At 38.7% G+C, this 144,179-nt stretch overlaps 2 protein-coding genes across 4 annotated transcripts; one reads left to right on the forward strand and one right to left on the reverse strand.

Annotated features, from left to right (window-relative positions):
* Window positions 1-27,361: 27,361 nt before the first annotated feature.
* On the reverse strand, window positions 27,362-92,814 carry LOC306878680 ((E3-independent) E2 ubiquitin-conjugating enzyme UBE2O-like). The gene is made up of 20 exons (XM_079431161.1): window positions 92,326-92,814; window positions 55,418-55,477; window positions 55,040-55,150; window positions 49,609-49,706; window positions 49,357-49,420; window positions 48,370-48,513; window positions 48,076-48,185; window positions 41,205-41,355; window positions 40,688-40,790; window positions 40,177-40,522; window positions 36,814-36,968; window positions 36,514-36,626; window positions 36,311-36,433; window positions 35,377-35,466; window positions 34,997-35,267; window positions 33,969-34,442; window positions 33,567-33,703; window positions 33,222-33,425; window positions 32,858-32,915; window positions 27,362-30,737 (listed from the first exon to the last, which is right to left on the reverse strand). The coding sequence occupies exons 1-20, from the start codon at window positions 92,731-92,733 to the stop codon at window positions 29,989-29,991; spliced, it is 3,969 nt and encodes a 1,322-aa protein (XP_079287287.1). The 5' UTR covers window positions 92,734-92,814; the 3' UTR covers window positions 27,362-29,988.
* An 8,465-nt stretch (window positions 92,815-101,279) lies between these two features.
* Window positions 101,280-105,088, forward strand: LOC306878691 (serotonin N-acetyltransferase-like). Of its 3 annotated transcripts, none has more exons than XM_079431177.1 (4): window positions 101,280-101,581; window positions 102,604-102,762; window positions 103,000-103,154; window positions 103,298-105,088. In XM_079431177.1, the coding sequence occupies exons 2-4, from the start codon at window positions 102,609-102,611 to the stop codon at window positions 103,601-103,603; spliced, it is 615 nt and encodes a 204-aa protein (XP_079287303.1). In that variant the 5' UTR covers window positions 101,280-101,581; window positions 102,604-102,608; the 3' UTR covers window positions 103,604-105,088. The 3 variants fall into 3 exon arrangements, with proteins under 3 accessions (XP_079287303.1, XP_079287304.1, XP_079287302.1); XM_079431178.1 differs by having other exon boundaries at window positions 102,607-102,762; XM_079431176.1 differs by lacking the exon at window positions 101,280-101,581 and having other exon boundaries at window positions 102,504-102,762.
* The last annotated feature ends 39,091 nt before the right edge of the window (window positions 105,089-144,179 follow it).

Raw genomic sequence — 144,179 nt, forward strand, 5'->3', positions numbered from 1 at the left:
TCTTTTCTGAGCCGGGAACGAAGAAATTCAACTGAAAGCAGAAAAGTTGAAGTAGAGACTCCTTGAACCGAAGAAAAGACTGAACTCGACCGAAAGCAAAAGACAGTAAGACAAAATCTCCTGAATTGGCTGAATTGGTTGTATTTATCTTTTAAGAGTAAAAATAGAGTTCCATGCGTGTGTGATTTCCCTTAGGTTGAAAACGAGCATTAGAACCTAAGACTCTCTTCAGATCAGAACAATCCATTGCAACGAATGTGTGTGTTTACGTCTTTTGTTTTGTGTTGTTTAGCTTAGTATTGTGTTAGAGCAGGGGTTTTCAACCTTTTAGGACATGCGCCCCCCCCCCCCCCAGTTTGTCTAATTTCACTCTTCACTCGCACTGTTTCTGAGATAACAACATGCCAATCCGTGGTTGGATTTCTGACATGACTAACCGTAAATCATTTTACATCATTCTCACTGTCGCCTAACGGCGGGAGTCAAATTGCCCCCTAGCGGATGGCTGAAGATTTGAAAGCTCGTATTCATAAATCTTCAAGGCAATGTCTCTGAATTAATTTATGCTCGCGCCCCCCTTGACAGGTGCTGGCGCCCCCCTGGGGGGGGGCGCGCCCCACAGGTTGAAAACCCCTGTGTTAGAGTAGAGTAGGTTGCGTTACCTACGCTCATGAGCTTGACAACTAACTATTTGGTTTGTTTTATCGTTGGCCGCAAATAAGATAAACAAAATTGTTAAGAGATAACGTGCTGATTTTAATGCTTGCTGGACAAGTCGTTAATAAGGTATCGTTAACGAGGTATAAGTTGGACATTCTGATTAATCTCAATTAATCATATAAATATTGACTCTTAAGAGTGATTCCCTAAAAGCTAAAGTTACAACAATGATTCTAATAATTACTACATTTAATGGTGGAGGATTTTAAGCTGGCATTAGTTTGATTTGAAAATTCATAGCACATTCATAAATAATAAAGTTGTGTGTTTTTCTATTTTTAACTGGAAAGAAATAGTTGATACACAGAGGCCCCGTCCACACGAAGACGGGTTTCTCTGTATACGCATACATTTTTTACCGTATAGGCGTTTCGTCCACACGAAACCGGCGTTTTCGAAGAGTGAAACCGATCATTTTTGAAACAATGATTTTTGAAAAAATACATTTGAAAACGCCGTTTTCATGATTTCGTGTGGACGGCGAATCCATATATTTTCTGAAACGATGACGTCATCAGACCACGTCTCGCCCCTAATCAGACATCGCTGCGTCACATAACAGCGACAACAACAATGTCAGACTACGTGCCTGTGTTCGTGCTGCAGAACCTACTGAGCTCATTAGTTTTATTAAACTAACTTTGTGTGTTAGTTTATATTCAGCGCGCAAGGTTTACGCACATGGTCCAAGTCTTCTTCTCTGTTTTTTTGTGTATCTCTGTGGCAGAATTACAGCGCCACATATTGGTCTGGCATGTGTACTACATCGTTTTCAGTCGGTTTCAGTGATTCCGTGTGGACGCAGATATTTCCTGAGACGACTCCGTGTTTACGGAATTTGAGGCAAAAAAAAAGATTGGATAGAGAGAAATCCGTCTTCGTGTGGACGTAGCCAGAGAGTCAAAGTTTTTTTCTATACTGTACATGTACTTGTGGCAATGTGTTTTGAATGAAAGTGCAATGTGTGTTGTTGTTGTTTAAGAATAGAGTAAAACTGCAGTAAAATTAAAGTGTCCGTTGAGACATAATAAGTCGCTCCAAGCGCAGGAAAAAAAAAGGAGAGAATTTAAGCATGTTCCTTTGTTCTCTTTCATAAGGCCTTCATAGTGTTGTTATAGGTAGTACGTGTTCCGCTTCTATTCACCTATGGTTAATAAATCTCCCTGGCGAAAACATTAACTTAGCTACTTAATGAATTTTTCTGCCATTTTTGATTCACTAAAGAGTGAATTGAGCGTGCAGCACTCAGAAAGAGTGGCCAGAACGCGTCTGTAAGGGAGTACTGATCTTGTTGAAAATAAATAGTGTGATAGGAAATCCACTGTTTTGTCTGTGAAGAGAACTACGGCCTGCCGCGGCCAAAGTGTTAGAAAATTAATCTGTGGGTTAATTTAATTTGGTCTAAATGAGTTGAGATTGTTAGCGCTATAAGAAAGAAACAAATCTAAATAGTGCTTTTGTGGCTGTTGAAACTTGAGATACCCTGAGACCAGGTGTGTCACCATGGTAACGGCCTGACCGGAGGTCGTCAGAGACTCTCTCGGAAATTTTCTTGTGCACACGCGCAGCCTGCGAGCACCATTTTGAAGCTGTTTGTAAACAAATAGCATAGCACGAAGCTTAACACTGTCAACACTGCATTGGCTCCCCACCAAACATCGTATAGATTTTAAAATCTTGTTAATTACTTATAAAGCCCTGAATGGCTTAGCTCCTCAGTACTTGAGCGAGCTCTTATCACATTATAGTCCTCCACGTCTGCTGCGTTCTCAAAACTCTGGCCATTTGATAATACCTAGAATATCAAAATCGACTGCGGGCGGCAGATCCTTTTCCTATTTAGCACCCAAATTCTGGAACAATCTACCTATTACTGTTTGGGAGGCAGGCACACTCTGTCAGTTTAAATATAGATTAAAGACACATTTCTTTAACCTGGCTTACACATAACACACTAATACACTTCTATTATTCAAATCCGTTAAAGGATTGTTAGGCTGCATTAATTAGATCAACCGGAACCGGGAACACTCCCCATAACACATGATGTACTCGTTATATCATAAGAAGAATGGCATCTATGCTAATATTTGTCTGTTTCTATTCTGTTTCTCAGTCTGTGTACGGATCAGATGGTGGATCGGCGCCGGGAGATGATGTATGTGGCCCTGATAGTCGGCGGAGACCGGACACCTGGATGAGCCCTGGGGACATATCCCCAGTCAACGTAGCCACCCAATCCGGTCCGTATCCAGCCCAGATGGTCACTGCAGTCACCAGATCCAGTCCGTATCCAGATCAGATGGTGGATCAGCACCCAGAGACGACCTCTACAGCCCTGAACGTCAGCAGAGACCAGGACACCGAGATGAGCACCAGAGACAGATCCCCAGTGAGGACCCCGCCACTTAGACAGCCATCGGGAAAGACCACTGGAACCAGTTGAGCCCTTACAATCTGACTTTGCTGCAGTTGAAATTGAACTGCTGGTTCGTTTGGCCAGAGGAGAACTGGCCCCCCGACTGAGCCTGGTTTCTCCCAAGGTTTTTTTCTCCATTCTGTCACCGATGGAGTTTTGGTTCCTTGCCGCTGTCGCCTCTGGCTTGCTTAGTTGGGGACACTTCATTTCCAGCGATATCATCGGCCTGATTGCAAAGACACTATTTAAACTGAACTGAGCTGGATGATGACATCACTTAATTCAATAATGAAATGCCTTTAACTGAAAATCTTTTTTTTTATCTTTTCATTTTACATTATTGACACATTATTTTCCTTTTTTGATATTGTGCAGTTGCTTTGACACAATTTACATTGTAAAAAGCGCTATATAAAAAGCTTGACTTGACTTGACATCTAGACAGCCCTCAGCCCTGATGAGCTCATCGAAACAAAAGCCATCAGCACAGATGCCCATTGAAGAGCACAGGATCCATACAAGTCCTTTGCATAGCCCACTGTGAACAGCTTTGGCTCCTTCTCCATGTCATGTAAGGAACTGTATGAATATTCTGAATGATACCAATGCACAATTTGACTTGCAGGTCGTTCATCTGGTTAAAGGAAAACTGTCCCTCTGACTGGGCCTGGTCTCTCCCAAGGTTTTCGTCTCCATTTCTGTCATCTTCCGAGTTTGGGTTCTTTGCCACTATCATTGCTGGCTTCGTTAGTTAGAGACACTTAATACTCAGCATAATTATTGAATTGTGTGTACTGACACTATTGGATGAAAACTGATCTGAGCTGGATGATGTTTTCTACAGGGCTACTTTACAGCTGATGAGGTACTTTCATAATTCCTGATCTTTACACAGTTATTGAACAGAACTGAAACAACATTGAACTAACCTCAGCAGAACAATGACAGAATTGCTGCTTTACATTTGAATTACTCTCTGTTTGCAGGGCCTCATCTGCATGTTCCAGTAGATACACTTCCTACAGTGCTGACATTCACTCTACAGGGACATAATTGGGATAACTGGGCAATGAAAACAATACTATTTACAAGTGGTTCAAATGCATTAATTTATAATAAATACTGGTTATTTTTTCTTTATTTTCTGAAATCCTGTTAAATCGTTCAGTTTTCCTGTCACTTGTCAGTTGCCATAATTATTCATTTGATCTGCTCAGGTGTTATTCATTATTTCCCTAATTTGCCCAGTGTTTAAGAACCATAAAGCAAAAGAGTGTTTGTTTTTGTTTGTTGATGTTTCTATGCTGCATTAAGAAGACAGATATTAACTGACAGTAAGATGGCCAAAAGTGAAGTGAAAGTGACATACAGCCAAGTATGGTGACCCATACTCAGAATTCATGCTCTGCATTTAACCCATCCAAAGTGCACACACACACAGCGAACACACACCCGGAGCAGTGGGCAGCCATTTATGCTGTGGTTGGGGATTCGGCACCTCAGTCATGGTATTGAGGGTGAAGAGAGCACTATACATTCACTCCCCCCACCAACAATTCCTGCCAGCCTAAGACTCGAACTCACACCCTTTGGATTACAAGTCCAACTCTCTAACCATTAGGCCACGACTTCCCCAAGTCATGTTGAGTTGTGATTAGTGAATCACCAAAATGATTAGTGTCAAACATATCTGGAGAATCTGTTATCCATGAAGGGAGAGCACAGGAGAGCTAAGCATTATAATACTCAAATTCAAACACTCACAAATAAAACTGAATAAATGATTAAACAAAATTAATGTCATTTTTGTTTTAAAAAATATGAAGTGCATGATTAATTTAAATATAAAATCTATATTTTCCAGTTGTTGTGATCAATAATTCAAAAATGTATTTTTGTCTCAGAGAGCTACAAGTAGCAGAAGGCAAATGATTCAGAATTCTCTAAATCTATTCAATATTGCCATCTACTGGATCAGTGCAGAACTATTTTTTACATTGCTATAACTTTTATAGTTTTTCCTGGGCTGATTTTATACTGTTCTCTAAACTACAGTACAAAAATGTTCACACTGTTTTTGTTTGTTTAACATGGTCAAAATAAAAGTCACCTTGTCGAATACTTGATGTTTTCTCTAATGTGTTTTCCTTGCAAAATGCGGTCTCAACTGCTGTGTTCAACTCCCTTGCTTTTCAACAATTCAACAATTCCACTATTTAATTAGTACATATTATTCCCCATATCCTGTAAAGAAGTCTAGATGTTTACAGATATTCAATAACTATATCATAATTTACTGCATCTTAATTTTTTTCCTAGTATCTACAGTAGGGCAAATAAGTATTTGATACACTGCCGATTTTTCAAGTTTTCCCACTTACAAAGAATGAAGGGATCTGTAATTTTCATTGTAGGTACACCTCAACTGTGAGAGACAGAAAAAAAAAATCCAGAAAATCACAGTGCATGATTTTTGAATAATTTCCATTTTATTGCATGAAATAAGTATTTGATACAATAGAAAAATAGAACTTAATATTTGGTACAGAAACCTTTGTTCAAAATTACAGAGGTCAGACGTTTCCTGTAGTTCTTGACCAGGTTTGCACACACTGCAGCAGGGATTTTGGCCCACTCCTCGATACAAGATCTTTCAGGTTTTGGGGCTGTCGCTGGGCAACATGGAGTTTCAGCTCTGTCTATAGATGTTCTATTGGGTTCAGGTCTGGAGACTGGCTAGGCCACTCCAGGACCTTGAAATGCTTCTTACGGATTCACTCTTTAGTTGCCCTTGCTGTGTGTTTGGGGTCATTGTCATGCTGGAAGACCCAGCCACGACCAATCTTCAGTGCTCTTACTGAGGGAAGAATTGCCCAAAATCTCACGATACATGGCCCCATCCATCCTCCCCTCAATACGGTGCAGTCATCCTGTCCCCTTTGCAGAAAAGCACCCCCAAAGCATGATGTTTCCACCCCCATGCTTCACGGTTGGGATGGTGTTCTTGGGATTGTACTCATCATTCTTCTTCCTCCAAACACGGCGAGTGGAGTTTATACCTAAGTTATACTTTGGTCTCATCTGACCACATGACCTTCTCCCATGCCTCCTCTGGATCATCCAGATGGTCTTTGGCAAACTTCATGTGCTGGCTTGATCAGGGGGACCTTGCGCGCGCTGCAGGATTTTAATCCATGACGATGTAGTGTGTTACTAATGGTAACCGTTGAGACTGTGGTCCCAGCTTTCTTCAGGTCATTGACCAGGTCCTCCCATGTAGTTCTAGGCTGATCCCTCTCCTTTCTCAGGATCATTGATACTCCACGAGACAAGATCTTGCATGGAGCCCCAGTCTGAGGGAGATTGACAGTCATCTTGAATTTCTTCCATTTTCTAATAATTGCACCAACAATTGTTGCCTTCTCAACAAGCTGTTTGCCTATTGTCCTGTAGCCCATCCCAGCCTTGTGCAGGTCTACAATTTTGTCCCTTGTCAAGTCAAGTCAAGTCAAGTCACCTTTATTTATATAGCGCTTTTTACAATGCAAATTGTGTCAAAGCACTGCACAATATCAAAAAGGAAAATAATGTGTCAATAAGTTTAAATAGTGTCTTTGCAATCAGGTCGACGATATCGCTGGAAATGAAGCGTCCCCAACTAAGCAAGCCAGAGGCGACAGCGGCAAGGAACCAAAACTCCATCGGTGACAGAATGGAGAAAAAACCTTGGGAGAACCAGGCTCAGTCAGAGGGCCAATTCTCCTCTGGCCAAACAAACCAGCAGTTCAGTTCCAAACTGCAGCAAGTAAGATTGAATGGGCTCAGCTGGTTCCAGTGGTCTTTTCCGATGGCTGTCTAAGTGGCGGGGTCCTCAATGGGGATCTGTCTCTGGCGTTCATCCAGGTGTCTGGCCTCTGCCTATGATCAGGGACACATACGTCATCTCCCGGCGCTGATCCTCCATCTCAGGTGTTCGGTCATCTCAGATCATGTAATGGTTGGATCCAGACTGAAGTTCTGTAATTCCTAGCAGAAACGGAGAAGACAAGCAGAGACATGATTAGCATAGCTGCTGTTCCATCTAAGCAAAAATAAATTGTTCAACCCAAGCTAAAGAATAATAATAATGTATGTCTGATCAGATATAACTGCAGTACAAGATTATAAGATGCATTATTTGAATGCTTGGCTAAAGAGATGTGTCTTTAATTTAGATTTAAACAGAGAGAGTGTATCTGAACCCCGAATGTTATCAGGAAGGCTATTCCAGAGTTTGGGAGCCAAATGTGAAAAGGCTCTACCTCCTTTAGTGGACTTTGCTATCCTAGGTACTACCAAAAGTCCAGAGTTTTGCGACTTTAGAGAGCGGGTTGGATTATAGCGTGGTAGAAGACAAGTTAGGTACGCAGGTGCTAAACCATTTAGGGCCTTATAGGCAAGTAATAATAATTTGTAAATGATACGGAACTTAATAGGTAGCCAGTGCAGAGACTGTAAAATTGGAGTAATATGATCATATTTTCTTGATCTGGTAAGAACTCTAGCCGCTGCATTTTGGACTATCTGTAGCTTGTTTATTGAAGATGCAGGACACGCACCTAGCAGTGCATTACAATAGTCCAGTCTAGAGGTCATGAATGCATGAACTAGCTTTTCTGCATCAGAAACAGGTAGCATGTTTCGAAGCTTGGCAATGTTTCTAAGATGGAAGAATGCTGTTTTTGTAACATGGGAAATATGATTTTCAAAGGACAAGTTGCTGTCTAAAATAACACCCAGATTTTTGACTTTAGAGGACGTAACAGTACATCCGTCTAGTTGCAAATTATAATCCACGAGATTCTGTGTACTGTTTTTTGGTCCAATAAGTAATATCTCTGTCTTATCTGAATTTAGTAGGAGGAAATTATTGGTCATCCAATCTTTTACACTTTTTACACAATCTATTAGCTTAGATAGTTGAGAAGTTTCATCTGGTCTTGTTGAGATATATAATTGAGTATCATCAGCATAGCAATGAAAACTTATCCCGTGTTTTCTAATAATATTTCCAAGGGGCAACATGTAAATTGAAAATAGCAGAGGACCTAGGACAGATCCTTGTGGTACTCCATACTTTACTGGTGATAATTGAGATGACTCCCCATTTAAATGAACAAAGTGGTAGCGATCGGACAGGTAGGATCTAAACCATCTTAAAGCCTGTCCTTGAATACCAATATAGTTTTGTAATCGATCTATGAGTATATTATGGTCTATAGTGTCAAACGCAGCACTAAGATCAAGAAATACTAGCAATGAGGTGCAGCCTTGATCTGAAGCAAGTAGTAAGTCATTCGTAATTTTAACAAGTGCAGTTTCTGTACTATGATTGGGCCTGAAACCTGATTGAAATTCTTCACAGAGATAATTTTTTTGCAAAAAGGAGCATAATTGAGTAGACAACTTTTTCTAAAATTTTTGACATAAACGGAAGATTTGAAATGGGTCTGTAATTTGCCAGTTCATTTGAATCTAGTTGTGGTTTCTTAATAAGAGGCTTAATAACCGTCACCTTGAATGGTTTTGGGACGTGACCTAAATATAACGATGAGTTAATAATATTGAGAAGCGGTTTTTCTGCTACGGGTAACAACTCTTTCAGTAATTTAGTAGGTACAGGATCTAACAAACACGTTGTTGGTTTAGATGCACTGATAAGTTTATTTAGCTCTTCCTGTCCTATAGTTATAAAGCACTGCAGTTTTTCTTTGGGTGCGATGAGTGAAGCTGAAATACTAGACGCAGTAGAATCTACATTTGATATTGTATTTCTGATGTTATCTATTTTATCAGTAAAGAAATTCATAAAATCATTACTATTGAACTGTGGGGGAATATTTAGATCGGGTGGTGTCTGTTTATTAGTTAGTCTAGACACTGTGCTAAATAAGAACCTTGGATTGTTTTGGTTATTATCTATGAGTTTGCGGATATGCTCTGCCCGGGCAGCTTTTAGAGCCTGTCTATAGCTGGACATACTGTTTTTCCACGCAATTCTAAAAACTTCTAATTTAGTTTTTCTCCATTTGCGCTCAAGAATACGAGTTTCTTTCTTGAGAGAATGGGTATAACTGTTGTACCATGGCGCAGTACATTTTTCTCTAACCTTTTTCAATTTGAGGGGGGCAACAGCTTCTAATGTATTAGAGAAGATAGTGCCCATGTTGCTAGTCATTTCGTCTAGTTCATGTGTATTTATGGGTACACAGAGCAGTTGAGATAAATTAGGCAGGTTATTTGTGAATCTGTCTTTGGTGGCTGGAACAATAATTCTGCCCAGACGATAACGCGGAGCCATATAACTAATATCAGTAATAGGCAGCATGCACGATACAAGGAAATGATCAGTAACATCGTCACTTTGAGGTACGATATCTATATCGTAAGATCAAGTCCATGCGATATAATTAAATCTAGCGTATGATTAAAACGATGAGTGGGCCCGGTGACGTTTTGCTTGACTCCAAAAGAGTTTATTAGGTCAGTAAACGCAAGTCCTAACGCATTTGTATTATCAACGTGAATGTTAAAATCTCCGACAATTAGCAGTTTATCGACATTAACTAGTAGATCTGAGAGGAAATCTGCAAATTCTTTTAGGAAATCTGTATATGGCCCTGGCGGTCTATACACAGTAGCCAGAGCAAGAGATAGGAGAGATTTCTTTTGCATATCTAACAGTGTAACATTAAGCAGAAGTATTTCGAATGAATTAAACCTCCTGTATCCTGTTTTCTGAGTAACAATATCACTATATATTGTTGCCACACCGCCGCCACGACCAGTCTGACGGGGCTCATGTTTATAACAGTAGCTTGGTGGAGTAGACTCATTTAGACCAAAATATTCATTTGGTTTAAGCCAGGTTTCAGTCAGGCAGAGTACATCAAAATGATTATCTGTGATCATTTCATTTACAATAACTGCTTTGGGTGCGAGTGATCTAATATTTAGGAGCCCAAGTTTTAAAAATTGTTTTTGTTCATTTATTTTGCGTTTTTCTGGTTTAATCACGGTCAGATTTTTTCTAGATCCTGCATTAAATTTATATTTTGACCTCGCTATTCGGGGAACAGACACAGTCTGTATAGATTGGACAACGCAAGTACTTCTATCTTTTAAGTGGGTAGAACAAAAGTCATCATAGCAGTTATTTGAGAATTGGCTTACTAGTCAGATGGAGCGTAGCGTCCTGGAGATGTTGTCCGACAGGAGTTCCGCTCCGACTCTGCTGGGGTGCAGGCCATCAGCACGGAAAAGCCTAGGACGCTCCCAGAAAAGATTCCAATTATTAACAAAGAGCAGTTTCTGTTCTTTACACCATGACGATAACCATTCGTTTAAAGCAAACAGTCTACTGAACCTTTCGTTTCCTTGTCTATACGTGGGAAGCGGTCCTGACACGATGATCGTCGCCGCGGGCGATGTGCTGCATACAGTCTCGATCAGGCTCCTGTAGTCCCTTTTCAGTGTCTCCGTCTGCCGCAGCTTGATGTCGTTGGCCCCCGCGTGTTTCATGTGCAAAGGTATGTTTAGGTTTAAGTTATTGTAGCCTAATTAAAACTTGTAGTTAAAATTACAAAAAATTACTGATTGTCTATTGTTTTTAGATGGGTCGCCATAAAGAAAATCCCTTTCATCAATTTTTTTCATATGACAAATCGTCTGATAAATCGATCTGTAATATTGAAGGATGCGGGGCAGAAATAGCTGGGAATCATGGCGGTAACCTGCAGAGACACATTCAACGTAAACATCCAACGAAATATGTTGATTCGACCAGCAATAAAAGGTCAGCAGCTGATGGACAAACGACTCTAGACGCGGTCGTAGTGAAAAAGCCAAAGACAACAGGCCTACATGTTCAAATGTCTCCAGAATGTCTAAAAGACGCGTGCATAGAGCTTGTGACGGTCAACGGGAGATCATTTACATTAATGGAAGACACTGGCTTTAGAAAAATTATCGAGCCACTACAAAACGCTATGGGAAATAATTTCGTCATCAACTCCTCAAATATCCGTGACATGGTGTCAAGTGTTGCTCAGGAGGGCAGAGAAGAACTGAAAAATGACTTAAAAGGCAGGCTACTAATGCTTAAAATTGATTCTGCCACATGCAGAGACCGATCAGTTCTGGGCGTAAATGTACAATACACTGACGGAGAAAAAAATTGTTCTGCGCACTTTGGCCGTGACAGACACACGGCCGAATACATTTCATCCGTCGTGCAAGATGTCTTACACGAATATGATGTTGAATTACGGAAAGTTTATTCAATAACTTCGGATAATGGCGCTAATATGATAAAGGCAGTATCTTTACTATCTGACATACAAGAGGACACCATGTGTAATGAGGTAAATGAGGCTGATACCATGGATAAAGAAGAGGATGGGGATGAGACTGATATCCAAGACGAAAGTCAGGAATTGGTACCGGATTTGGCCATCGAACTTGATTCTGTGATGCAAGAACATGTGTTGCGCAGTGTGCGGTGTTCAGCTCATACTTTGCAGTTGGCAGTTGATGATGCTTTAAAAGAGCAACGGTCAACAAATTTGCTTTCTAAAGCGAGACGTGTTGCGAAAAAGTTACGCACACAGAACGTAGTTGTTCTTCTAAAAAGGATGGGGCTAAAGAGAGCCATTGTGGACTGCCCAACGCGCTGGCATTCAACACACGATATGCTAGAGCGGCTTTTGGAGCTCAAGAATTTTTGCCAGGACATGTCACCAAATATTAAAGAAATAAATTTAAGTGGAAACGAATGGGAAGCAATAGCCAACTTGATAAGCGCTTTAAAACCAGCGAAAGTTGCTACGAAAAGCCTTCAGTCGGAACAGCTCACCGCCGGGAACTTCTACTGTGTTTGGCTTCATTGCGCCTTGTGCACCGACAGAATTGACAATCTTTTTACAAAACGACTGGTTCAATGTCTTAAGTCACGACAAACAACGCTTTTTGACAACGATGCCTTTGTGGCTGCTTTATTTCTCGATCCGAGATACAGGTTTTTCCTCAGCGATCTTCAATCCGAAAGGGCAAAAATTCACTTAAGTCGTGCCTGGGATGCCATTCAAAATTTGTCGGCAAACAACAACACTGTACAACGTAGTCCATCGCAGGTCTCCGTTGATGACGACGAGATCGAACAGCTGCTGATGGCAAAAGAAAAAGAAATCACAACTGTAAAACATACTCGAGTGTCAATCTCATCTGCTTTGGATATGTATTCGAGAGAACCACCGTCTTAAGAGAAGTGAGTGTCTTTTTAAATACTGGGCAAGCGTTGCTACCACTAAGCCAGATTTGCACAAACTTGCTATGAATGTAATTGCGCTACCTGTAACGCAAGTAAGTGTTGAGCGTGCATTTTCATGCCTCAAGTACATTCTTTCCCCTCTGAGGTCGTCAATGAATGCACAGGTCCTAGAGGACATTCTCTTTGTACGATTAAACAAAAAGTATGGACTTTAAGTAGGCCATAGAATGACTGCATTTTTTTATATATAAAATATAAATTTTGCTGAAGCCTATCCAATCCTAGAGGACATTCTCTTTGTACGTTTAAACCCAAAGTATATGGACTTTAAGTAGGCTATAGATTGACTCTTTTTTTTTTAATATAAAATATTTTGCTGAAGCCCATTGTCACAGTTGGTGGTTGTAGTAATCGGCGCCCACAACGATGAATAACAAAATATATATTTATTTAGCATCAACACACATGAACCATTGTAAACTTAAGAACCGACAAGGATAGGGACAAAACTGAATGCTTATAAAGAAACAGGAAACAAAGGAGCAAACTAGATAATTAATCAAACACAGGTGACAAGACTAAATGATGATTACTAATTAACTAAATAAGAACAGGAACTACCAAATAAGGTCAAAACAGAACTGAAAGGAAAACCGACATGTGACAGATATCGCCCGCACCGTAACAGTAACATCGGGGAGGGGGGGCGGGCGTCCTGGAGGCTGGCATAGGATCCGGACAGGGAGGAGAACAGGGAAGCCTCCAGGGCGGATCAGGGGCCTTGGGAGGCCATGGCAGGACTGGAGATTCGGGAGGCCATGGCGGGACTGGAGATTCAAGAGACCATGGTGGATCTGGATCCTCGGGCGGCCATGGCGGATCAGGGTCCTCGGGCGACCATGGCGGATCAGGGTCCTCGGGCGGCCATGGCGGGTCGGGGTCCTCGGGCGGCCTCGGCGGATCGGGGTCCTCGGGCGGCCTCGGGCGGCCTCGGCGGATCGGGGTCCTCGGGCGGCCATGGCGGATCGGGGTCCTCGGGCGACCATGGTGGATCTGGATCCTCGGGCGGCCTCGGCGGATCGGGATCCTCGGACGGCCATGGCGGATCGGGGTCCTCGGGAGGCCATGATGGATCTGGGTCCTTTGTGGCCTTGGCCTTTGGCCTGGCCACACAAACTGAGGCTATATGGCCCCCCCCCAAAATTTCTTTGGGAAAGTTCCCCTCAGGCGGCCATATTGGAGGAGAGGGCTCTTGGGGGCGCTCTGGAGGAGCGGACACTTGAGGGCGCTCTGGAGGAGCGGGCACTTGAGGGCGCTCTGGAGGAGCGGGCACTTGAGGGCGCACGGGAGGCGCGGAGCTGGACGGAACCAGCGGAGACGAAGGAGAGCTGGACGGGACCAGCGTAGATGCAGGAGGGCGCTCTTGCAGCGCAGACACTTGAGGGCGCTCTTGCAGCGCAGACACTTGAGGGCGCTCTTGCAGCGCAGACACTTGAGGGCGCGCGGGAGGCGCGGAGCTGGATAGAACCAGCGGAGACGAAGGAGAGCTGGACGGGACCAGCGGAGACGCAGGAGGGCGCTCTTGCGGCGCAGACACTTGAGGGCGCTCTTGCAGCGCGGACACTTGAGGGCGCACGGGAGGCGCGAAGCTGGATAAGACCAGCGGAGACGAAGGAGAGCTGGACGGGACCAGCGGAGACGCAGGAGGGCGCTCTGGCAGTACGGGCACTTGGGGGCGCTCTTGCAGCGCGGACTTTAGAGGGCGCTCTTGCAGCACGGACATTAGAGGGCGCTCTTGCAGCGCGGACATTAGAGGGCGCTCTTGCAGCGCGGACATTAGAGGGCGCACGGGAGGCGCGGAGCTGGACGGGACCAGCGGGAACTCAGGTGGGCTGGACGGGACCAGCTGGAACTCAGGTGGGCTGGACGGGACCAGCGGGAACTCAGGTGGGCTGGACGGGACCAACGGGAACTCAGGTGGGCTGGACGGGACCAGCGGGAACTCAGGTGGGCTGGACGGGACCAGCGGGAACTCAGGTGGGCTGGACGGGACCAGCGGGAACTCAGGTGGGCTGGACGGGACCAGCGGGAACTCAGGTGGGCTGGACGGGACCAGCGGGAACTCAGGTGGGCTGGACGGGACCCTCTTGCGAGGTGCAGGGATAGGAGGGCACAGACGAGGAGCAGGCACTAGATGGCACTGGCGAGGAGCAGGCACTGGATGGCACTGACGAGGAGCAGGCACTGGAGGGCACTGGCGAGGAGCAGGCACTGGAGGGACTGACATGCCCTCAAACTCTATCAGAATCCCTACCGGCACCTGTTTTTCCCTCCTCGGTGGTTCGGGGTGAACCGTGATAGGCGGCGGGATCCTCTTCAGCGCGGACGGCGCAACGTTCATCGCCCCTTGCGGCGGAATCCTCCTCGCCGCAGGCGGAACATTCATCGCCGTGTATGGCGGGATCCTCTTCGTCGCGGACGGCGCAACGTTCATCGCCCTTTGCGGCGGAATCCTCCTCGCCGCGGGCGGAACATTCATCGCCGTCTCAGGCGGGACGAATTTCATTGGGGCGGTGGGTAAGGGTGTGCGGCGAATGGCGACCCGTTGTCCCCAAAACGGGTGGCCAGGGTACTCCGCTACAGGCAGCCCGACATCCCACGCAGCACGGGCAGGGGCGAGCCGCGAACGGCGGCGTGAACCCCCGCAAACAACGGGCACAAGCTCCAGCTTCCTGAGCAGTTCTCGTCTTCTGTAAGAGGTCGGTTCTTCTGTCACGGTTGGTGGTTGTAGTAATCGGCGCCCACAACGATGAATAACAAAATATATATTTATTTAGCATCAACACACATGAACCATTGTAAACTTAAGAACCGACAAGGATAGGGACAAAACTGAATGCTTATAAAGAAACAGGAAACAAAGGAGCAAACTAGATAATTAATCAAACACAGGTGACAAGACTAAATGATGATTACTAATTAACTAAATAAGAACAGGAACTACCAAATAAGGTCAAAACAGAACTGAAAGGAAAACCGACATGTGACACCCATCCAGTTTTTCCAGTAGCCTATTTGGTATATTATAATTTAAGTTGTTGATCTGTTGTGTTAAATGTTAAAAAAAAATCTGTTGTTGTTTTATAATGTTACAATGCATTACGTTTCCTTTTACTTTTATGCATTAAATGTAAAATCATAACTATCTGGAGTTCTGTTTTGTTTGAGTGAAAATAGCCTATAATAGGCTATTATGCATATTAGGTAAGGAATAAGTCAACAGGTTTTTATCGCAGATTAAGCCGTGTGGTCAGGATGTTAAGCGGATGGTCTTGAAGGGGCTTATTTCGCTATAGTATTATCAAACAAGAAAATTGTTTTTAAAAAATTATTAGCGCATTTGTAACGAGTTTCCAGGTGACGAGTTCCTTCGGGTTTAAAGACGAGAAGTTCAAATGAGTCGAACACGGAATTTGGTTCAATCATTTGTAAACATAATGCCAAACATGTTATTAAAAGGCGCACACACTATCAATCAATCAATCTATCTATCTATCTATCTATCTATCTATCTATCTATCTATCTATCTATCTATCTATCTATCTATCTATCTATCTATCTATCTATCTATCTATCACACGTGTAATAAAATAACGTTTTATTAACCGGTATTTTTTCTAGAAAACCGTTTTCGGAACGTATTGTTTAATGAGGAACGCAAGAACAGACACGTTATAATATCGATCCTGCTCGGAGTGAACCGAATGGATTTTTTTTTTCGTTTTTAAGCCCTGATCAAAATAGTAAAATAGTGTGTCCATAATGTAAAATGATAAGGTTAAACACTCAATTTTCAGTTAAAGGCATTTCATTATTGAATTCAGTGATGTCATCGTCCAGCTCAGTTCAGTTTAAATGGTGTCTGTGCAATCAGGCCGATGATATCGCTGGAAATGAAGTGTCCCCAACTAAGCAAGCCAGAGGCGACAGCAGTAAGGAACCAAAACTCCATCGGTGACAGAATGGAGAAAAAAACCTTGGGAGAAACCAGGCTTAGTCGGGGGGCCAGTTCTCCAAACGTGCTGCAAAGTCAGATTGTAAGAGCTCAACTGGTTCCTGTGGTCTTTTCCCGATGGCTGTCTATGTGGCGGGGTCCTCACTGGGGATCTGTCTCTGGGGCTCATCTAGGTGTCCTGGTCTCTGCTGACGTTCAGGGCTGTAGAGGTCATCTCTGGATGCTGATCCACCATCTGATCTGGATACGAACTGGATCTGGTGACTGGTGCAGTGACCATCTGGGCTGGATACGGACCAGATCGGGTGGCTATGGTGACCTCGGAATAAGAGAGAAACAGACTAATATTAGCGTAGATGTCAATCTTCTTACGATGTAAAAAAGTACATTGTGTGTTATGGGAAGTGTTCCCAGTTCCGGTTGATCTAATTAATGCAGCCAAACAATCTTTTAACGTATTTGAATATTAGAAGAGTATTAGTGTGTTATGTGTAAGCCAAGTTAAAGAGATGGGTTTTAATCTATATTTAAACTGACAGAGTGTGTCTGCCTCCCGATCAGTATTAGGTAGATTGTTCCAGAGTTTGGGCGCTAAACAGAAAAAGGATCTGCCACCCTCAGTTAATTTTGATATTCTAGATTGTTCAGATGATTTTTTTTGTCAATATTGCACCCTTAGTACTGACACAAAATGATTTACAACGGTCGCTTTGTCACTTCCAGTGTAGACAGCCTCAAGCTGTTTGTTTATTTCAGTGGTTTTTTTTATTTTTTTATTCATTTTTTGGCTAGTAGAGGTTATGAATGGCCGGTAACTTAATTTAGTAGCAAAATTGGCTGGTGAGTGAAAAAGTTTATTTCAATCCCTGATAAATCAAATCAAATCAAATCAAATCAAATCAAATCACTTTTATTGTCACATCACCACAGCACATGTGCCTTCGTGAGTGAAATTCTTGAGAGCGTGCTCCAGACACTGCAGAAACAATTTACATATAGACATTACCATACATACGTACAGACTTATACAGATGACAATGTGTAATATACACATACATATACTCAGTACACACAGTGTACTATTAGACAGACATACAGTTACCGATACACATTATACACAGTATGTAGTACACATTCTACGTTATATACACACAGTAATATGCGAAGATGCAGCAGATTATATATAACCGGATGTGCAAATGTCATGGATGTGCATTGGATGGTATCCAGTGCTGGCAAAAAGATTGTTGTATTTGTGCAGTAGTGTACTGGTAGTCCAGTTTGAACTGTATGGAATTAAAGTGCAGTGCGTGGTATATTGTAAAGTGGGAGTGTGCTGTAGGGTGTATTAATTTCGACTGTTCATTAGCCTGATAGCCTGAGGAAAAAAGCTATCCCTCAGTCGGCTAGTGCGGGATCGGATGCTGCGGAGACGTCTTCCTGAGGGCAGCAGAGAGAGCAGTCTGTGGGACGGGTGGCTGGAGTCATTGATGATCCTCCGGGCTTTCTTTATACACCGCCTGGTGTAGATGTCCTGGAGGGAGGGAAGCTCACCTCCAACAATGTGACGGGCAGTTCGCACGACCCTTTGCAGAGCTTTGCGGTTGCCAGCAGTGCTGTTTCCAAACCACGCGGTGATGCAGCCGGTCAGGATGCTCTCCACAGTGCAGGTGTAGAATGATCTGAGGATGCTGGGGCTCATTCCAAACTTCCTCAGCCGTCTCAGGAAGAAGAGGCGTTGGTGTGTCTTCTTCAGCACTGCATCTGTGTGAGCGGACCATGTGAGATCCTCAGTGATGTGAACACCGAGGAATTTGAAGCCGTTTACTCGCTCCACAGGTGTCATGTCGATGGTGATGGGTGTGTGTTCTCTGCTCTGTCTCCTGAAATCCACCACCAGCTCCTTGGTCTTGTCGATGTTGAGTGAGAGGTGGTTCTCTTGACACCATTTAGTCAGGGTTCTCACCTCCTCTCTGTAGGCCGTCTCATCGTTGTCAGTGATCAGGCCTATCACCGTTGTGTCGTCAGCATATTTGACGATGACGTTGGAGCTGTGTGTTGCTGTACAGTCATGTGTGTACAGGGAGTACAGGAGTGGGCTGAGGACGCAGCCCTGAGGAGCACCAGTGTTGAGGGTCAGCGGGGATGAAGTGTTGTTGCCCATTCTGACCACCTGACATCTGCCTGTCAGGAAGTCCAGGATCCAGCTGCACAGAGATCCGTTTAGTCCCAGAGTCTGGAGCTTCTCAACCAGTGTGGCAGGCACTATAGTATTGAATGCTGAGCTGTAGTCCACAAACAGCATTCTCACATAGGTGTTCTTATTTTCCAGGTGGGAGAGAGCAGTGTGCAGGGTGAAGGCAATAGCATCGTCTGTGGAACGGTTTCTGCGATATGCAAATTGTAGGGGATCCAGTGAGTCAGGCAGCACAGAGCAGATGTAGTCTCTGATGAGTTTCTCAAAGCACTTGCTGAAGATGGGTGTCAGAGCAATGGGCCTCCAGTCATTCAAGCATGTGATTTTATTTTTCTTTGGAATGGGCACAATGGTGGATTTTTTGAAGCATGCGGGAACCACGGACAGAGAGAGGGAAAGGTTAAAAATGTCTGTGAAAACCCCGGCCAGTTGGAATGCGCATGCTCGGAGCACACGGCCTGGGATGCCATCGGGACCCACAGCCTTGCGGATGTTCACTCGTCGGAAGGATCGGGTTACATCTGCGACAGAAAAGGAAAGTGCGCTCGTTACAGTATCTGAGTACGCCTCTATGTCGTCATCAGACGCTGCCCGGAACATGTCCCAGTCCACGTGATCAAAACAGTCCTGTAGTATAGCGTCTGATTGGTCCGACCAGCATTGAATTGTCCTGAGGGTGGGTGCTTCTCGTTTCAGTTTCTGCCTATAAGCAGGCAGGAGCAGAACGGAAGAGTGATCCGATTTGCCGAAAGGTGGGCGGGGGAGCGATTTGTAGGCGTCCCGGAATGGAGAGTAGCAGTGATCAAGTACACGATCACCACGCGTGTTGATGGTGATGTGTTGAAAGTATTTTGGAGCTATTGTTCTGAAGTTGGCTTTGTTGAAGTCCCCCGTAACAATAAACGCCGCGTCTGGGTACGCGGTTTCCTGCTCGCTTATATTCCCATACAGTTCCTTGAGTGCCTGGTCTGTGTTGGCTTGAGGGGGAATGTAAACAGCTGTGATTATGATCGCTGTAAATTCCCTCGGTAGCCAGAATGGTCGACACAGAAGCATATGAAATTCCAGATCAGGGGAGCAGGAGGATTTAATAGAGTGTAGGTTCTAAAGGATAATAAAGGACACTTCACACCTCGGACATTCATTCTTTGAATTGCTGCCGTCAGGTAGACGATACAGAGTAATTAAAACGAGTAACAATTAGATTTAAGAACAGTTTTTATCCTACAGCAGTTACCACACTCAATGCTGCTAAAACATAATTTGATGTGCAATAAGAGATCGGGGCTTTTTATATGTTGTTGATCATGAGTGATGCACTGATTGGATGGCGTGGCACTTTAATTTCGTTGTACATGTTACAATTACAATAAAGATTTGAAACTTGATTTGCTACTTGTGACACACTGCTTCCGTATATATAAATAATTGTGTAGTGAGTTTTCTGAATTTTTAACTTCTGTTGCTCCATCAAAATATAGATCAAAATATTTTTCAGATCTGATTTCTGCACACTGACATAGACCTAAGATTTTATTCTCCACAATAAATTCAGTAATTAATCCGAATTCCCAGTATTCTAGGGAGACATTTTTGACATTTTTTGTTGATAAAGTGAGTGACATTCGCTTATCTTTTACTTCACAGCTCTCAGACCTGTCTTTAAATTTGCCTGCTAGTCCATTTTTATTTTGTCATTTTCAACATGTCTCTTTAATCAAACTCTCTGATCTCGTTAACAAAATTAAGACTACTAACTCCTCACTAGATGTTAAAAAGATAAAATAAGATAAAATAAGTTTGTAAGATGTGGTGTTGCACATTGTGATAATAAAAAAAAGAAAAGTTGCCATTGTTTTGGTTTTAATTGTGGAACATTTCAGTATTTTATTGTAACATTTACAAATAACAGGATACACAGTATATTGAATTACAATATTGTAATTCTCTCCTGTAAAATTACAGGAAATTCCTGCCAACTGAGTTGCAGTAAATATACAGTAAATTGTACTAAATTACAGCATTTTACTGTAATAATGCTACTATAATCCCAGTAGCACTGCTGTAAAAATACAATACTTTATTGTATTAAAATAACAGTACATTACCTGTATATTACTTGCTATAAATTCACGGCAATTAGTTGCCAGGAATTTCCTGTAAAATTACAATAAATTTTTAACAGTGTGCTTATCACGGTACAGAGTCTGCTTTGCTTAAAGTGTTCAATGATATTTTGGTTGCAGTAGATGCCGGTAAAAATGTGGTACTGATTCTACTTGATCTTACAGCTGCCTTTGATACCGTGGATCATAATGTTCTTATTGGGCAGTTAGAACATCTGATCGGTATCAGGGGCACAGCTTTACAATGGTTCAACTCTTATCTCTTATTAAAGACAGGTGTTTTTCTGTAGAGCTAGGCAAGTTTTCCTCATCATCTGCCACAATTATATATGCGCCCTCTGGGGGATATTATCAGGAAGCACAATGTTTCTTTTCATCTGTATGCCGATGATACACAGTTGTACCTCCCACTAAAAGTTTGTGAGTCCATTCAACCATTGCTGGAATGTATCTCAGATATTTATTTTATCTTTTATCTGTCCCTCGTTCCCGTTTGAAAACCAAGGGTGACAGAGCCTTTTCAGTCAATGCCCCTCCTCTATGGAACCAATTGCCTCTAAACTGCCGCCTTGCACTTTCCATTACCAGTTTTAAATCAAGATTGAAAACATCTTTTTTCCTTAGCATTTTAATTTCAATTTATTGATGTTTTATTGGATGTCTTTGATGAGTTTGCTTCTTTTCTGTTTTCTTTTCTCATTTAAGAGTTACATTGTTAAGCACTTTGGGTAGCTTTGCTATGTTTAAATGTGCTATACTGTATAAATAAAAATTACTTACTATTAATTTAGTGTATTACGTAAAACTTATGCACATGAAATGTTAAAATTCTCTACTTATGATCATTTACGAACTAAATAAAGGCGATTGGCCAATCAGAACTTGGTACTGTAAGAAGCTGCGCACAAGCAGAAACAATTTCGTCATTTTTCGCGCAGAAGGTTCAAGCGCAACTTTAAGTTTTTTAAAAAGGCGGCAACAGAAGGTATGATTTTTCCTTGATTAGAATTTAAAGACATTCTCCTGACATAATGTATGTGTGTGTGACTGTGAGGGACCAAGAGAGGATAGGAGAGCTGATATTATACAACTTTGAGAGAGAGAGAGAGAGAGAGAGAGAGAGAGAAACACGTCTTGAGAGTCCAAAAGCATTCACCACGCGATGAAGCCCATTAGAAAACAGTTCATTCCAGCAATGAAACAAAAAATACCAATGTATGAGTTTTTATATTCATTGCACAAGCAATGTACTTTTCTGTATATTAGCACATGTGCGTGAGGCCACAAGCACAAATGTGCTATTAGTTTTATATAACGGCAGCAACACGGTGTTTCATTCCGTGAATGAATCAGTTTTTGAATAAATCGAGTGAGCCAGTGATTCAACGGTCCATTCACTTGTTTAGTTTCTATTGAATCAGCCGTTTTGAACGAATTGTTTGATATGAATGATTCAGTAAGTCATTTATTGAAACAAGGACGTGCTGCCACCTACTGCTGGTTTTATTGTCATATTTATTTATCCATGACAGACCTAAATCAGCCAAGGTGCCAGCACAAAAACACACTCGGCAAAATATTGTTTAACTATCAAAATTGACCAAAACTCCTCTATTTCAGACCCCAGAAGGATTTTTTTTTTTTTTTTATAATTTTTCATTAAATAGAAACCTGTTTAAAATGAGCAATTTTGTAATCATGAAGTGAAGTGACATACTGCCAAGTATGGTGACCCATACTCGGAATTCGTGCTCTGCATTTAACCCATCCAACGTGCACACACACAGCAGTGAACACACACACACCGTGAACATACACCCGGAAGCAGTGGGCAGCCATTTATGCTGCGGCGCCCGGGGAGCAGTTGTGGGTTCGGTGCCTTGCTCAAGGGCACCTCAGTCGTGGTATTGAGGGTGGAGAGAGCGCTGGACATTCACTCCCCCCACCTACAATCCCTGCCGGCCCGAGACTCGAACCCACAACCTTTGGATTACGAGTCTGACTCTCTAACCATTAGGACACGACTTCCCCTAATATTCCCCTATCATTGTGTACAATTTTATGTAGGTTAGAAAACAGCTGCATGACCTACATTGTTTCTTTCCAGAACGCCAGAACCATGCACGTGAGCTGATGCGGGAGTCAGATTTGTCTCAGTGGGATGCTTTGGTCATCATGTCTGGTGATGGCCTGCTATTTGAGGTATGCTAATTATGACTGCCTAAGCAGACATTCTGTAGCATTTGTAGTAAGCTATATGATTTAGTCAAAAATCATATGGCAGTTATTTTAACAAATATTGCAATTGCTATTTGATTGTAACATTTTTACTCATCATATTTCTGTATATTAAATATTAAAGTCATAATAAAGGGGAAGTCGTGTCCTAATGGTTAGTAACTCGTAATCCAAAGGTTGCAGGTTTGAGTCTCGGGCCGGTAGGGATTGTAGGTGGGGGGAGTGAATGTCCAGCGCTCTCTCCACCCTCAATACCACGACTGAGGTGCCCTTGAGCAAGGCACCGAACCCCCAACTGCTCCCTGGGCGTCACCATACTTGGCTGTATGTCACATCACTTTCACTTTTCACTTTAACCCTATATGGGGTATCGTCATTTATAAATGACGCTAAGAAAATTGCATTTAAAATACAATATTAATGTTCAACCAACAAAATTTTATTTTAGTGATGTCAAATGACATCCCCTTCAACCAGTAAAATCTAAATTTATTAGCCACGTGCTTCACATTTTTGGTAACTAAGTAGTAAAGGAGACATTAGCACATGTTAGGTCACATGCTCTCAAGGCTTCATATTGAGCTCACTTTGGGCTACAAAATACATATAAATTCACGTTTATTCAAATAAAAAATATAATTGTACATCCAAATGTGTTAAAACAAATTTTGGAAAATGATTTTAATCCTAAATATATGTAAAATATAAAGTCAATTATTTTTAAGTTGTAAATTCACAATTACTCCTATAGAGTGTTAAGGCTAAAAGAAGAATAAACTTTAAATATTGAAACAGCAGCTAAGTCTAAAAAGCAATGACTTTTGTCTTCACATTAGTCATGTTTTCATCCTCTACCTGATAATTAATATACTAAATATTTTTATTTTTATTAATAAAAACGTTAATATATTTCTGCCATCATTTCTTTCATGCAAATCTTTCCAGGGCAATTGTTAAGCAATGCCAGTCAATGTTGATGCATCAACACTAATTGCATTGAATTAACATTACAAAGTTATGTTGGTTCAACAGACTTTTGCACCTGCTGAAACAATGTTTAATCAGTGTTGGTTGTTGAAATTTACCTTCGAGTAAAAACACCTTAATTAGTAGAATGAAATTTTTTTTTCTCATATTTGGGCATTGTTTGTTTACATTGAGTGTAAATAGCAAACCTTTGTGGAACAACTTTTGCCAAATATTTTAGTATTATTGCAGTGTCTTATTTTTGACATACAGCCTATTGCAAGTATAATTTGCATATAATATTCCTTTATTAACCATGAGATTGTCTGGTTAACTGCTTGTTGCCTTGCCTCTTGGCATGCTCCCAATGTTTTTTAGGTGGTAAATGGGCTCATGGAGCGTGAGCATTGGGAAGAAGCTATTCAGACTCCTCTGGGAGTGATTCCAGGGGGCTCAGGAAATGCACTGGCAGCCTCTATACACCATTATTCTGGGTAAGACTTTCCAAAATTCATATATTGCTCATCTAGAGCTATAGGGAAATAATTTTCTCAATTGCTTACTTACAGACCTTTTGGATCAATGTCAATAAGTCATTGTGTAAGTCGTTACTCAGTTAAGCAAACGCAAATTGCTCTAAAGATGCTGCAATAAGCTCTAATGATGCTTTCCTGTTGCTCAAATAGTAGAGCATGGCGCTAGCAATGCCAAGATCATGGGTTCGATTCCCAGGGAAAGCAAGAGCTGATAAAATGTAGAAACTGTAACTCGAATTGTAAGTTGCTTTGGATAAAAGCGTCTGCTAAATGCATAAATGTAATAAGGTTTCCATTTTAGGCACCTCTCATTTCTCACAAAGAGGCGCTAAGCAAATCTTTGCAGAAAAAAGATCATAATGTAGCCCTGATATTGCAAGCTCATTATAGCCTGCCAGTGAGACAGGCACAAGCATTTTACTCTGTAATTCAATCACAGTCTAACCCTCATCAATCTTTCCCTTACCTGTAACAAATGTGTCCCATGCAAGTCAAAATGACCCAAATTATAAAAATTTGTATTTATTCATTTATTTTTTGGTCCAAAAAGCTTATGATTATATATATTTTTTTAAATCTATTTATGTAGGGTTTTTATTATTTGTTTTGTGATTTTTATTTTATTTTCCTTAAATTCTGGATATTTTTATGTAAATTAGCATATTTGTTTACTTTTTTTGCACCCCAAAAAACAATCTCTCTCGCAAATCTCTCCTGCGCCTATTCCTAGCTATGGAAAAAGGAGGTCAACTTGACACAAACTGCCCCCATGTGGTTTATGTTAAAGTAAAGGCTCTGTGTCTTGAACCATACTCACCCAAAGGGATCATTAGCGTGGATGGAGAGCTGGTAGATTATGGACCGGTACAGCCACAAATTCATGGCAGCCTGGCAAGACTCATAGCTGGGTGACAAAACAGATATGGTGCTGGCAGTTGTTTTCTTTTTCTTTTTCATATAAATGAAAGTAGAAGGGGACTGGGGCTAACAAGCTATAAAATAACAAATAAAAGTAGCACATTTGCGCTCTGCATTGTATCAGAAGTCTTTTGAAACTATGTAATAGTTTTTTTAATGTGACGAACAAAATTGTAATTGAATGAAATTATACCCTGTGCCATAGTTCTGAAATCAGCTAAGGTACCACTTACATTAAAATATTTGATGTCTATATGACACTAGTCCATTTCTGAGTGTCAGTGGAAGGGCATTATCATTGACAAGTTACATTTTCTTCTGTGCCTTACACAGCGCTACTGTACCATATACCGTATATTTGCAATATAGTGCATTAGTCATATGAACTCCATTTATGCTGCTTTAGTGGTTATTTTTCTATTAACAAACATCTCTTATCCTTAGTCTAAATGGCAAATGAATACAAGGAGTGTTAAAAGATACTGAACATAATTAATAATATACAAGACTGCTTTAACTAACAATCTGTCTGGATAAAGAGGAATCACTGGTCAGTAGAAGCTTCCCTGCTGGTAGGCCTTGCTTCTGATTTTCCAGTGTCTCAGTTGTCAGTATCTTATATGCATAGGGAAGGAAGGTTACTTATATTTTAAAGCTGCACAAGTGACCTCGTCTGGGTCTTTGTTATATGTGACCCTGGACCACAAAACCAGTCTTAAGTCGCTGGGGTATATTTGTAGCAATAGCCAAAAATACATTGTATGGGTCAAAATTATAGATTTCTCTTTTATGCCACAAATCATTTGGATATTAAGTAAAGATCATGTTCCATGAAGATATTTAGTAAATTTCTTACCGTTAATATATCAAAACTTAATTTTTGATAAGTGATATGCATTGCTAAGAACTTCATTTGAACAACTTTAAAGGAGATTTTCTCAATATTTAGATTTTTTATCTCGGCCAAATATTGTCCTATCATAACAAACCATACATCCATGGAAAGATTATTTATTCAGCTTTCAGGTGATGTATAAATCTCAATTTCGAAAAATTGACAAGACTGGTTTTGTGGTCCAGGGTCACATATGACAAATTTTATCTTAAAATGCTGGACTGTTATTGATCAAAGAAGAAGCGTGACCTTATCTAAATACACCTTACCAAAATATACTGTATGCTTTGAAGCAATTCAACAATTATATTTTTTGACAACAAATTTGCAATGTATTATATAGCTCAGCATTGTTGAGTAATGATTGTGACTTATTTAAATTATAGATAACCAATTTACAGTGTAAAATTAACTATGCAAACAATGTATTAAGATGTCAATTTTTTAAATCTTTGATGTGCCTTAACAGTGAAAAAAGAAAGATCTTACAATAGTGAACATCACAAAATTATGCTAAGACACATCTGATTGTTGTATCAAGATATGAATACATTTATTGATATCACAATGGTAAACAGCACGTTAGGGATATATAGTAAGAAAACTACTACGAAGAATAATGTTTTTCACACTTGAAGCTTTTCTATTGGAAAGTCAAAGCAAAAAGATAGCATTTCTTTTTTTTTTCTTTAATAAAAGTTTGTTTAAATGTGTTATTCTTCTGATTTGTTGTTGTTGTTGTTTGTTTTTCTGATGGACAATCAATTCCTGGAAAAAAATTTTTTTAAATCAAGAACAAAACAGGATAGTTCACAATATTTTGCCATGGTTCTGCTTGAAAATGTAATGCTTCACTTTTTACATTGTTTAGTGCAACTAAAATAAATTTTAAAATAATAATAATAATAAATAAATAAAATTAAAATACACCCCAAGCATTCACATGACCACTTAGGACTCAACTTTTTGTTAAATATATAATCTATATGCATAGTCATGACATCTGTACAGAGAATTCAGGCTACAAATCATATGTTTATTAGTTTACCAATACAGGCCACTGTGGAAATGTTTACAATGTACAGTCAAGTCTTGTGTAGCCGTTAAGGCTTAAAGCAACATGTTACATGCTTTGGCTATTACCTCTCCTCATAATGGTGATTAAATTCAGAGTATTGTACACATACACAGAAAATAGTTCAGAGCGTAAGGTTGATGTTTGATTCTTGCTTGAGACTTAGCTTCACATTTCAGTACTAAAATGCATGAAATTTACTGAATATTAATCATGGAGGGCTGAACTGGTGAAAGTGTGTAGTGGAAGAGAGAGACTTCAGGTTTTAATCTCTGTCAACTGAGGCAATGAGCACATGGAACTGTTTGATAAAGCATTTGTACTCTCCAAATGCCAAACTGTAATAAGCTACAAATTCAAAAGAAAACAAGTTAAATAAATCTTACTGTCAGCAGCTTTTATGCATGAAACATGTATGAGAATATCTTATCTTATTCAAGATGAAACAAAGCCATCAGCCAGAGATTTCTTTTTCTTTTCTGTCTTTCAAAACACCTTTACTGCTGTATGCAAGTTAGCATTTATTACATCTACACATCTGCTATCAAGCCCAATTGCTAAACTACAGAAAAAAGAAAGCTGGATTAAGAAAAGAAGAGAGAGAGGGGGGAAAAAATAAAAAAAATTCAGCCAGCTGCTCACAACTCAAAAAGAATAATGTCTTCCAGGAGAAACAAGTGTAATTATGTCCAATCACTTCTGTGCAAAATTAAGAAAATTACTAGGATCTGTAAAATGTAAAACAGCCTGATGACAAAGCTGTGTACTTTTCTCAAGTATTGCATCACAATGAGCAACAGCACATACAAGACATGTGAGAGCTGTCTGAAAGCTGTGCTTTAATTACAGCTGGCCTTATGTTGATGTAAACAAAAGAGTGAGGTCTAAACTGCTCATTCTGAAACTAGCCTGCTGCCTCCTAGTGGTCTGGAGAACCACAGCACCAGGATTAACATGAAGCTTCTAATTCACAGCATCTAAATCATGTTACAGAGAAATATATGATATTGAAAAAAGTCGGTAGCTGATTAAATGGTGTCAATCCCTAAAAAAAAATCTTTCATATAGGCAAATATACAAACCATTTCACAGTTGTCAAAAGAATACGACTTCTTGAATTGTGCTTGTGAAAATAATTACTAATATTTACGCCTCTCCAGTCTGCATCATAACTAGTGCGATTGATGGGTCCCTTAACATAAAATGACAGGTAAAAAGGGTAACCTATGGTCAAGCTTGAAATCAGTTTTAAGGCAACAATGTTGGACAGAGGAAAGAGTTAGGGATGTGACCGGTCAAACTTATCAGTGTTCGAACAAATAACCTTTATGCAAACACAGCTCAAAACATCTGACTCCTAGCTGCTAAACCTCTTAAAGTATTTTTTTTTAATTAGTTGACTCTCAGGACAGGTAAAACAGACCTCTGGGTGCTTTTCACATTTAATAGAATAGATGACTGACCTGCCTCATACTAAAGGTCCCACTGTTTATTTACATGTATGTAAACTGGATTATGATATGTATGCATTTATGGCAAAAGTGTAAGAAATGTTTTAAATAATATACTGTACAGAGAATAATAGTTACTAATGTCGAAAAGTTTTCTTTGTTGTGCCATGGAGGGGGAGGGACAAAGAACAAAGAAAGGGGATGTTAGATTCCAGTTTCAAGAGAAATAGTTTAGTGTGTCTGGTTGCTTTGTTGTTTTTATATGTAAACTTGACACTCAACTTTCATATAATTTCTGTGCAAAACACCACCAGGAATGATCAGGGCCTGTACAGTATAGATGACTGGACAGTTGTACAAATTTGACTATATTTTGGATCAAAAAGCAAGCCACCAACATTTTTAAAAGAATGATACTGATTAAGACTGAAAGTCAATGCAATGTTAGCAGCACTAACATGGAAATATGAACCAGAGAGCAAGTCATGCTGGGAAATATAATTATTTGTTTAACCAAGGACAACAATCACACATCTGATCTGAAGCTTTATGGAAAAACTGGACAATAACATCCTTATTTTTTTCTGTAAATGAACTTTTTTCAACCTGTGCAAACCAATATGTGGTGAGAGTTCGATGGTGATCCCATCAAAAAACAGTCTCTGTCCTCCCCATAGTAGCAAATGACAACGCTTAAGACCATTTAGAGCATCCCATCGCACAATAAATCCAATCCCTCTGCTACAGTTTTACCCACAACTCTTGAAAAGTCACAACACAACAAAAGCTTCAGTCATGCCTCAGTATCTTTTAAAGTCTCACATCCATCTGTTTTGACCATTCTTCCCTGAGAGAGCAGTGTGGCGGAAGGGTGGTTGTCAGGGAAACAAGATAGAAGCATATGAAATTTCAACATTTTAATGGAAACAAATAATGTGTGCTGCCACTCCATGACCAATGAGAGGCAACAAAAAACGAAGCAACTAAAGATGTGCTATGAAGCAATTAAAGGCTGCTAGGAACATTAGTGACCTGATGAGACAAAGGATTAAGGGGGAAAAGCGCAGCTCGGGTTGAATAAAGTATGAGAAAAGAAAAAAGGGGAAAATTACACTGGAGGGCAATTATTTGTTTTCAGGAATGCCAGCAGCTGTGAGAGTAGCACGATACTGCTGCAAAACTACATGCATGCTCTTCACAAAGCCTTTGGAAAGAGGGAAGAGTGGGAATCCAATGTCTGGATAGCCACTGCGCTCTGGAAGGAAGCTGCGATAGCTCTTTCTCCGTTTCTTTGGTCTCACAGCCGGCTGAGACTCCTGATACGGTTTCATACTTTGTTGTGATGTCACAAAACCAATCACCCCTTCAGAACCTTCTGCTATTTCTGATCCTGCACCACCCACAACTGAACTATCACACTCCGAATTCTGGCTCAGGTCCTGCTGCCCACCTGAACAAGGAAGTCCACTGGGCCCCACTGTGGAGGGACTGAGACCCGAGTCCTCGAGCTCCTCTTCGCTTCGCACATCCTGCTTGCTTGGGCTGCTGTGGGCCAGAGCTGATGGGATCTCTTCTAGAGGTTCTCCATGGAGGCTTCCAACACCACAATGTAAAGCACGGTCAGTCACTGCCCCATCCAACTCCAGCCAGGACTCCAGCCGATGTACCAGTCGCCATCCGCTACAGGCAAAGTGCTCACAGATCTCCTGCTGAAAGACTTCCACAGGCTGCTGAAGAAGTTGAGTCATTGACTGCACCATCTTAATAAGTGCCATCTCATTGTAGCAGCGACTGTTCTCATAACCCTCCTGAAGGCCTCGGTCACTGTCAAAGCCAGCCTCATTATAGTATGGCTCGTTGACCAGGATCAGACCTGAAGGGGTGGAGACAAAATATTTACAAAACAGTGCAAGAAAGAAGTGAAGAGGGCTTCTAATGAAATCATAGATTCAAAATTACATTTAATTATGCCATTTCACATATTTTCACACATCTTAAAAGCCTGAATTTGGAGGCCCCTACAGTTAAATAAGTGGAATTCGCTGTCGTAATGGATAGCTATACACATGCATTTGTTACTGCCTTACAGTGTTATGCTGTATACAGGTACTAGAAAAAAAAACAAGTATATATTATTTTAAACTGTACAATATCATGATTCTGCTCAATTCGATACTTGATACGCAGCTGTTCCAAAGTTCAACGCTATGCGGCAGTGTTGACCAAATTGATGCGAAACTGGCAAATGTGATGAGGAACAAGTTGGATCAAACAGATAAAACTCACTCTACATAACAACTGTACTGACAACATAAAATAAGACAATATTTTGAATATTGATATAATGTTAATGTTCCTGTGGGTATTTGTGTAAGCACTCGGTCAAAGTTTTCTATTTACAACGTTTTTGCATAGTTTTTTTTTACCTTTATTATGACTCAGAAACATTGAGTCGTGAATGATTCGTTCATTTCGTGTTGGATGTATGCGTAACATCCTACTTGTTCTTTACAGGAAATAGACATGATTAGGTCACTTCTCGAGTCTTCAGGATTGGGTTCGAGTTTTTCATTCATCCTGTGACAGGCCTATAGATGGCTATGCAGTCTGTACCGGAAAGAGAAATGATTAGTTCCCCTGCCGAGTCTTGAGGTCTGAGTCGTTCGTTCTTTTGTCATGTGACGTGACAGTGGTATTGGATACAGAAATTAGTTAATTTCATTCCAATCATTACAAACACACACATATTACGTGATGCATTTCTGGTCACAAATTGTAGCTTATTATTTCTTACAACTTAAACTTTTGTGAATTTCTGTCATGATGTTTTTTTTCCATTGAATACGAGTAAGAAAGAGTTGATTAATGCTTTAAATGTCATCCGTATGATGAGGGAAAACCACTTTGATAAAACAAAGATGCCTACATATAACAACAACATAGACTTAATATGTAATGTTTGTGTTTGTTACTGAGACAGGAAGCAGGCTAGTGACAAAAGAACAGCTCAAACCTGAAGACTTGAGGTGAACTAATCATTTCTGTTTCTGGTATAGACTGCATAGTTTTTGCTGAACGAAAGACTCAAACCTGAAGACTCGAGAGATTAACTAATCAATTCTGTTTCCGATACATACTGTATAGCTTCAGTTTACGGGGATGTGATGTGACAATGACTCAGATCAGGAGGTGAGGGAAACTAACAGACTGCATAGCCTCAATTAATAAATTATTTCTGTTTCTCATAATTTGTCCTTGACTGCATTATAGTTTATTTTAATTACTCTAAATTTGATCAACGTAAGTAGATGTGTCATGTGTTGGTGAATTTAGCTAAAATGAATTAAATTAAATTACTTGGGGGGGGGGGGGGGGGGGGAGGGGGGAGAGAACAAGATTCAAAGATCCGAGTCCGTAAAATGATCCGAACTTCCCATCATTAGCTCACAGAGTACAGTGGAAGCATGTTTGTGAATCCCTTTATTATTAAAAAAAAAAAAAAACACGATGTAGATAAGAGATTGTGTAGTGTTTTCAGCTTAACTGATAATATCGCTTCTCAGAAGTTTGTGTTTATATGTTTATGCTCAAAAACAAGCAACAAATGTGTTACTGCAGAGTTTCATGCAGTGCTTTTTTGCAGTGTTTTTAATTTGGTTATTATTTGAGGCTGCTTATTTGACACCTATGGAATCAATTTAGCATCAATAATGAGGTATTCGATTTTGACATCATACCGAAGCCAAAATTTTGGTATCAAGTCCTGCTTATTGCCTTAAAGCAATCCGCCCTTTTTAGAGAATTTCACAGATGCTTATCAAACTTCAATTAAACTAATTAAGTTTCAAAAATATACTGCATTTAATTTTTTTGTCCATTATAACAACAATTATTACAGTACAATAATAACGGTTCTGATTGGGTTTAAAAAGTAGCCCCTAACAAGCAAACTAGCATAATAACTAGCATAATAGGAGTAGCTTTTAAATCAACCTTGTATAGAGATAAGCACTTGCAGTAGACTGGATTTGCTGGTCCATCTTTCAGTACCCTGCGAAAGGAAACAAAAAAAATACACATCAATCTTGAACAAATATTCAAACTATGCAATGGAGGGTACCAATTATTCTGTGCTAAATCTAAATTGTGCATTCCACAATTTCATTCCAATGATCAGAGAGAATTTAATAGCCAAGTAAAACTAAATAATTTAGGATATGACCCCCTTAAATAACAAAAAGTAATGTCAGCCAACATAATGACAAAGAAGAATGATCAAAGGGAGTGCAAATAGGTTGCTAGTGCAAAATCAGGAGTATTTTACCAAAAAATTTGATCAGAGACTAGATCAGCTTACCTTTCCAATCCAGGTGCCAAGAAGACTGACACAAACCTTCCCATTGTCATACAGGTTTGGGTTAAGTCGACCGCTGCACTGAGAGAGGTAACGGAAGAGAGGAGGAACAGCAGGATATATATTAGGAAGCTGGATATCAAAAAGGAAGAGTCCGTCATCATAGGGAGTGCGGTTAGGGCCCTTAATGAGAGCTGAGAAAAGGTCCTGAAGAGAAAAAAAAGAAAGGTTAATTGAAGAATCCTATCATCATCATTTTTTGAGGAAATATTGTTTTTCAAACATTGCAAAATGAACAAAATCCAAAAACCAAACCTGTTCATAAAAAGATAGAAAAGGCACACTCACCATTCTGTCCTCAAAAGTCTTCACCATGATGCCATCAGGCAGAGAGGTGGCCAGCAGGGCCATTTCTTTCCTTACAGTGCTAAAGAACTTCTTTGCCTCTGCTGGCTGGAACTCCATTTTTTTAAATGAGTGAGTGTCTATGGTGAGAAAGAGGAGTCATTTTAGAGAGCTTCTGGAATAAATCTTAGACAAGATTTCCTGTAGCGTAAACAGTGGTGCTGATAGCTCTGATTAAAATGTAAATGTCACTTCAATACTATGTAAGTCGCTTTCAGTAATTTAAACATTATTATCATTATAAATCATTACATATTGTTCAGATGAGAAGGTACTACAATATACAGACAATAATTATAAATGTTTTGTGTTCCTTAAAAAAAAATGGTTTATTGGTGTCGATACCTGGTGCCCATTCCAAAACAGAAAACACTTCCCCTTTAGCACTGGTGAAGGTGACACCCGGTTTGCCTCCACTCTGTTGACACAAAACCGGCGTGTCACTAGGCCACTCAGACCGCACAGGCGTCTGTGGTTCAGCTTGCACTGGCGCTGTCACTTTTTCCTCCTCAATGGCAGCCTCCATTTTATCTTCTTCTACAATGGCCACATTGTCCAGAGTTTTCTTCAAGTTCTCTTGAAGTTTCTTAATGTCATCCAAAAAGCGTTTTTCTTTTGTGGGTTTGGCATCGGCAGGGGTTGTGGCAGCACTTGTGGCTGATGGTTCGGCAGTGGGAGAGGTTGGTGATCCAGTCCAGAGCTGCTCAACAGTCATGTTCTTTAAACTTTCCAAAATCTTTAGAGCTTCTTTAAGCTCACGGAAGCCACGTGGTGGAGTCTCTTTACTGGGTCTCTCTTCAGGTGCAACTCCACCTCCACCTGAGCAAGCAAAAATAAAAATAATTGATACAAAGTGTTCACTGTTCCCTAACTAATGAGCAGAGGATATCTGCAGTTCACTTGACAAAATTCAATATTTAGTGTTGTCTATCTTTGATGTTGCAGAGAATCCCAATGTCCAGGTACCCAGAAAACCTAACAATGCCACTGATGATGTAATCACATCTCCATGAAAATATAAATTCTACTTTTATATATACACGTTGAATATATTTAGTTTTATGAAAAACTAAATAATAATATAAAAATATAATATAATTTATTATAAAAATGTGATTTAGTTTTAGTTGTTTAGTAAAAATATACCCGGGATGAATTAAGCTCAAGGTGGTGCACAGTAACTACTGGTAAATTTGACAAACATTTATACAGTTTGGAGGCTCACTTACAATGGATAAACACTCCGTAAGGTCTATATTGATAGGAATTTTGGACGCTTGGCCTCTATCCATTTTGCTTCTCTTGTAATGTGAATGTGATGTGTTTAATGTCAATGCACTAAAGAGAACATTTTATCTGGTACTTAATTCTACCTCCAGGAAGTTCAGGAGTGGGGACAGCTCCTGGTGAGTCTGTAGTCGTGGAGGCATGCACGCCATGGGTTTTGCCATCAGCATTGGCACCTGTGGTGGGGGAGGAGACTGGGATGGCTTCCACACCACCTGGATCCTCTTCCAATTGTCCATTATCTGTCTCCCAGCTATCACTCTCATCTTCCCATTCTTCAGATGAGGCACCACTACTGCTACCCTCTCCAGAGTCATAATATGTTTCTTCAATCTCAGACTCGACATTATACAAGTGCTAAGAGAGAGAAAATAAGTAAGTGTTAGTTCTAGGGTATATAGGTGGATGTGTGTATACAGTAGCAATGAACTGATCATTACATCAGTTTGAGTAAACTGGTGCATACCTGTGGCAGGACAATTGTCTTAGAATTATCAGCCCACACAACCTCCACTTTACTGCTCAGATCCACCCTGCACACTTGGCCAACAGATCTCTACAGGACAGGCGAGGCAAGGCATTAAAGCAATAGGAGAACAAAAACCAAAGAAAAACAAAAATTGTAAATAAGGTAGAACTAACTACCCTAGAGGCACTAGGGCTGTCAAAAAAAAAAAAAAAAAAAAAAAAAAAAAAAAAAATTGCATTCGAATTTTAGGTGCGAGTCAGGCAGCCTTATCAGTGGGGCACGAGATGCGATGAAGATGTGGGTAGGTGTCATTGCATTTTAATGCTTTTTTTTTAACCCACTGGATATGTTGTTCATTCAAAATACTGCTGAAAAAGAGAACATCAATGCGGAGATTATGTTGTTTACGTCAAAACTGAAATCAAGCCCTTCACACAGAACGCATATTTTGCGTATTTTCTAGAGGGACATCTATCACCGTCATATATTGTTAAACATTATTTTAAACATTTTTCAAAGATAGTCGTGTTATTTTATGGTTTGAAGAACCGCGGATTAGTAATATTTTGCTCGATGCGCCTTCTTGTGGCCTCAGGACAGAAGCCAAAAGGTTTTTCCCCTAAGTGAAATTATTTTAATTATGTCTTTTAAATTCGAATATAATTCGAATTTTGATAATATTTAAGTACAAAATTCGAAATTTCAGCCATTTTGACAGCCCTAAGAGGCACCAAGGCATATTGTCCAAGTTTTACATAAAAAAATGTGCACTTGAATAAAATTTACTATGGAGGTGCAGAGATCAAACTCCAAGGAAAACTCATAGAAGAGTCAGCAGTTACATTTTAAACTACAGACTCACTTGATATAAACACACTGACAATGTGGTAAGCCTGGAAATGTTCTCTTAAATGCAATACTATTTTTGTACCTCATTTTCACAGTCCTCTGTGTCAGAGTTGCCAATCCTAATGACGATATCCGTTGTGTGGAAATGGAAATCTGGATGATCAGCAATGTCATAAACACTAACGTCTTCCTCTTCCCCAATCACCTACATAAACAAGCTTAATTTGTTAAATATTATGAAAACGGACAATCCCAGACACCTCTTGATGCTAAAAATAAAAATACCTCAACATCGTCGTCTGCAGCATTAAGTTTGACCCACTTGACTGCACAGGTTCTGGCCTTATGGTCACCTGACTGAATCACCCCATAGATGCCTGGATCCTGAAGAGCCTGGGCTGCAGGAGCCACAATCAAACAATTTATTTGAATTTCAATTGAGTAAAAAGCAAGATTTAATCATTTGTTTTGTCTAAAAGATCTAACTGTCAAGTCAATTGTAAACAACCAAGTAAGGACTACTATATAAGGGCATAAAACATGCAAATCAAAAGCCATATTGAAAATGTTAAATATAGAACATACGTCGTTTGTCTACAACGTAGTCTCCAGGGCAGAACTCATGGTTGTCCAGGTGCTGGATAGGGATCAGGTCATTGGACCGTATTCCTGTCTCTAATCGACCATCCTTCCACATCACATCTGCAGAGGTTACAGTGGAGACAACCTCAACTGCCACCCTATGCACAAACAGACACATCATATAAGTCTATTTAATTAATGTCTTATTAAAAACAAATATACATACTGACCCTCTAACACTAGCGCTCTCTATTCTTTCGACTTGTTTTATAAAAAATAAATTCTATTCTATCTACTTGTATTCTTGTTTTTATTATTAAAAAAAAAAAAGAAAAAAAAAAGACTAACCGAGACTTGTCACAGGATTGGATTGCTTCTATTGCCCTCATTTGTCGCTTTGGATAAAAGTGTCTGCTAAATGACTAAATGTAATGTAAATGTGAATGCATTTCATTTGACATAAATATATGAAATGAAATGTTGTGAACCTTTAGATGGGTCTTATAATATCTGATCTTATTTTTTAAACTATTAACGTGGTCTTTAACAATTAACAGGTGTATTATGTCTTTAATATTACTATTAAAATATTGTAATTTGTGGTATTTTTTTAATATGACACACAATTGCATCGCTCCAAGTGAGCTTTCCAGAAAATGAAATAGATGCAATAAATGCGCCTCAAGAATATTTTCAAAAGGACAAGGAGTTAACATCCTGAGTCATACTCAAGTCTATACTATGAAAGGCAGGTGAATGCATACAGAGCTCAGCAAGATTGTCCCTAGTCTCACTGCATACAGATCAAAATGCTTTTTTCCCCCCATCACTGCATACACATCAAAATGCTAACTGCATCCACAGGACCACACCGCAACAACACGCTCAATACAGGCAGGGAATTGTAACCATTTTGGAGAGATCCTAATTTGGAAACCTGCAGTTCAGGGAGTGACTTTTAGACAGCTTGCCGGCGACTCATTTTGACTAATTCATTCAAAGACATGGTTTACAAAGTCATCCGTTTACAAACTGGACTACACTACACTGTTTAAAAAAAAAAAAACCACAGAAAATGTACTGGTAATTTTCTGACAGGACATTATGCAGTAATTTTCTGGACATTTCTGTTAACCCTAAAACACAAATGTAATGCGCAATTAAGTACAACATTTAAAATACAGGATCACCACCTGTAGAAATAAATGTTTTTTATAAACCAACAGTGTAGTGTGCCATAAAATACAGAATGGTTTTGGGATGGGTGGTTTTGATATTTAAAACACAATAGTACATAGCTTACCTACAGTATATCCCCAATCAGGTGCTGGCTGTTTGAATTGCCAGCATTCAGCATTCAAATGTTGTCCAATGTTTTCCCTTGTCTTTTCTAATCTCCTGATGCTTTAGTTTTTCGCTCAGAGCATAGTTCCGAATGGGCTATCTGTAAAGTTTTTGGTGCTACACCTATTTATCCTTTTACTGCTTTTTAGGAACCCTTTTAAAGATGCAACACCATGGGCACCGAAAAACACACTACTCATGCCTCACTCATGCAGTACAGTGTTGCAAATAAATATTTGATACACTGGCGATTTTTCAAGTTTTCCCACTTACAAAGAATGGAGAGATCTGTAATTTCCATCGTAGGTACACCTCAACTGTGAGAGACAGCATATTTTTAAAAAATCCAGAAAATCACATTGTATGATTTTTAAATAATTAACTTCCATTTTATTGCATGAAATAAGTATTTGATCACCTACCAACCAGCAAGACTTCTGGCTCTCACAGACCTGTTAGTTTGTCTTTAAGAAGCCCTCCTATCCTCCACTCATTACCTGTATTAATTGCACCCGTTTGAACCCGTTACCTGTATAAAAGACACCTGTTCACACACTCAATCAATCAGACTCCAACCTCTCCACTATGGGTAAGACCAAAGAGCTGTCTAAGGACACTAGGGACAAAATTGTAGACCTGCACAAGGCTGGGATGGGCTACGGGACAATATGCAAGCAGCTTGGTGAGAAGGCAACAACTGATGGCGCAATTATTAGAAAATGGAAGAAATTCAAGATGACTGTCAATCTCCCTCAGACTGGGGCTCCATGCAAGATCTTGTCTCGTGGAGTATCAATGATCCTGAGAAAGGTGAGGGATCAGCCTAGAAACTACACGGGAGGACCTGGTCAATGACCTGAAGAGAGTTGGGACCACAGTCTCAACGGTTACCATTAGTAACACACTACACCGTCATGGATTAAAATCCTGCAGCGCGCGCAAGGTCCCCCTGCTCAAGCCAGCACATGTCCAGGCCCGTCTGAAGTTTGCCAAAGACCATCTGGATGATCCAGAGGAGGCATGGGAGAAGGTCATGTGGTCAGATGAGACCAAAATAGAACTTTTTGGTATAAACTCCACTCGCCGTGTTTGGAGGAATAAGAGGGATGAGTACAATCTCAACCGTGAAGCATGGTGGTGGAAACATCATGCTTTGGGGGTGCTTTTCTGCAAAGGGGACAGGACGACTGCACCGTATTGAGGGGAGGATGGATGGGGCCATGTATCGCAAGATTTTGGGCAACAACCTCCTTCCCTCAGTAAGAGCATTGAAGATGGGTCGTGGCTGGGTCTTCCAGCATGACAATGACCCCAAACACACAGCAAGGGCAACTAAGGAGTGGCTCCGTAAGAAGCATTTCAAGGTCCTGCAGTGGCCTAGCCAGTTTCCAGACCTGAACCCAATAGAAAATCTATTGAGGGAGCTGAAACTGTGTTGCCCAGTGAAAGCCCCAAAACCTGAAAGATCTTGTATGGAGGAGTGGGCCAAAATCCCTGCTGCAGTGTGTGCAAACCTGGTCAAGAACTACAGGAAACGTCTGACCTCTGTAATTGTAAACACAGGTTTCTGTACCAAATATTAAGTTCTTTTTTTCTATTGTATGAAATACTTATTTCATGCAATAAAATGGAAATTAATTATTCAAAAATCATACAATGTGACTTTCTGGATTTTTTTTATATTCTCTCTCTCACAGTTGAGGTGTACCTACGATGAAAATGACAGATCTCTCCATTCTTTGTAAGTGGGGAAACTTGAAAAATCGCCAGTGTATCAAATACTTATTTGCCCCACTGCATGTGTAAGACAGGCCATATAACCCCAACCAGAATCAAAAGGTCAATAAAATCTGTTATTTAGAATTGTTTGTCAATGCGCAACCCTATTAATCAATTCTGCCAAATGTTTACATATCATGAGTAATTCTGCAGGTATTGCACTATAATACACAACACAAAACAGCTGGTCTAGATTTTAATTTTGAACTCTGCAATCAATAAAACATTTGTTGATTCTTTCACCTGTCTCCTGGTTTAAATTCGCGTGAAAACTTAGTTCTCTTCTTCTTGTGCTTTCTCTTTAGGTTGCGTATAGAGAGGGGGATGCTCTTTTTTCGAGTCGGACCACTCTGCAGTGAGGCTGTTGAGCTGGCAGAGGAAGTGACAGAACTGGTATCATCTGTATCATCCCCTGGCTCCTCATCTGACTCTTGTTCCCCCAAATGGGCCCATTGTCCCTGAAGAACATTCAGTGGTGGCTCTTTTCCCTCCTCCAGAGCGTGCTGGCATGGAAAAGCACCATTGTTGGGGTAGCACGGAACAGAATTATCATCAGGACAGTCCTGTTCCTGCACTGATCTCTTTTCACCTGGAGAATAAGACATGGTTAAAAAAAAAAATTGTCAATTTCTAAAAAGTCACATAATCAGATACCTATTCAAACAGCACACTGAAGCAACAATTACGTGGACCATGCTGACTATTGACAATTCAGTTCAGTTTGTGGTTTACAAGACAATGACAAGTGCAGTACCTTCCGTGCCCTCCATTTTCTCTGTTGATTCTGAATTGTTACTCTGTGTGTCTGCATTTTCTGTAATTTTCTTTCCCACTTCCTTTTTAAACATTCTTTTTAACTGAAAATGAACAAATAACAGTGATCAAAAAACAAGAAACATCATTTCTTTTCATTTAGAAAACTAGTTAGTTTTGACTTACACCAAGTTAGTCATATTTCAGCTAACTGATTAAAACGCGTTTCAATTAAATAAAAAATGCTTTGGGGTTTTTAAATAATAATTCAAGATAGTTATACAGTCCATAACAAGCTAAATTACAAGCAATAGCATAATAGAATACAAATGAAGTAAACAGTGTTTAAATCTTTCTAACAGCATCATGTACTGAAGAAAACTTTATCAGAAAAACTAAAAGAAACAAGTAAACATTAATACAGATTCAGTGTTGACAGTTTAATAGAACATTAATGTTACTGCTCTTCTGTACGTGTTTGATTGTAGATGTAACAGATATAACCACATCAACTATACCTTTCGAACAACAGGGTCCTCAGGGTGAGCAGGTGCCCCCTCTGGACCCTCACAGGTGATCCGTGTAGTTTCACTCTTGGCAGGAAACACATACAAGGCTCTCTCTCCAAGCTGCCTTTGAGTATGATCAAAGTAGCCTAGTCGCTTCACCCTGAACATAAGAGAAAATCAAGAAACAAATCATCTGATTATAACATGTGAATGAGTAAACCTAGAGAAATAAGCAAGCAAAAACTTGTCTGAGTGTCGTCTATTAGATAATGTAAATCATACTTTCGAATCATATGTTCTGTCAATTTGTGCTACCCTGTCAGATTTTCCTACCTCCCATTAAAATGGTAGGTAGTACAATACGACAACGAAAAATGCTACCTATTAGATTGTGTTTTATTAACATTTACACCAACCCCAACCCTAAACCTACCACTTACAGTAATGCAGATGCATTAAATATTGTTGTTCAGCGTGAGAAAAAGGACGAAATATTGATGTGCGCATGCGCAGTAAACCCCGGTAGGAAAATCTGACGGGTAGAATAAAATGTCAGGACACCGGTTCAAGGAACGAAAACTGGAAACAAACTAAATTTTGACTGGAACAGAACCGGAAACTAAATCAAATTTTACAGTTCCGAACAGAATCGAAAATTTGAAATGGCCATTAACCGGTTAATAACGTTGTTTTATCGTTCCATTTAATATTTGAAATTTGCTGTCAACCAATCAGGAATTCAAGTAGTACAGACTATGCAAATGTGATGCTGACGCATCCAGCGAGTGAAATGCCCGCCCGCCCGCGCTCAGCTGTTAACTCTAGTCGCAATGGCAATGAATTCTGCTATCATGTGTTTTAATGGGAGGTAGCAAAATCTGACAGGGTAGCACAAATCGTCAGAACACCGGCATTAGAGTTTATCCAACGACAGCGTTAAGATGGATTCAACAGATCTTATGCACCTCTGTGAACGGAGAAAACACAAAACTATAGGCTTACATAAAAAGGAATATATATGCCTATACAACTAAATATATTTCACGTAAATCATTGACAGATTAACAAAAAGAAAGAAAAAAATATATATGCTGTGTTATGAGCCTTAATCCTTGTTTCCATTATGCCCTCTTGTGTTCTCTCTGTGCATGTGTATGTGTATGTTTGTGTTTCAAATGGGCGGTTCCCGGAGATAATTTGCTGGAGGCTACGATTGGTTCTCCTCCTCACCTGACCCAGATATAAGGACTGCCCCAAATACTCAAATGAGGCCATTATTGTGCCATCGTGTTTGCCTTTGTGCGTTGCCGTCGTCATTCGTTTAAGTCTTTGGGTGTCTTACCAGAGAGATAGTGTGTGGGTGCTTGTAATTCTGTGATAGTTTAGTTTATTTGTTTTGTTTCCATTTTGTGATATTCTTTGTTAACTTGACCCATGCCTGATTGACTCCGAATTTGGATTCCGATTGTGAATTGTTTACTACTAACTTGTATATATCTCTTGTAAATATTTTGTAAATAAGTTTTTGGTATGTTAAGGGTGGTAGGGGGTTAGACGTCATTTTATTTTGAAACATCTTTTCTCATTGTTTTTGGCTAAGGGAGTCAGGTAAGTTGAAACTGTATTTTTGTTTTCTTTATTTTGGTTTAGGAAGTACACAGTGTTTACGAAAATATATTTTTGTTTGTTATTTTGGCCTTGTCTGCCCCTGAAGCTAAACCCTTATTTATAAATAAATTCTTGTTATTCAACATCTCTCTGGTATTGAGACTCTTCTTTTTTTCCCGTTACAGCTGACCCCTAGACAGTCGTAACAGCTGAGTTAGGCCTACGGTTCATTGTGACGCATTCCAAAGTTCTGGAAAGGAAAACGAGATGGCACATCGCAGCCTCAGAGGAGACGAGAGCAGTGGATTTATTTACTGTATATTGCTGCTGCCAAACAGATCTAAAATAAACATACAATTTATTTCCCAGCTGTTTACCTTCACAGACATAACCGACTGATTTTTGTGTTCTGTGCTCGTCTGTGCAGCCAAAGACAGAACAGTTAGCATGTTTTGCTCAAACTTTCACCATGGCATTAGAACTGGTACACCGCTGTCGCTTTTAATTAACATTTGTATTTATATTGTTATATTTGCATTTCCGTTTCATTTCATGTATTTAATTGCCCAGTAATTAACATTCTGTATGAACATATCAGTTTAAGACTTAAAGTACCATAATGTTTTGTAAATACCATACATTTCTGTAGACCTACATCAGTAGGTGGCAATGAATGAGCGTCTGTGTTACGTATTAGCAAGTTATTAAATATTTGATTCAATTGATTCATTAAAATCACTGAATCATTAACAAATGAAACAGTGGAGAAATTATTCATTCACTTAGGCCTATATTTGTTCACAAACAAGGATTCATTCCTCAATGAAACACTACTAATTATTACATATTTATAATTATACTTAATGACTTTAAATTTACTGTAGTAATACAGAGAAACTAATTTGGGCAAATAGCACTAATTACTTGTTTAGGACTTGAAGCTTTAAGTTGAGGACTTGCAACTCGACTTGGACTTGCCTGTCTTGACTTGGGACTTGTCAGTCTTGACTCGGGACTTGACTCGAGACTTGAATACAAAGACTCGAGACTTACATCAACACTGACTTGGTCCCACTTCTGAATCATAGCCATAGGTAACTTTCTAGAGTTACAATTGTAATTTGTAAATAAAATTTTAATTACAATTTATTTCTTTACTTTTATATTTTATTAAAGTTCTATGTTGTCCCCTTAAGTAGGAAATAAACTTAGAAATAATACAGAAGGATTTTTTTTTGGTTTTCTGTGAGGTGTAGGTTTAGGGGTAGGGGATACAATTTACAATTTGTACAGAATAAAAATCATTACGTCTATGGAATATCCCCATAAAACATGGAAGCACAATTTCTCTCTGTGAGTGTGTGCGTGCACACATTAAAGAAGATTAATATATTTTGCCAGAAAAAAACTATTTAGCCAATTTATGAGCTGATAGGGACAAAATTACATTCCTCATCATTCTCTGTGGCATAATAACAATGATACAAATAATAATAATACTGCACATTCTTTGAGTTTTCGGAGCTTGTAAAAACTGCCCAGGATGACATGAATGCATCATATTTCCGATAATGCATCTGAGCACATCTCCACCCTATAGCATGATCTTGCCTGAACAAAAGTGGCTTAACTGCATAATGTTGCCCTGAGGCAACGAACAAAAACAACAACAACAATTTTAGTATATAAATTAAAATATAAAGTCTTTCAACAATTCAACATGCTTCCTTACATATTAATGCACATGCATATATATATTTTTTTTAAATACAGTTATTTAAATTTAAACATGTTAAAAAGTCACATGTCCCATGTGGCTTTACTTCCTACACCCCCAAAAAAGTCCACATCCACTTTAGACCCTCATTTCATTGAACAGACATGTCAGGTAATATTATTATGTGTGTATATTTTTAATTTAAAAAAATTAAAGGGGCGGGGTGAGAGGTCCAAAAAAGGTAGTTTATTGCCTGAGGGCAACACTGCCATACACAGGGTTAAGTCAACGAATGTTATTCGTAAAAAAAAAATAAAAATGATTTGGCTTTATTAAAATGTGTGCCTAATCTACTCATTAAATAAATAAAATAAGTCTAAATAAGTGGTTCAGATGACCAAAGCACAAAATTTACTTGCATAATTAACATTTTAATTGATTGGCCAGACATTTACACATTCATAAATCTGGGATTATGTTAAACGTGTCATGGAGTTATGCATGTTGAATATGAATATATAAACAAGCGCATGTGCACAGTACCTATAACTGCGCTTTGCATCTGCTTTCTGCTGATTGCTAAACGACATTGACTCACAAGCTAAATGACTGTAACGATCCTCAGCGTCTGCATTTTGTGTGCCTTGCTTCGTGTATGTGTGTGTACAGGGGATTGGCTGATCTTCGAGGAACGTGATTGGTGGATCTGGAGTCGGCTGGCCTTAAAAGGGTGGCACTTCCAGAACATGGAGAGGTCATTTTGGCGTTTGCTGTCATGGCATGAGGAGCTCTGGATTCCACCTCCATCAACATATCACAAAAGAGATTTTGTGGCTATTGTCTGCAGCTTTATGAGCACGTTTTGTCTGAGGTTTAATTTATTCATACTGCATATATTATAAGAGAGTTATCGGAGCGTAGGGGTGACCTGCCATTTATACCTACCTACCTACCTACATACATAATCTCACCCCTCACCCCTCACATTTCAGCAACAATTTTAGTATATCTTATCAAGGGACAATACGGCACAAATGAAACTTGGATATATTTTAGAGTAGTCAATGTGCAGCTTGTATAGCAGCACAAATTTACTGTCCTCTAAAAATAACTCAACATACAGCCATTATTGTCCAAATAACTGGCAACAAAAATTAGTACACCCTAAGTGAACATGTCAAAACTGTGTCCAAATTGTCAATATTTTGTAGGTGCACCATTGTTATCTAGCACTGCTTTAATCCTCCTGGGCATGGAGTTCACCAGAGCTGCACAGGCTGTTGCTGGGATCCTCTTCCACTCCTCCACAATAACATCACGGAGCTGTTGGATGTTAGACACATGGTGCTTCTCCACCTTCCGCTTGAGGATGCCCCACATGTGCTCAGTAGGGTTCAGGTCTGGAGACATACTTAGCCACTCCATCACCTTCAGCTTCATCAATAAGGCAGTTGTTATCTTGCCGGTGTGTTTGGGGTCGTTATTATGTTGGAAAACTGCCGTTCGGCCCAGTTTCTGAAGGGAGGGCATCATGTTCTGCTTCAGAATGTCACAGTACATGTTGGAATCCATGTTTCCCTCAATGAACCGCAGCTCCCCAGAACCAGCAGCACTCAGGCAGCCCCAGACCATGATGTTACCACCACCATGCTTGCCTGTAGGCAAGACAAACTTTTCTTGGTACTCCTCACCAGAGCGTCGCCATACATGCTGGACACCATCTGAGCCAAACAAGTTAATCTGAGTCTCATTAGACCACAGGACATGGTTCCAGTAATGCATGCTCTTGGACATGTTGTCTTCAGCTAACTCTTTGCAGGCTTTCTTGTGAGCCAGCTTCAGAAGAGGCTTCCTTCTGGGACGATAGCCATGCAAACCGACTTGTTGCAGTGTGTGGCGTATGGTCTGAGCACTGACAAGCTGACCTTCCATTTCTGCAACCTCTAAAGCAATGCTGGCAGCACTCATACGTCTGTTTTTTGAAGACAGCTTCTGCACCTAACGCACAGCACGAGGACTCAACTTCTTTGATCGACCCTAGCGAGGCCTGTTCCGAGTGGAATCAGTCTTGGAAAACCTCTGTATGACAGTGGCCACTGTACTGTAACTCAGTTTCAGGTTGTTACTGATCTTCTTATAGCCTCGGCCATCTTTGTGGAGAGCAACAATTCTAATTCTCAAATCCTCAGAGAATTCTGTGCCATGAGGTGCTATGTTGAACATCCAGTGGTCCGTATGAGAGAATTGTACTCAAAGCACCAAATTGTAACTGCTCTAATATAAGATACACACATTTTTATAGTCCTGTCAAGCAGACAAAACTATGAACATGATGAATAGGACATGTGGCTTTGAACGGTTAAACGACGTATAGCTGTTATCACTTAGGGTGTACTCACTTTTGTTGCCAGCTTTTTTGACAATAATGGCTGTATGTTGAGTTATTTTCAGAGGACAGTAAATCTTTACTGCTATACAAGTTGTACATTGACTAATCTAAAACATATCCATGCTTCATTTCTATAGTATTGTCCCTTGAGAAGATATACGAAAATGGTTGCCGAAATGTGAGGGGTGTACTCACTTTTGTGAGATACTTTTTATTTTTTATTAGCTGATTATGACCTACACCAGGGGTCGGCAACCTTTTTGGCATGACGTGCCATTTTTAATTTTTCTGGTTAACCACTGTGCCAATACCCCAATGTCATTTAACATTTCTATCGTAAAACAGTTGACTAATATTAAATGATTTGCAGCTTCATCTTACCTTGCTCTCTTTCAACGTTAAACTGATGCTTTGCGCTCAGCATCTGTGAATGGTAAACCCCGCCTACTTTGATTTGATTGGCCATCTCAGTCATTTTGACATTGACGAGCACTGTTAGACCGCTGAGGATTTGATCTGAAGCGCCTAGTATGTGCAGTGGTCACGCGCGCATCCGTAGACTAGCGCAAGTTAATTCACACTGTAATAGTATTTGTAGCTCCTAACAGGCTGTGAGACTATGAGAAGTTTTTACATCAAAATGTACGTCAGTATGCAGTTTTCCCTATTGCTCGCGTGCCAGCGATTATCCCTCTGCGTGCCACTGTTGGCACGTGTGCCGTAGGTTGCCGACCCCTGAGCTACACTCTCATTCATTTCATCCATGAACGAGATGTACCAGTTTGTTCAATTCATTCACAAATGACATGTACCAGTTTGTCTCAGATCTCTCGCTCGTTCAGACTCAAAACAGCATGATGGGCGTATTTGTTCAGTAGATCCAAGTGTTGGTGAATGAAAATAACCAGTTGTTGAACGATAATGATGAACAGGAGCTCGGCTCGTGTAGCTTGGCATATTTGCAGCAAAGAAAGAAATTTACACTTTACCACTGTAATGAAAACTGACCCACTACTGTGTTTTAGACTTAGTTTTGTGGCATATTTTGCACTTTACAATTTACTTGACTACTGTACAGAGTACTGTACGAATCTGAATGAGAGATTATGCCTATAACTACAAACTATAAATAATCAAAATGCTAAACTGTAGAAAGCTGATTTTACCTGCATAGATTCTCCTCTGTAATGGTTGACGGTGGTGGAAAGACACTGTCTGACCCCTTTGGAGAGTAACTTTTCGTAATCCACGTCACTTTTAGCTCCACTACCTGAACCTGTAATTGAAAAGATTTCATGTACGAGACATATACAACTAGTTTATGATTAAATGTTTAATGATTAAACATTTTAAGACATATAGCAAAAGCTTCGTTTGGTTTAGTTATTTGCTTTAGACACAACATATTCCCAATCACAGAACTCATTTACATTAGAGAGTCAAATTTTCATATAACTTGCCTCCTCCACAACAACTCTGAACTTGCTTTTCTTACTGAGAACTGGCTTCACACCATACAGCCATTGCACATTAGCAAAAACCTTTGAGGGCCCGATCAAAACCTGACCCGGATAGAACCCATAGGCATCATCAAAGAACAAACCCTGGAGTAAAAGGCAAAGCAACATTTCAAACTGAGACATAATCAACAAGCTGTGTAAAACAACTGCATAATCAGAGACCAAAATCATATATCAAATAACAGTTAATATTCACATATACTATTTTGGACTGAAAATAGTGATTATTATTTTGATACATGATTAATCTGCCTATTATTTCTTTGATTAATCAGATAAAAATCCAAGGTGAACATAAATATTACACTTCCAAAAAAAAAAAAAAAACACCCTGCTTGCTTACCACTTTAAAGTAAACGTTAATATCACTAAATGAAAAAACAAAAACAGAAGCACAAACTAATGTTAACTGGCATAGGAAACACAATCTGAAATACTATATTTACATCCATTATCTCCCTTTAAGTCCCTTCACTGTTGCTGCTCTCATAAAAATACTATTACTTGTTTTTTGTAGAATTTGAACCTCCGTTTATTGTCTAGGAAGAAACATTTTAGAAAAATGTATTAAGTGAAAAATTTTATTGGGCTCCATCTGTTTGACGCACATGTACAAATTGTGCCAAATTTCAACTCCCTGGCAAATTATTACCCCAACCCCTCCTAATCCTAAACCTAACAATACTGGGTGGGGGGTAGTAATATGGCAAGAGTCAGATCACCGGCACTCATTAAGAGAAATCTGGGAAGTTTACGGATATTCACTAGCTTTCAGGAATAGCATACATGCAAAATGGAAATAATCATAATAATCATTCAACTGTGAAATGCCATGCCGTACTGCCCAGCCCTAATGAACATTATATCAGAGAAAACAAGATCCCTTAACTAATAACGCAAACAAAAACACAAATAATGAGCACCTACCACATCACTGATGTGAGGGTAAATATCGTAGAGTTTTGCGCCATCTTCCTCACTCATAGAGCATCTAAAGTGAAAAAATATATTATGTTGTTGCATCATATCCTATCCAATCCATCCTATAAAACTGTTGCATTCTTTTTTCTGCTACTCAGGTACACTTGAACAAGATATTACGATCAATATGTTTAGCTTCATACATATAGATACTGCATAACCCACAATGACATGAAGAAAAAAGTGTGATCACATTACCGTGCACCATTGGAAAGCTTCACAACGATTTGGATGCTGAGATCATACACCTTTCCAAGCCAGAAGTCATATACAATGTAGTCACCATACATAAAAGACTGCAGATATGTACAACACACAAACACTTAGTTAACTGTTAGTCATCTATTTAAGACATTTATCTAGAGTGAAAGAGTACATTCATTACAGTTTCGCCCTAGAGTAAATTAAGTTAAATGCTTTTTTCAAGTGCTCAATGGTGATTGAGCAACCCAGTCAATGACCCTAATGTATCCTATAATGTCCAAGAACTTGTTTGTTGACGTTGTTTAATTTTCAATAATTCAAAGATAACTTAATGTAATATGCCTTCATTTGATAACCAGAAAAATGTAAAATACACAACAGAATTTCTGAAAAAAATAAAACATTTCATAAGGCTATTTTAAGAATAAATTTGAATAAATTAAGTGGTTTTATGCATTCAAGTGATTAGACACGCTAAAACAGAATTTGGTAACAACAAAACATATGGTGAGAAAAAATAACATTTCATAGGGCCCCAAGCATGTAGGGTTTTTTTTTTAACTTTTAATACAATTGTGAAATTCTATAAGTTTCATGATTTTAATTAATTAGACAAGCTTTTTGATTAATAAAATTTAATTTAACCATTAAAAAGGAGTCCCGAAAAATTCAAACGTAAAAAAAATGGAATTTGGAAAAAAAATAAATATATAAAACTGATTTCCTAGGGCCCTACTCAGGTGAGCACACTCCCACCAGCGGACAGAGAGCATGCATCGGAAAATGTGTTGCGTCAAATATGTGAATAAATCTAGATTTAAATGAAAAGAGAAAAGATATAGTATACGTTTTATTTGTATCCAAAACAATGTGAACATCACGGAGCGCTGAACACTCTCATGGGCTGTATGTTTCATTCACACTCGAAGCCGGAGTGTGCTCTCGTGCCGAAAGTCCAAAACGGACTCGTATGAAAAGTAGTAAAAACTTTTGACAGGCATCCCGCTATAGCTGTAGCTAAGCTGAATAACAAGCATAAAACTTAACTGATGAAACGTGAAGACGATATGGTTTGTGTGTGTTTTTCAAGTCTTCTCCAGGTAATAAATATGAATTATACAGTGGTAATTGACAGCATTAATTACAGTACAGAAGCTATAAAATATACGTTCTGCTTTATTCTTTGATAAAAATGGAAAAAGTGTTTGTAGTATATACAGGTACATATAAAAATTGAATATCGTGAAAAAGTTCATTTTTTCTTATTTCAAAATGAAACTTTCATATATTTTAGATTCATTACATGTAAAGTAAAACATTTCAAAAGTTTGTTTGTTTAAATTTTGATGATTAGAGCTTACAGCTCATGAAAGTCAAAAATCAGTATCTCAAAATATTAGAATATTTACATTTGAGTTTCAATTAAAGCTATGGTCTACGATTTCAAAGATTGTTCATTATTAATAACCTCGTTTAGATGCTGGTTATGGTTCTACAGTACAATCCTAATAATATGAAGAGAAAAAAAGAATGAAAAAAATCCATTCACTCTATTGGGTGTACACCCGCAGAGAAATTGACCAATGTAAGCTGTCCAGCATCAACTCAGCAATGGAGAAAAACCAACAAACAGACAGCAGCAAGCGGCCCCTGCTCGCCCCAACAGTCAAGGTTGGAAGAAAGAGAAAGTCAATTGAGGAAAGAGCAGAGATTAAAAAAAAATGTGAAGAACGCCGGACTCAAAGCCGAATCAATATAGGGTCCACCATTGCCCGTTGGAGGAAGCTTCAGAGAAACCTTGGACTTAAAACCGACGCTGACATGGCTGACTTTTTGTTGAGCAGGTAAGCATTTATTTATACTTTTATGGTGTGGTGTATTACATAAATAGCTTTTTATCAGTCTGACAACATGATCATGCTACCGGTCGGCATTGGAATGTTAGCCGTTCAGCATCGCCTATCACGGGTCAAAGTAATTATATTTCTTGAAATCCGACATCGCACATGGTACATCTCTGTTCCATGTTTACTCCTGCTTGACTGAGTGACGTTGTTCAGGTCGTTTCCCGGTGGGAGGGATCAGGTAGCACAGAGGGGAGGGGTGTGCGTGTGGAGGGGCGGGATGAGTTTTTTAAAAATTCAGGCTCTCTCGACTGATTTTCAACATCGTAGACTACAGCTTTAATGACTATAAATTCCAGGTATCTCTTGTTCTTTGAAACCACAATAATGGGGAAGACTGCTGACTTGGCAATGATCCAGAAGACGAACATTGAGAGTAAGCCACAGAGGGTCATTACTGAAACGTGTGGCTGTTTACAGAGTGCTGTATCAAAGCATATTAAATGTAAAGTTGAGTGGAAGGAAGAATTTGGGTAGGAAAAGGTGCACAATCAACAGGGATGACCGCAAGCTTGAGAATACTGTCAAGCAACGCTGATTCAAACACATGGGAGAGCTTCACAAGGAGTGGAATAAAGCTGGAGTCAGTGCATCAAGAGTCACCACACTCAGACGCAGCCATCTACCAGGAAATTTTAGAGCGCTTCATGCTTTCTTCTGCTGACAAGCTTTACGGAGATGCTGATTTCATTTTCCAGTAGGACTTGGCACCTGCCCACACTGCCAAAGGAACCAAAAGCTGGTTCAATGACCATGGTGTTACTGTGCTTGATTGGCCAAACTCGCCTGACCTGAACCCCATAGAGAATCTATGGGGTATTGTCAAGAGGAAGATGAGAGACACCAGACCCAACAATGCAGATGACCTGAAGGCCGCTATCAAAGCAACCTGGGCTTCCATTACACCTGAGCAGTCCCACAGGCTGATTGCCTCCATGCCACGACACATTGATGCAGCAATTCATGCAAAAGGAGGCCCAATCAAGTATTGAGTCCATAGAAATGAACATACTTTTCAGAAGCCATTTCTGTTTAAAATATACTTTTTTTATTGATCTTATGTAATATTCTAATTTTCTGAGACACTGAATTTTGGGTTTTCATTATCTGTAAGCCCTAATTTCAAGAAATAAAGGCTTGAAATATTTCACTCTGTGTGTAATGAATCTATATAATATATGGGTTTCACTTTCTGAAATGACTGACAAAAAATATTAACCTTTTTCACAATATTTTTTTTTAGATGTACCTGTATTATTGATTGTTCAATCATAACCAGAAAATTGTAATTAGTAAAATATTTATCAAAAATATTATAGAAGACAAATTATTGGATATTGTCCAGCAGTGCATTTTATTTCTTAGCCAATTCAAAGATTTTTTTTTATGACAATTATACATACATAAATATAATAATAATAATAATAATAATAATAATAATTATTATTATTATTATTATTATTATTATTATTATTATTATTATTATTATTATTATTATTATTATTACTACATTTGACATTTCTGTCCCCCACACTTCGGAAATGATTGCTACTCCCCTGCCCTGAAACATAACTGAATATAAAAATTTATGCCGTGTTATCTTTATTTGGGCATCCAATATTTTGTGGCTCCACGTGAATTTTCTTCGGTGGGAAAGATAGCCAAAATAATTTTGACGTTGAAGGTTGCAGAACCCTGACCTAAGCTGGCTTCAAAAAACAGACGTAGGAGTGCTGCCAGCATTGCTTTAGAGGTTGCAGAAGTGGAAGGTCAGCTTGTCAGTGCTCAGACCATATGCCACACACTGCAACAAGTCAGTTTGCATGGCCGTCATCCCAGAAGGAAGTCTCTTCTGAAGCTGGCTCACAAGAACTCGCAAACAGTTAGCTGAAGACAACATGTCCAAGAGCATGAATTACTGGAACCATGTCCTGTGGTCTAATGAGACTCAGATAAACTTGTTTGGCTCAGATGGTGTCCAGCATGTGTGGCGACGCTCTGGTGAGGAGTACCAAGAAAAGTTTGTCTTGCCTACAGGCAACCATGGTGGTGGCAACATCATGGTCTGGGGCTGCCTGGGTGCTGCTGGTTCTGGGGAGCTGCGGTTCATTGAGGGAAACATGGATTTCAACATGTACTGTGACATTCTGAAGAAGAACATGATGAACCCTCCCTTCAGAAACTGGGCCGAACGGCAGTTTTCTAACATAATAATGACCCCAAACACACCGGCAAGATAACAACTGCCTTATTGATGAAGCTGAAGGTGTTAGAGTGGCCAAGTATGTCTCCAGACCTGAACCCTATTAACCACATGTGGGGCATCCTCAAGCGGAAGGTGGAGAAGCACCATGTGTCTAACATCCAGCAGCTCCGTGATGTCATTGTGGAGGAGTGGAAGAGGATCCCAGCAACAGCCTGTGCAGCTCTGGTGAATTCCATGCCCAAGAGGATTAAGGCAGTGCTAGATAACAATGGTGCCCTTACAAAATATTGACACTTTGGACACAGTTTTGACATGTTCACTTAGGGTGTACTAATTTTGTTGCTGGTTATTTGGACAATAATGGCTGTATGTTGAGTTATTTTCAGAGGACAGTAAATCTTGTACTCCTATACAAGCTGCACATTGACTACTCTAAAATATATCCAAGTTTCATTTGTGCCCCATTGTCCCTTGAGAAGATATACTAAAATTGTTGCTGAAATTTGAGGGGTGTACTCATTTTTGTGAGATACAATTTCCAGCGATATCTTCAACTTGATTGCAGAGATTCTATTTGAACTGAACTGAGCTGGATGATGACATCACTGAATCAATGATGAACTGACTTTAACAGAAAGTGAGTGTTTACTGTTGTCCTTTTGTATTATTACACACTATGTAAAGATGCTTTGACACAATCTGTATAGTTAAAATCGAAGTCGTGGCCTAATGGTTAGAGAGTCGGACTTGTAATCCGAAAGTTGCGGGTTCGAGTCTCCGGCCGGCAGGAATTGTAGGTGGGGGGAGTGAATGTCCAGCGCTCTCTCCACCCTCAATACCACGACTGAGGTGCCCTTGAGCAAGGCACCGAACCCCCAACTGCTCCCCGGGCGCTGCAGCATAAAATGGCTGCCCACTGCTCCGGGTGCGTGTTCACGGTGTGTGTGTGTTCACTGCTGTGTGTGTGCACGTTGGATGGGTTAAATGCAGAGCACGAATTCCGAGTATGGGTCACCATACTTGGCTGAATGTCACTTCACTTCATATAAATGTGACTTAATCGCAATTACAATTTCAAGGGAATAATCAACAATATTTTTTGTTGCACATTTCTAAATTCATAAAGTCCCAAATTTTGTTCACTGTAAGTTTCTATTTTCATTATAGTTTTTGTTAATAATAACCTTATAATGTAGGTGCATGTGCACATATACAATTGAATTCTAGTAACTCTAGTATACACACACAAAGTACATAATCCAATGAAGATTCACATTCATGATTTAAAAAAAAATTAAAAAGTACAATAACTCACCCAGACATGCTGAAGGTCTTTGCTATTTACAGGATACAGAACACAGTTGGTCCCTACAAGTTTCACTGCACATTTGGTGTTTATGTTAGTCACAATGCCACACTGTTTATCCTGCGAGATTCAGAAAACAAATAATTAACCACAGCTTTAAGCTTCTTGATACTGTAAAGATTTAGAATTACTACAATATATAATATACTACAATCCTTCTAACATAACAGGCCTTTTTAGCAGTTTCGATGAATTTTAATTACTAGTTTCATTTAGCAGTTTCATTCTAGTAGCATCTAATCCACTGAGGAAGTTTTTTTTTATTATTTCTCTATTGCCGTGTACACTGTTTCATCTTGAAGTACAAGTGATAAAAATACAACTTACATTTGAATTCATTCTCCGGACAAAGTCTCTAGGCACAATAGATCGGTCTTCAAGTTTCAGCTTCAAGATCAAGAATTAGAAGGAATTGAGAGATAGAGAGGGAAAAAGAGAGAGAGAGAGAGACAATGTGTGAGCAGGTTATAACCGCAGTTCCTTATGCCATAGGATGGGGTCACCAGACTCGGTCCTGGAGGGCCAGTGTCCTGCAGAGTTTACCTCCAACCCTAATTAAACACACCTTTACCAGCTAATCAAGGTCTTACTAGGTATACTATAAACTTAGGCAGGTGGGTTGAGTCAAGTTCTGCAGGACACCGGCCCTCCAGGATCAAGTTTGGTGACCCCTGCCTTAGGAAGTCCAACAGCTTGACATTTTCATTGATTCTTTACTTTTTAAATCAGGATTTGTACAGATACTGTAAAATGGAATACCAGGATTTTCAGGGTGAGGTACTTTACATCGAATGCAAAATTCACTTTTACATGTTTGAACTATAATGATAAAAATCCACCCCGTGTTTTATTTATTTTTTTACCCCTTTCTCAGATCAAGCCGTTCTCAGATTCTTGGCTGTGTGACGTCACAGACCCAGGCCGCTCCCACGATTGTAGATCGACACTGGTGTTTTACCTTAGACCTGCCCTGAGTGAGCTGTCAACAGTCAGGCATTGTTTTGACGCTGGAGCAGGTTTAGACAAGAATGACTCCTAAGCGATCAAAGTGTTTTGTTGTTGGATGTAATAATGAACATAGCAGTTGTCATTTACTCCCGAAATCTGCGCCGCTGAAGATGCAGTGGATTACTTTTGTTTTTGAAGGGAATGTGTGCCCCGATCTACCTAAATGCATCCATGTTCGCGCAAATCATTCACGATTCAGCTTCACCTTCAGAAGTAGTGAGTATAAGGCTTTTCAGTGTTTCCCTTGCCATTATATATATATTTTTTTTTTTTTTTTTTTTGCGCTGCTTTGTACATTGGTTATTGGCTATTTGTTGTTATTTTGTTTTTATTATCTGTGTCCTGTCCTGTTACTGTCTTTCTGTTGTACTGTGGAGCTTGTCACTACAACAAATTCATTGTATGTGTAAACATACTTGGCCAATAAAGCTCATTCTCATTTGTCAAACTTTAAAAGAATTAATCAAAAGTAGATGATTACACTTGAATATGGACTAATATCTGTAAACATTAAGCCACAAAAAGACTATATAAATATGAATCCTGTATGTTCTGCGTGTCTGTTAATGAATGGCGCAGATGTGCGGTTTTGTTTACTACACACATACTGAAGCACGTGTGACGCTCGCAGTGTTTTCAGCGTCTGCCGTCTCTCTAAATGAGGACAAAAATACAAGATCTGTATTTGCTTATATAAATGCTTATGAAGAGTCACTTCATAAGCATTTTACCATTTAATTTGAGTAAAACTAGCCTCATATCACAAAAATCTAAAAGGTATTCACGGCAACCCAGTCCAAATAAAAGTTCAGTTTAAATTGAAGACACTATGCCAGAGATATTGTTCAGTAGAATGTACATAATACTACTACTACTATTAGTACTACTACTAAAATTATTAAAACTTTAATTTAAGTAATAATCACACAACATTTCCTCCATATTTTATCGTTAATAGTAAATCCCCTTTGTTTGCCAAAAAATAAAGTGTTTAATTTTCAATAATTAAAAGATAAATGAAACTAATGTATTATAACTTCATTTGATAACCAGAAAAATGTCATTTGATAACCAGAAAAATCAGAGCGTTTTGGCTCACACCCTAAAAGTGGCAATTTTAACAAGCTGTAAAAATGTATCTGTAGGGTATATTGAGCTAAAACTTCACATATACGCTCTGGGGACATCAGAGACTTATTTTACATCTTGTAAAAAGGGGCATAATAGGTCCCCTTTAAAGTAATTATTACACTGCAATTAGCCTTTTTCACAAGAATCGGAAATTACGTCAGCGCAGGGTAAAATTAATTCCGTTACAGGTCTGCGCCTATTATATCACTGTGCCCTTTTCTCAAATAATGCTTCTTACCTTTTCTGTTTTGTCTGTTTTCCAAGTTGTTGTTATATAATCTATAAAGAAATAACATTTTACCTGTTTGTAACTAAACAATTGTTATATTGTTATACCCCTGCATTGTTTTGAACAATTGTATCAATATATATGTAGGGCTGCCACTAACGACTATTTTTATTTCAATTAATCTAACGGCGAATTTTTCGATTAATCGATTAATCTAAACGACTAATCCCCCCCCCCCCCCCCAAAAAAACAAAAAACAATTTTACTTAAAAGTATTTTATTAAACCAATTGAAATCCAAATTTCTATGAAATCCTTTTTTAAAGCAAAAGTGAAGTGCAATAGCGTGCAAGAAGCAAGTGTCCATCTCAGTCCAAATCACTGAAATCAAAGTTCAGTATTATAGTGTGAGAATGACAACACATCCACGTGTTCTAGTAAAATTATAATCAAAAAACACTTTTTTAAAGGAGTATTTACCAGAAATATTATTTACCAGAATTTATTTAGGTGAAAAATGTAAATGTGCAGTATTTCTGAAAAAATACTTTTTTTTTTTTTTATATATAAAATCAATTAATTGGAGATGCTTTTTATCATTAAAATTTAATGGAACAATTAAAATGGAATCCAGAAATAATGGAAAACAGAATTTGGTAAAGATAACACTGTAAAACTCAATTAATTAGACGGGCTTTTTGATTAATAAAATTGAAAAAAACTGAATTTGGAAATAAAACGGATTTCATAGGGCCCTATAATTATATATATATTTTTTTTTTGTGGTAATAAAAATGGATTTAAGTGAACTATAGCTTTTAAAATGACTTAAAGTACATATATAGTAGCAATGATGCAATAATTAGTTCAAATAAAGTATCAAAGGCAAGAAATCATATGGTTTTATTGAACAAAACTGCTCAAATACATAATGTATTATAAACAATAGAGCTAATGTAGATTACGCATTACAACAAAGGCCTGCAGGGGGCGCCGACGGCCTAATGATTGTTTTTACACATTACTGTTTAATATGGACCAAGAACCATTTAATTCAAACGTACACTTAATCTTTAATATTTGTCGGTTTCTTTAGGACAGAAATGCTATAGCCGCTGTAATTAAATGAATATGTGGACATCAAACCGTCTAAACTCAGAGTGAGGGTTAGCTTTTATTTTGAAATCGCGATGTATTCTCCTGTGTTTATGTAGATTTATAAATGATTTACCTTACAAATCTGATTAAATGGCGCACGTTGCGTTCCCAGATGAACGTTATAATAAACCCAAACTCATATGCAGCGATGGAGTTTGAGTCGCTCCACATGTGAATGATAACAGTTTCTGTGGAGCTACTGTGAACGGAGCCACTGTGAGACGCACGTGCTTAACCTACACGCATGGAAATAATTAAAGAGCATACTGTGTTAGAACTGCATCGCATATAATTATTTAATTAAATCATAGCGTTTGTGAATTCACAGTTATGCTTAATTATGATTTTTAAATGGGTTTAATATATCATGCAGCCTTGGAAAATAGTCTACTAATGTGTTTTATGGATTCTCGTCCGTGAAATGCGCCACTTCCGGTATTTTGCCAGTTAGTCGACGCAGCAAATTGAAGTCGACGATTTTTCATAATCGTCTAGTCGCGACAGCCCTATATATATATATATATATATTCTATATCCCGCGATCCAACAGAGGATAAGAGGTATGGAGAATGGATCAGATTTTATAGGGAAAGACTGCATAGTTAAATGTTTAGCCATGTCACAACTGATTTTTGAACCAATCAATCATGTTAACAACTTTACAGCACTTGTTGTGAATTTCACTGACACTGTAGTAGGGTCGCTTTGTGAAAACATCTAAATGGTTAATTATAGATATAGTAAGACAGAAACTCATCTGTTCCCTACTCATATTGGTCTGAAAATGTAAAGAGGTGTTTTGGGTCTCGGGAGACTAGTGTAAATTGACCTACAGCGCCATCTGCTGTTTTTGGAAAAGAAAGTTGCTCACAGTGTTGCCAACTTAGCGACTTTGTCGCTAGATTTAGTGACTTTTCAGACCCCCCTAGCGACTTTTTTCCAAAAAAGCGACTAGTGACAAATCTAGCGACTTTGACAACCTTAGCGAGTCTCTGTGATCGCTGGTACTGCCGCTACGGTGTGAAGTCAACGCGCACGCACCTCTCTCTCTGTATCTGCTCTGTTCAGTGAGCGGCTGAGAGGACGTTCAGTAAAAATAAATGTTATGTTGCTTCTCTAATTTTACATGCAAATATAGCCGAAATCACAGCACAGGAATTGTCTTATCTTGTGTGTATTATTTGATTTCATCAGACGACGGCTCAATTATAAATTAGGATTTTTGTGCAGACTAACTTCTTGGAAGGGAGAGCTGGTTATGTATTCTTAAAGGGCTGCGTTTCAGTCACTATTTCATATTTATCCCGTTGACTGACAACATAAACAGTAAAATATATAAAGGAAAACAGTTTTATTGAGAATTTGGCTGCATTAAAATACAGTATGAGCACAGAGAGACAAACAAATGTAAAAGGCAATATGACGCGATGACGTCATGAATATGCTAATGTGCGCATGACGTCATCTGGCGACATTCAGCGACTTTTCAAACTGGCTTCAGCTACTTTCCATCGAAAGAAGTTGGCAACACTGGTTGCTCAATTGCACGTGTGAGAAAATCTGCCAACACACATTTTTGAGCAAATCAAGCCAAGTTTCCTCATAAAAAGGCAAATGAGTCTCACATACATATTAGGGATGTAACGATTACCGGTTTGACGATGAATCATGATAAAATTCCCCACGGTTAGTATTACCGTTTCATATTTTAATTATCATTAAAACCGTATTCGATTACTGCGATCTGAACAACTCACGATAAACAAATACTGTCCAGCATAAAGCAGAGTGTAACAGTTTCACGAGCGCACAGCAGCAGAGTAGTTTCATTCTGAGTGAAAACAGGGCGGAAAAGCTGGGAGGTTTTAAAAGAGTGCTGAGGGAATTATACAAATGAATATATCAGTGAATTAATTATATGAATGTACCTCTGAAGGATCTGACTGTCTTCAGAAACGATTCGATGGCATTTTGTTTTCATCTTAGCTCCATGTAATACCTAAAGGAAGTGTTTTTAAATCGCAATACTGCTTTGTTCGCGGAGTTCACGGGAATCAGCTGTAATTCAGCTTTTCCATATAAAGCGCCACCTGCTGTCAAAGAGTGGATTTACAGAGACTTATTTACATTCAATCTGTGAGCAGTTTCTGTTTGGCCAAAAATCGGACCAAATGTGCATGACCTGCTGTAAATTTTAACCATTTGATGAAAAACAAGCTTATGTGGATTCTACACATTTAAACAATTCAGATAAGCTATATAGAATTATTTATGGAGCAGATAAGTGGATAGAGAGTTGGACTTGTAACCTGAAGGTTGTGGGTTAGAGTATCAGGTCCAGCAGGGATTGTAGGTGGGGGAGTGTATAACCAACACACTCTCCACCCTCAATACCACAACTGAGGTGAGACCCTTGAGCAAGGAACCGAACCCCCAACTGCTCCCCGGGCGCCGCAGCATCGGCTGCCCACTGCTCCGGGTGTGTGTTCACTACTGTGTGTACACTTGGATGGGTTAAATGCAGAGCACAAATTCAGAGTATGGGTCACCATACTTGGCCACACACCACTTCCCCCCTCCCCTTCCCCTTACTAATCAATTATCATTTTGACTTAACTCTTTTCTTTAAAGGCTGAAATGTGAGGTTTACCTTTATATGAAACTTTTTCAAAGCTTTATTTGAACATTTACATTATTTATTTGAGCATGCTATTAAACTGGTGTCAGTCAAGTTGTCATTTAAAATCCAGACCTCATTGGTAATGTTATTGTTTTAGTGATTATGCAAACAAAAAGACATTTTATTTGCTGTTTGTTGATTTTTAAGTATAAAACAAAGTGATTTATGTATCAGTACTTTTTGAACATCAACACATTTTAACAATACCATGATAATACTGATAACCGTGATAATTTTGGTCACTATAATCGTGATGAGAAATTTTCATACCGTTACATTCCTAATACATATTTGTCCATACCTCTGCATTTTTTCTCAAATAGAGTTTTGTATTTGCAAATCACTTTGCGTTTGTTTGAAAGTTGAGTTTCTCTTTGCAAAGCAGATTGTTTTTGCAAAACACTGGATTTGTTTGATGAATATTGGCACAAAATTCGCTCCATAATAAAAATTTAAATTAAAAAATAAACTTACCTTAATATAACAGCCACAGGCCTAAAGCATAAGCAGCAGATGTTTGAATAGTTAGTTCTCTATCATAATTAAACAAGGCTTTCATGTTGCACGTGCTGAAGCTCTTCGACGTGAGCGCGATCTCGCTTCTAAATTGCAAACAGCAAAACTGCATCATAGACAAATGTTTGAATATTATTGCACATAAAAACAGCTGGCGAGATAAGGTATATAGAGCAACAATAAATTTGTGTTTTCTTAATTTCTCCAGTACCGACAGCTGAACCGATGATGTCAGAGCCTATCATACTCCGGTCTTTCATAATTTAGCCCTGAGACCGATTTAATACCGGGTTTCGGTACCCATCCCTACCAATAAAACAGTTCATTCATGAGGATGAACACAGAAACTAGCCTCATTATGAAGCCTCTTTTTAAATGGATGTAAACTTGTCTATAGACTCTTAAGGCTGGAATACACTTCATGATCACTTCCACAGATTTACAGTCTGGAGAAGTTGATGCTAGTTGCCAAAGATCAGAGCCAGTCTGCAGATTTGAGTCGATAGAATCCATAGAAAATCACTTAAAGTGACAACCATCAGTTAATATTTAAAATCTGTTTATGAAGTATTTACATAGAGTTCAATGTGAGCTTAAAGAGAGCACACTGAGCTTAATGGGAGCAGCAACAATTTTTAATAAATTTCATGTAATTTATTAAAATAGGATTTTTACTAAATAAATAGTCTAGGTCATGTATTAAGTTCATACATATTTTAATATGAATAACTATTATTAACAATATCTACAAAATGATACTTTTTCTTATCGAGGTCACACTGAAGCCGTGTGATTTTCATAGTAGTGCACCCTTTAAGCTCACCTAAAAATAATATGAAATCTTTAAAAATTACAGCACTGTAAAAATCACAGACCAGCAATAAACTGTCAATTTATTATATTATGGATGCAAAAGTACAAGCCAGTAAAGTCTGTGAAGTAATATATTAGCGTAGCACACAATCTTATACAGCTAGTCAGCTAACTGTGTTCTGTATGTGTTCTATGTTCTGTGTGCTATGTTGCTAAAACTATATTTTGGATCTAATGTAATTATTTCCCACATCCAAGTTCCAGAATATAATATGCAAAAGTCGGAACATTAATCTCTTAATTTTACAATAAGTAGTGAAACTTACCCAAAATAAAGGCTTAAACATCTAAAAAAACACATTTAAGGGGCTCCTCTTTTGGTGAAAGTTTTTAGACCGCTTTCAAAATGGCCACCAGACAGTGTGAACACATGGATACTCGTATCTCAGTGTGCAATGATCTGATATGACAGGAGGTATATAGTAACAAACATATCAATTGGTTAAGACATCAAGTAGGATAATAAATATTTTTTTTTATAATCTGATCTCAAAAGTGGAAGAGTGCTTAATGGATACGTTTACCCTACCATTACTCTTTGTGATTAGTTTCTGTGCTTTGTATTAAACTGTGTATACATGATGCTGTTTTGTTTCTAATTGTTTAAGCAACTTATATATGGTTAAACATTATTTTAAATATTATGCACATTTTTCAAAGATAGTCGTGTTATTTTATGCTTTGAAGAACCGTGGATCAGTAATATTTTGCCAAAAGCTTTTTTCCCCTAACTGAAATTATGCCTTTTAAATTTGAATATAATTCAAATTTTGATAATATTTAAGTACAAAATTCGAATTTAGTTTTTCAGCGATTTTGACAGCCCTAAATCTGACGAACACAATAATGCACTGAAATCAGAGTGAAGACCGTTTACTTACCTAGCTGTTAAGTTTCAGAGAAACTCTGAAAGTGCGCTGGAAAAATCTCAAGTGAATGCTAGCCCGCCATATAAATGCAAGGCAGTAAGCTCTAGTGCTGCATATGCAACATGAACCAATCAGCTTGTGCCTAGTCGTTCAACTCTGAATATCATCAGTTACATTAACCTGTCAGCCTGCGCCATCTAGAGTCTCATGACTGAACTATACATGTGTATGTATATGTATATTTGTGCATTATTGAAAATGTGAACCGACCGAGGATGCTGTTTAAGACTATAGATTTGGTACTAAATCCCTTACCTGCCCTTTCTCTTGATCCATCTCGGGAAACCTTTTTTAGATTATTGTAAACGGTCCTCTAATGAAGTATTGGATATTAAGGCTTCTATTAACATTTGATCCTCCGTTGAGCTGTTCACCAACAGATTTGTTAACTTGTTTTCATTCTATTTCCTCTGTACAGCTAGCTGATATTGTTTTTAAGGCTAAATGGTCCAGCTGTCAGTCTGATGTCGTCCAAGCCACCTTGAGTCCGGCCATAACAGCCATTATTAATAATTCTTTAGCAAATGGAGTTGCACCAGCTAGTTTCAAATAGGGCTGTGCAATTAATCGAAATTCAGTTTCGATTTCGGCCTCCAACGATTATGAAAATACAGTAATCGAGAGAAAACGATTATTGCGCCCCATTCCGCCCCCTTTCCAGCGGTGGCCTTTTGTTCCTCCATAAAAGGCCAATTTCACATGCAAATCAGTAAAATCGTGTAACGAGTTTTGCAAAATGGGATGTGCTTGATTTAAGTTGATTAGATGAAATTATAAAAAAAAAACAGCCAAAAGATGTTTTTAACTAATCAGTTACTCTGGTATTCTGCTGTGCTACTGAGAATTGTGACATTTCGCTGGTCTCTAAAATGTAGATGTCATAGCAACCTTATTTACAGAAAATATATATATATATATATATATATATATATATATATATATATATATATATATATATATATATATATATATATATCTTTAAATAAATCTTTCATTTAAAGTTTTGGTCATATGGCCCACTAATAATCGTTTTAGATTATTATTTTTATTATGGTTTTTGCAGACATGAACAAACAATAACAGACAAACAGACCCTTCATATAACAACAATCTGTGCAGTGTGTAAAATGAAGCACAAAAATCTGACAAAAAAGTAGTAGTAGTATGGCGGTATACAAGACCAACATATCATACCAAAAATAATTACAATCCAATCTAAAATAAAATAATACATCATTGGTCCTTGTAGCTCAACAGAAAAGTAAAAACTGGTTCCCACATTTTGTCAAATTTTTCAGAGTTCCCAGAGATGGTATATCTGATTCTTTCAAGATATAAAGTAGAAGTAAGTCCAGTTAACCAGTCAGAAAAGAGAGGCCTAACATTTTTCTTCCACAAAAGCAAAATAACTTTCTTAGCTACAATCATACCATATTGGATGGGTAACCGTACTTTCAGGCTGAGAGACTCAAGCAAATCTGACCAACCAAGAATTGCTATCATTGGGTCGGGGAGTAAAACACAGTTATAGACCTTGGCAAAGAACTGGAATATTTCTATCCAAAAATTCTGAATTTGTACACAGAACCAGAAAAGATGTGCCAGGGTACCCTCAGCAACTTTACACTTATCACACATGGGGGAGACGGAAGGATAGAATCTGCTGAGCTTCGTTTTAGAATAGTGAAGTCTGTGTAAAACCTTGTATTGAATAAGTTGGTGTCTTGAATTTATAGAACATGAATAAACAGATAAAAGACATTTATCCCAGTCAGTCTCAGTAATCTGAATTCCTAAGTCTTCTTCCCAAGCAGCTTTCAAATAAAGGGAGGAGAAGTTTATTTCATCTTTAAAAGCATTAACAAATAAAGAGGTTAAACCCCTAACATCTGGAGAATTTGAAAATAAATCAAACATTTTGCTTTCTAGAGACAAAACTGCAAAATCTGAGATACTTAAACGAACATAGTTCCGGACCTGAAGATATCGAAAAAAATGAGAAGGAGGAAGACTGAATCTCTCACTGAGCTGTGAAAAAGAGGCAAAAGACTTATTAATGTATAAATCTTTAACAATGACAATTCCTTTGTCTTGCCATTCCTTAAAAACTTTATCTGTAAGAGAGGGTTTAAATGCATGATTGTAACAGATAGGAGTAAGTGAGGAAGTATTTAGTAACTTATATACCTTCCTGATTTGGTACCATATTTTAATAGAGTTATTAAGGATTAAATTATTTTTGGGAACCTCTTTAGTAGGCAGGGGGGCTGAGAAAAGCAAAGCAGAAAGAGAAGAATGGAAGGCACTTTGTTCTATTGCTAACCAGGAGGGAGTGTTTACTTGAACAATGCCTGGAAAAGAATCCCGCCAATACATTAAAACTCTGCAATTCGCTGCCCAGTAATACTGGCGAAAGTTAGGCAAACCCAGACCCCCCAAATGCTTAGGTTTATGCAAATGAGTCTTGGATATACGAGCATTTTTAAAACCCCATATGAAAGGCATAATAATGGAGTCAAGAGTTTTAAAGAATGATTTGGGTAGGAAAACGGGTACATTTTGAAAAAGATATAAGAATCTCGGAAGGCTCACCATTTTAACTGCATTGATGCGGCCGATCATTGATATAGGGAGTGATCGCCATCTTTCTATGTCCTGCTTCAAGTTGTCTAGCAGCGTGAGAAAATTTAATTTAACTAAATCCTTTGGATTCTTAGGGACAACCACACCAAGGTATTTTATCATATCCGGAGCCAATCTAAATGGCATACTCTGCATGAAGACTGAATCTATATTATTGCCAATGGGCATGAATTCACTTTTTTGCCAATTAACCGAATAACCTGAAAAGTTACTAAAAGAGTTTAATAAATCCAACAAGGATGGAACAGAGTGCTCCGGATCTGAAAGGTATAAAAGAACGTCATCAGCATAAAGAGATATGATATGATCTACCTGACCTATGCTTAAGGGTGGAATCTGCGGATGTTGTCTAATAGCGATTGCCAAAGGTTCTATGGCAATGGCAAACAACAGGGGTGAAAGTGGGCACCCCTGTCGTGTGCCCCTATGCAACTCAAATTGTGGCGATCTATCAAAATTAGTTAAAACCGATGCAGATGGATGATGATACAACATACTGACCCAAGACGAAAACCTATCTCCTAAATTAAATTCTTTAATGGTAGTTAAGATATATTTCCATTCCACTTGATCAAAAGCTTTTTCTGCATCTAACGCAATAATTGCCAATTTAGAGTAAGATTTTTGCTTGGAATAGATTATATTTAGAAAACGTCTAACATTGAAAAAGGAGAATCTGTTAGGGACAAAGCCGACCTGGTCGGGGTGAATAATAGTTGAAATACATTTGTTTAATCTAGTTGCCAAAATTTTGGTGAACACTTTTAAATCAGTATTAAGAAGAGCAATTGGACGATAAGAGGACACATTAGTTTCGTCCTTGCCTTTCTTAAGAAGTAAAGAAATATTGGCGAGGTAGAGAGGAGGAGGAAATTTTTGCTTACAAAAAGAATGATTTAACATCCGCAACATAAGGGGTGCAATTTTACCAGCATACTGTTTATAAAATTCGATACAAAAGCCGTCAGGGCCAGGAGCCTTCCCGTTAGGGAAGGCATTAAACGCATCCAGTATCTCTTGAAGAGTAATGTCAGCATTTAACATTTCCTGGTCAGCCTCACTTATTTTTGGAAGAGGAAGCGAATGAAGAAAGTCTACAATAGCTTCTGAAGATACAGATGTTTTGGATTTGTACAAATCTGAATAAAATTCCATAAAACGATTGTTAATGTCCTTTGGATTAGTCAAAATTTTACCATCTTTATCAGCAATGTTATGAATTGATCTACTAGCATACAAACCCCTTAACTGCTGAGCTAATAGTTTATCTGGTTTATCCCCAATCTCGAAATGTCTTTGTTTAATTTTTAACAACGTCTTGTTTACCTGATCCAAAGTAATCTTATTGTATTCATATTTAAGTGACATAATATCATTTAAGACACATGGGTCTGCGGTATCCCTATATAATTTTTCCAGTTGGGTAAGACGGGCATCTATCTCCACTAAGCGTTTTTGTCTGAGTTTCTTTGCTGTTGACTCATAAGAAATTATATGTCCTCTCATTACTACTTTAAAAGTTTCCCATAACACAGAGTCAGAAACATCGCCTTTATCATTGATCTCAATAAATTCTGTCAAAGAGTCTGAAATATGCTGACAAAATTTCACATCTGAAAGGAGGTAAGAATTAAATCTCCAGTTATAACTTGGCGTTGCCCAACCAAAGTCAAAAGATACTGTAACAGCGGAATGATCAGAAATCAGTATGTTATGGTATTTAGATGCAGAGACGTTAGGTAATAATTTAGAGTCTATAAAGAAATAATCTATTCTCGAATATGATTTATGGACATGAGAAAAGAAAGAATACTCCTTATCAATAGGATGGTGTAGCCTCCATATATCAATAATATTCAATGACTCGGTCAGATGTTTAATAACTGATGTACAGTTAAGGGAAGGATCTGAACGAAAAGGAAATTTATCCAAAACCGGATCCAATATGCAGTTAAAGTCGCCACCAACTATAAAGTGAGTATCAGTAAGAGACGGTAGAAAACCGAAAACCTTACGGAAAAAAGCCGGATCGTCATAATTAGGGGCATAGAGGTTTAAAAAAGTAAAATGTTTGGAGGCAATTAATCCAGTAACAAGAACATAACGACCGTTAGGGTCTGTTAACGTGGATATATGTTTGAACGGAACTGAATTACGAAACAATATTGCAACACCTCTGGCCCTGCATGAAAAAGTAGACTGAAAAACCTGGGAAATCCAATTGCATTTCAAACGATTCTGTTCCCCATGTTTAATGTGGGTCTCTTGTAAAAAAATTATGTCAGCGGAAATAGAGCGCAAATATGAAAACACTTTAGCTCGCTTCCCCTGACTATTCAAGCCGCGCACATTCCAGCTTGCTAAAGTAACACCGCCATCTTGTGATGAAGTTATATTATGTGCCATTTTACAGGATACACAAACTTAACTGCAGTAACGGAATCGCACAGATAAAAAGAAGGGTAAACAGAGATCAACGACATTAAACACAGATTACATCGCCCCACCCTCCAGCCGCCTCCCCAAACCAAGCGGTATAAGAAACCCATATATACAGAGGAGCCAAAAAGTGACACAAAGATCAACGGTTTAACAAAAACAAAACGAAACAAATGGCAGGAAAAAGCCTAAAGCTAAACTGCTCTTCAAATCCCCACGAACATTTAAATTATGACAAAAAAAGACACAGAACGGTCGTCAAATAAAAATACAATGAATGCTCTGTGTCGCAAACTTATGCTCATAACAAAATAAAGATGGAAAATAACAAGCATGCAGATCAGACTGGTTAGCATCCCTCACAAAGGTTCCGCAGTCGATAAAGAACAAAACACTTAAAAGTCATCAAGTCTTGCCCAACCTTTTAACTGCTGACACCCCATAATTATGCAGACTACACAGAGTTGACCTCAGCTGTGATAGAGTCAACAAAGGCTTGAGCCTTCTCCGCGGAATCAAAAACATGTTTAGATGAGTTGTGAGTCACGAGAAGGCGAGCAGGGAAGAGCAACCCATAACGAACATTAGCCTCCTTGAGCCTTTTCCTCACGTCGTTGAAAGCTTGGCGCTGCTTCAGAACCTCAGAGGTGAAGTCGGGGAAAATCAGAATGCGCGCTCCGTTGTACATCAGGGGCGAAGACAGCCGTGCAAGACGTAGAATCTTCTCTTTATCAGGATAGTGATGCAGTCTGGCCACCATCGTCCGAGGACGGGATCGTGTGTTGCCAACCGGGCCCGTACGATGGGCTCGGTCAATCTTCAGAGGTTTTGAAAAGTTACTGGCGCCAAGAATGTGCACAAGAAAGTCAGCAACAAACTGAGTCGGGTGACCCTCCTCCACTTTTTCAGGCAGACCTATGATCTTAATATTTTGCCGCCGCGAGCGCCCTTCAAGATCATCCAACTTAGATGTCAAAGATTTGCATGTTTCAAACCAGTCACGGCAATGAGCCTCAAGTTCAGAAATACGGCCCTCATAATCTGTACTGGCCTTTTCGAGTTCCGTAACTCGTGAAGTAACTTCCGACAGCGAGGCCAATGTCTGAGACACCGTAGATTCCAAAGAATCGAATTTTTCATTCATGGAGCCGTTCATTGATTTGATAGCCTCCATAATGTCAGCGAGGTTAACAGGGTCTGTGGAGTTAGCAGCGGCCTGTGCGTCGTCAGACTGACAGGCACCTTGTTCACCTGCTTCCTCAGCTGATTTGTCTCCTTTCTTTGATTTGGGCTTAGTCATGCCGTTTGCGATGGTAATGAGCAAACTTTAACAATGAAATTATTGGTGAAAATAAGATATAATCAAGGGAAATGAAGAGCACAAAAAAACACGTCTACTCCATGTGGAACTCACTAGCGCCCCCTAATAATCGTTTTAAATAATCGTGATTACAATATTGACCAAAATAATCGTGATTATGATTTTTGTCATAATCGAGCAGCCCTAGTTTCAAACATGCTGTGGTTCATCCTCTGCTTAAGAAACCTCATCTTGAACCATCTATCCTCAGTAATTTCAGACCTATTTCTAAATTGCCTTTTATCTCAAAATTATTAGAGAGAGTTGTTTACAGTCAGTTGGCTTCCTACATCAGTATGTCCAATGTTTTGGATGCTTTCCAGTGGGGTTTTAGATCACTGCACAGCACGGAAACTGCATTATTGAAGGTTAGTAATGACCTTTTGCAAGTTCTCGATACTGGATCATATGCGGTGCTTGTTTTGTTGGATTTAAGTGCGGCATTCCATACAATTGATCATAGTATTCTGTTACATTGGTTGGAAAAGTTGGTGGGTATTCAGGGTGTCGCTCTGCAGTGGTTGGCCTCTTATCTCGAAGACAGAACCTTCTCAGTGAACATTGGCAAGTTTTCTTCTTCGTCGGCTCCTTTGTCATGCGGTATGCCCCAAGGGTTCATTTTAGGCCCTCTTCTCTTTTCACTTTACATGCTTCCCTTGGGTGCCATTTTTAAGAAATATAAGATCTCCTACCCTCTGCTGTTCTACACAATTCTATCTTCCAGCAAAAACTGACAGCAGTGACTCTTTGGCTGTGCTTTACGACTGTTTTGAGGAGATAAAGGTTGGATGGCTAATAATTTTCTACAATTAAACGAAAGAAAAAACGAAATTCTGATTTTAGGCCACTCTAGGACGTCATCTGGGTCTCTCTCTGCAAGTGTTCAACCCTATGTAAGAAATCTTGGGGTTACATTTGAGTCGATACTCAACTTTGAGAAACAAATTAGCACAGTGGTAAAGGGTAGCTTCTTCCATCTAAGATCAATTGCTAAGCTGAAACAGTTGTTGCCCCACAAAGATTTGGAGACTGTAATCAATGCTTTCATAACATCATGCCTGGATTACTATAATTCCCTTTATTGTGGCCTGCCTCAAACTGCGATTTCTCGTCTGCAAATTGTCCAAAATGCTGTGGCAAGGCTTCTTACTGGAACAAAAAAGGAGGATCGCATTTCTCCAATTTTAGCGTCTTTACATTGGCTTCCTGAAAAATTTAGAATTGATTTTAAAATAACTGTTTTTGTGACAATGCTTTATCTGGTCTTGCACCAAAATACATCAGTGACCTTCCGATTCCTTACTCTCCTCAAAGAGCACTTAGGTCTAGTAATTAGCTTCTCTTAACTGTCCCACATTGGCGCTGTAAAACCAAGGCTGGTCGGGCTTTTTCAGCTGCAGCCCCTAAACTTTGGAATAGTTTGCCTGCAAATGTGAGACTTACTCCTTCACTAACTAGTTTTAAGTCTGTCCTCAAATCTTATTTGTTTTCTCTGGTTTTTGATTAATGTCAGTTTAAGGCTGTCAATTTGCTCTGATTCTATTTTATGTTTATTTTTCACATGATGCATGTTTCCTTTTATGCTTTTTATATACTGTGTTTTATTGTACAGCACTTTGGCGCAACTCTTTGTTGCTTTTAAATGTGCTATAGAAATCAATTTTGACTTGACTTCCCCACATGTCTCTTTCTCTTTGGTTATTAATGCATTTTGTCTGAGGCTCATGGGGGAAGGGTTGATATGGAAACCTCTGAAAGAGACTGCCATCTTTCAGAATTAAATACATTATGATCCTCTGTATAAACCTTGGAAGAGCAATGTTAAAATAATGTATTTATTTATTTATTGTTTACTTTTTTTTTTTTTTTTTACCACAAAACATTGGAGAGAAAAAAAAAAAATATATAATATATATATATATATATATATATATATATATATATATATATATATATATATATATATATATATATATATATATATATATATATATATATATATATGTATATCTCTCCATTCTTTGTAAGTGGGAAAACTTGAGAAATCGGCAGTGTATCAAATATTTATTTGTCCCACTGTAAGTACCATGTACAGGCACTACCTGTAAGTGACCGTTCTTACCCACACTTGCCTATATACAAACTAATTACCACGTACGACTGTTAAGTATACAGCCATGTTTCTTATTTGTTACCATGTACATACACTTCAGGTAAATACCTTGTGTTACCACTCATATGCCTGTAGGTACAAGATATTTACCATGCATGTACCAGGGAAGTGCACGTACTGTAAAATAACGTGCTACCGTAAATTCTGCTTTCCTTGCCCATGTTTCAGCGCACTGTTATGCGCATCATGGCAGGAGCTCTCTCTCGCTATAGCGCGTAATAAAGTTCACTGGCATTTGCATCCTTATGTGCAGATACAAGTTTACGTCTGTGTATGTATCCAAGTTATCTGATTAATATTATAGGATGTGTCATAGAATGGGCTTCAGTTTATTGGAATAAAGTCACTCTTCAGCTTCACCTCAGGCAGCTATTGCTTTTTAGATGCTTGTTTTAAATAACATTGCTGCATCATCATAATTTAACAGTGTTCTAATCATGTAATCATAGACAGGTTTTCATGTCATTTTTTTAAAGGGGTCCTATTATGCTTTTTCACTTTTTGAATTTTAGTCAGTGTGTATGTTTGGGCATAAAACGATCTAAAAAGTTACAAATCTCAAAGTCCACTCCAAAGGGAGATATTTATTTTTTTTTAATCCCTTTTCAAGAACTACAACGAATGGCTCGTTTGGACTACAAAGTTGTTTTCCTGTATTTGTGACATCACAAATTTTAAATCCCGCCTACGGAAATTTTAATGGTTGGAGGGTGGGGAGAACGCTTGAGCACTGCACGTTTCAAATTTGAAACTGGTGCGGGTGTTTTTATATCACTATATTGCTGATGGAAACTAAATGTTTTCAGAAAATTTTGGATGTCATTTTTATTTCATTTTGCATATGTCTGATAAAGCAGCTTTTGTGAGCGGAACTGTTTTGTGTACAGCGTTACCGGTAAAACCTAGCTCCCGCTCCAACAGCGCCTCCTGCTGGCAGAGAATTCATTTGCATATATATATGCGGCCACAAATAGTGCAAGTCTGTGGGACTATGGTATAAATAAATTCAACTGTATAACAGTTTGTGCAATTCATGTTATAATGTTAGAATTAAAGAACAATACACATAATACATATCACCGTTGCACTTATCTGTACAGTGTACATAGTCAATGCAGTTATTTTAAAGCTGTTGTTGACATCCTATTTAAAACGTGATTTAGCCAAAGAAAAAACAACAATAACATTACCACTTTAATATGTCTTGCAATATCCGTGCGTGCAAAGGTTCTGCGCGATCCTCTTGTTCAATATTCTCGAGGTTTGAATTGATATAGCAATATTGACGAACTTGCTGTTTAGGCAAGGGGCAGGGCAGTACTGAAACGCCGTCTAAGCTGTTCGCCAATCAAACGCACTGGGACAGCTAACCAATCACAACACATTTCATTTTTCGGAAGGCGGGCCTTCATCAAACCCGGAACTAATCGAGCCGTTTGTGTCAGGCTGGGGAGAAAGGTATTGTAATAACTGTAAATTATGTGAAAAATAATGTGATTTTTGAACCACCAAGCATGAGAGTATGTTCTAGTACACCCTCAAAACAAAATCAAGACTTTGTAAAAGAGCATAATAGGACCCCTTTAACATTAATGTTCATAACAGTCTTCATATATTTTCATTATCTCCATGACAGCCATGCCCCGCCCCCCCCCCCCCGCTTACTCGAGTACTTGTTTTTGAAACCTGTCAATGATCAAAATGAGAAATTTGCCCATTTTCAAAAAAATATTACCTTACTATCCATCTGTTTTCAAATCTACATAATAGCGCGTTAACAGAGATAATTGTTTTTTTTCAGTTTAACACGTAAAAAATATTTAGCACAGGTAACGCAGGGGCGGGACTAGGGTTGGCCAACCCATTCACAACTGCTGCTTCTGTCTTTTTTTTTTTGACAAGAACCATCGTTTATTAAAATGCAGAACATCTTTACGACCACATCAAACAGGAGACTTTTCAGACGTGCACTCCAACTTTGCCTCTTTGCATGCACAAATGCACCAGTGTGTCATTTCATATCAAATCTCGAAAGAAACGAGCATTACTAAAAAGGTTTAAAGCTGCCTTAAAACGGCATGTATGTATTTATTTGTTATACGAGTCACATTTAAGAACAGGTCTCTGAAATTCTGTGGTTTGCCAAACTGTCCTGGAGCAGATGTCTGTTAATCAGAGATCAAAAGAGGAAATCAATAACTTTTGTAGCTTAAAGATTCATCTAAACAGTGGGGGAAAAAATTTTTTGCCCCAGCTGATTTTGTACGTTTGCCCACTGACACAGAAATGATCAGTCTATAATTTTAATGGTAGGTTTATTTGAACAGTGAGAGACAGAACAACAACAAAAAAAATCCATTTGATTTGCATTTTAATGAGTGAAATAAGTATTTCACCCCTTCGCAAAACATGACTTCGTTCTATGGGTGTAACGGTTCATCGAAATGGATCGATATTTCGATACGATGCATCAACGCCACGCGTAAAATATCGATATCTGTAGTATAAATAGGCACCTTTATTTTGGCACCATCCACATTTTCACATAGTGTCCATCTATGCCGCCAGTGTCCATCTATGCCGCCAAGAAAAGGCATGTGTATCAGTATATTAAATTTGTGCTTTCGTTCTTTAAGTGAAAGCAAACTAATAATAAATCTAATGCTGTCAAAGAAAAATACAAGTGCTCACTGCTACTTACTAAATAACCTTTGTAACATCAAAAATGATGAATCTATATTTAATTTATACAGTGAAGACTATGCAGTAATTTTACATTTGATTATTACATTTGTAGCATACCTGAAAATTTATTTTAGACTGAGCTGAAAAACCTGAAAAGCACTGTTTATTGAACTTGTATTATATTGTATTTATTTTATGCTATTGCTTGTAATTTGGTTATCTGTAGAAAAGATTTTTAGCACTGAGCCCATAGCAGCCAGAATGCTTTTCCAATTGTTTATTTTCTTTATTATTAAAAAGAAAAAAAGTGTAGGTCTATTATTGAGGCACAGGATGTAAACATTTCAGATAAATGTTCATGTTATATATTTTGGCTGCATTTGCGAGTTAATAAAAATGTTTGTTTAAAAAAATAGGTATATAATATCGTTATATCGATTGATATTCTCCTCTATCGTATCGTAATCATATCGTAGAATTTGAGGTATCAGCAAATATCTTATCGCTGGGTATGAGAATCGATATCGTATCATACCACCCAATTTGAATTACCATACCATACCAAAGTTTTGAATAAAATTTGAATTTACACCCCTACTTAGTTCTTGGTAGCCAAACCCCTGTTGGCAATCAAACAGAGGTCAGACGTTTCTTGTAGTTGGCCACCAAGTTTGCACACATCTCAGGAGGGTTTTTCTCCCACTCCTCTTTGCAGATCCTCTCCAAGTCATTTAGGTTTCGAGGCTGACGTTTGGCAAATCGAACCTTTAGCTCCCTCCACAGATTTTCTATGGGATTAAGGTCTGGAGACTAGCTAGGTCACTCCAGGACCTTAATGTGCTTCTTTATTGCCTTGGCCTTGTCATGATGGAATACCCATCCACGACCCATTTTCAATGCCCTGGCTGGCTTCAATGCCCTGGCCCTGACGGTACATTTCCCCATCCATTGTCCCTTTGATGCAGTGCAGTTGTCCTCTCCCCTTAACAGAAAAACACCCCCGAAGCATAATGTTTCCACCTCCATGTTTGATGGTGGGGATGGTGTTCTTGGAGTCATAGGCAGCATTCCTCCTCCTCCAAACATGGCGAGTTCAGTTGATGTCCAAGAATCATTGGCAAACTTCAGACGGGCCTGTACATGTGCTTTCTTTAGCAGGGGGACATTGCAGGCGCTGCAGGATTTCAGCCCTTCTTGGCGTAGTGTGTTACCAATTGTTTTCTTGGTGACTATGGTCCCAGCTGACAAGATCCTCCCATGTAGTTCTGGGCTGATTCCTCACCATTCTCGTGATCATTGAAACTCCACGAGGTAAGATCTTGCAAAGAGCCCCAGACCGAGGGAGATTGACAGTTATTTTGTGTTTCTTCCATTTGCGAATAATCACACCAACTATTTTCACCTTCTCACCAAGCTGCTTGACGATGGTCTTGTAGCCCATTCCAGCCTTGTGTAGGTCTACAATCTTGTCCCTGACATCCTTGGACAGCTCTTTGGTCTTGGCCATGGTGGAGAGTTTGGAATCTGATTGATTGATTGCTTCTGTGGACAGGTTGTCTTTTATACAGGTAACAAACTGAGATTAGGAGAACTCCCTTTAAGAGAGTTCTCCTAATCTCAGCTCCTTACCTGTATAAAAGACACCTGAGAGCCAGATATCTTGTTGATTAATAGGGGATCAAATACTTATTTCACTCATTAAAACGCAAATCAATTTATAACTTTTTTTTTTTTTTTAATTGTTATTCTGTCTCTCACTGTTAAATTAAATTTACCATTAAAATTATAGACTGATCATTTCTTTGTCAGTGGACAAACGTACAAAATCAGCAGGGGATCAATTTTTTTTTTTTTTTTTTTTTTTTTTTTTGCCCACTGTATTTAATTTAGAATTGAGTGTTTGATAACGTTATTCAATTTCTGTATACTTACTTGAAGGACACAGGTACCTAATTATGACATAATAATGGGTTTATGTGAAGATTGTTTTAAGTTCAATTAAATTAGAAGTTATTTTAAGTAGTCTAATAAATGTTAAAATTGATAGCTCATGTAATGTTGAATGGCAAGTCAATGGTTAAATATTAGGGGAAAAACAATTTCATAGAGACATCAGTTGTATTGGTATCAGTGATACTGGCCTTCAGTCACAAAAAAAAGATGTCATACAAATATTAAAAATATACTGTCTTTGTTGTTTCTACATTAATTTTAAGATTGAATGAGAAATTATTGCAATGTAACAGCATTTTTAAAAACTTTAATTGTTAGGTGGGATTAATCAATTAATTTCAGAAAAATGTGCGATTAATCAGTGAATTTTTTTAATCGATTGACAGCACTAGCAATTATGCATTTATTAGTAATTTAGGCCTATTATTTATTTATTATATTATATTATTTTAATCCGTTTTACCAGATTCCACTGCCAAAGTAAAGTAAACACCCGCAATATAGAGCATGTTAATTCTGACCCTGCAGTCAAGCACAAACTCCAGATGTAATTTCCTCCTGTAAGAAAGATGTTCATGCTGTCATCTCAGAACCTGAGCCAGCAACCTGCCACTACTCTAAATTAACCCTTCAAAAAGACTCGCCCTCCCTTAGTTACTGTTGCTAGGTCTGACAAACCATGACACTTTTATGCCACACATCATGTTCTCATGCAGTGAAAAATATATCATGGCGCAAAGAGGACACTGACAACACACCGCAGAGCTCCAGACTGCGACTAAAACGGCTGCAAATTTGCGACCAAAAATATTAATTTGCGAGTTAACTTTTTGCTGAGGTCACCACTGGCGACTGTATAAATTTACGTTATGACTTAAAAATTTGCCTTTTTTCCTGATTGTTTTACGATCACATCTTTTATGTTGACGTAATAAACCGAGAAAGTTTTAGTGGAAAAAAGACTTTCAAACAGTCCTCCTCCGAGCGCCATCGCTGACAGCACAACTGCTAAAAGCAGCTCCCGCTGTGCAGTATGAGACAGATTGAAAATAGGCTATCAGCTTTAAAATTCTGCCAAATTTATAGTGAAATTCAAACAATAAATACATTTTGGTGCTCCTTAATGTAGCATGATCGTTATCGCTTTAGCGCCCCAGTTTAAGTGGCACGTGAACTTCTATCTTTTTCTTTACTAGCCTACTATAACATGAATGACCATCAAAGAGCATTTTATAAGATAGCGTACAGTAAAACAATGAAATGTCCCTTGCAATCACTCATTCAGTGTTTAAAACTGCGGAAAATATGTAAAGCTTGTAAACAATGCCACGTAACAATCATTTACCTCAGAATAACCAAATTTGTGCGCTATATTGCATATTCATATTTTTACTTAACCTGTTGTCTACATAAGAGAACGCAAGGAGCTAAAGATAAAATTCAACACCTCCTATACTGTAATTGCATGTTACTCATGAAGAAAAACAGACTGGATGTGTGAAGGACACGACAACATTTAGGCCGATAGGATGCATTGAGGAGGAGCCCAAACTACACTCAATGGCCAACTGATGCTGACATTATTGTCCATCACACGGGCAAAGATTCTGTGTAATAAACAATTCTTTGACTGTATATGTTCTCAAGTTGGAAAAGACGTTTAGTTCCCATTTCAGGTGAACATTAGTTTCCAGGACATCTACAAGATGGATTAAAATGCTGATAAACATAAAAAGATGAGACAAACACATGACAGTGTGACTGAAATGTTAGTGTTAAAAAAATAAAACATTTATTCTGTGGCACCTAAAAAAATAATTTCGCCAACGGCTCCTTAGTTGATTGTTTTGTCTGGAGCCCTGCACCGACATTGTAATTAAGAAATTTAAACAAAATACGGTTTTGTTGCTCTCTAATGTGCTGTGAAAGATCACTGTAGCACCTCAGTTCAAGCGGCAAATGAACCGATCATCTCTTCATCTTCACTAATTATAGCACAAAATAAACATGAATAAACATCAGAAGGTATTTTGATTCAACCGTGAAAAGACGTCAATACACACCATTTTTCAAGTTCAAGTCCACGATGTTAAATCTACTCTCCTGTCTGGTTTGTTTGTCGAACAAAAATGGCAAATTCAGCATTATAATTGGTCAGATCGCCTGTTAATCAAACTCCCGGCGAAGGGTCAATTGAGCAGCCAAGATTGGGCAAAGTTCAGAAATAACTGGGGATAATGAAATGTCTGCAGATAATGCTGCACTTTTCACACGTCTCTTTAAATAGATTTTTAATGATATTAGGTCATTGTGTCATTTGGAGCGACCACTCATCATGTGGTGCGACCAATAATAGCATGAACTGTATTAAATTAAAACTGCTACAGTATGCTTAAGTGAATGCTATTTAAAAAAAAAAAAAAAATGATCAGTTTTATGCAATTTACAGGAAAAATCAGTCTGCTAAATACATTTAAGATGACAATTCTGAAATTATGGAACAAAAATATGAGATCATTATTTACAAAACTCAAAAGAAATTAAAATACAGGTGCTGGTCATAAAATTAGAATATCATGAAAAAGTTGATTTCAGTAATATCATTCAAAAAGTGAAACTTGTATATTAGATTCATTCATTACACACAGACTGATATATTTCAAATGTTTATTTCCTTTAATTTTGATGATTATAACTGACAACTAATGAAAGTCCGGATAAGCGGAAGAAGATGGATGGATGGATGGACCAATGCAAAAAAAAATATTTTTAGAAATGTTGGCCAACTGAAAAGTATGAACATGAAAAGTATGAGCATGTACAGCACTCAATATTTAGTTGGGGCTCGTGGAACTGGTTCTCTTGTATTTATTGATGATGTGACTGCTGACAAAAGCAGCAGGATGAATTCTGAAGTGTTTCGGGCAATATTATCTGCTCATATTCAGCCAAATGCTTCAGAACTCACTGGACGGCACTTCACAGTGCAGATGGACAATGACCCAAAGCATACTGCAAAAGCAACCAAAGAGTTTTTGAAGGGAAAGAAGTGGACTGTTATGCAATGGCCAAATCAATCACCTGACCTGCATCCGATTGAGCATGCATTTCACTTGCTGAAGACAAAACTGAAGGGAAAATGCCCCAAGAACAAGCAGGAACTGAAGACGGTTGCAGTAGAGGCCTGGCAGAGCATCACCAGGGATGAAGCAGCGTCTGGTGATGTCTATGCGTTCCAGACTTCAGGCTGTAATTGACTGCAAAGGATTTGCAACCAAGTATTAAAAAGTGAAAGTTTGATTTATGATTATTATTCTGTCCCATTACTTTTGGGTCCCTTAACAAGTGGGAGGCACATATGCAAACTGTTGTAATTCCTACACCGTTCACCTGATTTGGATGTAAATACCCTCAAATTAAAGCTGACAGTCTGCAGTTAAAGCACATCTTGTTCGTTTCATTTGAAATCCATTGTGGTGGTGTATAGAGCCAATAATGTTAGAATTGTGTCTATGTCCCAATATTTATGGACCTCACTCATTAAGTGACTTACCGCCACTTACTGGTGGTTCAGTACCTTTAAAAATATGCATACCCCCCCCCCCCCCCCCCAACATTTCTTATTTGTATATCTAAAAATGCATTTAAAATATGAATCTCATAATTTATTGCTGTTGTAATTTTGCAGGGTAAATTAAGTATGATTTAAGTATGTAAAAGCTGATAGAACACTGATAAAAATAATACCTCAGAATAAATTATTTACACCACCAAAAATCTCGGTGATGCAGTACTTTTGTGGGGATATTTTTTTATGAAATATTGTCTGCTGATATGAAAAGTTAACATTATATCATTGTAATAAATATAATTTATGGCCGCAATGATATTTTGTTTTCTTTTTACATTAAACACATCAAATATTCCATAAATGTATGTAGTATAATGTGTATTTCCATTACAGGTTTAGGTCTTTTTAAGGTGGTATTAAAAAGGGCTTAAAAAGTCTTAAATTTAACTTGTTCATATCTGCAGAAACCCTGGTTTAGTTCCACACAAATCAAGCCTTGATCCAAAAATAGATTCTACTGCACTACAACCTACAGCTCAACAACAATTTTGCCATTTTAAAACATGAGAACATGACTGTTCTATAAAGAGCAATCCTGTTCTTTGTGAATAACAACAACAAAAAAAGCCTAGAACTATACGATTACAAATAGCTCCAGATTAGCTCTGGCTCCCAGCAGACATTTTTTAAAGCACCACACAGCGCAGTGTATGGTACTGTGCAGTTAGGTGGGACATAGAGAGTGAAATGGGCAGATATCCCAGCATTTCACAATGTCTTATTCCATCCTTTCTCATCTACACACACACTAAAGAAAACTGAATGGGTATAGTGATAAAAACAGATGGTATTTAGAAGTGCTGTTTTTCTGATGAATGTAACTTTTTCTTTGTTCTTTATATATTTTTTTTCATTCTTTCATCCTTGAAGGAAAAAAAAATCTTATGTCATGCTATGTCGTCATATATTATGATCCTAAATTTGTGAACCCTTTTCAGTAAACCAGGATCATATTTTGTTCAGTTTGCAGTAACCTTTGTGGCCTGAGCCCAAAACAAGGCTTGATTACAAAGATCAATAAGAATTTGCTCACTGCATGCTTGTTTAGACTTCATGCGCTAATGAACAAAACGCTGTACATGTGCGTCTGCCTTGGAGCAAAGAGGGAGGGACTGCAGCAACACTGCACCACTACAGGAGCCACACCTTAAAAATGACACACCCCTTTTTCCTGATTGTTTCAAATGCTTTAGCCTACTTCATCGATTAAAAATGTTCAATCTTCGTGTCATTATTTTGATTCTATTTACATTATTTCTTTAGTAAATGGAAAGCTAAATACTACCTACTGTCAAACAGGGTCACTGTTTCACACCACAACAACTGGGCTATGTCATAATGCAACCTGAAACAACCTGACCTCAAAACAATGATCCTGAAACATTCATATTTAACCATTATATCACAGGAAAGGGATGCAGTCTCTTTATGTTTCAAAGAGCTGGACTATACATATCCATTGCAATAAATATATGATAGCAATGAGAAAAGTCCAATATTTTGAGTTAAAATTAAAGACAAGTAAAAAAATCTACTCAAAATTCTACAGTGAAAATGTATTGTGCTAATCTATTTCAGCATCTAAATGGAAAGTATTATTAAATTGTCTAATATTAAATGTGAGAAAGAGAGGACAAAGGCCTCTATTGAGAACAAAAATTACTAACTCACTAGTTCAAAAACCCACTCTTCATAGCTGTATATTAAACATCAAATCATTTTCCATGTAAATGCAAAGCACTAATACAAAGCTAATACGTATTATGACTATACTGTACTTGATGGTACTTGCATGAAAATAGTATGAAAAACAAAGGCGTTTTGAACTTTCAGTTCGCAAATTTATGAGCAACAGCAACCATGTCAATGTTCCACATCATTAAACAGTATACCTGCTCTAACACTTTGTCTTTATTGGGGTCTACGTGAGAATTCATGATTTAAAGAAAAAAACCTTGAAGGTGACACACTTTACAAAGACTTTCCTTCCAATACAGATTAGAACTGATATGCATGTGGGTCCTTGGCAAGGTGTTCTTTCTTGCCTGATGCCGTCCACAATCTGCCACAGATTAACTACAACACATGGAGTCCTAACTCTGATAAATATCCATTTACCGCATGCACTATCATCTCATTAACCCATTAAAAAAGGCAACCTCTGGTTTATTTACTAGTTGGGATCTTTTGCTCGATTGCTTCTGTCTGTTCCTGTCTGTCGTGCTCCTGAGAGGTTTGCGATTCTAGCTCTGTGTAGCTTCGCTTTTCTGTTGAATCTCTATCTTACTTTCACTCTCTGTTGTTTAAGTGATAAAATATAACTTAATTCCCACCATATTTCTGATATTATCTATCAAACTAACCTGACTAATTTGATCGTTCGCTTTTAAAAACCGCGAGTGCAGCGCGTTAGCATTTGTTAGCCGGTTAGCTTGTCATAACTAGGGATGGGTACCGAAACGCGGTATAAATCGGTCTCGGGGCTAAATTATGAAAGACCGGAGTATCGATAAGCTCTGATGTTATCGGTACTTCTGTCGGTATTGGAGAAATTAAGAAAACACACATACATTTATTGTTGCTCTCTCATATATATATATATATATATATATATATATATATATATATATATATATATATATATATATAGTCGCCAGCTGTTTTTATGTGCAATAATATTCAAACATTTGTCTACGATGCATTTTTGCTATGCGCAATTCAGAAGCCAGATCGTGCTCACGCGGAGGAGCTTCAGCACACGCAACATGAAAGTCCTGTTTAATTATGATAGAAGAGAGAACCAACTATTCAAACATCTGCTCACACTTTACGCCTGTGGCTGTTATATTAAGCTAAGTATTTTTTTTTTTTTTCGATTTTGGCTTCCAAGGATTATAGCTGCATTTCTTCTAGCACAACTCCCTTCATAGCGGCGCGGATTTGTTCCTCCGAACCAAAACCTAACATCTGAATCAGCTCAATCAGTGATTGTTATAAAATGCCGTCTTTACTGTTGCTACATTGCAGGTCATATTTGATAGTAAAACGCTGAAAGTACAAGTGATGTTGTTCCCCAGGCTGAAATGTGTGTCCGCGCGTGTGCCTGCGCGGCGGTGTGCTCCAAAATGGACAAGCAAAGTAAACTTTGAGCTTCGGGCGCGTCGAAATAACACACAAAAATATGCCAAAAAATACACACACAATGTGTCAAAATGGCCGGTTATGAGAGTCTTCACTTTTATGTTTTAAGTGGACGAGAACAGTTGGGAGAAAATTCGATGCGTGTCAGTATATTGTCTTAAAGTGTCAGACTGGAGTTGAGCCATCAATATTAATCAAAGAACAAAATGCAAAGAGAAAATCACCCACAGCTCTTAATCTGAACAACGTTATAGCTTTAATAAACATAAATCTATCAGTACACACAGTGAAAACTATGCAGTGCTCATTTACATTTGATTACTTTTGTACCTATTACTTACCTGAACATTAATATTAGTAGACCTTCATGGAAAAATGAAAGCACTGTTTATTTCATTTCGTTTGTGTGTTTTATTGTATTTGTCAGTTTGTTTTACTTTGCTTCTTTGTTCATGTTGTTACTGTATCTTATCTTATGTATATAAAACACTAAAAATACCTGCACACTGGTGCATTTACAAATTGATGAAGTGCAGGCATTTTTAGTGTTTTATATACATAAGATAAGATACTGTAAGAATATGAACAAAGAAACAAAGTAAAACAAAAAGTACCGATAAGAATACCGTTAAAGTACCGGATCGATAAGCAGTATCGGTAAGAGTAGTAATACCGTTAAAACCTTAACGATACCCATCCCTAGTCATAAGTGTTTCTAATCGCGTCTATTACTGTTTTATTTTTTCTCGCTACATTTTTCACGAGTTCATCAAACAACAGAGGTAAGTTAAGTCGGTATCATTCATCAATCACAGTGCGTAATGGCTTCTTCTCTTGCTATTGCTGTTTGCCACATGTACAGTTTATCTGTCTCTGTCAGCAGCGAGTGATTCACATGTGATATATGCAGGTAAATAGTTAGGCTGACGGAGAAGGATTTAGAACTAGAGACACGCATCCAAACTTTAGTTGAGGACAGTAAGAATGTGAGGGCTGTAGATATTGCTTTGGATGCGACTAGCTCAGGGAGTCCTGTACATTGTTCGGTTCCGATATTAGAGTCCATGCAGCAGGGCAACTGGGTGACTGTGAGGCAGCCTAGTCGCGGGTCAAAACACCGCTCTTCCGTTCCGATCAAAACATCAAACAGGTTCTCCCCACTGTTGGATTACAAATTTATAAAATGATAAATCTAGGTTATATAAACTGAAACAGTGTGTTTTATATTTTGAGGTAAAGATGATGACATTCTAAGATGAAGTCAGGCAGCCCAGGTGTCTGAGACATTAACCTTTTGTCTTTAGGCACTTCCTGACCATTTGGGTGATACTGTCAGGATGATTGGATTAGCACCTATGCATTTGAATCACACTGTTATGCTGATGATGTCAGGGCTAGGGAAATTCTGGTAATGGGCCGATTCCTGTACTGTATTTGCATGCTTTGTTTAGATTGTCTCCACCTCTGTATCCCTCCCCCTCAAAATGTATATAAACTACAATGTATACTGTTTGAGTCAGACTTGGATGACTACAGCGACTACAGCGAGTTCTCAATAAAGAGTAACTTATCCCAAAGTCTCCTGGTCTCTGCTTTGAAGAAGGAAAAAGTTTCCAACACCACTCAGTGATGCACCCACTGAGAAATCTGATGAAAGTGCTCTAGTTATTGGTGATTCTATTGTACGGAACGTGAAAATAGAGACACCAGCCACCATAGTCCATTGTTTACCGGGAGCCAGAGCGCCTGACATCTTGGAAAATTTAAAAGTGCTGGCTAATGCTAAACATAAATTCAGTAAGATTGTTATCCACGTCGGCGCTAATGATGTTCGACTTCGCCACTCGGGAGATCACTAAAAATAATGTTTAAGAGGTGTGTGAACTTGCAAGTACGATGTCAGAGACTGTAATATGCTCTGGCCCGCTCCCTGCTTACCGGGGTGATGAGATTCATAGCAGACTGTCGTCACTCAATGGCTGGATGTCTAAGTGGTGCCCGCAGAATAACATAGGTTTTATAGACAATTGGATGAATTTTTGGGGCAACCTGACCTGTTGAAAAGAGATGGTCTTCATCTCTCTTGGGGTGGTACCGCTCTTCTCTCTAGAAATAATGGCACATAGTATTTGACTAACTGGGGCCCAGGTCAGGAAGCAGACAGACTGGCTAAACCGACCGTCTGCTAGCCGCCTCACGTCACAGAAGTCAGTTAGTTCTCAGCACATAGAGACTCTTTCACCTAGATATCACACTATAGAGACTGTGTCTGTTCCCTGAACTAGAAAATACAAAAAACATCCAAACCAATTTATGAGTAACAACTTAATTGATGTTCAACAAATGAAAAATGTATTAGGGATGTGCACGAGTACTCGATTAATCGATTACTCGAACGCATCAGCGACGATCGAGCATGAAAACGATGATCGATTGGCTCTAAAAATGCATTTAAATTTTTTTTAACTACTTTCATTCTTTCTGATTGGTTATGCTGGTATTTGGGCGGTAGTCTGATATTTGATTGGTTATGGCTGCGAGAAGTTGCGGTCTAGAGACAAGACCGGCACACAGAGCGAATATGGCTTCTAAAGCGCGCAGCGATGTCTGGCAACACTTTGAAAAACTTGACGAAAAAACAGTCAAGTGTAAGATGTGCAGCGCCACACTCGTCTACAACTCCACAACAAGTTCGATGCGTTACCATCTTGCACATAAACGCAAAAAAGCAGATGATGCCGATGCCACTACCAGCAGTCAGACGAGCATAAGAGATTTCACCATCAGACAGAAATGCGACACAGGCAGGGCAGAGAAGATGACGCAGCTAATAGAAATGACAGCAGAAGACTTGCTGCCTATTAGTTTTGTTGAAGGTGAAGATTTTAAACGTTTAATGAATTACGTTGAGCCCCACTATACTGTCCCATCACGCAAAACGGTCACTGCAGCGCGGGTGGCTATAACCACGGACTCGTGGACCTCGCTAACCACTGAATCGTATATGACACTAACCTGTCATTACATAAATTAATGGAAAATTCACACAAGGTTTTGAGGAAAGACAACTTCTGTTCCTGCTGAGCGCTTTTTTTCCACCGCCGGTCTAATTGTAAATAGACTCCGCACTCGGCTTTCATCTGAGCACGTAGACCGACTGGTCTTTTTGAATAAAAATATGTAGTCCTTATGTTAAGTTTTATTAGCCATGCATGGTAAAATATTCAGGCTGTTTTTGTTTTAAGTTTAAGCAGCATAGTTAAATTATGCCGGCTTTATTTTATTTCCCTTTACCAACTGATCATTTTGAAAGAAATGTTATGTAATCTTTAAGTTTTATAGCTGTGGTAAAAATATTCAGGCTATTTTTACTTTAAGTTTATGCAGCCAAATTATGCTGGCTTCTAATTTTCGTTAGGCTATGGGCTACTTAACAGTCGTTTGGTGAAGTTGTATTAAACTTTATTTTTGCAAACCTTTTACAAAAAAACTTTTTAGATCCACAGCTGTTGTGATGCTGCTGAAGTAAAATATTGTTTTGCTAAAAATAACAGTTGAATAAAATAACTGAAAAGCAGAGTATCATGTGTGTTTTATTTGTTTTATAAAACATAGAAAAAGGTAGGTTCTCTTTTTAAAAACTGATCCAAAATATTTATACAAATAATAAGACACACACAGGGATGGGGATAATACTGTAAAATAACTTTGTGTTTTTTTTTGTTTTTTTTTGCGGTTGCAAAGTTGCCGTTGTTTTAAAGCGCCTGTAACGGGAGAAGCGCATCCACTACTTTCTGGTTGGCACGTAGTTCAAGCTCACATGTATTTTGTGTAGATAAATACAATTTGTAATAACATTTACATATTGTGTATCTAGGCTATGTGATTAATTTTATATACAATGCGTCATGTAGAAAAAGCGCTTCAGCTTCACCTCACGCTGTTATTTCTTTTAAATGTTTACTGTATTAACCACTATTGATGGTGATTTTTAATAATCTGTGTTAATTTAATTATTTTCTGAATCCTGTCATAGTTTTATCAACAACGTTTTTAACAGGGCTTTAATTAAAATATCAATTTCAATTCAATGTCGCTATGACGCACACGCCCCGCCCCTTGCTTAAGCTCCACCCCCGATTAATCGAGTACTCGTTTCTCAAACCTGTGGATTACTCGAAATGAAATATGACCAGAAATGCCCATCCCTAAAATGTATATAACACAGGGAAACAAATGATAAAGCTTGGCTTATTGAATATCAGGTCCCTTTCTACAAAGCGCTTTTTGTAAATGATATGATCACTGATCATAAACTAGATGTGCTCTGTTTGACAGAAACCTGGCTAAAACCAGATGAATACATTATTTTAAATGAGTCTACCCCCCAAGATTACTGTTATAAAAATGAGCCATGTCCAAAAGGCAAAGAGGGAGGTGTTGCTACAATTTATAGCAATATTTTCAGTATTTCACAGAAGACAGGTTTTAAGTATAACTCCTTTGAAGTAATGGTGCTTCATATAACATTATCTAGAAAAAAAAGTATTAATGATAAATCCCCCGTGATGTTTGTACTGGCTACTGTATACAGGCTACCAGGGCACCATACAGATTTTATTAAAGAATTTGCTGATTTTCCATCAGAGTTAGTGCTGGCTGCAGATAAAGCCTTAATTGTGGGTGATTTTAATATCCACGTTGACAATGAAAAAGCTGCATTAGGATCAGCATTCATAGACATTCTGAACTCTATCGGGGTTAGACAACACGTGTCAGGACCTACTCGTTGTCAAAATCATACTCTAGATTTAATACTGTCACATGGAATTGATGTTAATGGTATTGAAATTCTGCAGCAAAGTGATGATATCTCATATCATTACCTAGTCTTGTGTAAACTCCATATAGCTAAAGCTGTAAATTAAACTCCTTACAAATATGGTAGAACCATCACTTCTACCACAAAAGACTGCTTTGTAAGTAATATTTCTGATTTCTCAATTCCTCAGCAAAACTTGATTATGTAACAAACTATGGACTCTCTCTTTTCTAGCACTTTAGATACAGCTGCTCCTTTAAGCTTAAGGAAGATTAAGGAAAAGAGTCCAACACCGTGGTATAATGAGCACACTCGCACCCTAAAGAGAGCAGCCCGGAAAATGGAGCGCAGCTGGAGGAAAACTAAACTAGAGGTATTTTGTATTACTTGGCAGGAAAGTACCCTATCCTACAGAAAAGCATTAAAAACTGCTAGATCTGATGACTTTTCGTCTCTTTTAGAAGAAAACAAACATAACCCCAGGTATTTATTCAATACAGTAGCAAAATTAACAAAAAATAAAGCATCAACAGGTGTTGACATTTCCCAACAGCAGAGTAGTCAAGTAGAGTCCCAACAGCAATTCCACTCATTCTCTTCTATTGGAAATTAAGAATTGTATAAACTTGTTAAATCATCTAAACCATCAAACTTGTTAAATCATCAAAACCATCAAACCCTGTTCCATCCAAGCTCCTAAAAGAGGTGCTTCCAGAAGTAATAGATCCTCTTCTGAATATTATTAACTCACCATCGTCATTAGGATATGTCCCAAAAACCTTCAAACTGGCTGTTATTAAGCCTCTCATTAAAACACAACTTGACTCCAATTAATTAATTCATTACAGACCGATCTCGAATCTCCCTTTTCTGTCAAAGATATTAGAATTGGTAGTATCATCACAACTATGTTCCTTCTTAGAGAAAAATGATATATGTGAGGATTTCCAGTAAGGTTTTAGACCATATCATAGTACTGAGACTGCTCTCATTCGAGTTACAAACGACCTGCTTTTATCATCTGATCGTGGTTGTATCTCTCTATTAGTGCTACTGGATCTTAGCGCCACGTTTGACACTATCGACCACAACATTCTTTTAAATACACTAGAAAATTATGTTGGCATTAGAGGAAGTCCACTGGCATGGTTCAAATCGTACTTATCTGACCGCCATCAATTTGTGGCAGTAAATGAATAGGTATCATACCAATCACAAGTGCAGTATGGAGTACCTCAAGGCTCAGTACTTGGCCCCTTACTTTTCACGCTTTACATGTTACCCTTGGGAGATATCATTAGGAAACATGGTGTTAGCTTTCAGCGTTATGCTGATAATACCCAGCTCCATATTTCTTCACGACCTGATGAAACTTACAAATTTGCAAAACTAACGGAATGTATAGTTGATATCAAAAACTGGATGACTAGCAATTTCTTACTGCTAAATTCTGAAAAAACAGCTGTTAATTATTGGACTAAAAACTTTTGCATGTAATAACCTAGATCACTGTCTAATACTTGATGGCTGCTCTGTAAATTCTTCGTCATCAGTTAGGAACCTAGGCGTACTTTTTGATAGCAATCTTTCCTTCGAAAAACATGTTTCTAGCATTTGGAAAACTGCATTTTTCCACCTTAAAAATATCTAAATTACGACCTATGCTCTCAATGTCAAATGCAGAAACATTAATTCATGCATTCATGACCTCGAGGCTAGATTATTGTAATGCTTTATTGGGTGGTTGCTCTGCATGTTTAATAAACAAACTCCAGCTGGTTCAAAATGCAGCAGCTAGAGTTCTTACTAGAACCAGGAAGTATGACCACACTAGCCCGGTTCTGTCAACAGTGCACTGGCTCCCTATTAAGCATCGTATACATTTTAAGATCTTGCTAATTACCTATAAAGCCCTGAATGGTTTGGCACCTCAGTATTTGAGTGAGCTCTTATCGCATTATAGTCCTTCACGTCCGCTGCGATCTCAAAACTCTAGCCATTTGATAATACCTACAATATCAAAATCAACTGCGGGTGGGAGATCGTTTTCCTATTTAGCGCCCAAACTCTGGAACAATCTACCGAACACTGTTTGGGAAGCAGACACACTCTGTCAGTTTAAATCTAGATTACAGACCCATTTCTTTAACCTGGCTTACACATAATACACTATTGCATTTCTATAATTCAAATCCGTTAAAGGATTGTTAGGCTGCATTAATTAGGTCAACCGGAACCGGGAACACTTCCCAAAACACCTGATGTACTTGTTACATTGTTAGAAGAATGGCATCTACGCTAATATTAGTCTGTTTCTTTCTTATTCCGAGGTCACCGTAGCCACCCAGATCCGGACTGTATCCAAATCAGATGGTGGATCAGCACCTAGAGATGACCTCTACAGCCAGGATACCTAGATGAGCCCCAGAGACTGATCCCCAGTGAAGACCCCGTCTCCAAGACGGCCATCGGGACAAGACCACAGGAACCAGATGAGTCCTTTGCACAATCTGATTCTGCTTTAGCCTAGATTTAAACTGCTGATTTTGTCTGGCCAGAGGAGAATGACACTAATTCGACAAACTATTTCCCAGTCTAAATACTGTAAAGCTGATATAAAGCCACCCAGCTTTATATCAAGCTGATGTAAATCAGATTTGATGATGTAAATCAAAGAACAAGATCTACCCAGAATTTATACTGTAGGGATGGATTGATATGGATAATAGGATTTAATGAAATTCAAATGTAAATATTCTAATATTCTGAGATGCTGGATTTTTTACTTTCATGAGCTGTAAGCTCTAATCATCAAAGTCAAAAACAACAAAAAAAACTTTTTAAATGTTTTACTTTACATGTAAGAAATGTAGAATATATGAAAGTTTCACTTTTTGAAATAAGTTACAAAAAAAATCAAATTTTCACGATTTATATATATATATATATATATATATATATATATATATATATATATATATATATATATATAAATAAATAAACCCTGTTGGTTGATACTTTTTTGTGGTAACAAATAATTGTGTGCATCTTGTCCAAGTTGGATTTAAACAATGTATAGGCCTGCAACAGAAACATTCTGATATCTACATTTCTGTGAATGAAAACAATTCAACAATGTGTTTTTGTTTTATAAATCATAATTTACCTCTGTGCTCATGGTGGGCCTTAACCATGCATTTAAGGGTGGGGTGGTTATCTGCTTCATGCTATGTCTTTGTTAGAAACAACAGCTGTCCAGTGTTTTATTTTGAAACTACAGCTGAAAGCTGGAGAATAAAACAGTTCTAGTCTGGTCAATTGCTTTAACAGGGCACTGACACGGAATTTCCAGTAACACCAGGAGAAGGTCTATTGCCAGTATTATTGTGTACTGACATTGTTTTCTACTTGGATACCCTGTTCGCGGTTGAACAAATGACAAACTACATAGGCTAAATGATCAGAGACTGTTTACAATGAAGAGATTCACACTTTTAAGGCTTAAATGTTCACAGCCAATCAGCTTCCATGCTAATCCTAAACGCTCAATTTAATAAATGTACTTGTCTGTGCGTGTTTCCATGAGTAATTGAGCACTTTCAACAAATCATGAGATTTAGCGGCCGTGTCCCTAAACCTTGTGAGCTGACTACATGACACTATTCTGTGGATCATAAATCAAATTACCTCATACTTATGTTCTGAGAATCGGTGTAAAGTAAAAGACAACAAAGACGTACGTATCTCGGCCTCGTTTAAATCATTGCAACAGAAAAAGGAGAGTTAAATATTGAGTTGCTGATAATTGTGGCTGGCTGTATGGATGAGGGAAGACAATGCGCACGATCATTTGTGCCTTTAGTACCTTCGTTTCCCGAACATCCTGCTTCGTTCCTTCAGGATACCACTGAACACGCACGAATCCTCTACCGAGAGGCCATGACCGTGTGTCCGCCGCCCCGCTCTCGTTGTCTGAGTTACCGGGAGCGCCTCCACCTTGTCCACCATCACCGCCGCCGCTTCCACCACCACCACTTCTTCCTCTCCCTCCACCATCACCGCCAATCTCGGAGTCCGAATCTTCGAAATCCTCTTCGCCGTGAATCATCCGTACGAGCCCAAAACGCATCGCACCGCGGTGTTTTCCGGAGACTAGGTCATGCGTAAACAGCAGTCGCTGGGTTCCGCCTGCCGTAGGAGAGAGCGCGACGGACGGAGGTTCGGAGCTCGGGCTCACGGCCGGAGAAAGCGCTACTGTGGCGGGTTCCGCCATCTCTGCTGCTGCTGAATGATGCGGGAGGAGAGGGATGGAGAAGTGAATAGAAACCTGTGAGCAGGAACAGCACGTGTTTACGTCTGTACGTAGAGCGCCGCATGGAGGCCGGGTTTACCTGTTATCACTGTCCTGAATTACATCAGTGTCTCCAATAACAAAGCATTCATCAGAAAATGCAAGTTTTCAAAGCAATTTTTTGATGACGCGTTGTATAGTCTGTATCAGATTAAAATTATGTCCAAGGGAGTACATAAAGGAGATTGGATTGTATGTATGTATGTATGTGTGTGTGTGTGTGTGTGTGTGTGTGTGTGTATAAATGTGTGTAAATATCACACATAGAACACAACACAACACTGGTTGTGTTTTATGTTTGTTTATGATAATTCATCTGCTACTCCACCCAAAAACATGATCAGATGAGAGATCAGCCACATGGTGTCAGTGTCTGACTGCAAATAAAGGCTGCTGTTAAACTTGGATTGTTTGTTAAATGCACTTTTGTTAGGAATCAGTCTTTAAGGAAGCTGTTATTTTATTTTATGGGTCGTTCCTGGTATCCGGTAACATTTTGGCTTCATCATTTTTGGAAAAGTTGGTTTTCATGTTTTTAGCATTCTACCAAAATAGTCACATGTTTAACTATATGGAACACATGGTCAAGCTCAGTGACTTAAAAAATAATAATTATGGGTATATTGTTCAGATACTCGCTGTGAATGTATTCCACCCTGTTAGGGGTGGAATACATTCATAGTTATCACCAAATTTTAGTTATCACCAAATTGTAATAATGTAAATGTTAAACAATAATGAGCAATAATAATCAGAATCAGCTTTATTCGCCAAGTGTGCACAAAGACACAAGGAATTTGTTGTTGTTGTTAAGAAGCTCTGGTACATACATGCATACATACATACATACATATCATGAGAACAGAAACATTTAAATAAGACTTAACAATAATAATAATAATGTGTAAGAACAGACGATTTATGTGCATATTTGTGTCTCATTTACTCTATATATACAGCTGTTTAGAAAAATATGCATATATATTTACAAAGTACTAGGGAGAGAGTCAATAATTGGCGATAGTACAGGTGCTGGTCATAAAATTAGAATATCATGAAAAAGTTGATTTATTTCAGTAATACCATTCAAAAAGTGAAACTTGTATATTAGATTCATTCATTACACACAGACTGATATATTTCAAATGTTTATTTCCTTTAATTTTGACGATTATAACTGACAACTAATGAAAGTCCCAAATTCAGTATCTCAGAAAATTAGAATATTGTGAAAATGTTCAATATTGAAGACACCTGGTGCCACACTCTGATCAGCTAATTATCTCAAAACACCTGCAAAAGCCTTTAAATGGTCTCTCAGTCTAGTTCTGTAGGCTACACAATCATGGGGAAGACTGCTGATTTGACAGTTGTCCAAAAGATGACCATTGACACCTTGCACAAGGAGGGCAAGACACAAAAGGTCATTGCTAAAGAGGCTGGCAGTTCACAGAGCTCTGTGTCCAAGCACATTAATAGAGAGGCGAAGGGAAGGACAAGATGTGGTAGAAAAAAGTGTACAAGCAATAAGGATAACCGCACCCTGGAGAGGATTGTGAAAAAAAACCATTCAAAAATGTGGGGAAGATTCACAAAGAGTGGACTGCAGCTGGAGTCAGTGCTTCAAGAACCACCACGCACAGACGTATGCAAGACATGGGTTTCAGCTGTCGCATTCCTTGTGTCAAGCCACTCTTGAACAAGAGACAGCGTCAGAAGCGTCTTGACTGGACTGCTGCTGAGTGGTCCAAAGTTATGTTCTCTGATGAAAGTAAATTTTGCATTTCCTTTGGAAATCAAGGTCCCATAGTTTGGAGGAAGAGAGGAGAGGCACATAATCCACTTTGCTTGAGGTCCAGTGTAAAGTTTCCACAGTCATTGATGGTTTGTGGTGCCATGTCATCTGCTGGTGTTGGTCCATTGTGTTTTCTGAGGTCCAAGGTCAACGCAGCCGTCTACCAGGAAGTTTTAGAGCACTTCATGCTTCCTGCTGCTGACCAACTTTATGGAGATGCAGATTTCATTTTCCAACAGGACTTGGCACCTGCACACACTGCCAAAGCTACCAGTACCTGGTTTAAGGACCCTGTTCTTGATTGGCCAGCAAACTTGCCTGACCTTAACCCATAGAAAATCTATGGGGTATTGTGAAGAGGAAGATGCAATACGCCAGACCCAACGATTCAGAAGAGCTGAAGGCCATTATCAGAGCAACATGGGCTCTCATAACACCTGAGCAGTGCCACAGACTGATCGACTCCATGCCACGCCGCATTGCTGCAGTAATCCAGGCCAAAGGAGCCCCAACTAAATATTGAGTGCTGTACATGCTCATACTTTTCAGTTGGCCAACATTTCTAAAAATCATTTTTTTTTTTTTTTGCATTGGTCTTAATTGATATTCTAATTTTCGGAGATACTGAATTTGGGACTTTCATTAGTTGTCAGTTATAATCATCAAAATTAAAGGAAATAAACATTTGAAATATATCAGTCTGTGTGTAATGAATGAATCTAATATACAAGTTTCACTTTTTGAATGGTATTACTGAAATAAATCTACTTTTTCATGATATTCTAATTTTATGACCAGCACCTGTATATGTCCCTTATGCCATAATGGTATTTTTTATTCTTGAAACAAAAACAAAACAATTATTAATGAATAGAATGTCTTGATTATTAAGAACAGGTACTTTTTTGTGCCCATTTTTGCCAACAGGATGGTAAATGATATAAAGATTTTGCTAAAAAACATATATATGCTGGTAATGCTCCTCACCTCACAAAATAAGACAAAGGTATGCCAACCATTTAATGTTGCTTTCAAATGTGGAACACCAGTGTTAACAGGTTCTAACAGCAAATGAGCTTTCCGTAATTGTCCTGCATGGTTTGCCATCTGTAATGTGTGGAACTGCACCTACATAATATTGTTTCAAAACAATACAAAAAATAGCTATGTGGGTTTAACTACAATCAAATTCAACATTTATCAGGCTTTAAAAATAACTTTTAATTTAAGTGAACTTAAAACAATCTTCACATCAACCCATTATAACAATGTCATATTTATGTGGCCATCCTACCTGTCTAACAGGTACACTCTTAAGAAAAATGGTTCTAAACAATACCAAATTGGGGTTCTTTGGCTTGAAACAATAGCAGAATCCTTTTTGGTGCTAAATATAACTCTTTTTTTTTTTATAAGTTTTCATAAAGAACAGTGTTTTGAAAGTCCTATGTATGACATGCTGTTATAAATACCCTTTTTAATAACAGTTTATTTGCATTAATCAGTATCTTTATATTATTAATACAATTTGAAAGTTACAATTTCAATATTTTTATCTAATAAAAGATTTTAAGAAATAAATAATTGACCTGTTAAGAGTATATTGACAGTCTGTCTTGAGCTACAGAAAACCAAAAATCAGGCTTTGACAGTTACAGATTTGAAAAACAAAAGGCAGGAAAAAAGTATCATGCAAAGAATCATCTCAGCATATGAACTACATGTAACATCAAACACTTTACAGTCTTAACTGCATAAATTATAAATTAAATATAGACTAGTCCATATAGCTACAATTATTGCTATTACCTTTGTTCTTTGATTTGATACTTTTGTTGCTCTGATGCACATCTCATTTTCTCACAACTCTAACTCAAGTTAATTTAAGATGTTATCTAACTCATTTTAGACTGCGCTTATGAGGATACCCAGCAAAACAGGATTAAATATTGTTATATTTCCATGCTCGCCCCAGTTGGGTGGTATTTTTTTCCTCCAAGCTCGGGTTTTCTACCAGAGACCTGGGAGCGTCCTGCACAGTATTTTATATATACTTATATATATATATATATATATATATATATATATATATTATACACTACCGCTCAAAAGTTTTAGATCAGTAAGATTTTTAATGTTTTTAAAAGAAGTCTCTTCTGCTCACCAAGGCTTCATTTATATCATTTATATTATTTATTTAATCAAATATACAGCAAAAACAGTAATATTGTGAAACATTTTTACAATTTACAGTTTTCTATTTTAATACATTTTAAAATGCAATTTATTTCTGTTGGCAAATCTGAATTTTCAGCATCATTACTCCAATCTTCAGTGTCACATGATCCTTCAGAAATCATTCTAATGTGCTGATTTGCTGCTCAAGAAACATTATTATTATTATTATTATCAATGTTGAAAACAGTTTTGTACAATTGTTTTTTCAGGATTATTTGATGAATATAAAGTTCAAAAGACCAGCATTTATCTGAAATAGAAAGCTTTTGTAACATTATCACTACCATTCAGTTTTGGGGTCAGTAAGAATTTCTCTTTCTTTCTTTCTTTCTTTCTTTCTTTCTTTGGAAACAAATTAATACTTTTATTCAACAAGGATGCATTAAAGTGATCAAAAGTGACAGTATAGACATTTATATTGTTGCAAAAGCTTTCTATTTCAGATAAATGCTTTTCTTTTGAACTTTATATTCATCAAATAATCCTGAAAAAAAAATTGTACATAACTGTTTTCAACACTGGTATCAACAAATCAGCATATTAGAATGATTTCTGTAGGATCATGTAACACTGAAGACTGTAGTAATGATGCTGAAAATTCAGGTGTAACGTAATAAAAACGTAATATTAATATGTAATTTAAAGAAATAGATTCAAGATTCTAGAGTTTTTATTTGTCACATACACAATTATACAGAGTATAACCAGCAGTGAAATGTAGGTCAGGTCCGCTCCAAGGACAGTGCAATTATAAAGTATACAAATATTAAGAAAAGAAAAGTAGAAAAAATAAAATAAAAGAATAAAATAAAATAAAAAATATAAATATAAATGTGCAGGTCAGTATGTTGTTGACTTAAATAGTAATAAGAGAAATGTGCAAAAATAATGTGCAAAAAAGTTGTACAGGGTATTTAAATAGCAGCATTATGAGGTAGAGAAAAATTATGAATAGCTTATTGATATATGATATTTACATGGATAAAAATTATGAATAGCTTATTGATATGGTGATATTTACATGGAGTCAAGTGATGTTATGACACAGAGTTAGAGTTTTTAAAGGGAATCATTTATGATTGTATAGGGATTTGAAAAGACTCACTGTTACGGCGATTCACTGAACGAGCCGTATAACAAACTCTGCACTGGATATTAAAATGCAAAATGTAGTTTAAACACTATTAAATAGCACAGTAACAAAATTGGCAGATTAAGACATTAACTTGTGAGCACAAAACACAAGATACTTATCTTTTCAATATAAATAAGATTTTATTTATATAAACCTAAGACATAAGCTAATCTAACACATGAACACAAGCATTCACACGCTGCAGAAAGAGAGAAAGTGAGGAAAGGATGAGTTTAAGAGAATGGAAATGTGAAATCCCAAGTTTACAGCAATATGTTCAATTGCATAGACCTTAACAACCATCAATCACTTATTTAACCCTCGCTTTGAGTTTCTCAAAGTTTCTAAAATTTATATTAAATGCACCTGATTCAGTTAGAACCTGGAGGTGTTGCTTGCTTTGCCTGTGTTAAGGGGTTTCCTTTGTGTCGTCGTTGCAGAAAGGGGGTTCCCCGAAGTGTCTGATTGGTTGAGAGTTCAGTAGTCTTTGAAGTGAGGTCTTGGGCGTTGGCTGAGGATGCGGAGTTGGTCTGGTCGAAGTTTGAAGCGAGTGCAGTCGGAGCTGGACTTTGTAACAAACTTACATTAGAACACGAAACTCCACGGAAAGAAAATAAACCAAAGTAAAAGAATAAAAATAAAAGGAGGTAATGAGACTAAGTTGTTTTCCTTCTCATTATGGTAGCAACTGGCACGTGGGCCAGAGCACGCTCAAAGAGCAGCGTCAAAATGCGGTGGCAAAAGAGAAGAAGAGGAGAGAGGTGACTAAGAGAGTAAGAGAGAGTTTGATGGTGTCCTGAGTTTTTAAACACTTGCTTCTGGACACATCCCCTCTGGTGTCTTGACCAATTAGATAGGTTATTATCTTAGCTAGGGGTGTTCCTTCCATCATAAATCAGCTTGTTATCAGTCACATGGTCCGAATTTTATAGGCCCTTGCAAAGTATAATTTTGGATATGATTTCTATAACAAGCATTTGACAAGGAATTGATTGGAAGAAACATTTAAAGCATGAATTTTCAAACTCATACATACTAAACATGAATATTACCCTTTAAGGCTTAAGCTATTCAATACTTATTAAAAGCAAGACATACACAATGAGTGATTAAAACAAGGATAGTCAAATGTATGGGTTACAAACATAATATGGGGTTCTGCCTAGAAATGTCCTTTTAGGATGATTTTATGTGCATATGACAAAGAAAATCTTTGTGTAGTTCTATGGAGAACATAGGCATGACAAGGAATTTTGGTTTGGTCTGTCTTTGTCTTGTATGGGGGAAGATCTGCCCAAGAGAGTCTGTAGCTCATGATTTTCTATCACAGGTTTACATGTGACCATCAGTCTTGATTACTTGCAACAAATTTGACAGTCTCCTTCCTGAATTGGAATTATCAATAAGTGTTCTTTTGTCTCAAGGTTGTAAGCTATTCTGTGAAAGAGGCTTGCTGGTTAGGAGCCAGGAATCTGATTTATGACGTTGTCCTGTTACAGCTTTGAGGCCCCTCTTTCTGGAATCTCAGCTTCTCAGGTTTCAATGTTCTGATGCATCTTAAATTTTTCTTATTCAGTCTCTGATATCTTACACAGGTTTGCCAACACAGAAATAATTTGCATTTTAAAATGTATTCAAATAGAAAACAGTTATTTTAAACTGTAAAAATATTTCACAATATTACTGTTTATGCTGTATTTTTGATCAAATAAATGAAGCCTTGGTGAGCAGAAGAGACTTCTTTAAAAAAAAAAAAAAAAGAATTCTTGCTGATCTAAAACTTTTGAGCGGTAGTGAACATAAATACAATTGTATATTACCACTCAAAAGTTTCATGGAGGTAGATTAATTTGCAGTATACAATAAATACTAGTTATTCTATTAGAATTTCCACCCTGTTAGGTTTATAGACCTAACAGGGTGGAATCTAACAGGGTGGATAATTTTGAGCTAAATTAGCTGTAGTTTTTTAAGTGATCAACATTTAGCTCTCTAACCTTCTGTAGATGAACATAACTTTTATAACTATGTCAAATAAGTTTTTTATTTTTATTTGATCGGACAAACTTTCTCCATAATATATCCTAACAGGGTGGAACTTTAAGAGTGTGACAAGCAGGAGAACATTTCAAAAACTTAAAAAAAGGTAGGAGTGAGAGTTGACACTTACCTCCATTTGTATAGTTGAATTCCAGCGGAAAAAATAAACAATATCACTTCCTGAAAATGATCTCAGTGGAATTGTAATCTATGTTGGAAGATGAGGGAGTACATACTAACATGGGTGGAAGATGACTTTAGGGACACGGTAAATGAAGAAAATTGTAAAACAATAAATATAGTTTCACATGATTTATATGTATGATTAGATGAAGTTTAGCCTAGTCCATAACATAATTTAAAAATATTTTGAGGTTTTTATCATTTCATGGTTTATATTTCTAGTGTAAGTTGATTACTTTGCACTGAGGACATGATAAAACTGAACGCCTGTATCAATAAAAAGGTGTGTAAAAAAACTAAATAATATTTTTAATGTCTATTATCTCTGTTTAAGTGATAAAGTAGACCTATTATGTATAATTTAAGCAATTTCTTATAAATATGTGACTATTTTTGAGAAAATATGAGTAAGTAAATCAGAAAAGACAGAAAAAAGTCAGAAAAAGACAGAAAAGTCACTGTATTACAGGAATGACCCATATAGAGATACAATAGCCCACAACATTAACACATTTGAGAAAAATAAAAAAAATATATAAAAATAATAACGGTATAGCCTACCGTTAATAATGCTGTACAACAATCCCAATTCTTTATATGCATGCATATATTTTTATATTATCTCTGTATATATTGTATCATAAACTGTTCATTTTCTATGCACCTGCATCTCTTCCAGCAAAATAATATACACATAATATAATGGTCTAGTCATTATCTTAATCACTTGGTGCCCCCCTATTGGCTGGTGCCCCAGGTCACTCGCCCAATCCCGTCTATGGATAATCCAGCCCTGACAACAGTTAGTTTCAGAAATCCGAGAAAAAAAATTGTATTGTATTTTTAAAGGGGGCTACAATGCTGCTTCATGCATTCAGAGTTGTTTTAAACGGTTGGATTCACATGCTAAGCATGGACAAAGTTTTAAAAACAATTTGGATGTATAACAGAGTATTTCTGTGCCAAGAATCTCACTTCCGGGTTAGGACACGTTTCGGAGAATTTTTTCGTAAACGAAGATGGAACTCCTTATATGGGCATTTCTCCCGGAAGAACGCGCCCGTGCATGCATAGACCAGAGCGAGAGTGCGCCCATCAACGCATTTCATTCGGCAGCACTATGCGGGATTCACTCGGGAAGAATGTCTCTAAAGAAGTGTGTTTTTGGTTGTGAGGGAAAGATAATCTTGTTCAACTTCCCAAAAGAACCCACCGTTACGTGAACAGTGGATACAGTTTGTTTTTTCGGGGCAGCAATGGAGTTTGTTGACGAACGTTTTTTAAACAAGTTCCATGCTGGATTTGCACATCGTTTAATACTGAAAGATGGAGCAGTACCAGCTATAAAAGATCCCGGTCATGATTCAGAACTGCAGACGGTAAGTGAAACGGCATCAAATGTCTCTGTTTTGTTTTTCGATCGGTGCAAGTGCTCGTCACTCTTTAGCTCCGCCCACACGGCACGCCTCCAGGAGCTCGGCTTTTTCCGGAGAGAATCGTACAGCTGTATCTTTCTTTCATTAATATGATAAAACTAAAGACTTTTTAGAGATATGAAGGATGCAGTACTACTCTATAGGTACTCAAAATTAACGAGATTGGGTGAAATTGTGTGTGTTAGGTCCCCTTTAAGGGAAAATCTGTCTCTCCACACTAACTGTTACTGTTTCAGACCGCTTTTATGCTATATAGGTTCACGTGCAAAGGGGCGTTTTTGGAACTGTTTGTTTGCAGCGAATAAACAGGCTTTCCAGTGTACTAATAACTAACTTGCCAGTGTTGTATAAATTGACGTTAAGTACTTATTGTTAGAAATGTTGCATACAACAATACTTCATTCACAGTCGTACTGCTGTACTGAATATCAGCATGAACATTACGATGATAACAAAAAAAGTATTAGGAAAAGCACTCTTCTGGCGTTATATTGGTTAATATAGCTCTGTAAATTCATTATCAGTATTTATTGTAAATAACTCTAATCCAGCTTTGCTGTTTCATGGAAATGTACTGATCCATCAACCCAAGTGAAGGTGATTTGTTTGTACAGGTAGCTACGTTAATCCATGCTTTCTTATAAGGGGTCAGAAATAGTTTGCCATTTACTTTTTATAGACGAAAAACGATTTCTGACCACGTCTATGGTTTTGACAACAATACATGCCTATTCGCCATCAAACACACTCAAGCGGTTTCAGTGAATGTGATTAATAGTGAAATGGGGGCCGGTTTAAGGCTTATGGTGACTAATGGATCTTAAGCAGATGGAAAGGTATAAATGCTCCAGGTGCGCCTCTCCGTGATTCACTTTAGACACAGCTCTTGGAAAACAAACATATATGAATGACATTTGAATATTATTTATTAATTTATTTAAATAACCAAAGAGATTTCAAAACAGCAGAAATGTCATTGGTGAGCGCACTGCCTTTCCTGAAGCCCATCCACATGAGAGCTCCGATCTCCCCCGGCCGCCAGCGCCGGCACACGCTCCCCGCCAGCGAGTTCCGCTCGCTCAACACCGAGGACGCCATCAGTGTATTCGAAATAGAGAGAGAGGGTGAGATAAATCATGCTTTTTAATTTTGTGTATTTTCTTATACAGTTATTTGTGTGTATGAAACAATTACCCAAGAGAAAAACAGCAACGAATTATTTAAGTGTTAAATGTAAAACCGTAGGCTATAAAATGTGTTACAAATGAATAAGTACTAGCCTACTGAATAAGTAGATAACTGTATTTGGTTATGTGGCGTTTGCGTTTTATAAAAGCCATTTTCTCGTTTTATACCCTCAGCTTTTATATCGGTGTCTGGGGAATGTCCTCTTCATCTGGATGAGGTCCGGCACTTCCTCACCCTCTGTCCTGAGCTTTCTTTGGGCTGGTTTGAAGAGGGGAGGCTTGTCGCTTTTATCATTGGATCTCTCTGGGACCAGGACCATCTTACCACAGTAATCTAATCTCCAAATCATGTATTTTTATTGTCAGAAACAAATCATAGTGGCATGCCTGTATTATAATTTAACTTGTAAAGACGTGTAGTTAAGTTTCTTATAATTGGTGTACGTGACTCATTTCAGTTCTCTTTTAATAGGATGCATTGACCCTTCATAAGCCTCATGGGACTACTGTCCACATCCATGTGCTGGCAGTCCACCGGACCTTCCGCCAGCAGGGAAAAGGATCTATCCTGCTGTGGCGTTACCTGCAGTATCTGCGCTGTCTACCATATGTGCGCCGTGCTGTGCTCATGTGTGAGGACTTCCTGGTGCCTTTCTACCAGAAGTCTGGCTTTAAGGGGCAAGGTCCTTCTGAAATCACTGTAGGGTCACTTACCTTCATCGAGATGTATTATCCTATAAGGGGACATGCATTCATGCGCCGTAACAGTGGCTGTTAAGGGATCGCTAGTCATGTAGGTTTTTGGACCTTCAAAAGAAGCAGTGGTTGTGTTGAAGCAGCTTTTGCTTTTGGTGTAGATATCTTGTGGTGTAATTCTGTTTGCGTCCACTTTTGTAAGCCTTGGTCAGTATAGCAAAAAATGGTTAGATACACATTTAAAAAAGCAAAAGAAAAAAAGAAAAGAAAAGGGAACATTAGAGCAAACTGTATTCCACTCACTTATCTAAAAGTGAAAATAATTAATTTTTTTACATTCATGTAAATTTTGGGAGTGTTCTTTTTTTTTTGGCTCAGTCAGGTTGTCTAATAGACTAGGTTTATATTTATTATTCTTTATTTTGTATGGTATTTGGTATGCATTTATTTAGATTTACTCATGCACATTTTTAAATTCATTACAGATCTCCTGTTGTGTTGTGAGTTTGGGGGTTAAGGCTGGAAAGAGAAGGTATTGGTTCAACAGTAAAATGTCCTACTTTGGACTAGTTTTTGTGTTCAGTGTCTTGTGGCTGCTTTAGATGTGTGTCGATTCTATGGAAGCATTAAAATAGCATCAACTGAACACTTTTCCACTGTGATCTCTTATGAAAACAGACACAAGAGAACATACAGTGTTGTCTGTGAGTGCCAATGTGACATATTTAATATACAATCCCATAAACATGAGAATTTTGTGTTGGTTAGGGCACTAGTACAGTTTCATTTATAGATTAGAATTATTTGTTGACTTGCTTCAAAGCAAAGGATTGAAGAGTTAATGCTCCATGTGTAGAGGGGTTACAAAACAAATCATCATCAAACATATGTTGAGATGGTTGAGACTGGTTTCTATTTGCCTTTCCCTGTAGAAATCCACCACCTATGCCTCCACAGTCTTGAATCAAGACATCTATGATTTTGTACATTTTGTAAGTAAAAATAAATAAAGAATCTATTTTTCAGAATGATTGCTCTTTGAACTCTTTGTGTAAATGTTTTTAGCGTTCACAGGGTAATGATTCTGGATTAACAATGAATTTTTTTGTTAAATAAGGCACAGGGAATTAGTCATTTAAGAAAAACCTTAATCTTTTTTACACAAAGTGTGAAGGACTTCAATATAAACACATTTAACAAAATAAAATGTACTAACTTTATTTTTGTTATTATTACTTCAAGCATTAGTTGTGTGGTCCACCTGCAATCATATTTGCACACCTTCAAATATACCAAAATATTCCAGATTGTCAGATTCAATAGAACTCCTGTTCTTTTTTAAGGCACAAGTGCAGTCCTCAGTAAACAATTATGAACTGAATATCAATCAGAACAGCAGCCAAATTTGACTTTGACTACAATAAAAGGAGACAGAAGACTGCAAATTTATACATTCGGTGCCAAGTGAATACACACTATTTAATGCATGCAGTGCACCTATTAACATTAATATCTGGTTGTAAACAATAGCTTCTCTGTTGATTGCAAAACAGGATCTCTTTTCTGGAAAAAAAAAAAAAATAGATAAAACGAATGATAAATTAAATGACTTATGAAATATGGGAAATACATTGAGAAGTGAAATGACTTACAGACCCTTCTATTCAGGAAATTACTGCCACATCCATTTAATTTCCTTTATAGTTGTCTGAGGACACATGCTTGTAATCCAGAAAAATTAGTATGGGAAGCTACAGTTCTCAAAACTAGTGTGTTCATTAATGTTGAACTAGATTTACTAGCCTAGCCAGAGGTTTATAGCTGTCTACAGAAGTACAAAAAGTGTCTGAAATATAAAGTATTCTTTTGAACGTCTCTGAAGTTTCAACATAAATCTCCATCAGTCATAACCAGTTCAGTGAAATGACTCTAAAAGATTCTTATTTTTTAAGAAAATTATGCATGTCTTTAAACGTGTAAGCACATGAAACAGAATAAATCTCATTGTTTACACATGCAATAATTTTGGAATACATTTGGTGTTAGACATTTTAAGCTAAAGGGATAGAGTAAAGGCTTCAGTAACAAAACATCATAGTTTACCTGCACATTATCCAGGCTTTGGGAATAAATGGACTATTCATACATTCTATTGGTTCTATTGCTACACCTCAAATACAGTTTGACATTTACTGTTTTACTCAGTCCCTTGCAGTCTTTAGAAAAAAAAACGCAGTCTACAAAAAACAAAGTTAGTGTACCACATGATCAATGTCATAGCGTTCACAGAACTTGCTGGTAAAGGGCAAGCAGGTGAGATGCTCTAGCCAATGCCAGTTTATAGGGTAAATGTAGAACCAGAATAAGTGAGGACATCAACCCAAAATAGACAAGCAGCGACAACATAATAAGAGCTCGTTTGCGATACTTGTCTAAGGTGCCAAACGTGACATATGGAAGGAATGTGAAGGACAGGAGAAGACCACTGAGGAAGCCAAAGATGTGAGCTATGTTGTCAATCCAGGGCAGAAGACCACAAAAGAAAAGGAAGAGAACAATGCCTAACAGCTTCAGGAAGGCCTTCCATGGCTTTTCCAACATCTGCCAGGCCTGGAACAGCTCCACAAACAGACAGGCTAACAAACCAAACTGAGACCCTGCTGGACCAACCTATAATATAAGAAAAAGATTGTCATGTCAATATCACAAATGGTGAAAGCACATTCCTATATATACAGATATTAATGTTAGTGACGCTGTAATCTTTTGACAAAATTAACGACTAAATTTAAAGTCAATAGTCACTGAAAATCTTCCCTTCAACATATGTTCACATTATCCAAGAACTTCTTTGTTTGCATAGATTTGAAAGCTTAGTGTACTCAACACCATAAAGTAACAAAGGAGGAGAAGAAACCGCAGACAGAGTTCACGGTTTCTTGCTAATGTTATGAGTAGTTTGAACATGTAAAAGTGTGAAGATTCATATTGCAAACATAGTGAGAACACAACCGAAGAGGTATCAGCATCCTTTCTTCACGCCACATTGTATAATCTTAGAAAACTTGTATGTAAAGTACACGAGTCATATGATTGCATTACTTGTAGAATGATTTTTTTTTGTCTTTTTTGAAGCAGTCAGGGCTATAACCCTTTTTAAATTTTTGCACAATTTAAAACACCACAATGTTGTAGACTGCGTTTTTTTTTTCTAAAGACTGCAAGGGACTGAGTAAAACAGTAAATAATGTCATACTGTATTTGAGTATGTTGTGTATACTACACAACAATGGATATTTAATCTAGACCTAGAAACAGTCAAAGTCATCTGATCAGAGACTTGGGGGCTTATAAGATATCAGAAAGGTAGGATGGTGCTAAACAATTAATTGATTTACAAAAAAAAAAAAAGAAGAAAGGTCTTGACTGGCCAGAAGCCCTCAAGTCAGGCTAATGATTGCGCAAGGTAGGTCCTCTACTTTGGCCTTGGTTCGATAATGCAAGTAAGTTGTGGAGGTTCACCTGCGAAGGAGTCCCTCTTTGTTATTTGCATATTATGGTCTAGTGCTAAAAGAAAAAAATTAAGCAAGAGTAGGTCTTAGGTAGAATGCATGGTACACAAAGCACGGTATGAGCAGCTCTTCCCCAGTTCTGTATGGGTCTTTAAATAAGGTCTCAGCTCCCCCGCAGCCCCCTTAGGGTTCAGAGCCTGGGTGATGAGAGCAACTGGACAAAAAGCATAATGGTAATATAAGTTCGTTAGAATAGAGTAGAATCTCCCCTGCGGTTTCCTAAGGGTTTGAGTATGATGGCAAGAGTCTTTGGCATTTGTGTTATGCTGCTCTTGTGTTTGCATTCCTTCTGAAGTAGTTAAGGGCTGCATTCTCCCTCTGGAAGTAGTGGTAATATCGAAACTTGTAGATAATATACTCCCTTTGGTAAGTTACTCCCTAAGGGCTTTGTCAAAGTGCTGATATAGCTGAGCATTTTCTTTTAGTGCTCTCCTCTTGAGGCCGGAAGGCCGTGGTGGAGCCGGAGCAACAGAGGACCAAGGTGGAGCCGGAGGGAAGGAGGAGCCTGACAGAGCCAGAGGGATGGAGGGACGAGGCGCAACCGAAGAAGTGCAGTTCCGAGACGGCGGATGGTCGATGACTGACCAAAACAGAGCCGGAGGGACCAGTAAAATAAATACAAAAACTGTAATATTGTGAAATATTATTACAATTTTAAATAACCATTTTATATGTGAATAGACAGTAAAATGTAGTACTTGATTGCTGTGATCAAAGCTGAATTTTCAGCATCATTACTCCAGCATTCAGTGTCACAGGACCTTTCAGAAATCAACGTAATATGATGATTTGCTGCTCAAAATGCCCAGTTTTCCTTCTTTTTTGTCTTTGGCCAATCACATGCCTGATTCAAGAAGGGGGTCTCAAAACTGGACCAAATATATTTTTATTTGACTAACTTATTAATTTCAAGTTAAATTGTGCTTTGTTGGTATAATGTCTGCTAGAATGTTAAAAAATGTTAAATGGTAAATATTTTTAAATTGTTGTTTGTAATTGATTTTTTCTTTGAAAAGCAAGACAAAAAAGTAAAAAGCACATTTTGGCTATTTAATTTATGCAATGGTGAAAAAAAAATGGCAAAATACATGGGGAAAAAACCCCCTGAAAAACCATGTTCAGTATTCGGCCTTCGGCCCAGTGTTTTATTTTTGTTCCGTTACGACTTTTTTCATTCAGAATGTTCATTTTGGTGCATCCCTACGATCTACATTTCAGGGATGAAACAAGTTTTGTGGCTCCATGTGAATTTTATTCTGTGGGAAAGGGGCCAAAATTGTTCTTTTGATGTTGAAGTTTGCAAGGCCCTGGCCTACACTAAGATACATTTATATGCTACTAAATGAATATAATTGTTTGATAATAATTCTTTAAATTAATATAATGATTGATACATTGGCTCCCCATCTGTTGACAGGTATGCTGGTGTCTCGTTGTCATCCATCGGGTTTTCCTTCAGACAATCTCAGTTGATTACATGTTTTGCAAGCACCTTATACTTTATACTTGCGATACGCAAATTATTATTTTTTTTTACAAATTATTTCAAATCTACTACAAAACTTCAAAAAATGTTGTTGTGATGCTATTTTATTTAGTATGGCAAATTACTATAGTAATTCACTCACTAAGCACTTTCACACTAAAGTGCAGATTATATATGGTTTGCTCAACTTTTTCCAAGATACTTTTTGTGTATCATTGAAAAAAAATAAATAAATAAATATAAATATATATATATATATATATATATATGCAAACTGTTGTAATTCCTACACCGTTCACCTGATTTGGATGTAAATACCCTCAAATTAAAGCTGACAGTCTGCAGTTAAAGCACATCTTGTTCGTTTAATTTGAAATCCATTGTGGAGGTGTATAGAGCCAAAAATTTTAGAATTGTGTCGATGTCCCAATATTTATGGACCTGACTGTATGCAGATGGGAAAAACCTACAGAAGGACAAACATCACTGCAACACTCTACCGATCTGGGCTTTGTGGCAGTGTGACCGAACTCAATCCTCTCCTCAGTGAATACACATGAAAACACACTTGGAATTTGCAAAAAAGCACCTAAAGGACCCTAAAGCCTGGAATACATTACACGATTTTTGCCCCGATTTTACAGTCTGAACAAGTTGACGCTAGTTGAGGAAAGTCAGAGCCAGTCTGCACATTACAGCTGATAGATTCCACAGAAAATCAGATTTTTTAGCTTCAGACTTTGATTCTATCCAGTCGGAAGATATCAAACATGTTTGATATTTTCAGCTGATTTTAGAACGCATGTGTTTTCATTTGTCATGCGTCTCCTAGCAACAGGGCGCACGTTTCCGCATGAGTTCATTGTGATCGGAACAACTTTAAAGTCTGGTAGTGTATGATCTTCAGTCACGTAGTGTATGATGCCTAGTTTTCCTTTGTCACTATTTACAAAGTCGGTAAGTGTATTATGCCTAATGTTTTAAAAATCTGTTCAGATTTTAAAAGTCGTGTAGTGTATTCCAGCCTTAAGACTGTGAGAAACAAGATTATCTGGTCTGATGAACCTCAATTCTAAGCATCATGTTTGAAGGAAACAAGCTCTGCTCATCGCCTGCAAACTAACATCCCAAAAGTAAAGTGTGCTGGTAGCAGCCTCATGTTGTGGGGCTGTTTTTCAGTGGCAGAGACTGAGGGACTCGTCAGAGTAGAAGAAAAGCTCAATGCACAAAAAAATATTGAGATAGCCTTAATGAAAACCCAGTCCAGAGCATTCAGAACCTCAGACTGGGCAGAAGGTTCACTTTCCAACAGGACAATGACCCTAAGCAAGAGTAGCTTATAGACAACTCTTTGAATGTCCAAAGCAGTTTAACAGAAGGCTGCAACATGACAAAACGTGAAAAAAAATTAAAGGGGTCTGAATAGTTTCGCAAGGCACTATATATATATATCTATATTAATAGGTATATATATTAAACCCTTAACTGTCATCCCCATTTTTGAAAATTCACGAGAACGTGCACTATCCAAACTTAAATTATTATACTTCATGAACGCTTATATATAACGCTTATATATGGGCTTCAACCAACATGAAGCAGATGGTGATGCAGTATTAATGTTTGGTTAAATTATCCCTTTAAAGACCAGTGTTTAGATGATTAAGGTGACGCTGTAACAGTAGCTTCAGTCTCTGATGTCATCTCGTTAATTGAAAGATGTGCTTTGTACACATTTTCAATGGTCACTATTAAAGCCTTTTTATTATGCAAAGGGCAGAGAAACAAAGGACTGAGTGTCGGGCAGGTGCATAAATGAAAGGTGAGCCAGATGGATAATGCAGATGGTCTGAATCTGAAAGCAGAATCTGTAAATGCATGCCACTGCAGGATCAAATATGAATCCATTTAGCCCTTTTCAGCTATAAAAAAAAATCTGTTCCATTTCATTTATATAGATTAAAAGCATCTCTCTCACTAATTAATACATATGACTTCCAGGGCTTTCAGCATTCTAATTGCTTGGATTTGATAATAGAGTTACCTAAGCTTGTAACCATTTTATTTACCAAATCAATTTATCAAATCACATTTTTCAACTAATTCCTGATGTGCCATACCTCAAAAATATGGCTTATGGCCAGCTCTTAGACAGCTCAATAACATCTATATAATAATTGTTCTCATTCTATTCCATGTTTTCCAGTATGATTATCAGAACTGGCAAATAGCAGTGGTGAAAATCCACTGCAGAGGACACCTGTAACCTGATTATAATGACGTCAGGGCTGAAAAGGGTTGCTTGGGCAGATGGCTAATCTGAGATATTTTACCTTTCGGCAAGGCCAAGAGAAGAGGAGTGAGACAGGAATGCTCACACACACACACACACAGAAGTGCCACACCTTCCACAGTTCTCACGCTCACACACCCGCAGCAGGACTCCATGCCCCTGTCACACTTTAGGGATGAGCTCAGTCGCAAAGGTGTAGGGTATCAGATAGGAGTGCGAGTAAGGTTAATAAGATTACACTGCGTGTGAGAGCTGATCCAAGAGTAACCTTCTTTGCCTACATGCTCAGATTTTAAGATCTGGACAAATTTCTCTGGAGTAGCAAATATGATTTATATGTGGAAATAATGTAACAATAATTGTCTCTGAAATTAATTTACAAACTATGTGCTTGCATATCATGAACTGGTGATTTTTGCTTATGATGCACATGAATGACCTGTTTGAATGTTGTATAAATATAAAAAGGAAAAAGTGAGATACATCTCAAAACAGGACTGCTGAGCCATTGCTCGCCTGGGGGATCTATTTGTCTGTTTGATTTCCATGGCTATTTTCATTGTGAGGAAGTTAAAATACAACAAAAGGAAGTTAAAAGACAACAAAAGGTATAGTGATTAAAGATATATGGGAGTTTTAAAATCTATTTTCAATAAAAAAGATGTTGCTTAACTATTGTAACTGACTATTACAGTTGTTACATAACCTAGCTACTAATAAATATGCTGCATCATGGTCTTGGTTTACAAGTGTTATGAATTTTACAATACTTCAACATCCAAAGCAATTTAATTCAACAGGATTTTCATTAAAGGGAATTCTATTACAATGATATTTATTAACTGCTTTTTTAATGCCAGACATTTAAAAAGACGCAAAGTGATAACAGGCACCCTGATAATGATTCAAATTGGATGATCAATATTAAATTACTACTTTTAACAACTTCCTGTTAGTACAGTGAAAATGTGTTTAACTGGAATGTTCAAACAGATCAGATGAATTTTCTAAAGTGAAGTATTGAGCAGAATAGGTGCAGACAGTTCAACCACAACAAATCACTTCATAAATGTGACATGTTTCATTCTTTTGAGTCAGAGCTCTTAAAAGAGCATTTATGTAGATATGTATTTTTTTTTTTTGTTGCAGTACTTTGATAAAACAAGCTCAGCATTCAAACTATTTCAATTCTACTACATAAGTTCCAAAAAATATTGTTGTAAAGCTATTTTAGTATGGCAATTTACTGTAATGATGAACTAATCATCATTACTAATCTTTGTCAGAACAGAATTGAAAATTCAAATGGGAATACTGTAAAGAAGTTATATCAAGAAAGGGAAAATGAATCAATATTTTGAATGATACAGTGCAACTGACCGAAATGGATCTTCAGATAATGAAACCATAAGGAAACAAAAAAAAAAAGTTAAAAATGCTGAAGTATCCAGTTCTTTTGACACTGGAAAGAGTTGAGCGCATTGTATTTTGGGATACAGCCGTAAACACACTAATGTAGTAATATCCAGGAATTCCATGATTCAAAATTAACTATGCACTGTATAAAGTGTAGAATGCTGTTTATGTATTGTAGAAATAGAGTAGTATATGATATTCTGCACAGAAAATTGTCTTGCTGAAGGTAATTGTTGCAGTGACCTGACTTCCTGTATGAGCTTTTTTTTTTTAGATCTGCAAGCTCAACAGTGCTTTTTAGTATCTCATAAACATCACTAATCCATCTCTGACAAGAGGAGTGCATTCCAACTTTCCGTCAGCACATGAGAATGGAGATAAGAGCCTGGATTAGCCAAGGGCTAATAAGCAGATAACACACATCGATCACCAGATCTACCTGACACGGAGAGAGGCAAAGAACATGCAGTGCCAAAATGGAAGGTGACCAACTTATTATATTGGGCATCTTCAGGATGTCTTGGTAAGTGTGGTGTAAACAGACCCAAAACTGTCAAATGCAGTGCTAAAATTTGACATGTAACCATACATTCTACTAGTATCAGTACTGCAAAACACATCACAATATCACTATTATGATGTTAGGTGAATAAATAAATAGTAACACTTTAGAATAGGGAACATATTCACTATTAATTCAGAGTTTTCTTTCAATAAACTAATTTGCTGTTTATTAATATTTAGTAAGGTAGTTTTTAAGTTTACGTATGGGGTTGGATTAAGGGATCTAAATTATGGTCATGCAGAATAAGGCATTAATATGTGCTTTATAGGTGCTAACAAACAGCCAGTATGCTAGTAATATGCATGCTAATAATGAGTTAGTTAATAGTGAGAATTGCCAAATAAATAAAAACAGACAGAGCATGACTGAGATCACCATGAATCCCCAAGCTCTGGGTCAACCCTATTTTAAAAGTAGATAACATGTTAAAAGCTATTTAGGTAGTTTGTGGGTAACCACCTTGCACGTAAATGTGTCAGGAGGCACTATAAGATACTGATGATACACGGGACAACTTTTTGAGCAATTTTGCCAGCCATATATTTTGAGCAATGTTGCTTTGGCACTTTCCCATTGGGAATTGGTAACAAATTTAGGTAAAACGTTAGAATAGGGAACACTTATTCACTATTAACTACGTTTCCCTCAATAAATTCCTAATTTGCTGCTTATTAATAATTAGTAAGGTAGTTGTTAAGTTTAGGTATTGGGTAGGATTAGGGATGTAGAATAAGGTCATGTAGAATAAGGCATTAATATGTGCTTAATTACTACTAATAAATGGCTAATATTCTATTAATATGCATGCTAATAAGCAACTAGTTAAAAGATCATAAAATAAAGAGTTACCCAAATTCAGGCCCGGCGCCAGGATGTTATAACTGGGGGGGCATTTCAATCCCATGGGGGGGCGCCACATACAAAAGTTGATAGTTTTTAAAGTAAATTTTTAAAGATATTTTTTAAACATTTGCTGCATGGATTAAAAATAACTTTTATAAAATTGCATTTTTGAGGGACAAAAGAAAAAAGAAAAAAGTAGGCTAAGGCCAAGTCACATTTTATTATTACATTCATGAATGGCCTAATGTAAAATACTGGTAAATAAGCTAAATGTTTACTTACATTATAAATAAAGATTTTTATTTTTTAGTTTTTCTCACTTGATAACAAATCCTTTAAATTTAACGGTATTCAGAAAACTAGTGAAAAATATTAGGCTAGTAGTAGCTAGTTAAACTAATCCTTTAAATTTGAAGGTATTCAGGACAGAGTAACAAATATCAGAAAATACACGCAGCTATACAATTAAAGGACAAAGTTTTACATATGCCATTATAATTTGTGTTTTATTTTTTAATTGTATACAATTATAAAATAAAACGCTAATTATAATCTGTCTCAGAATGGCCCGTCTTCCCCATCACTCATCACTGTCACCTGTTAGTCTTCAATCATCACCCGCACCTGCACCTCATCAATCTCCAATCACCACGCTCATAAAAGCACTTCCCTCAGCTCACTTGATTGTCCGATCTTGAAGTGATGTAGCTAGGACCGAAGCTGACAGTATCACACGGCTGGCATTGCTACATGGATCATCTACGCTCTTCTGAAAGCTGAGTATAGATACCTGTGAATACCTGTCATTACTCACCTACTGCCTTGTCCTCTTCCAGTCATCCTCCTCGTCTGTCCCCGGTGGCTAGTTTGAATCCTCGTACATCTCTGCCGCTCTGACGCTGCCAATCTCCAGGATCTGTCAAGACAGAGAGACGTACTGTGACTGTGACATTCCTCTTACTTTAACCTCACGGAGCGATACTCACCAATTCCGTTACAGAAGATCGGACCTTAACCGAAGACGACATCGACGATCATAATGCTTGAGCTTGTTCCTGTCGTCTGCGGGGGATCGCGCCGCCGTTCACGGCTCGCCCCTGCCCCTCTTACCTGGGAGAATGGGTCACCATTCGCAGCGTCCGCTATTCTGCCGTTCTAGGGAAGAACGGGCCGCAATACGCCGCTTCCATAGACCCGCGTCCCAGGGGAATTTTGAATCATCTGCGGCGAAGAGGAAACCGCCGACCTTGGTGTCGAATGTTCCGTCCACGGCGATGAGGATACCGCTGTATCCGCTCCTCCAGAGCGCCCTCCAGTGTCCGCTCCTCCAGAGCGCCCTCAAGCGTCCGCTCCTCCAGAGCGCCCTCAAGCGCCCACTCCTCCAGAGCGCCCTCAAGCGCTCCCGCTCCTCCTGAGCGTTCCCATGAACCTGCTGCTCCTCCAGTATGGCTGCCAGAGGGGAACGTTCCCAAAGAAATTTTTTGGTGGGGGCCATATAGCCTCAGTCTGTGTGGCCAGGCCAAAGGCCAAGGCCACAAAGGACCCTGATCCCCCATGGCCGCCCGAGGACACTGATCCGCCATGGCCGTCCGAGGACCCAGATTCCCCATGGCCGCCCGAGGACCCTGATCCGCCATGGCCGTCCAAGGACCCAGATCCACCATGGCCTCCCAAGCTCCCTGATCCACCGTGGCGGTCCAAGCTCCCAGATCCGCCATGGCTGCCAAAGCTTCTTGATCCGCCATGGCTGCCCAAGCCTCCTGTCCCGCCATGGCATCCCAAGTCTCCTGATCCGCCATGGCTCCCTGAGTCTCCTGATCCGCCATGGCTCCCCGAGTCTCCTGATCCGCCATGGCCCTCCGAGTCTCCTGATCCGCCATGGTCTCCCGAACCTCCTGATCCGCCCTGGATGACTTGCCATCTCCTCAGTGTACGTGCCTTTAGAGAGAAATGCATCTTTACGGATTACATAATGAAAGGGTTTTCGCTTTAGATTTTAATTATTTTGTTTTAAAATGGTAATTTAAAGCTTTCCATAGATATATTTATCATATCTGTGAGTCCGTTTCACTGAGTTTCGGTTCATCATTGTGAAGCGCTCCTGTTCAAGACCGGCAGAAAGCGCATCCTCTGTTTTCTTATTTAGGCTATTTTATAAAAGCACAACGTTTTGTTGATACTGTGAATGCACACAAATAAAAGTAGACCCTTTAAAGTTCCGAATGATGTATTACTCTTACCATAATGAGCAACAATTACGGTGTAGGCCTATTTTAAGTTGTCTCTACTGTAAGAAAAAAATGCAAGTGATCGTGCTGGCGCCTCCATGTCCTGCAGAGCACGCTTTAGCTTACACTCTCCACACAACCTGTTGGATATGCGTATAACAGCGCACATTTATATAGGTTAAACATTTAAACTAACATTGGGATATGCTTGAACTGTTTTATATCTAAAGATTTTATTTTAGGCAAGTCGTGATGATTTGATATGGCTAAATTAATCAAACACAGGCTATGAGTAACTCACTGCTGCCACTGGCTGCTTGGTCCTTGCTTAAATGCATTTAACGAACAAAAAATGCTCCAATCGTTTTTCTAAATTAACTATGAAAAAACCCCCCAAAACAATCACTTTTCCATTACATAAAAAACTGAACTATTTTCATAACAGTAGTCTGTTTTGGGAGATTCTGATAAGTGCGTACCCTTGGAAGAAATCCTGCAGGCGCCCCTGATAACATTAATATAACTAGAATTTTTACAAGAGTTTTTTACCATTTTAAAGCATGACATGAAATACGGTAAGTTTGGTAAATCGTGAATTAGAGGTCATCAGAGCTTGTGCAGCCAGCTGCGCCAGAGAAACTGCATTGACCGTAATCAGTGTCTGCTTGAAATCACTCTTGCTGTTGCCTACTTTGATGACACACACTGCTTCAAGTCAGACGCTGATCGATCTGCGTAAATCAAAATGCATCATATGCGCTCAGACATGCTCCTCAAAATAATGATCTATTCCCGATCTAAATAATAAAATTTGGTTAAGAAACGTGGGGGGGGGCACAAATTCTTTCTGGGGGGGGGGGGGGTGCGGGGGTGTCACTACAACAAATTCCTTGTATGTGTAAACATACTTGGCCAATAAAGCTCATTCTCATTTCTCATTTCTCTTATCATTCGAATGCCCGTTTTTATCCGTGCCAAAAATTCCTCCGATCGGGAAGTAGATCGTATTTAAGCCTAAGACAAACACTGATTAATTCCGACGCACCGTCTTACAACATCCAAGCACGGATCCTGGCAGGTGCAGATTTAGACCCCTTACCCAAGGCCGTCACCAATGAACAATTGGGTAACAGATGCATTGCAGGCCACATAGGACGTAATAATCGTTTTGAATAAAGTATCAAATGTAAGTAACATTTGGTTTTGTTGAAACTTAATAATGTATTATACAATATCATGTACATACGCATTACATGAAAGCCTGCAGAGGGCTACAATGGCTCGACAATCGTCTGTATCAGTGGTTCTCGGGCCTGTCCTGGGGGCCCTCGACTGCCGCGCGTTTTGTGTCTCTCTCTCATGGGCCGCACCCATTTCAAGTCTTGCAGACTCTACCAATGAGCTGATGAGTTGGATCGGGTGCGTTAAATGGGGAGGTATGCGTGGTGTGCTGTGGTTGGGATCCCCGGAACGGGTTTGGGAACCGCTGGTCTATATGCCGCCATGCGATCTAATCCTTGTTTGGCTAAACATCCAATTCAAATGTCCACTTAATCTCTAACATTTGGCCATTTCTTTATGACAGAAACGGTGCAACAATCGTAAATTATTGTATAATGGACATCAAAAGTTGCCATTTTTCCTAATTCCTCATTACGTTCAGCCGTTCCACTGAAACAATCTGTTCAGCTTTCCCCTATAGGTGGCGCAAATTTAACGAGGGTTCATGATCAGATCTTTCGTTGACCGCCGTCTCAGCATTAGCTTGGAGTGGCTGCTGGGAAATTCTGGGGTAAGAAACCCTTCTAATCGACATGTCAGCTTCGCATAACTACCCGTTTCAAGCATAAACACCTCGATTCCCCTTGACGAATTCCCTCCCTATAGTAGGACATTGATCATGCAATCCATATGATAAAATCATGGGTCTTAGCACCTGGCTGGCAAAAGTCGACATTACCTCAGCCTCCAAGCCATGCCTATCCATCCAGATTCATGGCACTAATTTGGGGTACTCTAGCACAGGGAATTCTATTTCGTTGTACGCTTAACCTCTGGACGCAGGCAGCACCAAGATTTTCGGACGCATTATCAGGAACCGCTATTGGATTTGTCTTACAATCACGTAAGCAATCCTCATAGCATCTACCCTATTAGACGACTATTATTCTGAGTATTGAACTCCCTGTCAGATGCTGCAAGAGCGCTCCAGGTGGAGCATATACGTTTCCCTGTCGACTACCGACGAGGCTCACCCATCTGACGCTGTGGGTAGTGAACTCACGTCAGATGCGTGAGAGCTTCCCGGTCGAGCAAACCTTGCGTAAAACTTACACGCCCGATGCCACAAGTGCGGAACCCCCGTCAGATGCTGCGCGAGACTTCCTGGTTGAGTGAATCAACCCCATCCATGCTGCGAGTGTCAGTCTCCAGACGGATGCCGGCGAAGCCTCCCGACCACACAACTTTACCTTTCTGTCTTTACTTGTCCGAGTCAGTGAGCCAGATCTCCTGATGGACACCGGTGAAAGCAATCTCGGCCAGACAACCTTACCATTTCAAGTCCCATGCTCGGCGAGGCTTACCTGTCCGACACAGTGAGCATTGTGCTCCCGTCGGGCATCGGCGAGAGCCTCCCGGCCAGACAACCTTACCTTTTCAAGTCCCACACAGGTGACGCTTACCCGTCCGACACAGTGGGTATTGTGCTCCCATCAGATGTCGGGGCTTCATGGGCCCTCTCGGCCAGACACCGCCGTCTGTCCTCTGATTAGCAGGGGCTGACGGCCAGTAGAGCCCGTACGCCGACTCCATGAACTATTCCACTGCAGCCAACTTGGGTCCTCCTGGTCAGGGCCTTAACCACGCTGCTCCTCCATCGGCAGGCAGGGCTCACCCGTCCCAACGTGATGAGCACACCGTTGAGCTTCGGTTCGAGCCCTCCCCGACCGGTCGCCCTAAACCACACAGTTCACACCAGCGGCTGGTGGGGCCTACCCATGCATGCCAAACCACTCCCTCAGAGCACATAGGCTCCCCCGGCCCTGCCATACAGGCTACTCCTCGGAACTAGCTCCCGCCAGATCTCAAGTGCGTATTTTGGGGGGGGGGGTCTCAATCTGGCGGCTGTCCTACACTTAATTGCTTTTTGGGGGATACTCTGGGTTCGGGCCATTCCCAAACTCGGAGCCCTTCCCCAGGACAGCACGCCAACTATGTATTACCATACTCGCCAAATACGCATTACGTTACTCGTGCTAAATATGTCATGAGTCCGGGCCCTGCGCTTCTCCCTGTCGCCACCAGAGGTCACCATCTCCCTTCCTCCCAGACTCATCTCATGTAGTCACTTACACCTGCCACATCACACACACCTGCCACATCACACACATCATTACACACACCTGTCACACTCATCACACCCGCAGCTGTTCCCCATTGCCACGGACTATATAGTCTCCCCTCTCTCACCACTCTGCCTGGGTTCGTTAATTGTTATTTGTGATTTCCATGTCATGAGTCCGGGCCCTGTGCTTCTCCCTGTCACCACCAGAGGTCACCATCTCCCTTCCTCCCGGACTCATCTCATGTAGTCACTTACACCTGCCACATCACACACACCATTACACACACCTGTCACACTCATCACACCCGCAGCTGTTCCCCATTGCCACGGACTATATAGTCTCCCCTCTCTCACCACTCTGCCTGGGTTCGTTAATTGTTATTTGTGATTTCATGTGTATGTTTGGGAAAGGTAGTTGTTTTGTTTTTAGTGCCGTGTTGGCCTTTTTGTTGCATTAAAAGAAGCACCTTACCTGCACTTGGACCCTGACCTCATCTTTCCATGGTGCTTTTCACGGCGTCCCGTGACAAAATATATGTAAGTGTGAACTCGTGAAATGATGTTTTATTAACAAAGTTCGGGAGGAGGACGTCAGATACTTAGCCTAATTAAACACAAGTGGTACGCAATCAAGTTAATCAACACACGGATATAAATACAGCTGACATACCTCCACTCATTCGACGGTCAATCAGCATCCCTCCAACACCTAATTTATAACAGCCCATTTTAAGTCTTCATGAATCTGTAAAAATTGAACAGTAGTGACAGAGCCTCCTACACTGCAAACTACATTGTTATCACCACTGCTGGTGGCAGCAGAAGATACAGAGTTGGTTTTCTTCTTTCTGTTTTTTTTTTTCCAGAATTTAATTGACTATAGTGTTCTTTATTTTCCACAGAAATGTTTGAGAATATCCTGCCTGGCTTGTGTAATCTCTGGGCTTCCAATAAATCTTTTGCTTTCATTTTCTCCATCCTGAGAAATATGGAATAGAGCAGTTGAAATGGCACATCAAGCAGTGACAGCAGCACTATTTATGAACTGCCATTCAAAATGTAAAAAATAATAAAAAAAAACTTTTTCAAAACTATGCACTCCCACTCTACATTTGTTTTAATCTAAAACTTTCATGTTGGAAAAAAATAATGCTTCTTTGTTTTTGTTTTTCCTATCACCGGGAATTTAATCTGTGGAATCTGATTATCTTGACTTGGAAAAATTTGGATTGCAATTCCAATTTAAATGTACAAGGGACGAAATATTTTATGTGATCATATTAGAATTGAAATTGTGGCATTAGGTGTGACTGCTGGTGTGTATTTCGGTACGCTTTTGCTATAAACTCTGGATTGAACAGGTTTGTTTGAGTTTTAACAGATTTGTGGAGGGGGGCTGAGGTTTCAGGAGGTTGAATAAGGACAATAAAAGTGGCTTTTGGTTGCATTTGATGTTGTGCAAATCTGGTAAATGTCTACCAGATAAGGACAAAAAAGAACAATTAAAGGCAGAGAAAAGGCTGACAGAGATAGGGCACTGGGGGAACCTTTTACCCTCCAGACAGCGTTATTTATTTCACCCAGTAATCTCAAACAGCTTCTTGGGTAAATGAATTAAGCTTCTGTAATTGGCAGGATTCATTCGGGGCACATTCCTCTTTCCTCTTCTTTTTTTCCCCTCACTTTCTCTCTCTCTCATTTGGCCAATTCTCTTTTTCTTTTCTTACCCATCAATAAATAACTGACTACCTTACAGTAAGTAAAATAAACAGCCTAATCCCTTCTGCCTAATGGTACACAAGTAGATAATGTTTTGCAGATAATAGAAACAAATTAAGAAACATTTGGCAAAAATTTAAGAAATTTAAAGATACATTACATTTAAAACTAAGAATATGAGGTAATTTTTTCACTTTTTGAGTTTATATTATATTACACTACATATGCTTGTAATTTGAGAGCACACTTATTCACACTCATATGCATATACTGAAAGTGAAGGGCTGCTCTGGGTACAATACATGTTAAGCAGGCAGGCAACTGCCATAGACATTATGTTTCGACTCATCCCTCAATAAGTAAAAAAAAACAAAAAAAGACATTTACAGTAATGCACTTACAAGGGAAGTATAAAGGGTAATGCATGTCAGAGTGTAGAAGCAGAAATATTTTTATTAAAGCATTTACAATACTGTAGATGGTTACAACACATCCATAGTGTTTGTATACCTCTTTTGTTTGTTTTACCAAGCGACAGACAAGTCAAAATGCCAGTGATGTTTTTTTGAGCTTAAATAGTAATGGGAAATATGTCTTGGATCATTTCAGTGCAATTCAAACATTTAGCTTTAAACTGTGCTGTAGACTTATGCCATACCTCTGCTCTGTACGGTAGGAAGACGGCGCTGGCCAGGTTTCCTGTAACACCACTGACAATGTAGATTATGGAAATGCGTAACCAGCCTGCTAGTTTCTCCAGGTCTCTAAGTATAGTCATTTGGAAGATCACAGACACCAGGCAATGCAGTAAACTGAAAAACAATCACAAGAGCATGTGTCATAGAAACGGTTAATAACATTTTTGTGTCAAAGTGTCAAATCTAGTAATAGCCTCAGTCTACCTCCACTTCCATGTACAGATATGAGAAAGAGTGGGAGAGAGAGTGAATATATAAAGCCCTAAACCTTACCCAGCATGAAGAAAAAGGGAGAGCCACAGTCTGTAGAACTGATCTGGGACATTGGGGTTCAAGAATGGCAGCAAGCCACACACATCATTCAGGCAGTGGACCTGTGAGGGTACAGATGTTTGACAACAAAAATGTCCTTCCTCAAACTTTTACCATTAATTCTGTCCATATAAGTCTATCTGCAGGAAACAGTGAACTATTGTCTGAACCTCGATGGATGAAAAATTGTTTTCAATGTGAATGGATACCTGTGAACAGTGTGGCCTCCTCATGGAAATATCCACGCACGAAGTGGCAATATTCCCAAATTGTAATCTCACATCTTTATAAAGAAATAAAAATAGAACAGTTAATATGCATTCAATTATAGTTCAAAAAAAATATTTGTCAGATCAACAAAAGCTGGATGCAACTCTGTTAAAAAAAACGGTTAAAATGCTAATTCACCCCAGAAATAAAATTCAGTATTTTTCTCACATTCATAAAAGTTTTTTTTTTTTTTTTTAATTCACTGAAAACCTTTCCCATCTACTACAGCTCTCAAATTGAATTTGTATTCACATAAACTGAAATATGTTTTGACATCTATGGTGGATGATAAGATTTTGAGTCAACTATACTATTTCTTACCATTTCATTTTTATGTCAACTATTTATTTAAAGGCACAATTTGTAAGTTTTCGGAACTAGAGGGCACGTATTCAAAACAAATAAAGAAACAAAGGCATAGTTTTATGATGCAGTGACTGAGTGTGGACTCATGGGAGTTGTCGTCTTCATCCCCACAGATGATGATGAAATCCGACTCGGGCAGAAATCATGTTCATGGATGAGCTAATGTATTAAAGATTTATTAACGTCTTAGTATGAAGCAGAGTGAGGCTGAAAGCCGTCGAAAAGAAACGAGGCTGCTGAACGAGCCTGACACACGGCTCGAAAGCAGCAGAGCTTCAGCTCCTTCCGGTCAAGCATATTTGGGGTCTGCATTTGAAAGTTCTGTTATAATGCTATTCTGTGCGGTCGTCACCTGTCTAATAAATTGCATAACATATTAAAGCGTCTTTGGTGTTTCCAAGTTTTCTTCAAAACAAAACCGGAAATCGAGGGTGTATGACACCACTGGTAGGCGACGCAATTACGAGGGATGAGCCACTATTTAAAATTGCTATTTCTCTGGATTTAAACATTCTTCGAAACATTTGGGATAATGTAAGTACACAAGTTAGCAAAATATATAACACTCTTCTAAAGATTTTTGGATATTTTAATAAAACAATTTTACATATTGTGCCTTTAAAGCCAAATACTGTGTATGAAACTAGAAATGGTGGAAGTGGCTTTTGACTGTAAACATATGGCAAGAGTGTTTACAGGTTTAATGCAAAAAGCAAACATTAAAACCTTGTTTTTAATTCTTGGTAATATTCATTACCTTCCTTTAGTTCCAATACAGCATGGCCTGCCCTTTAGTGTGCAGTCCATGTGTTTATATCCTGTTTTTTCCTCATCAATCTACACTCCATACATAATGGTAAAGCGCAAAAAAAAAAAAAGTTTCTAACATCTTTGCAAATGTATTAAAAATAAAAAACCTTAAATGATTCCATTGCATAAGTACTCATACCCTTATCTGGGACAGTTGGAATTTAGCTCAGGAGCATTCATATTGCTTGTAGGTGTTACTAGACTTTGAATGAAGGTAACCTGTGACAAATTCAATTGAATGGGTATGATTTGGAAAGGCACACATGTCTTAATAAAAGGTCCAACAGCTGATAATGCATATCAGAGCAAAAACCAAGCGCTGGGGTCAAAGGAACAGTCTTTAGAGCTGAGAAACAGGTTTGTGTCAAGCCACACATCTGGGAAAGAGTTCAGAAAAAAAATCTACTTCATTAAAGGGTCACAGAAGCATGTAGTCAAACTGAGCAATTGATGGAGAAGGGCTTTGGTTAGAGTGGTGACAAAGAACCTGATGGTCACTCTAGTTGAGCTCCACGATCATATGTGGAGATAGGAGAAATCTACAGAAGGACAAACATCACTGCAACACTCCACCGATCTGGGCTTTATGGCGGTGTGGCCAAACTCAATCCTCTCCTCGGTGAAGACAAAAGAAAACACACTTGGAATTTACAAAAAAACACCTAAAGGACCCTCAGACTCTGAGAAACAAGATTCTCTGGTCTGATGAGCCATTAATTCTAAGCATCATGTTTGAAGGGAACCAGCTCTGCTCATCACCTGCAGAGTAACATCCCAAAAGTAAAGTGTGCTGGTAGCAGCCTCATGCTGTTGGGCTGTGTTTCAGCGGCAGGGACTGAGGGACTCGTCAGAATAGAAGAAAAGCTCAATGCACCAAAATATTGAGATAGCTTTAATGAAAACCCAGTCCAGAGCATTCAGCACCTCAGACTGGGCAGAAGGTTTACCTTCCAACAGGACAGTGACCCTAAGCACACAGTAAGGGTGGTTTATACACAACGCTGTGAATTTCTTTGAGTCCTGGACTTGAACCCAATCAAATATTTCTGGAGAAACCTGAAAATGAGCGTCTGCCCCCATCCAACCTGAAAGAGCTTGAGAGGTGAAGAGGTGAGGAGACAAATGGCAGATAATTGCCAAAAGTTGATGAGCAAAGCTTTTTGCATTAAACAAAAAAGACTTGAGGCTGTAAAGGTACTTTAGCTAAATATTTAGTTAAGGGTATGAATTACGCAATGTACTTATTTGAGTTTTTTTATTTTTAATAAATTTACGAAGTTGTGACAATTCTGTTTTTGCTTTGTCAATATGGTGTATGGAGTGTAGATTGATCTGGGGGAAAAAAGTAATTTAAAGTTTAACCTAAGGCAGCAAACATAAAATGTGAAAAAAATGAATACTTATGGGTATGAATACTTTTGCAAGGCACTGTAAGTACGCAGGTGTGCATGTGGAGTGTGAGTGTTTAGTTGCATGTACACTGCCGCTCAAAAGTTTGGGATCAGTAAGACTTTTAATGGTTTTTTTAAAGAAGTTTCTTCTGCTCATCAAGGCTGTATCAATTTGATAAAAAATACAGAAATATTATTGCAATTTAAACTAACAGTTTTCTATTTTAATATACTTTAAAATATAATTTATTCCCGTCATCAAAGCTGAACTTTCAGCATCATTACTTCAGTCTTCAGTGTCACAAGATCCTTCAGAAATCATTCTAATATGCTGATTTATAATCAATGTTGGAAACCATTGTGCTGCTTCATATTTTTGGGGGGACCTGTGATATTTTTTTTAGAATTCTTTGATTAATAAAAAGTTAAAAAGAACAGCATTTATTTAAAAAAAATAAATTTTGTGTGAAAATATACAATGCTATTCAAAAGTTTGGAGTCAGTAATTTTTTTTTTTATTTTCTTTTAAGAAATTATTACTTTTATTCAGGAGGGATGTGTTAAATGAATAACTGTCATATTAAAGACTTATATTGTTAGAAAAGATTTCTATTTTGAACAAATGCTGTTCTTTTTAACTTTGTATTCATCACAATTTCAACAATTTCAACACTCATAATAAATAAATCAGCATATTAAAATGATTTCTGAAGGATCATGTGACACTACTGAAGACTGGAGTAATGATGCTGAAAATTCAGCTCTGCATCAAATAAATAAATTGTATTTTAAAGTCTTTTAAAATAGGAAACCTACATTAGAAATTGCAATAAGATTTCACAATATTACTGTTTTTTCTGTATTTTTGATCGAATAAATACAGCCTTGATGAGACTCCCTTAAAAAACATAAAAAATCTTACTGATCCCAAACTTTTGAGCGGCAGTGTATGAGACACAGGTTTAAGACTGATTTTATTGTTCAGGAATATATATGTGTGTGTGTGTGTGTGTGTGTGTACTTATACCGAGCAGTCATCACTCTGAGTCTGCAGACATCCAGAACCATCGTTCTGTACACAGCAGCCGGATTCTCTCTCTCGATCTTTGGCCTGCTGTGCAAGCTTCACTATTTGACTGTCTCGTCTGATGCATGGAGAAAATTTTGCTCCCAAGTGGATAAGATCTTCCTGTGAAACAAAGGCAAGGCAAGGTAAGTTTATTTATAAATCACATTTCATACACAGTGGTAATTCAAAGTGCTTTACATAAAAGTTAGTAAAATAGTAAAAAAAAAAAAAATCACATCAATAAAACAAGGAATTTAAAAACAAACATTTGAACAAAGCGGTTCAAACTCTTCCGCACTAAGTGAAAAAACCTACCAAAACACCTAACTATTCCACTACTTCACCCCCTACTTACTTTGACCATCATAAATCAAACAAATAGAACTCAGACGTCCTACTTTGATTAACCAACACACTTGTCTGTCTTTGCCCACATTCTCTTTACCATCACAGCACTTACTTTAGCCTTCTGTTTAAACTTTTAAAATATAACAAATTAATTTAAAATTAATTTAAAACAGTTAAGAATAGAAAATTATTATACATAAAATACAGTGCAATCAGTTCGGACGTGCTCATTCAACAAATGCACAGCTAAACATGAGTTTTGAGTCTGGATTTAAATGTGGCTAATGTTTTATCTGCTCTCTTCTGGAAGCTGGTTCCAACTGCGGGCAACATAATAGCTAAAAGCGGACTCCCCTTGTTTTGTGTGAACCCTTGATATTTCTAACTGACTCAATCCTAATGATCTGAGTGGTCTGTTAGGTTTATATTCAGTGAGCATATCTGCAATGTATTTAGGTCCTAGGTCATTGAGTGATTTATAAACGAGTAAAAGTACTTAAAAATCAATCCAAAATGTAACTGGAAGCCAGTGTAAGTGTAACTTAATGATTTTCTGGTTCTAGTCAGAATCCTGGCAGCAGCGTTCTAGATGAGCTGCAGCTGTCTAATGGTCTTCTTTGGAAGGCCGGAGAGGAGACCATTACAATAATCCACTCTGCTGGTGATAAAGGCATGAACGAGTTTCTTCAAGTCTTGACTGGAAACAAAACATCTAATTCTTGCAATGTTTTTGAGATAATATGCTGATTTAGTTACTGCTTTGACATGACTTCTAAAACTAAGCTCTATCTCCATAATCACCGCAAGATTTTTGACTTGATTTTTACATTTACATTACATTTTTAGTTGTTTGACCCCTAGAGTCAAGGTATGCATTCACCTTGAGAACTTCATCTTTGTTTCCAAATGCAATGACTTCGGTTTTCTCTTTGTTTAACTGAAGAAGGTTCTGGCACATCCAACTGTCAATTTCATCAATGCATTGGCAGAGGGAGTCAATGGGGCTATAGTCATTTGGAGATAAGGCTAGGTAAATCTGGTATCATCAGCATAGCTGTGATAGGCAGTTTGGTTCTCTCTCATTATTTGACTTCGTGATATACAGGCTAAACAAGAGCAGTGCAAGAATTGAGCCTCGTGGGACTCCACATGTCATGGACGTCCACTTAGACTTAGAAGGGAGAGGTTATTATGTGAGTATAGGAGAGCCTAAGTATGGCCTGAACCATTTGAGTACCATTCCAGAAAGCCCGACCCAGTTTTCCAGTCTCTCTAGAAGTAAGTTAAGATCGACAGTGTCAAACGCAGCACTAAGATCTAGTAGTACCAGCACTGATATTTTGCCAGGATCAGAATTAAAGCGAATATCATTTATTTAATGATACTTGCGTTAAAGCACGAGCGCAAAACGATTAATCGCCTTCTGCTAATTCACGCCTACACACTAGGTGGCGCCGACCAGCAATGCATTTTTCCTCATGTAGCCCATGTACCTCGTATATGGCTATTACATTGTCCACTGCTCAATATACAGCATTAAATTAAGATAAATAACTTTTGGTTCTTCATCAGAAAATCTAAATATCCAAAATACTTACAAGAAAATATAAATAGAGGTACAATTAGCATCAAGCTACATTTCAAAATGTATGTAATTAATGTTTTTACTCAAACCCCACTTTAAACCATCATTGAGTGCTTGTAATAACTTCTGATTGTGATCTAAAATGGATGTTGATTATATAATAGGCAGACATGCACTCTTTGTATGTTATAATGGACTGAACGCTACCCACGTGTCATTTGTCATAAACATCCTTTATTGGTATAAAAATACCATGAGTAACATAAAAACATATACAGAAAATATATTGTATGAATATAAATATAAATATATCTCTATGTTCAGACACCAACGATAACAACATCTCAACATCCATAATCTTTGTATGTTGGTTGAAAGTCCTCTACATCTGTGTTTTTACGCTCGTGCTCAATACAGTCTTCTGAGCTTTTCACGCCACCGCGTCAACCTTTTGGATAACAGCAGTTGCTCTGGCCACGTGATGTAATGCTCAAAAAACAGGACAGCCCGTGTTTTCGCTTTGCAAAACTGAAAAGATTTGTCGGACTGGTTCGAAAAAAAACATTCGCATTTTTTCGAATGTTTGTTTGATTTTGTTTGATTACGCACACTTGCACAGGTGAGTATACACTATAGTAATGCGAAAGAGAGTTCATGTGCGCTGCCACTTTGCTTGATTTGAGGCGCTAAAGCGATCTATCACAACACATTAAAGTGCACCAAAATGTTATTTATTGCTTGAGTTTCCTTATAAAATGGACAGAATTTGAAATTTGAGACTGTTTCATATCAAAAGTAACAAAGCACAAAGCTTAGCCTATTGCGATTTATTGGATGGGAGGCGCATTGTACTGTGCATTCATCAAATGAAAACAGCATCGATTGGGATTTAAGAACCGATATTGGTTAATAAAAATGAGAATCTCAGATTTTTTTTTCACTTCAGGGTGTGGTGTTGAACATGAAAAGTGACGCAAAGACTCTGTTCATCTGTTCTCATCATAAATAAATAAAAACATAAGCCTATATGCTCGTCCTGTAGGTTCATTATTAAAAATGAAAACGTGAACAAAAATAAAAGCAATTAAATGTGTTATTATAATTAAAATATGAAAATTAAAATGACGGGTAATAATAGATTATGAAGGAATTTTACGACCCTGTACGTCAAAATGACGGACAATGGTAAAGTCTAACGCAACATCTGCTTCATCGTGCCTGCGTCTTTCTAGCAGCAATGGTATTACAGCTGCATTGAGATCCCTGTAACTCTGGGAATGAACCATTTAAGGCCTTGAAAATAAAGCTTTCAAGAGAAAAGTTTATTAAGTATTAGAATCTAAAATCATATTCAGATATCTTTAATACTTCTTGAGTTACAGGGACGCAAACTTTGGAAAAATAATATTTATGGGACTCAGACAGGCGTATTCTATGCAATTGTTTTGATAGAGACAAACAAGATGCATTTCTAGTTTCAACATTATTTGTTCTTCAGACCTTCCTCTTTAAAAGAAAAAAGTATCAGCTGAATGCAAAGTGACCCACATTTGGTTTTTGACCACTAAATTAAACAATTTAATAATTTACTCCTGGAGCCATATTTAGATTCCTATATCTTTGGAACTGAATCAAATAGTGCCTTAAAAATGAAGATGCCAAAAGGAAAGTTTAACAACTAATTTTTTTAAAGGGCATTAAGACTTCTCAAGTTACAGACATGAAAAATTTGGAGAAAAAAACTTTTTCTCATTTTTGAACTGTCACCACTGGCGCATAATGCAACAAATGCTTACATATGGAACTTCATGACCATTTAACAGAGACAAGAACAGGACAATTAGGGCCAATGACAAACCTTGTCCCTTACATGACTCATGGCCAGAGGTAGCAATTAAACAAACATAATGGCTTTATACTCATCTATAACATCTATAAGCATCTATACTCAAGACACACTGGCTGTCTTTTATCAAAACAATTCTCAGCTTGTTCACAACTGTCACATTGATGTATTCATGGGCATATTCTTAAACATAAGTTGACTCTGTTTGTTTACAACAGAGCGAGGACTCGTGTGCAGACGTTTACCAGCAGTACCAACACCTAAAGCTCACAACTTGAAAGTTACAGTGGCTGATGATTTCGATGTGAAAGAGGAACGCCATGGAATTTAATGCCGTAGGGGTTTTTTATGCTGTGAATTTTTACGTTGTGAGTTTTAGAAGTTGGTACTGCTGGTGAAAGTCTGCACGAGTCCTCACTCTCTGTAGTAAGAAAACAGCATCAGCTTACATGCGAGGCATGCACTGTATGAATTGCCAAGTACAACAGTTTAACTAAAACATCTTCTTTACTGTTCGCCTGAAGAGAAAAAAAAAAGTCACCTACATCTTTTATTTTTGGTAGAAACTGAAACTCTCTCTTTAAGTTTGGATGGAAGTTTATGTTCCAGTTTTAAAAATTTACTGTGTGGAGGCGTGCTGATATCGCGTTTGGTCTCGTTCTGTCTCGCGTATCTTGTCAGTGTCTGTGCTTGCTTGGCCATTTGTTGTGAAAAAATAAGGAAAGTGTGTCCAGCTAAGTTCATTAGTATTTTGTTAGATGGGTATAAAAAAAAGCTTAGTTTACCGCAGTTGTCGTGTGAAGTCCTCCTCGTGTGATGACCGAAGAGTGTAAAGACCATCGACTCTACCATACAACTCCACCGGACTGGGACATCGCAAAGGATATAGCGATACTTATTTGATTTCTCCTCTTTTCTCCTACTTTTTTCACTTCTGTTTCAGTTTTTATAACCATTTCTTACTATGTGTAAGTTGTTGTTTTTAGCATGTGTGTTTGGCAGTGTTATTTCTTAGGATTACTGATAAATTATACTGTCGTGATTTGTATTTGTTATCTATTTTAATTTTAGTTAAATAATGTCTGAATTTATTATATCTGTAGAGGTCTTTTATTAAGTTTTAGTTTTATTTAATTTCAGTTATTTTAATACTTCAACAAACTAAATGGAAATGAAATGATATATATATTTATAAATTCATAAATATTTATAAATTCAATGTGTATATATTGAATTTATAAATTCAATGTGTGTATATATATATATATATATATATATATATATACACATTGAATTTATAAATGTGTATGTATATGTATGTATGTATGTGTGGTTGTGCATATACAGTACATATACAGTGCCCTCCAAAAGTATTGGAACAGTAAGGCCAATTCCTTTATTTTTGCTGTAGACTGAAAACATTTGGGTTTGACATCAAAACATGAATATGACTGCTGTCAACGCACGGATCCAATACACCCTCTTTACGTTCACATAAGACATAACCGATTATATTTATGGAATATTTGGATATAATTTTGTGTGTATTTGTCCATTCGAATGTGTAAGAATGCGAGAAAGAGAGCTCAGTCCAGTGTTCGCATATATAAGAGGTGCGAGCTGTGTGTGTGTGTGTGTGTGTGTGTGTGCGTGTGCTCTGCACAGAAAACAGCGCGCGAGTGCAGAAGTGAGTTCTATTTCGTCTTCTTGCAGTTGAATCTTTTGAAATCACAAAAAATGCGCATACAGGAATCGAGAAGCAGAATCAAAATTTTATTTTATAACAAGTAATTCGATTCCTGACCTTACGCATCTGATCTTATCTCCAAAATTGGAATAGCTTTTCGATTCCCAACCCTCCTATTAAATTATTTCATTCTTGCATGCAAAAAGACCTGTATGGTGACTATGGGGCTGTGTAAAATATTTTTTGCAACCTACTAGGTTTATCATTTGTCATTTTTTTTCCTGATAATGTCGATAATAGTCTGTTACCTGACTGTTGACATCGACATCGCGATACTTACGAGACATCGTCGATATACGATTATATCGTCATATCGCCCAGCCCTACTCGGAACCAGTGATTTACGGCAGGCACGTCGGATGGTTCGCCGTTCCAAGGGAAGAGAGGGGGCTGGAAACCGAGTACGCACTGGAAGGGATCCAGTGGATCCACAAGTGCCTTCCAGTGGATCCTTTTCGGAGAGAATTCTGGGCGTACTCGGCCCAGCCTATGAACTGGTTCCAAGAGTTCTGGCGACCGTGGCAGAAGGTTCTCAGGAATCGCCCTATCTCCTGGATTTTGCGTTCAGTCTGTCCATTGGATTGAGGATGATATCCGGAGGTTAAACTGATGGTCACACCCAGGAGAGTGAAAAACAATTCGCGATCTCCGATGTCGTAGTTTCGTTCCGCCGGGCTGAGCTTTTTGGAAAAGAAGCCACATGGATGGAGTTTGGGAGGCTTCCCCTGCTGCTGCGACAGGACCGCACCTACTCCTGTGGTAGAGGCGTCCACCTCCACAATGAAGGGTAGATCTGGGTTGGGATGGATCAGGAGGTGCGGTGGAGAAGGCCTTCTTGAGATGGTTGAATGCCTCGGTGGCGTTGAGGTCCCAGGAGAGGGATTTTTTTCCTCCCCGAAGAAGGTCTGTAAGTGGACTAGTGATGGAGCTGTAGTTGGCGATGAAGCGGCGGTAGAAATTGGAAAACCCCAGGAAACGCTGAAGCTCTTTGATGGTGGTAGGACGTGGCCAGGAGGTGATAGCTTCCACCTTCCCCTTGTCCACGCGAATGCCACCATTGCTTATGATATAACCTAGGAAGTGCACGGAGGATTGATGGAAAAGAAATTTTTCGGCCTTGAGATACAGTTGATGCTTGCGTAGTTGTTGTAGGACCTCCGCAACGTGGTGGCGATGTTCGGCCAGGTTCCGGGAGTATATTAATATGTCGTCGATGTAGACAATCACAAATCGATGTAGAAAACCCCGGAGCACCTCATGCATGAAGCTCTGGAACACTGAGGGAGCGTTGACGAGCCCATAGGGCATAACCCTATATTCATAGTGACCGGTAGGGGTCACAAAAGCGGTCTTCCATTCATCCCCTTCTCTGATGCGAATGAGGTTGTAAGCGCTGCGGAGGCCCAGTTTAGTGAAAATGGTGGCACCGCGGAGTTGTTCGAGAGCCGCTGGGACAAGAGGAAGGGGATATCGATATTTGATGGTGATGTTGTTAAGCTTACGGTAGTCAATACAGGGACGAAGGCCTCCATCCTTTTTGGCCACAAAGAAGAAACTGGAGGCAGCAGGGGAGGCTGATGGTACAATATATCCTTGCTTGAGAGCCTCCTCGATATACTCTTCCATGGCCTTCTGTTCTGGCAGTGATAAAGGGTATATCTTACCCCGCGGTACTGGCTCACCCGGAACTAGGTCAATTGCACAGTCCCATGGCCGATGAGGTGGTAGACGTGAGGCTTTTTTGGGGCAGAAAACATCACGGTAGGATGTTTCATCATCTACGGACTGCTTCTCCACGGGGCTCTCAATAGAAGTGGCGTTGAGAGGTAGCTTACTCGGGCCCCAAAGCCTAGGTAAAGGTAAGTGCGGGAAACATCGTGAGAAGCAATTTGAACCCCACTTCAATACCTTCCCAGACTTCCAAGACAGCACAGGATTATGTTTCACCAGCCAGGGCAGCCCCAAAATAATGTCAACTGTGGATTCTTCCAGCACCAGCAGATGGATAGCTTCTTGATGAAGTAGACCTACTCTGAGCTGTAAAGGTCCTACACAGAATTTGACTAGACGGCGAGTGAGAGGGGTACCTGTTATTGTCTGGATCTGGTAGGTGGTCTCTGTCGCCATGGTCTTGAGGTGGAGTTGTCTGCAGAGTTTCCCCGAGATGAAGTTCCCTGCGGAGCCGGAGTCAAGGAGGACGGTAACTGGTAGTAGATCAGTATCAACGATAAGATTAGCACAAGTAGTTAAAGGATTCATCTTGGGTACATCGGGCTGGAGACCACTCCCCAGCAGTCGTGGTGGACGAAGGGTGCATGAGAGAATCGTGTGCTCTTGGCTACCACAGTATAGACAGAGTCCGTTGGTGATGCGTCACTGCCTCTCAGTAGGTGATAAACGGAACATATCAGTCTGCATAGGTTCGGGGTTAACACTGACCTCTGGCTGGCGGCTGGGAGGAGTGACAATGGCTGTAGTGGAAGGAGTGTCCGATGAACGGGCCTTAATACGGTTCAAACAGCATATGGCGAGTTGGATAAACTTCTCTAGCCCAAAGGTATCGTCGTATGCCGCTAGATGTAATTTCAAGCGCGGGTTTAAACCTTGGCAGAAGGCGGTGATTAGAGAGGGCTCATTCCAGCCGCTCGCCGCCGCTAGAGTGCGGAATTTCAGGGCAAACTGGTGAATGGTCATAGAGCCTTGCCGAAGTTTATACAGCTGCTCGCCAACTGAGGAGTCGCCTGGTGAACTGCTAAACACCTCTCTAAAGTGGGCGATAAACTGCGAATAAGATTGTGTAGCGGGTCCTGCTTGGCTTAGGATAGTCTCTGCCCATCTTAAAGCTGGTCCCGTGAGAGAAGTGATCACAAATGCAATCTTTGCCTGATCTGTGAGGAACATCTGTGGATGTAAATCGATGGTTAAGGAACATTGTAACAGAAAGCCATTGCACTCCTCGGGTTCACCTGAGTAGGGCGCTGGTCGGACCATGGGACTGGCGAACATGACTGGAGAAGAAGAGTTGGTGATGGTAGTGACGGGAGCAGGAGCTGATGATGGTAAGGGTGGTGAAGCTGGTCGGGTAAGGATCCTCTTGAGAGTGTCGACTAGTTCCTGAAACGGGTCTGATGCACTCATCTTGATGTCGTCTTGGTCCGATCTTCTGTAATGGAACTGTCGGACACAGAGGTAAGTGGTTCAAGTGAATTGGTTTATTGACAGATCGTGAGTGAATACAGCACAAGGTGGATGGCGTGGAGTCAGGTGAGTAATGCTTCTCCGTACGTGACGGTGATCTTGAGGCTTGATAATAACAGTCCCCTTTCCCTCTTTCAGATCCGTAGATGATGGGAGTCTCAGAGAGTTCGGGAATGGCGGTAGGAACCGGGAGCTGGATTCTGCGAGCAGGAGATGAAGAGGAACAGAGTAACAGGTAAGTACGACTGATAGATAATATCAGGGAGTATACTCAGCTGGAAGCTTCGTATGGAGTCGGTCCTTGTAGAAACAACAAGATCGGACAACTGGTTGAACTGTGGATGGTGTCTTTATGTGAGAGGTGATTGCAGCAGTGATGAGGTGCAGGTGAGGGTGCTCAAAACTCAGGTGAGGTGGATCATGGTAATTGGTCTTGGGATGAGCCTGGCCGTTCTGTGACAACTTTAGTATAGGGACCAATTCTCACTATTAACTAGTTGCTTATTAACATGCCTATTATTAACATATTGGCTGTTCATTAGTACTTATAAAGCACAGATTCTGCATGACCATATTCTACATCCCTAATCCTACCCAATACCTTAATTTAACAAGTACCTTACAAACTATTAATAAGCAGCAAATTAGGAGTTTACTGAAGCAAAGGTCGTGGTTTGTTAATAGCGAGAATTGGACCTTAAAGTGTGACTGCATACTTTTATTTTTTAAATTGATTAAATCAGTATTTATTATGGTAATAATATGGTAATAATAATTTGGGGGCAGTCGTGGCCTAATGGATAGAGAGTCGGACTAACCCAAAGGTCGTGGGTTTGAGGATCAGGTCCGGCAGGGATTGTCGGTGGGGGGAGTGAATGTCCAGCGCTCTCTCCACCCTCAATACCATGACTGAGGTGAGACCCTTGAGTAAGGCACTGAACCCCCAACTGCTCCCTGGGCGCCGCAGTATTGGCTGCCCACTGCTCCGGGTGTGTGCAGACTTAATGACTGCCTTAAGTCTGGAACTCATGGACATCACCAGAGACTGGGTTTCCTCCTTTGTGATGGTTTGCCAGGCCTTTACTGCAGCTGACTTCAGTTGTTGTTTGTTTGTGGGTCTTTCTGCCTTTAGTTTTGTCTTCAAGTGAAATGCATTCTCAGTTTTTGGTAAAGTCTAATTCAGCCTTGTTTGCACCTTGTGGTGAACCCTCTGTATTTGCTCTTGTGAAGTCTTCTCTTTATTGTAGACTTTAACAGTGACATGCCTACCTCCTAGAGAAGGTTCTTCACTTGGCTGGATGTAGTGAAGGGTTTTCTTTACCATGCACTCTTAAAAATAAAGGTGCTTAAAAGGTTATTCACAGCGATGCCATAGAAGAACCATTTTTGGTTCCACAAAGAACTATTAATTCAAAGGTTCTTTAAAGAACCATCTCTTTCTTACTTTTTTTATAATCTGAAGAACCTTCTTTCGGCACAAATAACCTTTTGTGCAACAAAGATTCTTCATATGTTAAAGGTTCTTTATGGAACATTTTGGACAAGAAAGGTTCTTCTATAGCATCGTGAAGCACCTTTATTTTTAAGAGTATGGAGAGGATTCTCTGATCATCCACCATTGTTGTCCTCCACGGACGTCCGGGCCTTTTTATGTTTCTGAGCTCACAAGTGCCTTCTTTTTTTCTGAAAATGTACCAAACTATTGATTTAGCCACTCCTAATGTTCCTGCTATTTCTCTAATGGATTTGTTTTGTTTTTGAAGCCTAACAATTGTCTGTTTTACTTGTATGGAGAGATCCTTTGACCACACGATGTGGGTTCAAAGCAACAGCTTCCAAATGCAAATGGCAGACTTAGAATCAACTCCAGACCTTTTACCTGCTTAATTAATATAGAAATAATGAAAGAATAGCCCACGACTTTCCATGAAACAGCTTTTGAGTCAGCTGTCCGATTACTTATTGTTCTTTGAAAAAGGGAAGAGGTAAATATTAAAGAGCTGTAATTCCTTAACCTTTGCTCAAATTTTGACCCTCAAATTAAAGCTCAGAGTGTGCACTTTAAGCCCATATTCATTAAATGACTAACTTGAATATAAGTTTTGGTCAGCAGCTAAAATAATGAAAATTGTGCTTGTGATCAAATATATATGAACCTGACTATAGAATATACATAAATACAAACTGAATGTGATTGCGATTTTTTTTTGTTTTTTTTGCAATTAAATGAAAACTTGTTACAGTTTAATATTAAATCCAATCAGTTGAACTCAAGTCTTTCTTAAGTGGGTCATTAAATCACTCTTAAATAAATCTAATCTTTATGCTAACTGTAACAAAAGGTTATTACCATACATACAGGTGCTGGTCATAAAATTATAATATCATGAAAAAGTTGATTTAGTTCAGTAATACCATTCAAAAAGTGAAACTTGTATATTAGATTCATTCATTACACACAGACTGATATATTTCAAATGTTTATTTCCTTTAATTTTGATGATTATAACTAAGAACAAATGAAAGTCACAAATCAAATTCAGTATCTCAGAAAATTAGAATATCAATTAAGACCAATGCAAAAAAAATGATTTTTAGAAACGTTGGCCAACTGAAAAGTATGAACATGAAAAGTATGAGCATGTACAGCACTAAATATTTAGTTGGGGCTCCTTTGGCCTGGATTACTGCAGCAATGCGGCGTGGCATGGAGTCGATCAGTGCTGTGACACTGCTCAGGTGTTATGAGAGCCCATGTTGCTCTGATAGTGGCCTTCAGCTCTTCTGAATTGTTGGGTCTGGCGTATTGCATCTTCCTCTTCACAATACCCCATAGGTTTTCTATGGGGTTAAGGTCAGGCGAGTTTGCTGGCAATCAAGAAAAGGGATACCATGGTCCTTAAAACAGGTACTGGTAGCTTTGGCAGTGTGTGCAGGTGCCAAGTCCTGTTGGAAAATGAAATCTGCATCTGCATAAAGTTGGTCAGCAGCAGGAAGCATGAAGTGCTCTAAAACTTCCTGGTAGACGGCTGCGTTGACCTTGGACCTCAGAAAACACAATGGACCAACACCAGCAGATGACATGGCACCCCAAACCATCAATGACTGTGGAAACGTTACACGGGACCTCAAGCAACGTGGATTATATGCCTCTCCTCTCTTCCTCCGGACTCTGGGACCTTGATTTCCAAAGGAAATGCAAAATTTACTTTCATCAGAGAACATAACTTTGGTCCACTCAGCAGCAGTCCAGTCCTTTTTGTCTTTAGCCCAGGCAAGACGCTTCTGATGCTGTCTCTTGTTCAAGAGTGGCTTGACACAAGGAATGCGACAGCTGAAACCCATGTCTTGCATACGTCTGTGCGTGGTGGTTCTTGAAGCACTGACTCCAGCTGCAGTCCACTCTTTGTGAATCTCCCCGTGGGCTGATAAGACTACATACATACAAGATACAGACTGATTCTGCACCACCGTTTCTACCTGCTAAGTTTGTTTTGTTTTTATGTATAATAGTATATTTGCTGTAACTGTGTAAAAGGCACACCAGGGCCAACTTTAAATCATAAAGTCGTGGCCTAATGGTTAGAGATTCGGACTCGTAATCCAAAGGTTGTGGGTTCAAGTCTCAGGCCGGCAGGGATTGTAGGTGGGGGGAGTGAATGTCCAGCGCTCTCTCCACCCTCAATACCACGACTGAGGTGCCCTTGAGCAAGGCACCGAACCCCCAACTGTTCCCCAGGTGGCGCAAAATAAATGGCTGCCCACTGCTCCGGGTGTGTGTTCACGGTGTGTGTGTGTGTGTTCACTGCTGTGTGTGTGTGCACTTTGGATGGGATAAATGCAGAGCACGAATTCCAAGTATGGGTCACCATACTTGGCTGTATGTCACGTCACTTTCACTAAACATATGAAAGGCCTTCGCATCTTAAATTCAACAGAATTTCAGCCATGTATGTCTGTAAACACTTAATGGATTCCTGTATAATTTCATATACGCTGCTCAAAATAATTAAAGGAACACTTTTTAATCAGAGTATAGCATCAAGTCAATTAAACTCCTGGGATATTGATCTGGTCAGTTATGTAGCAGAGGGGGTTGTTAATCAGTTTCAGCTGCTTTGGTGTTAATGAAATTAACAACAGGTGCACTAGATGGGCAACAATGGCACGACCCCCAAAACAGGAATGGTTTTACAGGTGGAGGCCACTGACATTTTTTCCCTACCCTTGCTGACTGTTTTTCACTAGTTTTGCATTTGGCTAGGGTCAGCATCACTACTACAGGCGATACCTGGACCCTAAAGAGGTTGCACAGGCAGTCCAAGTCCTCCAGGATGGCACATCAATATGTTTGCTGTGTCTCCCAGCACAGTCTCAATAGCATGGAGGAGAATCCAGGAGACAGGCATTTACAGGCAGTTCAAGAAAAGCTGGACAGGGCCATAGAAGGTCCTTAACACGTCAGCAGGACTGATATCTGCTCCTTTGTGCAAGGAGGAACAGGATGAGCACTGCCAGAGCCCTACAAAATGACCTCCAGCAGGCCACTAGTGTGAATGTTTCTGACCAAACAATCAGAAACAGACTTCATGAGGGTGGCCTGAGGGCACGACGTCCTGTAGTGGGTCCTGTGCTCACTGCCCGGCACCGTGGAGCTCGATTGGCATTTGCCACTGAACACAAGAATTGGCAGGTCTGCCACTGGTGCCCTGTGCTTTTCACAGATGAGAGCAGATTCACCCTGAGCACATGTGACTGACATCAAAGGGTCTGGAGAAGCCATGGAGAACATTATGATGCCTGTAACATCGTTAAGCATGACCGGTTTGGTGGTGCGTCAGTGATGGTCTGGGGAGGCATATCCACGGAGGGACGCACAGACCTCTACAGGCTAGACAATGGCTCCCTGACTGCCATTAGGTATCGGGATGAAATCCTTGGACCCTTTGTCAGACCCTACGATGGTGCAGTCGGTCCAGATTCCCTCCTGGTGCATGACAATGCCTGGCCTCATGTGGTGAGAGTATGCAGGGAGTTCCTGGAGAAGGAAGGAATTGATCATTGAATGGCCCTCTATGCTCGCCTGACCTAAATCTAATAAAACACCTCTGGGACATTATGTTTCAGTCCATCCGATGCCGCCAGGTTGCACCTCAGACTGTCCAGGAGCTCAGTGATGCCCTGGTCCAGATATGTCTTTGGTGTGTTTGAATTCAGCACTCTGTAGGTCGATATTTTTAACGATGTGGCATTATTTCGTTCCTAACACATTACCCAGTCCATATCAGTATAGATATCCAGCATGATAATTTTTCCCCATTGAGATCTAATGTGTTTTCAAAATGTTCCTTTAATTTTTTTGAGCAGTGTATATCTATCTATCTATCTATCTATCTATCTATCTATCTATCTATCTATCTATCTATCTATCTATCTATCTATCTATAGATAGGCAGCCCCCACTTTACCTGGCAATTTGAAGAAATTTAAACTATTGTTCAAGTAAAAAAATATTTGTTATACATTACCGGTAAGTACAGAAATTATATTGTGTACATGTAAGATACCTTTGGCATTCTGGGGGCCACTGGTGACTCCGGGCCATAATCTAGGCTGGCTGCCTCATTCTGCTCACAATACTGAGGCTTCAGTTTTCCGTATCTCTGACTGCAATGCCGAAGACTCTTCCTGTGCCATTCCTGTTGCTTGGATTCACTATCGCTGCCCACTCCAAACCACTGAGCTGTACCCCTGTATTAAAAAAAAAAAAACATAAAAAAATATAATAGCGCCATCTAGAACTATTCATTTAGATCAAACTGGATTTGTGATAAACCGTTTGCAGTATGATAATGTTGTTAAACACTTAATCTAACTGATTATGCAAGTAAAATTAAGAAATAAAATTAAAAAAATGACATTAGATACTGAAAAAGTTGACATTTCTACGTCCCTTTATTTTTGAAACGTGCAAAGCATGTGCATTTCATCAAAAGTTAATTAAATTAGTTAAAATTCAATAAATACATACATACATACATACATATACACACATATAATTGACCAAATGCAAGAGTTAGAGCCAATGGGCTTCTTTCAGAGAAATTTGAATTATTGAGGGGTAAAAGACAAAGAGATCCCTTGTCACCTCAGATATTTGCTTCATATATAGAGCCATCAGCACAGAGTATTCGATTTAATTATACAATAAAAGGTCTTAGAGTCAAGGATTAAGAACATAAAGTTGCATTGTATGCAATATTGTTTTTAACGCATGTAGAAAATTCATTACCCCTCAGGGTTAGAAGAGATCTATATGGAGATTTGTAAGGTTAAGCTACAAACTATATACTACATTTTAACAAGACAGAAGCTCATAAATGGGGTAAACTACAAATAGGTTTTAAAAAGAAATATAGGTGCAAGTAGCAATTACTGGGCTTCGAGCACTTTAAGGCCTTTAAGCATATGCATAAAAAGGAGCTATGATTAATTTAGCAACCACAAAGATCATAGATGGACAAGACCATTTACAGCCAATACAGATTATTTACATGGCTTTAAAAACTTTTTAACAGTTGTAGCGCCACCTATCATCTGATCTCTATATAAGTTTGCATGCTTGTTTACAATCATAGGTCACATGTGCTCACCTATTTTAGTTTGGGAAGATATAGGCTTTTCTAAATGACCCTGTTATAGCTAGGCAAAGTTCAGCATTTTTTAATAATTATTGATCTTGAGAGTCCAGAAAATTGTACTGCAGTATTTGAGGTTAAGTGAAAAATCTAGTACTAGTTCACAAATGTAGGTTTTTAAAATAATTGGGAATACTTAATGAATGATTTGATTGACAGCAGTGGCTCTTGAGGCAAAGTTGCTCAGTATAAAGAGATCTATCAAATGATATGAATATTGTGTGGATGTGTGAAACATCACATGATTTCACAGGCATAAAACACGATAGGTGTCTAATAGGTGCTCAAAATTAATTGGCCGATGACGGCCGTGTTTTTTGAGATACACAAATGTCCTCATAAAATCTTGTGGCACTTTCGACAAAGACACTGCAGTCCAACTTTTAAGTCAATCGGACTAACGGATGCATAGTTATATAGCCAGGGCTTGACATTAACACCCGCCAAATACGAGTGGATTTAAGCTGTGGCGGGTAACACGGTCACTCCCACTAGCCACTTTGGCGGGTTGAATTATACAGTAACAGAGCTCGACATTAATGCTTGTCAAGTCAATATTATTTGTATAGCGCTTTTAACAATGCAAATTGTGTCAAAGCAGCTTTACATCAGCTTGATATAAAGCTGGGTGGATTTATATCAGCTTTACAGTATTTAGACAGGAAAATAGTTTGTCCGAATAGTGTCATTCTCCTCTGGCCAGACAAAATCAGCAATTTAAATCTAGGTTAAAGCAGAATCAGATTGTGCAAAGGATTCATCTGGTTCCTGTGGTCTTGGCCGTCTTGGAGACAGGGTCTTCACTGGGGATCAGTCTCTGGGGCTCATCTAGGTGTCCTGGCTGTAGAGGTCATCTCTAGGTGCTGATCCACCATCTGATCTGGATACAGTCTGTATCTGGGTGGCTACGGTGACCTCGGAATAAGAAAGAAACAGACTAATATTAGCGTAGATGCCATCTGTCACGAATCTGGTCCATGCTCTCCCTGTCAACCACCACTAGAGGTCACCCGTTCACCACAGTGACTTTTACACTCACAGCACATTGGACTCCATTTCCCACAATCCATTGCACAGATCACAGCTGTCACCATTCACACATCACACACACCTGATCACCATTTTCCAATCACCACCACACACCATATAAGCCTGGGACTTGCTCTTGCTCAGGGCCGAGTATTGTTAGCATTTATCACTCCCCAAGCGATAGCAACTCTACAGAGCCATTATCCTAGTCCTAGTCTTGCCTTGTTTTCCTGCCGTGTCTGACCTTGCCTTTGTCTCCTGGATTTACCCCTTTGCCTTGCCATTTGGACTGTGTTTGCACCTCGTTTGGACTATTGCTCTCGTCTCTGGATTATCTCTCTGCCTTGCCCCTTTGGATACTGTTCGTTGATCGTCGACCCACGCTTGCTCCACGGATTGCTGTGTCTTGCCCTTGCCATACCTGTTTGCCACTGTCTGACCCTGCCTGTTTCTGACCATGTTCTATAATAAAGCCTTGCATATGGATCCGCACGTCTCACGTCTCGTCAGCCCCGTAACACCATCCTTCTAACAATGTAACAAGTACATCGGGTGTTATGGGAAGTGTTCCCGGTTCCGGTTGACCTAATTAATGCAGCCTAACAATCCTTTAACGGATTTGAATTATAGAAATGTGATTGTGTATTATATGTGTAAATCAGGTTAAAGAGATTGGTCTTTAATCTAGATTTAAACTGACAGAGTGTGTCTGCTTCCTGAACAGTGTTCGGTAGATTGTTCCAGAATTTGAGCGCTAAATAGGAAAACGATCTCCCACCCGCAGTTGATTTTGATAATCTAGGTATTATCAAATGGCCAGGAGTTTTGAGATCGCAGCGGACGTGAAGAACTATAATGCGATAAGAGCTCACTCAAATACTGAGGTGCCAAACCATTCAGGGTTTTATAGGTAATTAGCAAGATCTTAAAATGTATACAATGTTTAATAGGGAGCCAGTGCAGTGTTGACAGAACTGGGCTAATGTGGTCATAATTCCTGGTTCTAGTAAGAACTCTAGCTGCTGCATTTTGAACCAGCTGGAGATTGTTTATTAAACATGCAGAGCAACCACACAATAAAGCATTACAATAACCTAGTGTCACGGTGCACACACGAGGGAGGAACCAGGAACACGCAGACGAGGATATAACTTCAAACAATATACTTTACTTAACATCAGGACAGGACATGGCAGGACAAGGCAAGGCAGACAAGGACATCACACACCGGGGTTAACGAGTAGACCAGACGAAATCTAACTGAACTGACAGGACTATAAATACACAGGTAAATCATAGATAACGAGACGAACACGGCTAGACAAGAATTAACTAATGATGACACTTAACAAGGACAGGAAACAAACCAAATAAGGAAACATGAGGCGGGAACACATGACACACATGTTTCTGCATTTGACATTGAGAGCATAGGTCGTAATTTAGATATATTTTTAAGATGGAAAAATGCAGTTTTACAAATGCTAGAAACATGTTTTAAGAAGGAAAGATTGCTATCAAAAAGTACGCCTAGGTTCCTAACTGATGACGAAGAATTTACAGAGCAGCCATCAAGTATTAGACAGTGATCTAGGTTATTACATGCAAAAGATTTTGCTCCAATAATTAACAGCTCTGTTTTTTCAGAATTTAGTAGTAAGAAATTGCTAGTCATCCAATTTTTGATATCAACTATACAACTATATATTGTCCGGGACAAGCAGATTTTTTGAAGGGGCAAGTGAAAGAAGAACATTTTGCTTGCCTGACAGACAACTAATCTGATTAAAACATCTAATTGCACCGAAATTTCGCGAGAATGG

The sequence above is a fragment of the Barbus barbus genome (assembly GCF_936440315.1).
Source record: "Barbus barbus genome assembly, chromosome: 13".
In the NCBI taxonomy this organism is placed as follows: Eukaryota; Metazoa; Chordata; class Actinopteri; order Cypriniformes; family Cyprinidae; genus Barbus; species Barbus barbus.

Coding starts and splice junctions, on each gene's coding strand:
- LOC306878680 (XM_079431161.1), bottom strand. CDS start 92,733: ATGGCGGAACCCGCCACAGTAGCGCTTTCTCCGGCCGTGAGCCCGAGC. Junction 49,421..49,608: donor AAGCTTTCCAATGGTGCACG/GTAATGTGATCA, acceptor TTTTCACTTTAG/ATGCTCTATGAGTGAGGAAG. Junction 35,268..35,376: donor AGACAATTGTCCTGCCACAG/GTATGCACCAGT, acceptor TCTCTCTCTTAG/CACTTGTATAATGTCGAGTC.
- LOC306878691 (XM_079431176.1), top strand. CDS start 102,546: ATGACATTTGAATATTATTTATTAATTTATTTAAATAACCAAAGAGAT. Junction 102,763..102,999: donor ATTCGAAATAGAGAGAGAGG/GTGAGATAAATC, acceptor TTATACCCTCAG/CTTTTATATCGGTGTCTGGG. Junction 103,155..103,297: donor ACCAGGACCATCTTACCACA/GTAATCTAATCT, acceptor CTCTTTTAATAG/GATGCATTGACCCTTCATAA.